We start from the raw sequence: 123,406 nt of genomic DNA, 5'->3' as shown, positions 1-123,406 counted from the left end.
ACAATTCTAGATTGCCTTAGCAGGTGAGGAAGGAGGAATATTTACACAATCGAAAACCCAGTGATGGACCATAGAAAGGACAATACCAAAGTCCTGATGGCCTTTAGCTCCCAGGTTGTTACAAATTAACAGTTGACAACACACAGACACACCTTCAAACACTGTGAAGGGGGTTATCCCTCCAGTCACCATCACGGCCTCTGTCCCGAGGACAGACATGCTGTTTCATTTGTCTCAGACGCAGCTTCATTTCCTGAGCATGGAAGAGGAGGAGACATGTGTCCTGGGAAGGCTGTGATCCAAAGCTGAGAGGCTGGGTGGCCATGATCTCCACTGTCTGCAAGAGAAGGGTCAGGAGGACCCTCTGTGGGTTCAGCGGGTGGAGCTACGGCCCAGGTCTGCTCCTGTCTTGGCTGACATTTTGGGAAGCTTCTCTTCCTCTGCTGGCTCTATTGCCTTCGTCCTTGGGAGACGCTGGGAGGGAGGGGCGTGCTCAGGGACCCTGACACTGAAGGTCCAGCAATGAGTAGTCAGGATACATCAGGCACTGTGGGCAGCTGCTGAGATCAGCTGGTAAACAGGCTCTATGTCCACCTCCTTAGCCAGCACTGTGTTCACGTCTCCAAGACTGAGTTTGATGAGCGTAGGTGCTGTGACCTGATGTGGCCTCAGGAAAACAGACATGGTGGACCCATCTTTCCTTGGAGCCCTGGGCATATGTTGACCGCTGTTGAAATCCTGTTAACCGCCAAACTCGATACTATTATTACTAATAGATTTTATACTAAATTCCCGTGTCCTGTCTGCCTACACTCCATCACGTTGCCAGCACTGGGTGTTCATGTTGGCTCTGTTTCTTAACAATTAAACTCTATTATATACAGGGAGAGGTAATCCCCCTCAGGAACAGTCATAGGGGAGGGGAATAAGGGGAAAATGGGAGGGAGGGAAGAATGGGAGGATACAAGGGATGGGATAACCATTGAGATGTAACAAGAATAAATTAAGGAGAAAAATAAATAAATAAATTAGACTAAAAAAAAAAACTCTATTATACAGCCCAACTAGCTTACACAAGAAGGAAAAAAGGTTAAAGGGACAAAAGAGTGAACCTTCTGGTATCTGTTCCACAGGATGGGTCCTTAGGTGTCTCTGGCCTGTGTGCTGGACCAGCATGTGGGCTGCTCCACATATACCCTCAAGCCCGGGCTGAACCTGTTGTTATCTCCTCCCCACCTGCCTCAGTCACGTGGGAAGGGCGGTCTCCTTCTCCTGTTGAGGGTCGATTAGAAAAACAATAGTCCAGGTGGGGTTCCCAGGTAGGCTTCCTGAATTCCAGGCCCAGGATGTCTCCACTCTGTCTGTCACAAGGTATTCATGGGGTACCCCAAGGGTAAAGCCTGCCAAGACTGCTTCCACCTGTGACAAAGCTTAATCTTTCCCACATGTCCGGGCCACACTGGAAACATTTCGACAGACAGACCTATGGCTTCTGTGCCTTCCGTATTCTACAACGGGCCCTGCCCACAGCACCCAGGCCATTGCTAGGATCTGCCACTGCACATCTTTGGGGAGAGCAATCTGCTGCAGGAGCACCATTGATTCTAAATTACCTCGGATGGTCATCTCAACATCAGGGAGGAGCTGGGCTGGATAGGCGGCCCCTGAGTGTCCGTCCTCTTGCCTGCCTCGGGGCCCTTTGTCCTCTTCTTCAACACAGCTCTCCTCCTCTTCCTCCTGCTCCTCTTCCAGGATGGCGACAGCTGCTCCCGAAGAAACTCCATCTCCAGTCCCACCTTACACAGCTGTCCCAACAGCTGGACCTCTATTCTGCGCAGGTTCCCCTAAGGGAATAAAGGACCGTCCTGGGAGCAAGGAGGCCTGCCAGGATCTGCCCAGGGGTGAAAGACCCCCGAAGGGAGACCCTCACTCAAGCCTCGGGTTGGCGTGCACCCAAAGACACACAAACGACCGTCTTGCTGTAAACACATGAGGCAGTTTATTGGCGGAGCTCCGGGTCGACACGTATCTCATGCAGGAGACAGAGGGGTCGACCCAGAAGCCCAAGGGTTTGTGGTTTATATGGGCAAGGGTCGGGGGGAGTGGGAAGTTTTGGCGTGGCTACACACAATTGGTTGTTTCAAACATTTGAACATCAGCAAATTGCGTAGGCAGATCTGGGGTAAAGCTCAGACTTAATCATACGGGAACAGTCTTTGGTTCCTGTTTTTCTTGAAACCCGAGGGTAGATGTTTTATCTGAGCTGACAACACATCTGGTTAAACTCAAACCTGGAACATTGTGTGCGGGCCTCAAAGAGGATTAAGCAAACACCATAAAATTGGATGAGGGGTCTTGGCTCATTACTCACTTGATCATGTCCGGTACCTGCTTCTCTCAGGAATTTGTCCTTGTGTATCCTCCCTATCTTTTATGGCCAGCCGGTCCCTGGAACACTCAGTAGGCCTTTGTCTCTTATCTCCGCATTCTTTGTGACTTATCATCTGGGACCTTGGGCTAGAATACCTGTCGACCTGCACTTATGAGTTAGAGAGCTCTGCTGTTCTGGTTGCTTTAATGCTAATTAAAGAATTTCCCTTGCATTCCCCTCTTCTTCTACTTGATAATTCTAATCTTAGAATATCTGTTCTAATTTTTGAGTATTATTTTATTCTAGACTAAAAGATTCATACTCTGCCCTGTCGGGGTCACTTATTGATCGGTATTGTTGTCTTAGTACCATCAGTTGAACAGCACTAATTTTATCTTTAATAAGAGCAAGTAACCTATTTACTATACACCGGCCAAAAATTAAAATCAAGCAAATTACCAACACTGGCCCAGCTAAAGCAGAAAATAGGATAGTCATCTAGGGGGACCGGGTGAGCCAGGACTCAAACCGGCCTTGTTGAGCTTTTTTGTCCCTCTGTCTTTTATCTAGCCTGTTTTTGTTCCCCTTTTTATTGATCACCTCTCAAGTCTGTTGCATCGGGGCATGAGGGTTGTTGTCCTGACTTAGGGTTGCGTCTGTGACGCAGACGCAGCTTAAGAGGATTATTAGTCTTTTCCAGGATCCATTTATCTTGACTAGTCTCAGGAGGAGCCCTTTTCACACGTGAAGCATGGATCCAGGTGGGGATTCCCTTTACCTTAACGGCAGTTGGAGCCGTTAACAGTACCAGGTAGGGTCCTTTTCACCATGGCTTGAGATTCCCAGCTCCGTGTCTCCATACCAAGACGGCGTCTCCAATCTCGAACTGATGAGGAACTGTAGGGTTTCTAGCAGTGTAGGCATCTTTCAGCTGTTCCCAAATCTCTCGCCTGATCGTCTCGAGAGCCTTTAAATGGGCTAAAAGATGGGTGGAAGGCACAAAACTGTCATCAGGACACGCCACACTCTCTAGGATTTCAAACAGAGGTGGTGGTGCACCAAACAGTATCTCAAAGGGTGTCAGTCCCAACGGTCCAGGCGTGTTCCATACCCGGAACAAGGCAAGGGAGAGAAGGGCTGTCCAATCACCCCCGCCGGTCTCTAAGGTCAGTTTTGTTAAGGTCTCTTTTATAGTTCTATTCGTCCTTTCTACCTGTCCTGAGCTCTGGGGTCTATAAGCACAATGTAATTTCCAATTTATCCCCAATTGTCTGGCCAGTCCCTGACTTACCTGGGTGACGAAGGCAGGCCCGTTGTCCGACCCAGTTACCTTAGGTATCCCGAACCGGGGAAGGATTTCTTCAAGTATCTTTTTGGCCAATACATTTGCCGTTTCCTTTTTCGTGGGAAATGTCTCGACCCACCCCGAGAAGGTGTCTATGAAAACTAGAAGGTATTTATTACCATATCGGGCCAGTTTGACTTCAGTGAAATCAACCTCCCAATAAGTTCCAGGTCGATCTCCCCGCAAGCGCTTTTCTGCACAGTGTCTGCTGGAACCGGCATTAGTGAGAGCGCAAGCCTTGCAGTTTTTTTTTTTTAAACCAGATCCTCTACTGTCTTTTGTAGTCTGGGGATGTGATAGGGAGACTTATTGACCAGTTCTGTCATCTTCTTGGGCCCTAGGTGGGTAAGGCGGTGTATACTAGCCAGGTATTCTAGCCCCTCTTCCTCTATGAGGATTCTTCTCTCGGGAATCCCCTCAGCCTGTTGGGGCATAACCTTAGCTATTAGAATCATTGGTCCTTGTGCCGCCTCTTTGGCCATCTGGTCAGCCATTTGGTTCCCCCTTTTTATAGGACCAGTCCCTTTTTGATGTCCTTGACAATGGATGATCGCCACCTTGCGGGGCAAATGAACAGCCTCTAATAAACTAAGAATTTCTTCTTTATTTTTAATGTCTTTGCCAGCTGAAGTCAGCATCCCACGTTGTCTATAAATCACTCCGTGGACACGAGTTGTTGCGAAAGCATACCGGCTATCAGTGTAGATATTGGTAGCCTTTCCCTCTGCCAGTCTTAGTGCTTGGGTCAAAGCAATAAGTTCAGCTTTTTGGGCCGACGTCCCTTCTGGTAAACTGCTGGCCCAGATGACAAACTTCCCGTCCACTACCGCTGCCCCAGCCCTCCGCTTACCTGCTACCACAAAGCTACTTCCGTCGGGGAACCAAGTTTTTACCCCAGGCCACGGCTGGTCAGTGAGGTCTGATCGAGTCCCTGTTTCTTCAGCCAGTATCATTTTACGATGATGAACTGGGGTCTCGCCAGCTTCGGGTAGCAAGGTGGCAGGGTTAAGGATGGCGGGCGGAGCGTAGGTCACCCCCTCTGTCAGCAACAAGCTCTGGTAGCGGGTCATCCGGGCGTTGGTCATCCAACGGTCTGGTGGTTGTCTGATAATGCTCTCGAGGGCGTGGGAGGCCACCACTATCACATTTTGGCCCATGGTTAACTTATCAGCATCTTTTACCAATACAGCCGTTGCTGCTATCACCCGCAAACAAGAGGGCCACCCACTGGCCACAGGATCCAGTTTTTTTGACAGATAGGCCACTGGGCTCTTCCAGGGTCCTAGAGTTTGGGTGAGGACCCCCCCCCCTGGCAATCCCCTTCCGCTCGTCGATGTACAGAGTAAAAGGCTTGTTCAGATCAGGCAGTGCTAGGGCAGGGGCTTGTGGCAGTGCCTTTTTAAGGGTCTCAAAAGCCAATTGGTGTTCCTTAGTCCAAGTGAATTCCCCCCTTTCTCTTGTTAGAGGGTATAATGGGGCCGCCAGAATGGCGAACCTGGGAATCCAAAGCCTGCAGAATCCCGCAGTCCCCAGGAATTCTCTTACCTGGCGAGGGGTGGTTGGGGTCGGGATCTGATTCACTGTCCATTTCCTGGCTTTTGTGAGTGACCGTTGTTTATCTTTCAAGGTGTTGTATCCCAGATATGTCACTTCAGTCCGGCACAATTGTGCCTTTTTGGCAGAGGCCCGATACCCCAACTCACCTAACTCAGCCAGGATTTTCTGAGTCCCAAGCTCGCATTCTTCACGGGTCTCTGCAGCCAATAGGAGGTCATCTACATACTGTAGAAGAGTCACCTGGGGATTATTAGCATGGAAAGGGGCAAGTCCCGATGCAGGGCTTCATCAAATAGGGTGGGGGAGTTTTTAAACCCCTGGGGCAATCTCGTCCACGTAAGCTGTCCAGTTCTTCTGTTTTCAGGGTCTTGCCACTCAGAGGCAAGCAGGGATTGGCTGTTAGGGTGCAATCTCAGATAGAAGAAGGCATCTTTGAGATCAGGTGGCAGTGTTCAATCTTTTAAGGGTCTCCTTGGCCCCTGCCTTCTGTTGTCGCCCAGGTTCCCTGTCTGCCTAGGCCTGTCTGTTTCCTGACGCCTTCTTTCTCCTACCACTGTGGCCAGTATTCTTACCAGATTCTTTTTCTGCCTTTTTTCTTTTTCTTTTTATCCTCAGCTCTCTCTTTCTTTCCTCTTTCCTCATCCTCAGCTCTCTTTTTCTTTTCTCCTTCCTTATCTTCAGCTCTCTCCTTCTTTTTTTCTTTCCTGTTTCACTTCCTCTGTCTCCTTTTTATGCTAAACTTTCTCAGCCTCCTTTACCACATCCCTGATGGTATAATCTTGCAATCTCTCAATGCGCTAATGCGCTGTAGTTTCTTTCTAATATCAGGTGCTGACTGTCCAATGAAAGCCATGATTACAGAGGCTTGCTGTCCCTCTGATGTAGGGTCAAAAGGGGTATATCTCCAGTAAGCCTCCATGAGCCTCTCTCGAAACACCGAGGGGGGCTCGGTCGTTCCCTGCATGACTTCTCTTACCTTTGCCAAATTGGTGGGCCTCCTCGCGGCCCCTCTGAGACCTGCCACCAGAGCCCGGCGGTAAATGGACAGCCGTTCCCTACCTTCTGCCGTGTTGTAGTCCCACTGAGGACGGGTCAGGGGGAATCCTTCATCTATTTCGGCCAGGGTCTGGACGGGGTGTCCAGCATCATCTCGGATATTCTTTCGAGCCTCGAGGAGAATTCTTTCTCTCTCCTCGGTGGTGAATAAAACCTGCAGAAGCTGCTGACAGTCATCCCACGTGGGTTGGTGGGAGAATATCAGGGACTCTATCAGACCTGTAAGTCCCGTAGGGTTCTCTGAAAAAGGTGGGTGGTTAGTTTTTTTTAATTATAGAGATCAGAGGAAGAAAAAGGCCAATACTGTAGGAGTTGTAACGCATTTTTTTGCCTGTGGGGCCGGCCCGACAGCACTAAGGGGCAGAGCCACGGTGGAATCAGGCCCCTCAGGGGTTGCTCCAAGGCGGCTCCCAGTGCCCGCCGAGGGTCCATCACCCATGGCCCCGGAAGCCGTGGGCGGGGCTGAGGTTGGGGCTGCCGGTGGGGAACTCGGGGATATGGTGGGAGCAGGGGCATGGGCCATTCATGAGGTTCTGCTATGTCAGGATATATTTTAGGGATGGGCTCCAGTGGTGCGCTGGGCTCGCTTCCTCCACTCTGCCATGGTTTCGATTTCTCTTCCGCGGTGCCTTCTCGCACCGCCAAGACTCAGGAGCTAGGTGGGCGAGGTGGGATGAAGGGCTTGACCCACGGGGGTGGGTAACGGGCCAAATCTTCCTACACGGTGATGTAAGGCTGTTGGTCTGGATGTGACCCTGATCTTTCCTGAAAATTAATTGCTCTGACAGCTCTAATAGCAAGTAAATCAAAAGTCCCCTCAGGTGGCCAGCCTTCATGGAAAGTCGGCCATTCTGAGGTGCAAAACGTCTGCCAGGGTCCTTTCTTAATTTTTACGGATAGATTATGTCCTCTTGCCCTAACGTCCATCCAGTGGTCCAAAGTCAAAGATAAAGGGGTTGTCACAGTCTGTCCCATTTCAAAAACAAGAAGCACAAAAACAATACAAATACACAAGACACTATCACATCCAAGTACACTCATCCGAGTCTGGACTTGTACAACCAACCGAACACAAATTCCGATGGGGTAGGCTTCCGCACCTTCCCCTCAAGAAGGAGCACTCCGTCTCCTTCATCCCAAAAAGAGGCAGTCAGGCTCTCCTGACTCCCCTTTATCCTTAGGGCGTCCCCCAGGGTTGCAGCCTGCGGCCCTAGCACGTCTGCCTCCGCAGCCACTGGGTCCTTATGGCCCACAGCGGCAGCTGCCAGAAACTGAAACCAAGACACGAAATCAGCAGCACCGCACTCAGACACATAAAACTCACACAGACCTACCTCCAAGGGGTCATTGGGGGTCTTGGGTGGTCGCACAAATCCCGGACGAGCCCCCAAAATGAAAGACCCCCGAAGGGAGACCCTCACTCAAGCCTCGGGATGGCGCGCACCCAAAGACACACAAACAACTGTCTTGCTGTAAACACATGAGACAGTTTATTGGCGGAGCTCTGGGTCGACACGTATCTCACGCAGGAGACAGAGGGTTCGACCCAGAAGCCCAGGGGTTTGGGGTTTATATGGGCAAGGGTCAGGGGAGTGGGAAGTTTCAGCGCGGCTACACACAATTGTTGTTTCAAACATTTGAACATCAGCAAATTGCGTAGGCAGATCTGGGGTAAGCTCAGACTTAATCATACGGGAACAGTCTTTGGTTCCTGTTTTTCTTGAAACCCGAGGGTAGATGTTTTATCTGAGCTGACAACACATCTGGTTAAACTCAAACCTGGAACATTGTGTGCGGGCCTCAAAGAGGATTAAGCAAACACCATAAAATTGGATGAGGGGTCTTGGCTCATTACTCACTTGATCATGTCCGGTACCTGCTTCTCTCAGGAATTTGTCCTTGTGTATCCTCCCTATCTTTTATGGCCAGCGGTCCCTGGAACACTCAGTAGGCCTTTGTCTCTTATCTCCGCATTCTTTGTGACTTATCATCTGGGACCTTGGGCTAGAATACCTGTCGACCTGCACTTATGAGTTAGAGAGCTCTGCTGTTCTGGTTGCTTTAATGCTAATTAAAAAATTTCCCTTGCAGGGGCAGGTCTAGCTCAAGTCCTGGCCTGCCTGGTCAGGGCCCTCCCTGACTCCTGGGCTCTTCAGGCCACCCTCTTCTCCACCTCCCTCTTGACCTCTATTTCTCCCCTGTCGCTGTCCCTTCAACTCTGTGACTCCTCATTTCAGGCGCTGTCTCCACATCTCCATCTCCATTTTCTCATCCCTGCCTTTGGTCTCTCCCAGCCCCCATTCCGCATGGATCCAGCCTGCCGCTGCTCTCCAGCTCTGATTTCTACCTGGTTGTCTCTGGGACTGGCTCCATTCTCTTTGTCATGCTCTGACCCCACTTCTTCCGTCTGTGCCGCGATGTCATTTTATGTTCGCACCTGATCTCCATCTGCAGCCCAGGCTGCACCCAGGCCCCTGAGCGCTGCACTACAGGCATGAGCCCCGAGGCCTGGCTCATCCTAGCCCTGTCTAATAATACTATCCACTCATTTCCTTCCCGTTCCCTTCTGTCTCTCAGGCCCTGTCACTCACCAGCTCCTCCCAGATCCGCAGCAGCAGCAGCTCTGTGGCACCTCCAGGTTCTGTCCCTGAGGACAGAAGGGTCTGGCCAGGTTCCCCTTAGAGCCTGGGGCAGTGGACCCAACCCAAAGGGCTCCTGTCCAGCCTGCTTCAGCTGCACCCACAGCTTTATAGTCTGAACTGTGGACTGAAGAACTGGAAGTAGTAAGGTCCAAGTGACCCGGTGCCCTGGGAAGTTGTGGGATGGTGGGAAGAAAAGGCAGGGAGGGGCTGGCAGAGATGTCCCAGAGTTCATTCTTCACTGGGAATCCGCTGGCCATGTTTTTGTTTTTCCTGGACTCCAACCTCCATGATCTCTCAGGGTCCAAAGAACCTTGAGCAGAGGTCCATCTTCACCTCGATGCCTCTCGGGCCAACCCTCCTGTGGTTCCATGTTGCCTCAGCACCTGAAGGGGCTGGGCTGCCTTCCTCCCTAGGCCCTCACTCCTCCCCAGCCAGTCTTCCTCAGCCTCTTTTGCTGAATGACTTCGGCCAGCCCCCAACTTGGTCTTTGTCTGTCCCTTGACAGGGCTTGGAGCCTCCATGTCGCAGCTGCAGGCTGCCATACACAAGCTAGTTCTGCCAAGCCTTGGACGTGCATGCACCGGAGTCCTGCCAGGCAGCCAGGACTGGAAAGTGTTCTGGGTCTTGGTCTGCCTTGGCCCTTACAAGCTCATGAGTGTCTGCCAGGGTTCCCAGGCCCCTGGCTCAGAAGTCAAAGGCACCCTTGAGCCCAGACTCCAACTCAGCATGTGTCGCATGGCCGTGTCTGTGCTCAGCACAGAGCTCCCACTTTGAACCCACCCCACTGGATCCATTTCCTGTTGCTGTTTCTAACAAGTCACCACAGTCCTGGGAGCTTAGAACAAAGCAAGGAGGCCGCAAAGATGGTAGGTGAAGGTGCTTGCCACCAAACGTGATATTCTGAGTTCAATCCTCAGGACTTGCATGGTAGATGAAAAAAGAACTTTCTCTTGTAAGTTTTCCTCTGACACACCCAAAGCTACATATTCACACAGGGACAGACAGACAGAGAGTCAGAGACAGAGAGACCAAGACAGAGAGACAGAGAAAGGTTTTGTAAGGAAAGGGGGAAAACCTACCAAGTCACAGGGTTAGTTGAGTGTGGTGACCAACACCAGGAATCCAAATACATGCCAAGCAGAGGCAAGAGGGTCCCTGCAAATTTGAGGCCAACAAGGTCTATGTATTGAGTTCCAAGAAAATATAATGAGCCCTGACACATATGCCAAACGTGGGGATGGGGGCAGGGGAATGGGTCTGGGAACATGCCTCAGTTAGTAGGTCTTATGGCCCTTCGGATGAGTCCTTTGTGATTCACCACCCAGTTGCTTACCTTAAATAATACCCATGTCAAAGTCCCTAAACTAGCTGGGCATGGTGCCACACATTTTTGTAGTTGTGTTTTTTGTTTTGGATTGTTTTTCAAGACAGGGTTTCTCTGTGTACTCTTGGCTGTCCTGGACTCACTTTGTAGACCAGGCTGGTCTCGAATTCATGCCTGACTCTGCCTCCAGAGTCTGCCACAACACCTGGCAACATGCCTTTAATGCCAGCACTCCAGAGGCAGAGGCAGGTGGATCTCTGTGAGTTTGAGGCCAGCCTGGTCTACAGAGGGAGTTCCTGGACAACCAAGGCTACACAGAGGAACCCCGTCTCAAACTCCCTTTCCTTGCTCCAAAAAAAAAAAATCCCTAAATTTTGCCTTGAGGCCCATATCTATGATCCCGGCCCTTGGGAGCCTGAGGCAGAAGGATTACAAGTTCCAGGCCAGCCTGAGCTATAAAGCAGTATATTGCTGAAAAGAAGGATGGGGCACTCAGAGGCAAGGGGAGGAATAGGTGGAGTCTTTTCAGAGTGATACAGTCATAATGTGGTGGTTTGGAGGAGAATGTCCCCAGTGGACGCAGACAGTTGAGTGGTTGGCAGTTGTATGGGGAGGTTTAGGAGGAAGCGCCTTGCTGGAGCTGTACCTCCTCGGGGGTGAGCTTTGAGGTTCAAGGCCTCACTATTTCCAGTTGTTTGCTCTGCTCTGTGCTTCAGCTGCAGATGTGAGGTCTCAGCTTCTTGTCCCTGCTGCTGTGCCTGCTGCTTCCCCGCTGTATCGGGCTCCTAGCCCTGAGCCTGTCAAGATCAGATGGTGTGGTGGTTTGAGTGCAAATGGCCCCCATAGACTCTTAGAGAGTGGCACTATTAGGAGGTTTGGCTTTGATGGAGCAAGTGTGCACCCCTGCAGGTAGGTGTAGAGATTTCAAATGCTTAAACAAGGCCAGTATCTCTCTCTCTCTCTCTCTCTCTCTCTCTCTCTCTCTCTCTCTCTCTCTCTCTCTCTGTCTGTCTCTGTCACTGTCTCTTTCTCTGTCTCTATCTCTGTCTCTCTCTGTCTCACCATGACAGTAATGAATTAACGTCTGCACTGTTTACCAGCCCCAGTGAGATGCTTTGTTGTCGTCATGGTGTCCTTCATGCAGTAAAAGCCCTAAGACAGAAGAGAAGTTGGTACCAGGGCTGGGGCATTGCTGAGATAGGCCTGACCATGCTTTTGCCGGGAGGAATATGGACCCCTGGGACTTTGGACTACAAAAGTGAGTGGACACTTTGCACACGGCTTAAGGAGCCACACTAGTAGGAGTGTGGAAGAGAGTGGTGCTGAGGGTGACTGTGGGTCCTGGCTGAAGAGGTTGCAGAGGAGAACATGAACATGTGGCCTAGAGATCCATCTTCTTGGGATGTTTTGGTGAGGAACGCAGCTGATGTCTGCCTGAGGCTAATTGAAGGGTTGTGGTTGACAGCTGTGGCAGAAGAGATTTCCAGACAGCCTAGCACTGACTGTGAGGATTGGTTCTCAGTGGCCACACTTATGCAGCTCTATAGTGAAAAGGAGCAGGCTGAGCAAGGAAAAACACAAAAGGTACAGTCTGAGGAAAAAGAGGGCCAGGAAGTGTAAACAGAATAAAGAAAAGCCTGATGCCAGGTGGAATAAAGGGAGTGGTGACATCAGCGCAAGACCCCACCCAGCTAAGCTACCAACTTGTGAAAAAAGAATCAGAGTGAAGAGGAATAAAGAGAAACTTATGGCCGGGCTTGCTGGTGCACACCTTTAATGGCAGCACTGGGAAGGCAGAGGCTGGGGGACATCGGAGTTTGAGGCCAGCCTGGTCTACACAGTGAGTTCCAGGAGAGCTAAGGAAGTGAAGGGAACTCCACCAACACAAGAGAGCTGTTGAGGGTGTGACTGAACGAGGCGACCATGTTCCAGCCCCAGCTGGCAGCAGAACTTGGCAGCTTTGGTCAGGTGGTTCTGCCTTTACAGTGAAGGATACAAGGGTGGGTTGTGGGCTCTCTCTCCACAGCTTTGGGAAGCCACCGAGGTCAGGCGTGTATGTGTGTGTGTGTGTGTGAGTGCCCTGTATAGAAGCTTAGAGAGGCCGTGGTGTGAAGCTGTTAAGGCGAAACCTGGATTGCCAGGGAGGCCCCGACATGTCAGAGATACAAGAGGTTTGTCATTTGGCTTAGGAAAGCTGCTACCAGGAAGCTGAACTATTCGACTGTGATCGCCTGAGCCTGTTCCTGGAAGCCCGATTGAGAACCAGACTCCAGAGTCGATGCAAAAACAAAGGAATTTATTAATCTGATGCATCAGGGTCCACCAAACTACGGGGAGATGGAAAGAGCCCGTTCTGTACTGTAGAGGGTCTAAATACCCTTACAGACACAACCTAGTACAAAGTGTTTCTTGTATGCAGCAGAATGATGGATCCTGTTTTTACAACCATTCTGTCGGCCTGTGTGGTTTCTGGGAGCATTGGGTCCATCGGTGCTGAGGTGTCCATTGATGCTGAGAGATATTAGTGAGCAATGTTAATTTCTGTTATTTTGATTTTAGTGGTGTAAGTGTGTGTTTGTGTGTGTTTCCTTTTTTCTGGTGTGGAATTATTTATTTCTTGTGTTTTGTTGTATATAGTTAACCTCCTTGGGATGGAGATTTCCTTCTAGTATTCTCTGAAGGGGTGGATTTGTCTATAGATATTGCTTAAATTTGGTTTTGTCTTGGAATCCCTTGTTTTTCCATCTATGGCTATTGAGACTTTTGTGGGTGTAGTAGTGTACGTTGATATCTCTCCAGTCCTTTCTGGCTTTTACAGTCTCTGTTGAGATGTTGGTTGTCATTCTGAAAGGTCTGCCTTTGGGATAGTTCGCCATTTTCCCTGTTGGCTTTTAGTGTTTTCTTTGTTCTGATCAAAAAGACTCTGTAGAAATGAAGGGCAGCAATCACCCGATCCATCCCACCATCATGTCAAAACTCTCCTACTAGGTGACCAGAGGACCCCTCTTCAGTGGCCCAGACCTCCTGCCCTCCATCAAAGACCCTCCCTATCAGGAACCCGCTAAGACAGAGTTGATGTCCCTGTTCCTCATTTTTTTATGTCGCCTTAGAACTGGGAATGATAGTTTCCTGTTAATGGACTACACTTCCCAGCTACCCTTTCGGCCATTCCAGGCCTCTCAAAAGAGAGGAAACTTGCTGCAGCTGTGTCACCTAATATGTAAAGGGTTGTAGCCATCTTTTAGCACAGATAGAGTCAAACAGTCATGTGGGTGTGATGATATCCCATTGCTGTGTCTACCAATGATTGTGGTCCCACCAGCAAATGGTCAAAGCCTCCATTTTTCTGTTTCTGTCCCTTTGAAGCTGCCTCAGACATCAGACATGCAGGGACCCACCTCTCCACCTCCTCTGCCAGGCATCTCTTGAGCACTCGCTACTGTATGAAGGCCGGTGGGGACAGACTTCTCCCTCTTTCTTGATGCAGCCTTTTCATCCTCTACTCTCCCGCCACAGTTGTGGGCAGAGGCGTACAGGGAGACAGATGGAATTAGAATGGAGGATCATGCAATGCTTGGTGGTGAAGACAGTGGGGAATGCGAGCAAGAGAGGAAGTCTGGGCTGTGTAACAGGACTGGATACTCCCCAGTAGGCGGAAGAGCTAGGCTCAGGGAGCTAAGGAGACAGCGGTGGCAAGGAAGACCTGAGAACACTGAGTGGGCAAAAGTCGCGCAGTGCCTCAGGCACTTGCTGGTGGCTTGGGTCACTTAGGTTTGTGGGACTAGAGAAGAAGTCACAGCTGAGGGGTGGGGAGACTGCACAGTGCGGGAATCCCAAATGGACATGCATGGGAGCTCATAGCTCTCCAGCACGGAGAGCTGCAGCCCAGCTGCTGATGACCAGAGCCTTAGCCCAGGAGCACACTGTCACCAACCAGGACTGTTCCAGGTGCAGGACCCTTGGTTTCAAGGCCCCTATGTGTACAGCATGACAGGACATATGTGCAGAGAGACTCGCACTAGACTCCCAGAACTGTACACAAGTCGTCCTTCCAATGCCAGAGATCACATTCCAGGAATCTGCAGACATAAAGAGTCACCTGGATGGTCAGTGGTCACCCGAATACAGCCCAGTATTCTCTGCTACAGTGGACCCACTAAAGCACTCTTGCTGTTGTGGTCTAGAGGGCAAAGTGCTTCACCAGCAATCCCTTGCCCGCTAGCCCCCTGGCCACCTATTCGGTTAACTGCCTCTCTCTCTGTTGACTCTGAAGCCCGGGCTGCAGAGTTGTGTGGGTGAGGGCTTCTCCTCCCTTTTCCCCCTAGTGAGAGGCAGGAGCCTGAGAATACATGAGCAGTGCAGCTAACAGGACAGGTCCCATCGATGTGGTTTTACTTTGCAAGGCCATTGCTCTTGGTAATGGGGATGGGGACACTGAAGTTGGTGGTGTGGGTCGCTGGGCGTTGGTCTTCCGGAAATAATATGAAGCTCCATCCACCTGAAAAGGATGAGCAGCGATCAGTACAGTTGGCTGAGGGGGAGATAGGGAGGTAGGTAGATAGACAGATAGATACATAGGTACACAGATACATACATACACAAATATAGAGATGATAGATTGTAGATAGATAGATAGATAGATAGATAGATAGATAGATAGAAAACAACTTGCGAGTCCCTCCTCACTCTCTCTGACTCTTTCCCTGTGTGTGTGCATGCGTGCATGTGTGTGTGTGTGCATGCGTGCATGTGTGTGTGTGTGCATGCGTGCATGTGTGTGTGTGTGTATGTGTGTGTGTGTGAGAGAGAGAGAGAGAGAGAGAGAGAGAGAGAGAGAGAGAGAGAGAGAGAATTGGGTCCCATGTGACCCATGCTTCTCAGGGCCTAGAGTGCTGTGAGTGCAGCACATTCCTGCCTTACATGCTGCTGTTTGATCATACCAGGACCTTTGTACACTCAGGCAAGCCCTCCTGCAATGGCACTCCATTTCCAGACTTTTCATCTCTTTTAAGTTCCTAGGATGACTTCTCAGTTGCTAAGAAGACAAGGCTCACCAGCATCCTCTCTATTAAGAGGCAGCCTATAGGGTCTGTCGATCTACTGAACAGGAAAGCAGGTCATCTGTGCCAGAGACGTTAGAAAGCAGTACAGAGCCTAATTTAACACGCAGCCTGGGGGCCCCTGTCCATTGTCCTTGCTCTTGAGGGCCTTCCATCGGCAGTGGGCCCTTTGGGTGACACCCACCCTCACTCTTGATCAAGCCTCCTGTCTTTCTCTAAGAAACCGGCCAGTCTCCTATCCAATGCCCTGTGCCTTGTGTGGATTCATCTGTCAGATGACAAGGGACCAGGGTGCAGGGCAGAGGAGGGGACAGAGTGAGGTCCCTGAACCTGCCCCTCTCACTGCTGTGAATGGAATCCTTGCTTTGAAGGCCAGAGCAGGTCCAGATGAGGCTAGACAAGGGAGAAGGGTGTGGCCTTCCTTGTTTGGGTCTGTGCTGGGAGCTACAGAGCTGCTAGCTCTTCCCACCCTTTAACCTCGTTCTGTAGTAGAGGGAATGCAGGTGAGCAGGCCAAGGAAGAAAGAGGCGAAGCTCCTTGTCTGCTGCAGGAGGGACTAAGGTCGCAGAGTGGATCTCACAGCTGTGGCTCCAAGAGACCCCAGTCTGCAGAGACATCTGAGAGGAAACAGGCAGTGCAAGTGGCAACACTCACCTCATTAGGAGAGCTGTCATGGGGTCTGTGACCTGTGGAAGCAAGAGAAGAGTCACCAGGCCATGGAAGCGCAAAGCTTGTGATTTGCAGCTGAAGGAGGTGGCAGTGGGTGGTGTAGATGTGGGGTGGGGCTGAGGGTTGGTGATGCTCATGGTTGGTAGAGAATGTGCATCCTACATCATCTGCTTTACAGATGCAGCTTATTAGGACCAGAGGAGAGGTAACAAGGACAGAGGCCTGGGTTATTCAGTGCAGGAGTTCTCCCAGTCCACAAAGCCTTGCTTATTCTTCCCTCTCAGTGTGTTTGTGGGTGACATGCTCCTGTGTGGAGGAGGAACACAGTGGCCATGACACCCAGAACACACAACAGAGTATCTCCTCAGGGAGAATGAATGTCTAGGACCTTCACAGGCTGCAGGGAAGGCATTAGGATGAGGAACTGGCTCCTGAAAAAATGGTTCCCGCCGGCCCTTCTTGCCTAGTGTGAAGCCCATGTAACCCCGTTTATGAAAAAGACTCCATTTTAAGGGCAATTGACCTGGGCAGGAACTCCAGTTTCAAGGAAATCCCCTCATTCCTTCTTCTTCTTTTTTTTTTTTTTGTAGATTTTTGAGACAGGGTTTCTCTGTGTAGCCTTGGCTGTACTGGACTCACTTTGTAGACCAGTCTGTCCTCGGACTCACATCAATCCAGCTGCCTCTGCTTCCTGAGTTCTGGGATTAAATGTGTGTGCCCCGAGGCCTGGCTTCAAGAAAATTTCAAAACCCACGAAGGTTTGCTTAAACTACGGGCTCTGCCCTAGTTTCACCATCAGCCCTAGCAAAGGACCAATCAGTAAATACCTGGAGATTACCACATGGCCCAGATATTCTATTCAACAATTGCTGCCTGCCAGCCCCTGGTGCCATGTAACCATCACCCCTAGCAACAGTAAATACCTAGAGATGACCCAAGGGTTGTTTTGAATAGCTTGAGTAAAACAATTATGGTTTGGCCCTCCAGACAGAATCAGTCAGTTTCTATCACCCAATACTTGTTAAAATTTCAATCAGTCAGAGAACTGACAATCTGGAATTCTCCAAACCTGGCTGTAACCCCAATTAAATCCCTGCTGATTTGGAGCTCGAGACTTTCCATCCTACTCTGCTGTGTTAGTGACTGTTGTGAGCCCCTGTTTGAGCTTCAATAAAATTACTCTCCTGTATTCCCATCAGTAATGGCTCCTTGGTGGACTTTTGGGTTCCTTGCAACCTGGGCTCAACATTTGGGACTTATCAGGATCTCCAAGACCGCCCCCCCCAACCAACAACCTCCCCGTTACTGGAATGTTGACATCAGCCAGTAAGTATCTCTATGCTTGTGAAATTGTCTGTGTGAAATTCTGGGTCTCATTTTCTGAGCAGGTTGGCAGAGGGTCTAAGTGGGCAGGTTGCAGGAAGGCTACCAAGAGGGATCCAGAAGACGTTCCAGGCCCTTCTAGAGGGGACGGAGTGCCCCGTTAGTTTGGAGGGGACTGAGTGTCCTGGAGGAAGGTGTGGGTTGCTCCTGTGGAATGGTGTGAGGCCATCATCTTACTTTTGGTTTTGCCTCTAATGAAGAGGAGGGTTGTTCTGTTTTAGGCTCTATCTGTCCCTCGTGTCTATCTGTCTGTCTGTTTGTCTGTCATTTATTATTGCCTGTTGAACTGGACTGAGATGACGGCACAGACTGCATCCACCCCTTTAACTCTCATGATGGAACATTTTCAGGAAGTTAGGGAGCTCATAATCTAAGTTACTAAGTTAAAAAGGCTATAGATTCATGATTCTCTGTAGCTCGAAGTGGCCCACTTTTGGGGTAGGATGGCCACCCATAGGGACCTTGGATTTAGAGACCACGAGGAGTGTCTAAGAAACCATGTTTCATCCTGACAGGGACACCCTGACCAGGTCCTTTAACATTGTCACCTGGGAAAATCTGATTTGTGAGTCTCCTGCCTGGGTCAAGCCCTTCTTGCTTCCACAGAAACGGCAGCCTGAGGTAGTCTTGGCAGCCTATGAACAGACTCCCAGAGGACGTGGTGGGAAAAGACAAACCAAAACTAAGCTGACCGTGCCACTCTACCCGGTCCTTTAAGGAGGAACCGAAGAAGAACTCATTTTCTCCCTCCCTCCCAACCTACCCCTATTCCCCCACAGCACTGTAGAGAGGCCAGAGGCAGAGAATGCGTGCAGGACAAGGTTGGGGGTGGCAGTGGGGCCACCTGATGAGCATGGCAATCAACCCTACCACTATTGGCCCTTTGCCACCAGTGATCATTATAACTGGTATGCTCAGCGTGCAAGTGTTCAGATAACCCTAGGGATCTAGGGATTTAATTAACCTTTTAGAAACTGTCCTAATTACCCATCAGCCCACTCGGCATGACTGTCAGCAACTCCTCAAGATCTTGTTCACCACAGACGAATGACAGGGAATCCAGAAGGAGGCCAGGGAATTGGGTCCTGGAGACAAGGGTCAACCTACTACCATACCAATCTTGACACTATCAACAACTTTCATCTGTCCTGACCTGACTGGGACTTCAGCCTGGCACAAAGTAAGGAGAGGAGCTGGATTAATCACCAGGCTCTGTTGGGAGGTCTCAAAGTGGCTGCTCAGAAGCACACTAATTTGGCCAAGGCAGGAGATGTATATAAGCAGGGGGCAGAGGAAGGCCCTGCAGTCTTCCTAGCGAGGAACCAGGATCATTTCCCTAGATATATGCCTATGGACCTGGAAGTGATGGAGACGAAAGCAGCCATAATGATACACTTTGCCAACCAGGCGGCACCAGATATCAGGAAAGAGTTACAGACAATAGACATACTAGGAAAACAGAATATTCAGGACTCGGTGGCAGTAGCAGAAAGAGTGTACAGTAAGGGAAATGTCAGAGGAAACGCAGGAAAAGGCTGACAACCATCAGACCAAAAAGTTGGCTCGGATCCTGTTGGCCACCACTGAGGGCGAACCAAAGGAATGTGAACCTTAACTGAAACAGACTGAGGCAGAGGGACAAGGTAAGGGGGAGTGCAGGGAGCAGCCCCGGTTTGGAGAGACTCAATGTGCTTACTCCAAAGAGGAGGGCCACTGGGCTAAGGAATGCCCCCCAAAACAGGAGAGGGGCTGCCAAAGGGCGTCATGGTTCTGGATGAGACGAGCAACTAGAGGGGATCGGGTGTGGTGCACCTCCCTCCTCGAGCCCAGGCTAACCCTTAAAGTGGAGGGGAAGCCTGGTGAGTTCCTGGTAGATACCGGAGCTCAACATTTGGTTCTGCTTGAACCACATGGTCGGTCATATATGTGATGAAACCTCCTGGGTCCAAGGATTCACGGGTATGGAAAAGTGTTCATGGACTACACGAAGAATGGTGGACTTGAGGTGGCTTTGGTATTGCACTCATTTATGGTTATTCCTGATTGTCCCTGTCTATTGCTAAAAGCGACTTGCTCCACAAGCTATGAGCCCAAAATCATTTCCAACCATGTGGGGCAGAGGTTATTAATCAGGAAGGAAAGCCCGTTCAAGTGCTAACCATGGGTCCACACATAATACCAACTCCACGAGAAACAACCCTTACCAGGCCCTGACATAGATCGGGGGCTGCCTGTGTTCCCCAAAGCATGGGCTGAAACTGGGGGTAGAGGGCTAGCCAAACGAAGGGCCCCTGTGTTTGTCTCAACAAAGCCAGGTGCAGATCATGTGCAAGTCAGCCAGTACTCCATGCCCCTAGAGTCTCACAGGGGATAACTCCCCACTTCAGGGTGTTCTTGGGGGAATTTTGAGGCCATTTTAGTCAGTATGGAACACCCCTTGCTGCCAGTATGCAAGCCATCCTCAGTTGGCTACCCACCAGTACAGGACCTCCTTGAGGTGAACAGGAGAGCTATGGACATCCACCGCATGATACCTAATCCATATACGCTCCTGGGCTCACTGCCTCCAGATCATCAATGGTACACATTCATGGACTTAAAGGATGCCTTCTTCAGCTTCTTGCTGGTACCCAAGAGTCAACATATCTTTGCTTTCAAATGGAGTGACCCAGAACAAGGCATCGATGAGCAGCTGACCTGGATTTGATTGCTCCAGGGGTTCGAAAACACTCCCACCATCTTTGATGAGGCGCTACATGATGACTTGTGTGAGTTCCACCTACAGAATCCCCATCTGATTCTATTATAATATTAGATGGCCTCCTTACAGCAGCTGAGTAGACAAGAAACATGCATGGATGGGACCAAGAAACTCTTAATGGCCATTGCGGAACTTGGATACTGGGCATCTACAAAAGAGGCCCAAATCTCAAAGTCTGAGGGAAGCTACCTGGACTGTGTCCTTAAGGCAGGACAAATGTGGCTGTCTGATGCCAGAAAAGAGATGGTCTTCAAGATACCCGAGCCAGACTCCCCTCGTAAAGTCACAAGAGTTCCTAGGATCAGTCAGCTTCTGCTGCCTGTGGATACCAGGGTGCGTAGAAGTTATGAGGCCTCTCTAGGGGGCCACCAGAGATAACCAAGCCTTCCAGTGGATGGACAAGTTACAAACAGCCTTTGACCAAGTTCAAGCTGCATTGTCAGCGCCAGCCCTGGGACCACCCGATGTCACCAAACCCTTTCACTTTTCCATTAGCAAGGGGATTGCTAAGGGTGTCTTGGTATAACACTTGCATCCATGGAATGGACAGGTGTCATACCTATCCAAAAGATTTGACCCTGTTGCAGCAAGATGGCCCCCATGCGCGTGGATGAAGTGGCAGTGTCCCTGATGGTCAAGGATGCTGACAAATTAACACTGGACCAAGAACTGCCCATGACCACCCCTCATGCTGTTGAGAGGATCCAGAGATAGCTCCCAGACTGCAGGCTCAGGAACACCCCTCTGACTCACTATCAGGGCTTGCTCCTAAACCCTGCCAGAGTTCTCTTTCAGGTCCCTACTGCCCTAAACCCAGCTATGATGCTCTTGGACACAGACTTGGAAGCTCTGCTCCATGACTGTGCTGGCATCACGGCTACCAAAGATGTTAGTTAGCCATTATCCACTGCCTGGACACCTGAAAGGTGATACCCCTGGTACTATAGGAAAAAACCTGGCTCAGCAAACTGAAAGAAAGAGAGAGAGAGAGAGAGAGAGAGAGAGAGAGAGAGAGAGAAAGAAATGGCTTGACGGCTAAGCTAACTATAATGGCCTGGCTGCCTGACCCAGGGGGTGATGCCTCTAGCAGAATTTAAATGGATGAAGCAATTGCCCATAATTCGATGCCACGAGGGATGGTGAAAATTGTTGAACCGTAAAGTCATTTGACCTAAGGCTCTGGGAGAGCAAGTTCCCTCCGAGCTGCACCAATTGACTCACATGGGTGTCTGCAATGCAGAACCTCTTAAAATCAAGACCCGAGATGCTAACCTCAAAATTGAATGCGTTGTCGCTACCTGTAATGCGTGTCAACTCACTAACGTTACCCAACATATAGGTAACACTGGCAACAGCCTGAGAGAAGAGTGACCTGTTGTTCATGGAAACTGGACTGTACTAAGGGAAGCCTAGAAGGATGGTTACAGATATCTGCTGGTATCTGTAGACACATTTTCAGGGTGGACAGAGGCCTTCCCCCCAAGCACAAGACAACAGAGATGGTAGCCAAAAGCTCCTGGAAGCCATCCTGCCAAGGTATGGTTTTCCAGTAATGTTAGGATCAGACAATGGACCCACCTTTGTCTCTAAGGTGAGTCAAAGTTTAGCAGAGGTACTGGGGGGGGGGGGAGAGATTGGAAATTACATTGTGCACTCGCACTCCAGAGCTCAAGACAGGTACAGAGGATGAACAGAACCCGAAATGAAACCTTAACTAGATTTTTAGGGGATCCAAGATGGCGGTGCCAAAGACATACCTCACCTGATCAACAGGGCAACATTTGACGTACAGCAACCGAAGGACTGATCTGAGAACCACAAAACACAAGTCCTGGTGACACCCTGGTGAGAGGGATCAAAACTGTGTTGAGCATGGTTGGGTCCAAACTCAGGCTACCTGACTAATCCACAGAAAAGTCCCTGGTACCTGCAGGCATGGACATGCGAGTGCTGAGGCTAGTGCCACACGCCTGCTTGGCTGGTAGCTTCTGGAAATTCCGGGACACAGGGAGCTGTGGCGTTCAGAAATACCAGTGTCTGTGGCTTCTAGCACAGAGCAGACACCACAGTCTGGAACACAAGTGAATCTGACCTCAGGTCACCCAGCAAACCCACAGAAAGTTCCAGGGTCCAAGCAAGCACTAGGCACCCACTCCAACGGCTATCCACGTGGTTAGCTGGTGGGCAGTTTCTGAACTCTGGATCTCAGGCTACACAAACACCAGCATTGCTCATTGTCCTCCACCCCCTTGGAGGCAAGCAGGCCCACAAGAGCAGCTCTCTGCTTGGTGTCTATCTCTGTCTGCTCCCCAGGTGCCCTATATTCCTTGTTCACGATCAGGGAGCCAACAGAGACAGTGAACTCAGCAGAGGTGAGTTGGGCTGGGCACAGGACCAAAGTCCCATTGTCCTCTTCCAGAGGAACCAGGTGAGCTCACCTGGAGCAGCTCTCTGCTTTGATACCTTTCTGCCTGCTCCCCAATTGCTTGACCTACGTGGATCATAAACAAGGAGCCAACAGAGATAGTGAACCTGGCAGAGGTGAATAGGGTGAGGAACCAAAGCCCCATTGTGTATACCTATTCCCAAACCCTCTGAAAACCAGAGTCCACCAAACCTGCTAACACCAGAGACATCACAATGGGAGAGACCAGTGTAAGAACACAAGCAACAATTTCCATGGTCATTTGATAGCACCAGAAACCAGCAGTCTCACCACCACCAGAAGCCGTGGAGAGAATATCACAGCAGATGCCCAAGAGAAGGATGTCAAATCTGAGGTTATGAAAAGGATAGAGGCCTTAAAGGAGGAAAATAAATCCCTCAAAACCATACTAAGAAAGATATTGAACAAATTGCTTAAAGACATTTGTGATTTAATATCTACATGTCTTATCTGAGATCCTGCTTAACAGATTTGTTTTTTCTCTGAAAGCTATTTTCTCAATAATATTTATAATGATAATGACTTAGAGATAATTTTAAATATCTTGAACTAAAAACAGTTTTAATTAAAAAAAAAAAGAAATCTGCGAAAGACAGAAAACTACAATCAAATGGTGACAGAAATTAATAAAAGGATTCAAGACCTAAAAATGGAGCGAGAGGGCTGGAGAAATGGCTCAGCAGGTAAGAGCAATGACTGTCCTTCCAGAGGTCATGAGTTCAATTCCCTGCAACCACATGGTGGCTCACAACCATCTATAATGTGATCTGATACCCTCCTCTAGCCTGCAGATGTACATGCAGGCAGAGCTCTGTATACATAATAAATAAATAAATAAATAAATAAATAAATAAATAAATAAATATTTTTTAAAAATGGAGAGAGAACAATGCAGAAAACACAATCTGAGACAATCCTAGAAATGGGAAACCTAGGGCAGAAGAAAGGAACTACAGAGAGCAAGCATCATCAACAGAATTCAAGAGATGGAATGGTGGGTTACCAATGCTCATCTTTGCCTAACGGGGTTATTTACAATTAATAAAAGTTCATTTGGGAATTTCTTTCTTCTATCTTTCTCTCTTACTTTCTATCCCTTTTAATATTAAGGAAAAGGGGGGAAGGAAGGGAGAATACAGGGTTGTAGAATAAAAGGTAGATTATTGAATCTACTAACTTCAAAAATTCTACATTGGTATTGTAGATTAATGGAAATTTAAGACTTTTGATTGATGGAAATTTAAGACTTCAACTTTTGCTTCAGATTGATATGAACTTAAATTGTATTCCATTCATTTTTGCCTTATGTATTGTATGTTATATGTTGACAAAATATTGTATGTTAGAAATTTACGTTCTTTTTGTTCAATGTTTATTCGATGTATTATTCATGTACCACTAATGTCTTATAAAAACTGTTTGGAATCATCGGGGATAAAAGTTGGTATTTAGTTACGTAGAAATCCTATTAGATACTCACTTTGTTATAGAGCAGGTTTGTTTAATAGCTTGTATATGTCTTCAAAGGAATAGATTGATAACTGTAAGAATAGATAGATTTGCTCTTCAAACTCTTCAGAGATCCACAGAATATGGCATTTAATGATGAGGGCTTTCCTGACAGAGAGAGACATCCGCTCCTGGCCGCCTCTCCATTTACATCATTGAAGATGGGGACTTCAAGAGACGCTGGTGACAGAATGGTCATTAGACGGAAAAACTGCTCTACTACTGCTTTTATCTCTACTGCTGATGACAGGATGATTGTCTGCAATGATCAACAATGATGCTGGAAAGATGACTGTCCAGCTTTAAAGAGAATAGATGGACCAGACCGTCAGATTTCCTGCTTCAAAAAGCAGTTCGTTGGATGTTTTGGGCCGATAAGGCTGAAGACTGATTGCCCCAATGAAGGAGAGAATTCGGTGACTATCCAGGCAGTCTGCTCTCTCTGTACCCTGCAACTTGAAAGTTGCCTGCCAGCACTTCCTTTATTAGATAGATTTTCCTTCTTGGGTCTCTGATGGGATTGAAGACTAGATAGCCACAGTGTAACTAGAAGCTTTAGTAGATTAATAATTACAATTTCTCATAAAAGAAAAGGACTCTCTTTGGTAAGATAGTGGTATACTTTCCCTTCGGTTAACGAGTATAAAAGGACTTTGTTATGTTCTTGATACCTAATGAGTATGTATATATGTATATATGTGTATATAGTTCTTAATTTTTTAAACAGAAGGGGGAGGTGTGGAAAAGATTAAGCTTTGTCACAGGTGAAAGCAGTCTTGGCGGGCTTTACCCTTGGGGCACACCATGAATACCTTGTGAGAGACTGTTTAGAGCCTTCCTGGACTTGGAATTCAAGAAGCCTACCTGGGAACCCCACCGTGGCTATTGTTTTCCTAATTGACCCTCAAAGGGAGGAGGAGACCGCCCTTTGCATGTGACTGCGAAGAGGGTGAGAGAAAAACAACAGGTTGAGAGAAGGCGAGAGAAGAGCACAGAGAGAGAGGAAGGGACCGGACCAGCTCGTGGGACTTAGACACCTAAGGACCCGTCCTGCCGAACGGATTCCAGGAGGTTTTAATCTTCTGTCCCTTTAACCTTTTTTTTTTCCTTCTTATATATGCTAGTTGGGTTGTATAATAAAGTTTAATTGTTAATAAACAGAGCCAACAACAGAGAGCAAGCATCATCAACAGAATTCAAGAGATGGAAGACAGAATCTCAGAGGTAGAAGATATGACTGAAGAAATCAATACAATAGTCACAGAAAATGTTAGCTCTAAAGAGCTCCTGACGCAGATCATCCAAGAAATTTGGGACACATTGAAAACTTAGGAACGTCCATTCTTCTACTGAGGGACACTCAGGCTATTTTCATGTTCTGGCTATTATGAATAAGGCAGTTATGAACATGGTTGAGCAAATGTTCTTGTTGTGTGCTGGAGCATCTTCTGGGTATATTCCAAGGAGCTGAATAGCTGGGTCTTGAGGCAGCCTTATTCCCATTTTTCTGAGATAGCGCCAGATAGATTTCCAAAGTGGTTGTACTAGTTTGCATTCCCACCAGCAATGAAGGAGAGTTCCTCTCTCTCCACATCCTCGTCAGCATGTAGTGTCACTTGAGTTATTGATCTTAGCCATTCTGATGGGTGAATGATGGAATCTCAGAGTTGTTTTTGATTTGCATTTCCTTGATGACTAAGGACGTTGAGCATTTCGTTAAGTGTTTCTCAGCCATTTGATATTCCTCTGTTGAGAATTCTCTGTTTAGTTCTGAGCCCCATTTCTTAATTGGGTTATCTGGTTTGGTGGTGTTCACTTTCTTGAGTTCTTTATATATTTTGGATAGTAGACCTTTGTCAGATGTAGGGTTGGTGAAGATCTTTTCCAAGTCTGTAGACCGTCGCTTTGTTCTGTTGACAGTGTCTCCTGCCTTACAGAAGCTTCTCAGCCTCATGAGGTCCTATTTGTTAATTGTTGACGATAAGGCCTGGGCTGTTGATGTTCTGTTCAGGGAGTTATCTCCTGTGCCAATGTGTTCCAGGCTCTTCCCCACTTTTTCTTCTAACCAGCATAGTGTCTCTGGTTTTATGTTGAGGTCTTTGATCCACTTGGACTTGAGTTTTGTGCATGGTGACAAAGATGGGTCTATCAGTAGAAGAATGGATTAAGAAACTGTAGTACATTTACACTATGGAATACTACTCAGCTGTTAAAAGCAAGGAATTCCCAAAATTTGTGGACGAATGGATTGAACTGGAAATGATCATAATGAGTGAGTTAACCTAGAAACAGAGTCAAATGGTATATATTCACATATATCTGGACACTAGCCCAAGGGGCATGTCCCATGAAAGTCTTCAATTACCAGGAAAGTGGGACAGAGGGGTCGACTTCCTATTGGGACTCTAGGTGAGAGAAGTAAGGGAGAGTGGGGAAATAGAAGGATCCAGAGGGTCCTAGGAACCTACAAGAAGAACATTATAACGGACGGATCAGTGCCAGGGATCCTGCTGAAAGTATGGCACCAGCCAAGGACAATACAGGTAGTAAACTTTGAACTCCAACCCAGATCTAGTCAATGGACAGGACATTCTCCACCATTGAGTGGAGGGTGGGGACTGACTTTCACACGAACTCTAGTGTCCCATATTTCATCACGTCCCCTGGATGGGGAGGCTTGGCAGTACTCAGAAAAAGGATCGCAGGCTACCAAGAAGAGACTTGATACCCTATGAGCATATACAGGGGAGGAGGTCCTCCTCAGTCACAGTCATAGGTGAGGTGGGGGAGTAAGGGGAAAATGAGAGGAAGGGAGGAATGAGAGGATACAAGGGATGGGATAGTAAATGAGATGTTGGGAATAAATTAATAAAATATATTTTTAAAAAAAGAAAAAAAGGGCAAACCTAAGAATAATATAGATAGAAGAAAAAGAAGACTCCAAGCTGTAAGACACAGAAAATATTTTCAGATAGATTGTACCAGAAAACAAAACAAAAACACTAAATGTGCCAAGTACATAAAGAATATTAAAAGCTGCACGAGAAAAATGCTAAGTCCCATTTGAAGGGAAACCTCTCAGAATTACACCTGATTTCTCAACAGAGATTATGAAAGGCCCAGAAGGGCCTGGATGGATGTCATGCAGACACTAAGAGACCACAGAAGTCACCCTAGACTATTATACCCAACAAAACTGTCAATCAACACAAATGGAAAAAAAAACCCACACAAGATATTCCACGAGAAACCAAGTTTAAACAGTACCTAACCACGAATCCAGCCCTACACAAGACTTTGGAAGGGAAACTCCAACCCAACAGGGCTAACTTTACCCAGGATAATAAAGGATAATCCCACATCCACAACACCAAAAGAAAGGAAGTTCACACACACACTCTACCACTAACAACATTAAAAAAAAAAAAGAAACAGGACCAATAACCACTGGTCATTAATATCCCTCAACATCAATGGCCTCAACCACTCAAAAAAGAGACACAGGCTAACAGAATGGATACAAAAACAGGGCCCATCATTTTGCTGCATGCTAGAAACACACCTCAGCAATAAAGGTAAACATTACCTTAGAGTAAAGGTCTGGAAAAAGGAATTCCAAGAAGAATGACCAAAGGAACAGCATGGAGTAGCGGTCTCGGTATCTAATAAAACAGACTTTCAACAAAAACTAATCAAAAGAGACGGGGAAGGACACTTCATACTACTTTACGTTACTTTACTTACTTTGTGTGGACAGTGTCAGGTTGTCCTCACTGAGAAGGCTCTTACTTCTTGGCCTAAATAAAGGGGAGACACTGTCAGTGTTGTTTGGTTCCTGAGTTGGGAAGGACCCTGGGAGCTGGTGATTCCTGCTTGGTGTCCTTGCTTGAGTTCACACCATGGCTGCTGCTGCCCTTCTTGTTGCTGCCTCCTTTCCCAACTAACCGGGGCCCTCCTAGCGTTTCTTCTTTCACCCTGTCCTTTTTTCTACTTTTGTTTGTGGAGCTGGGGATGGTACTTGGGGGGTGAAGAAAGCCCAGTCCTGATGATTTCTTCTTTTCAGTGCTCTGCACATTCTATTTTCACACACACACCCTTTGTCCCCCATTGGCCTGTTCTTTATCCTCAGTGATTGTTAGAACTGTGACCCTTGAGCCTTCACTAGACAGCCTTCAGTCCCTCCTCCCTCCTCTGCTGCTGGGATGACTAAATTTTCACCTGAGGCATCTTTTGAGGTACCTCTTTTTGGGTTGGTTTAACATTCCCCACCTGTTTTCCTTCAGCCCCTGGTGGCTTTTCTTCAACCTTTGTTGGTTTTGCCTGATCCTCTGTTTGTTTTCCTTCCTCCTTTATTTTGTTTAGGTTTTGGTCCTTCCCTTGCTTCCTCCTGAAATAGGAGGACAATTCACCTGTCACTCTAAACATCACAGAGATGGGAGTGTCTATGACCAACAAACAATGGGTACAGGAGACAGGGAGGCAGGGATGTGACAACTAGAAGGAATCCTTGAGAAGCAGCCCCAAAGCAAAGGGGAAAAGAAGAGCCCAGAGACCAGGTGATAATGTGGAGAAAAGTCACTGTACCTGCTCCTTAACAGGAAACCAATTACGAACATTAACACAAGCAGCACCAGCAGACCTTGAACAAGCATTGCGATAATACCCCTCTTTGAGGGATGCCGCTTTCCTTGCTGTTCTTGCTGTATGTGCTGTATGGGAGGTGTTGTCAATTCTGTGGTCATTCTTTTGTTTCCGTCTATCATGGGGAGAAACAAGGAGAGGAATATCATTAAGTCCATCATCACTGGGCAGCTGGAAAGGCACCGCTGATGGTGTGTGGTCTGTTTGTTCCTTTGGGGAACACACTTCCTGTAAGAAAGGTTAGCAGAGGTGAGGCAATAAGTGGGGCATAGACTCCCAGCTCTCCCACAAGCACTGTGTGTCTAGGTTGCCCGTTTATCTTCCCTCAAATCCTTGCCTGTGGAGGGAAAAGAGCATGTGCTTCACACTGCTGTAGCCTCCATCACATCACCTCAGAGTCCTCAGAAAGCTCTGAAGACAGGGAACGCCTACAGCAGTCTTTATGTTAAAATGAGAGTTCTTAAATGATGTCATCTTATTCTCCTTGTCCTGATGCTGGTGCTCATGAACATTCATGAATGTTCACCTGTCTGGCTCTTTGTGGCCAGGAGTTAATTGAAAGTATGCATTGGTTTAGTGGCTTCTAAATTGTCACTTGTTCCTCACAGGGACTCTGTCTTGGTTAGGGTCTTTGTTGCTGTGATAAAATGTCATGAACAAAATGAACTTAGGGGAGAGAGGACTTAGTTGCTCTTACAGCTTAGAGTGTGGTATTCAGGGAAGTCGGGGCAGGAACTGAAGGCAGCAGTGTAGAGATAGGGGCTGATGCAGAGGGCATAGAAGAACGCTGCTGTTGTTCCTGGCTTACTGTGTTGACTTTCCTAGGCAAACCAGGACCACCTCCCCTGGCTCAGCATTGTCCCTAGGGAGCTAGACCCTCCCACATCAATCATCATCAAGAAATGCCCCACAGGTTACACCACAGGCCACTCAGGTGCAAGGGAGGATTTTCTCAATGGAGGTTCCATCTTCCCAAATGAGTTAGGTTGGGTCAAGTTGATATAAAAGTAGACATCACAGACCTCCATGCAGAAAAATGATGTCTTGGGAACAAACAAACAAACAAACAAACAAACAAAGGAACAAAACAATAACAACCTAAAACCACGAAAAGAAATATGGACCTGTCGATGGGGTTTCATTTATATAACCCCAAGAATTAAAAGACTGAGGCAAGAGCATTGCCATGAGCACAAGAGCAGGCTGGACTAGCAAGTGAGGTCCTAGGCAGAAGAGCTAAGTCCTATCACCCCACATCTCAAAAACAACCAAAACCACCACCGGCTAATCCGGCAAAACTTGAACAAGAAAGTCACCAATCAGAATAGTCTGCTGTCCTGGTCCACCCTGTGTGCATTGATCTTGCGAGTAGGCTAAGAGTTGAATGTGCAGAGGATGCTCAGGAAAGGGCCTGTGACATGGCCAAGGCCTGTTCCTTACTGCTGTATACAAACATAGACTTCACGTGGATCCAGGACCTAAATACGAGATCTAGAGCTATAAAAACTTTACAAGGGACTCTGTGATGTAAGCTCCATGATGTTGGGTTTGAGTGTGACCCTCTTGACTGTGACACAAAAACAGAGGTGGCAACAATAAACAGACAATAAATTAGGCCTTGTGAGAACAGACTTATCTGCTCATGAAAGGCATTTTCAGCTGTGTGATCCAGCAATCCCACTCTGGGATGTGAAAGACAGAGGGACTGATGATCTGCTGGAGAGATAGCATGTATTTATATTCCTTGCTTTATCACTAGAGGAAGTAAGACATGGCACCTAAGTGTCCATCCGTGGATGAGTGGATAAAGACAATGTGACACATACGCTGTAATACCGTTGAGCTTTGAAAGAAGTAGAGTCTGTGTTTTGAGACCATGGGTGGACCTGGAGGGTACTATGCTAAGTGAACTAAGCCTTGCCCAGGATATGATCCCTTCACGATCTCAGTTACACATGGGATCATATTGTGTGACTCTTCCTGGGAGCTGTGAAGAGATGCCATTCCACCACACAGATGGCAGCTACAACAGACCAACTGAACAGCTGAGTTGAGTGTGGCTGAGGGAACCTTAGTGAGACTAACAGGATGGGTGACTCAGAGGTAGTTACATCACTGTGAAGCCCATCTCAGAGTTTGTCACAGCTCAGGAAAGACCACCAGGGCTCAGCAGAGCTCCATGGCAGAGCCTAAGCCTAGTAGTCTCTGTCTTGTCATCACTGTGAACAGAGTTCCGGACAGTCATCATCTCCTTCCAGTGAGGATGCTGGTCTGCATGGGACACTGTTCTCCAAAAGCAAACAAAAGGACCCCAACAGCACAAACATTTCAGAACAGTTGTCTCTGCACTAAAAACGGCACAGACCTTTCCTGGCATCGTTTCTCACTAACAGAGTGGTGCTCTTTGCCTAGTCCTGGTGTTGTGTCACGTGCTACAATCTGAACATGATGCACTGTGTGTGGGATGACATAGAGACTTGCATGGAAATAAGAACACCCACAGATTCTGATATCTGTAGGTCTCCTGGAGCCAGTTACCCATGAATACCAAGGGTCACAGGGCTGGCTCAGAGCTTACCTCCTAGCCACATAGTAATTGGGTTTACTGTTTGGGTTTTATTTGTACACTAACAATTTAGGGATGCTCTGAAGCCCAGGCTGGCCTACTCTCCTGCCTCGTTCTCCCAGGTGTGGGGTTGTAGTGGAGGGTACCATGCATCATTATATGGGTGTCTCTACAGATAGTCTGTCATCTGCCTGTGTCTGACATCAATTTGTCACAGCATCGCTAAAAGCAAATTCCCCCAGTAAAAGACCCTGGAGATGATGGTACAGTGGGTACATTAGCTCAGTGCACACATTTGATGATCTGAGTTCACTCCTTGAAACCCAGGTAGAGGTGGAAGGAGAAAACCGACTTCATATTGCTGTTCTCTGACCTCCACACATGCACCATGGGTCTCGTGTCATCATGAAATAATAATAGTGATTTTGGATAAGAGAGAATCCTCCAGTACAATCTAAGAGGAGAGATGAGGGGTCACTCACTGTTCACAATCAGTTGGAATGGGTGACTCCTTATAGAGTCAGTGTCATTGGAGAGCAAACAACTATATATCCCAGAATCCTCAGGTGTGAGCATTTCTATGACAATATTCCTGTTGTCTCCTGACATGTTCATCCTTCCAGGCTCCAATTCCAGTGGATCTTCATCCCGCCACCAGGAGAAGCTGATTCTAGTGCCGTTTCCATGGCAGGTCATGTTTAAAGTATCTCCTTTTCTATAAGTCCTCAAATCAACTTGGATTTCAGGCCTTGTTAGCAGCTCTGTGGACAAACAGAGGATGAGGACAACTGAGAAGAGTCCTTTCTCACAGATTTCAGGAGTTCTTGGGGCCCACATTCTCCCCCCCCCCCCACGAGACAGTTTGTAGTGAGCGAGGCCCAGGACACTTAGGCCATGCCCTGGCTTAACTCTGGAATTTGTCTGTTGGAATACACTTCTTCAATACCCAGGCTCCCGACATGCTCCACATGAGATGAGGTTTCCCCCTCTGATTCCTTCACATTTATTCATGTTAAACTGTCATCAACACAATAGTTTCATTAGGACTTTTCCTATGTGGATATTGAAGGGAACTCACATTCCTACATCTTTACTCTCATTTCTCCCCATGCATTCTTGCTCATCCACTTCACCCAGCAAAACGTACCCGGCCCCGACATTTCGGCCTCACATTCACACTTACATACGTGTATGCATATGCACGCACACGGATGTATGGATGTGTATTCTCAGTAGTGCCACAGTGAACACGGGTGTGCAGGTAACTGATGTGCCGACTTAGGTAAACTCCCAGGGGAGGGGCAGCTGAATGATATGGTGGTTATAGATTTAGGTGTTGATGGACCTCAGTCCTGATGGGCAGGTGCAGTAATAGAAAGTCCACTGTGCGGTACACACATCTTCCTTCTGCCCAGCACCCTAACCAACACGTATCAGCACTTGCTCTCTCCACAGCCAGTCTGACTGGCAGGCCCTGTGATCTCCATGGATAAATGTTTCCCAGGATCTTGATGGCTATTTGTGTTTTCTCCATCCATTATGCCACTTGTTTATGGGAAGATAGACTTTTGTTCTTTTACATTTTTAGGGTGCCAGGTGGTAGTTGTATACACCTTTAATCCAAGGTCTTAGGGTGCATAGGCAATTGGTCTCTGGCTTCAAGGCCAGCCTGGTTGGTGTCCGTAGTGAGTTCCAGGCAAGCCACATCCATACGGAAAAAATGCTATTTCCATAAAATAAAATGAAGTAACTAAAATAAACTCCTGAATTGTTCTGACAGAATTTCTTTGTGTGTGTGTGTGTGTGTGTGTTGTTGTTGTTGTGTGTCCATGTGTGAGTGGCTGCACATCCTCATGTGTGCATAGGGAAGAAGAGAAGAATTGAGATCCACATACTGTTTCCAGCTTTCACATGATTGCTGCACATCAGAACTCAGGTCCTCTTGCTTGCATAGGAAGCAGATTATCCAACGAGTCATACTTGGGCCCCTTGAGTTCTTCATATATTCTCAGTATTAGTGTCCTATTTGCATAAGAATATACCTCCCCCATTATGAAGACTGTTGCTTTATTATAATGATTGCTATAATAGCTCTTGAAATTTCACAGACTCCTTGCCAAGGTTGCCTGTTGCTCTCTGCTCTGCCACACATTCTCAGCATGCCTTTGCTGCGCTCATATTGTGAGTTCTTCCTGAGGTTTCGTAGGTCTTTCTGTTTCATGCCTCACATAAGGGCTTTTTTTAATTATTAATTTATTTGTATTGCATCTCGATTGTTAGCCCTTCCCCTGTTTCCTCCCATTCTTCCCTCCCTCCCCTATGTCTGTGAGTGTGGGAGACCTCCTCCCCCTATATATGCTCTTAGGATATCTAGTCTCTTCTTGGTAACTTGCTATCCCTCCTCTGAGTGCCGTCAGGCCTCCCCAACCATGGGACAGGGTCAGAAAAAGGGCACCAGAGTTCGTGTGAGAGTCAGATCTCACTCTCCACTCAACGGTGGAGAATACCATGTTCGTCGGCTAGGTCTTGGTAGGGGTTCGAGGTTTACTGCCTATATTCTCCTTGGCTGGTGCCTTAGTTTGAGGAGGACCCCAGGACCCAGATCTGCCTGTCATAAAGTTCTTCTTGTAGGTTTCCAGGACCCTATGGGTCCTACTATTTCCCCATTCTTCCTCACATAAGATCTTTAAGCCACTGGGAATGTTTCTGAAGCAGGGTTTCAGGTAAGCCAGGGTGGTCAGACTTGCTGTGTTGTCAAGGAAGAGCTAAAACATCTGATGCTCTTGCTTTTCTACCCACAAGGATGGGGAGCACCTGTATGTACAACCATGCTTGGCTCATGCGCTGCTGGGGAGCAAACCCCAGGCTTCCTGGTGTGTCCCAGACCCCTGAACTGACTCCTGTACAGAGTGTGAGGTGGGGGTCTCTTTTCTTCTTCCTGGTGTGGACATGCAGATCCCCTTGCCCTTTTGTTGGGAGGGTGTCATTCCTCCACTGTATGTTCTGACATCTTCCTTGACAAGCAGGTGGCTGTAGCTGTCTGAATTCATCCCTGCACCATCTCTCTCTATGCCAGGACTTCCTAAGCATTTTCCTGTTGTGGCCTCTTTTCTCCTGAGAAATATTTCTTATGACCTGGGGATATGGGTACATAAGGCTCATATGTGATTCAAATTTTTACTGATAGCCAGTCATGAAGAACTGTGTGTAAAACAGTTCTTTGGTGTGTGTGATGTTAGCATTTCCTAAAGGTGAACTCACACTTCTCATAATGAGGAGGAGGTGCTCATCAGTCTGCTCTGAAGGGTGGATAGTGCTGCTTGTCCACCGTGGTCAAGTTTGACACACTTGGCAGACACTTTGACTGTTCAGATGTCTTCCATTCCTTGTTGAAATGTCAGAAAGATGTTTGTGACTGTTTTCTCAACTGTTGAAAATCATTTCTAATCCCGTTAAATTTAGCTTTCTTTTCTGAGACAGGGTCTCTCGATGTAGCTCTGGCCGTCCTAGAATTCATTGTGTAGACTGAATTGGCCTGGGACCTCTTGGAGATCCACCTGCTTGGGAGATCCTGAGCATGGGATTAATGGTGTGCAACCATCATATCTGGCTCTTCCAGATGCTTTTTAAATCATTTGTTTTCTTTTGTGTGTATGTGTGTTTTGCTCCTACATACTTCTGTGTACCATGTGTTTGCTTTGTGCACACGGAGGCCTGAAGGAGGCATCTGATTCCCTGGAACTGGAGTCATGGACAGATCTGAACTGCCATGTGGTGCTGACAATTGAACTCGCTCCTCACTGAGCCAACTCTCCAGATCCCTTTGAATGATTTTTAAATTCAGCTTGTTTGTTGATGATGTCATCCATGCACATTATGTTTTCTGGTTGTTTTGACCTCAGCCCTCTGATGTCTCCCTCCTTCCCCCTTCAGGTGCCGCTCTTCCCTACCAATCATTTTTTCCCACATCAAAGTCTTTTCATTATGTCCGTGTGGTCTCCTGATAGAATTTTCCATTGGCATCTCCCAGGCACAGAGGTGTGTATCCCACAGTCGAGCAGAAAGGGGTGAGTTCCACGAGCACCTCTGCACCCATCACTAACTGGGATCCGGGGATCCCTCTCGGGTGCTCAGGCCTGATGACGAGCACCATTACCAACAGCAATACCACTGGCAGTAGCAGTGTCTTTCTGACACCGTTAGCTGTTTGCTGTTTTCTTTCTTCCCTGTTACACATCCACTGGGGCCAGCTTGTCCGTGGGTCGGAGTCAGCGGGACTTTGGAATTAACATACTTGAGTCTGTCTCAGACTCAGCTCCCAACACACAAGAGCCGACAGGACAATCTGCCAATACTCTCTTGATGTTACACTAAGTGGTACCCAGAGGAGCTTCTGACTGTGTGGACTCTGCTTCCTCAAACTGTTTATCATCGACAGCTTTTCGTTGGCATCTTCAGGATCGTTTAACCTCAAGACCGTTTGTCCTCAGATAGAGCTATCTTGACTGCTCCCATCGTCCACTTTTCCCTTTGGGTCTTTCCCTGGCCTTGTTGCTCTTGTAAAACAGACCAGCACTACACTGAGTAAGACTAGAGAGAGCCTGCAACCTTTCTCACTCCTGATTTTAGAGGAAGCGATGTCACTGCTGCCTCTGCTATTGTTTTTGCAGTGTTGTGTGCATGTGTGTGCTATGGCCATCAGTTAGCCTGTCGTAGTTTGTCTGTGGATTTATCATGAAGGTGAACCCTACCCAAGGTCTTTTATAGTTCTTGAGATGTCTACGTGATCTCTGTCTTGACTCTGTGTTTGTGGTTCATTACATCTTTGAGAGTCAAGGACTGACCCCTCCTTGCATCCCTAGATGCAAGTGGAACCAAATCTGCTGATCTCTTTAACATAGTGTTCAATTCCTGCATAGGTATGTCCTTGCCCCCACTGGTATCGGATTGGGTAACAAACATTTATCAGAAGGCGCCGGTAGATTCTTCCTGAACAAGTTACCTCTGTTTCTCTGAACAAATTCCTGAGAAGTGTAATGGAAGGAAGGGCTCACTTTGGCTTTTGTCTGAGGGGACACAGTGAACATTTGGGGCTGGTGTGGTAGAGTGGCAAGCAGCTGCTGTGAGGATGCTGAGTGTGAAGAGAATCTCCTTGTGTACTGTATGGATATGTCACCTGAGTTGCAGTAGGAAGAAAGGATTCTGGGATAGGGCCAGGAAAGTGAAACTTCATCTGGGAACAACAAGGAGGAGAGGCATGGTGGCTGAGCAGATTAACCAGACATGCCACAGAACGTAGATTTGAATAAATGAGACATTAAGCTTTGAGCTACTCATAGAACAAGACAAAGTTCATGGCCAAGGTGCATGTAAATATATTTGGACTCTCAGAGTTGTTATTCTGGGAACAGGGGTACAACTAATATCCCACACCATAATGATGTCCACTGTCAGCCACATAATCCAAGATTAGGACACTAGATTCAGGCTTAGGCCAAAAGTTCCAGACATGGGAGCCAGGTCAGAAAGGCAGGTATGGACCCGTTAAGAACTGTCTTAGTGGCTGGCAGACCAGGGGAACATGGCCTATGAACAGCTGGCTGAGCAGGTGGAGGCCAGAGCTGTGTAGCATTCTCTTGGGCAAGTCCAGGCACTTGAGGCAGGTGGAGAGCACAGTTGTCTGGGCCAGCCACTGCAGGGCTGGCTAGCAGACACCACTGAGAAGCCAGCAAACAGTTTGTAACAAGGTAGGACCACCCTTCATGCAGTATGGTCATGGCAGGAGGCTTTGCCCTTTAAGGCTTGGTCTAAGCAGCAGTGAATGGCTGGGGTGGGGCTAAGGGCAGCTCAAGCTAAAAACTATGAAGGCCCAGGTGTCTGAGCCGGTTTTGAAAACAGAACCCGAGACAGGAAGCTGGGTATAAAGAAGTCATAGGGGAAATATTTGTCTTGAAATTAGGAAAGTGAAGTCCTTTGGGGGGAGAGATCATTTTTAAAAAGTTATTTCCCGTGTTGAAAATGTAGGAAATCACAGTATCACAGTACATCTCCATTCTATATGAGTTTGCTTCGCTTATCAGCAAATTGTGTTTTCAGTGACAATTAGTTTTCTGTTTCCTCTGTAGGAGGGAACAAAATAAGACAGATTTGGAGAAAAAAGGGACTGAGACAGATTCTAGGTCACAGGCCATAGAACAGAGGCTGGAGGATTCTTTGAGTCGAAATAGAAACCTTCAGAGGAATGCACTCTCCAACTTGCAATGGCATCAAGGGGGACACTTCCGCATGGGAGAAATCCACAAAGGTGTGGGGAATTAGAATGGCAGCCCGTCAAGATACAGTATATTGAGTTAAGAATCCAGATTCTGGTTATTGCTGCTAACTTAGAGCAACGGCATACAATAGACTACGTGTTTTATTTGTAGTGTTTAGAGAATGAAGATACGTATACGTGTTGGTACATCATGCTATTGATGCATCTTCTGAATTTCAATGAGCTTCTGCCTTGAATTCTGAAAAGATTCTGACATTGCGCCCTTATTAGAGATGTTGACTATGTTAAAGATGCCTTTGCAGATTAAAGCTTGTGATGCTCAGCCATATGTATCCAGTACAGTGCAACAGTATTTTTGACCCTATGGCTTAGAAACTGTTACAGCTGCATCTTCCAATGTTACAGGACAAGCAACTGTGGGGAAATCTAACAGGACTTTAAAGGAAATGCTCATTGAGCAGGAGGAGGATATTAATCTCCCAGAAATTGATTTTTTGACAGAAGCATGGGAGCTGAGCTGAGGCACCAGCCACATGGCAGGACTTGATCAGAATCAAAAGGGCAGGAAGTCATTATTCTGGGAACAGGGAGGGGTTCAGCCTGCAGGAAACTCTCCACGAGAGGAGACATGGATGCCAATGCCTGTGCCTTCTCCTCCTGTCTTTATATTCAGTCCAGGGTCCTGGCCCTGATGGAGCTGTGCACATGCACATGTGGGTTGCATCCCCATATGCTGACACTGTCCTCACAGAACAGCACTGCTCTTTCCTTGGGTGGATGTAAGTCCAGTGAAGATGGTTATGAAGAGGAACCATCCCCCTCCCTGTTTCATGCAATAGTTTGGGGAGCATTGCTGTCAGGGCTTCTCTTACGTCTTTATTATATCTAAAACTTTTCTCTTATGTTTGAATACGATGTGTGTTCACGTGTGGGGGTGTGGACCATGTATAAATGGTGAGTGTGGATGCCAGAAGAGGGCATCAGATGCCCTCAACTGCAATAACACTTGGTTGTCAGCTGAACGACAGAGGTGTGGGAAGTGAACTTGGGTTCTCTGCCAGAGCTGCAGGACCTCTTAAGCACTGACCCACGTCTCCATGTCCTAGATCTTCTGCACGTGTCGGGTGCAATTCACCCAGACTTCGGCTTCTCTTTGGGGAGAGTTTCAACTATACTTTTACTCCCATCACACGTGATAGGTCTGCATAATTGCCTTCTACCTCTCAGTTGATTTTAGCATCTCTGTGTGAAGGTCTATCCCTTCTTCATTTTCAGCTTTTTAGCATGGGCATTTTCAGCGCATTTCTTAACTGTCCTCTCCAAGTCTAATGCCTTTTCACATCCCTCTGAACTATTCACAGTATCTCTTTCTTTGGCTTTGTTTCCCCATGGTCATGTTAATTTCATGTCTTTTGAAGAAAGGAAATCTTCATTTACTTGATTTCTTAGTAGGGCTCTTTTATTCTCAGTTCCATTAACTTTTTCTGTCTTCTTTAATGCTGGCATTCCATTCTTCTTTTGTGATTATTTATTACATTTCTGCAATTCTAGTCATATATCAAAATAAGATGTTTTCATTCCCTTGATACTCTGTTTGCTCTGTTGAGGCAGTGTTTCACAGAGGTGAATCTGGCCTTGAACTTGTTGTGTATCTGAAGATGCCCTTGAACTCTGGCTCTTCCTTCCTCTGCATCCCCAGTGCATGGTCGGCGGCCTGTTGGTCCCTGTCACACTTTCTCCTCATCTTAAGGAAGGGTGTGTCTGGGCTTCAACACCAGGCGATGCAGTGCAGCATAGTAGGGAAGATGTGGGCAGCAGGAGCAGGAGGAGGCTGGCCACGTGTGTCCAGTTAGGAAGCAGAATGTGATGACCGTTGATGCTCCCATGGCTTTCTGTTTTGATTCAGTCTGGGAATCCAGCCAGTGGAAGAGTCCTGCCCACATTCAGCATGGGGCTCCTACCACAGTTACCCTCATCTAGGTAATCCCTAGAGACAAGCCCAGGTGCCAGATGTGGTCATAGTGACCCCATTAACCACCGCAGATGCAAAGTTTTCAAGTATAATTAGGTTGTTTTGGTTTTGTGTGTGAATTTGTGCACGTGCGTGTAAAGCTGCGTTATATGTGGGGCTGAGTATGGAATCCATGGGTCAATGTCAGGTGGGTCCCTCAGTTGCCCTCCATCTTAGTTCTTGGGACAGTCTCTCACGAAGCCTGCAGGGAGTGGTCAGCTTGCTTAGGGTAAGAGAGTGTCTCCTGAGTCAGGGAATCTCACCGGAAGATTGGAATTTACTTGTGACTGTGGACACCAGCTATGGTGTTCCTTCCTCCCCTTTGCTCACATAGAACCAGAAACCACTCCAGAGAATTGCCCTGAGGCTCCACTCAGCCACTTACCATAGACTGTAATTGTCACTTCTGTGTGATTTTCATCATCAGTAGCAGTATTTACCGCCCTGCATTTATACCGTCCACTATGATCCTTTGTAGCCCCTTTGATGTATAGGTCTGATAGATTTGAAAGCATCCTCTTCTTGAAATGCCATCTATACCATATTTTTTTGTAACCGTTTGCCTGACAGCGTAGGTGTATGTCTGATCCTGCCATGAATTCAGTGACGTTAGGAGACACTGTGGGTGTTTCTGGGCCCCCTGGAGGAAAGAGGAAGATACGTGATAACATGAGAGGACAAAGAAAGATCCTGTTGTGCAGAAGGCCAGTGTATCCCTGAGTCAGGTGACAACCTAGCTTTCTATCATGTGTCAAGCAGGGCAGGCAATTACAATAGCTGCAGAGCAATGGCCTGACAAGGCCCAGGTGCCTCTCTCACATTCCACACACAGAGGGGATCCCACCCACACCCTGCACACTGAACCTTTGCAGGCGCCCACCCTAGCTTTCCATCCCCCAGAGTGGTCCTGAGCCTCTCCACACAAAAGCACCCTTCCCCCTCTCTGTCGGAAGGCTTGGCCTACCAGGATGTGTGTGAACACATGGCATCCCACCCCGGGAGCTCAGGATCAAAACCTGACATCATGGCCCTGAGCGCTGTGCAGTACGGACACAGAGCATGTGTATGTGTCTGGGCAGGTGGGACCCTGGGGAAACCGAAGTTACTCACAGTAAACCTCCATGAGATATCCTTCACTCGTTTTGGTATTTGCTGGGTTCGTGGCTACACACTGGTAATCTCCTGTCCAATTCCTTATGACTCCATTTAAAAGCAGAGTGTAGTTATTGTCAACCAGTTGGGTACCTTTTCCCAGTGGATGCTCCTTGCCATTTAGCAGCCATGTGATGGACGTATTTTCATACCGAGGGTTACAGTACATTGCAATGTAGGTGTGATGTTCCCAACCCCAGTCATAATTGCCTTTAGTGTTGAGGTCTCTTATCTGAGCTGCATAGATAACAGGAAAGAATGGACAGTGAGGTGGCTGGATACATGGAAAGTCATCTCCTCACAGCGTGGGCCTCTCCCACCCATCCACCCAGGAGGGATGGAGCCCGAACAGATGCACGAGGCTCTGGGCACTCAGCCCCTGGGCCCACCTGCACCGGGTGTGGGAGAAGAACTGGCTTCCCCACACATGAGCTGAGTTGCCGTGTTTGGCTGTGGACTGACCCAGGAACGGCAGCAGCAGTCCCACCTGGCTCTCCCGGGCTGCGCTGCCTGACCTTAGGTCATGGGGTGCTTGAGTCCCTCAGGATGGGGCACTCTCCACTGCTCAGCCTGAGCATGAGTCCCCTGAGGCTTTGTTTTCAAGGCTGTCCCACTGGTGCTCCATGAAGGGACTTCCCATTGTTCTTTCACCCTGAGGTGATCCCACAGCCTGACCCAAGTCTGGGTGTGTGGTCAGAGGTCACTCCCAGAAGACCTGAAGCAGGCCTGGCATTTTGGTGCAGTGGTTACCCTGGACCACAGCCTGTGCTCTCAGCTCTTTTGTGGTCATTGAGCCAATGGAGTCATGACCCCAAAAAATTGTTAGCAGAGTGAGCAAGACAGACAGTTCTTGAGTAGATCCTGATCCTGTTTTTGAGACAGAGGACCACGTGCTCTTTCCTGCACTGCAGATGCATGTTTTCCCGTGCAGATGTGACTGACGCACCACACAGAACAGGGACTTGTGAACTCGGGCCCTCATGTGCCTTGTGTGCTGACAGATCTGGGAGGGACATTCAGACGGTAACTGTTTACAGTGCGTGAGAACTGCTATTGACACCAGGTTCTAAAGGCAATTCCAGGAAGGAAGCTCTCTCTACAGCGTGCAGCCAGTCCCAGGCCAAGCTCTGAAGTCCTGCAGGGTGACAGATGATGAATGGGGGATGCGGAATGTGGCCTGATTGACATGGTTCTTGTCCAGAGAGACCTGGGAGTTTTGTTGTGGGGGCTGAACTGATCCGACACACGCTCGAGGTGTCTACTATAGAAAGGGATGAATGTAGGGACTTGTACTGTCGTGTTAGTACTTCAAGGAGTGGATGTCCCCAGCTGCTCTGGCGAGTCAGGCAAAGTGCACAGGAGCCAATAAATGCATGTGAAAAGCTTTATCTCTTTACCTTTGACCCCAGAAATCCCCCTGGAGCTGTCTCAGGGTCTCCCCAGTGGGACAGTTAGAATTGACATCACCTTCAGCATACTACTGTCTGAGAGGACTCACATGTCACTACAGCGACATCCTGAAACGTCAGCTGCCTGCCCGGGAGGGTAGGCCCACCCTGGCACTGATGGGACCGGCTCCCCTTTAAGGTCCTAGGAACCAGGGGAGGACCATGTGCCAACTCCACTGGAATAGGGATGAAATCCCAGTCAGTAGCCAAATGCTGGGAAGCAGCCTGGAGCTTTGTGGCTTGCCAGCCTGTGCTTCTGCCTCAGACCCATTGCCTCGCAGTGTAGACAGAGTAAGGACCCTTTCTGTCCTGTCTTGTGGCCTATTTCACATGTGGGTCACACAAGAGCCCTGGATCAGACACACTGACTGCTGGACCCTTGGCTCATAATGGGGCCTCGGCCTCTACCTATGCGTGTGCCCTTTGCTACTGTTGGAGGGAGTGCAGGCCCAGGGGTCAGTACCTAAAGAATGGATGCTCAGCCACACACTGCAGGGAAGGGCAAGGTAGGAGCAGTACCTCTGCCTGGAGAGAGGGAAGAGGGTGTGAGAGGCACAGAAGTAACAGAGAGAGAGAGAGAGACGCAGGTGTCTCACAGTGACCTCCATGTCCACATAGGCCATGAGCTCCAGAGAGCCCTGAATAATCCCACAGGCCAGCAAGAAGGCTTCATGGTCTAGTGTCCTGAGTTCTGTTCCAGGAACCCATATGGTATACGGGGAGCTGACTCTCACAGGTTGTCCAGTGAGTTCCACAGAGGAGCTGTTGCGTGTGCCTTCCCTTCCTCTTTCTCCACACATGTCTGTGTGAGTGTGTAACTGAATTAAGAATATATAAGCAAACCAGAATGATGCTAAGACCCTTCCTACCTCCCAGCAGCCTTAGGGCCAACCTGTGATTGGTGTTTGGGCAAGGGGACCCTAGGAGCAGCAGGCCAGAGGAAGAGGAGCAGGAGGAGAGGAACAGGAAGAGGGGGAGGAGCAGGAGGAGGAGGAGGAAGGTGTCAGCCTCCAGGAGGGCCAGGAGTAGGTGTGCTCTGAGTGTCCCGGGCTCTGCTTGCTTTGCAGTTTCAGAAAGGTTCAGGACATAGTGCTGTTTGTTCCTCCACCCACACATGCGCGCACTCACTGCTCATTGTCTTGATTCCTGTGATTCTGTTTATGGAGAAGGATTGTGTGTGTGCTCTGACCCACAGACCAGTCTCTCCCCCAAGCCTCCTGTCCACGAGGACAACCCCTGACCCACCAGGGCCCCAGGGGCTTCTGAAGGCATCCAGCCATAGAGGCGAGGATGTGGCTGCAGGTGGCATCTGGTCCTCTGACCAGCACTCATGCCCTGGGTGGCCCAGATTCAGCAACTGCACTTCCTCGTGCTTTGGATTCCTTTCAGCAGGGTAAGTGTTCTGGGATCAGTGTCTCATCTCTAGATAACTCTCACAGTGCTCACCACCTCCAGATCTTGGGGAAAAGACCGACTTGGTGAGGATCCAGGTCCCTTAGGCAGTCCTTATTGGGTCCTCCGGGTCCTCCTCAGAGCCATGTACCTGGGACTGAGAGCAGGTGTGGGGCAGAGCTTCCCCTGCACACCAGCCTGCTTTGTGCAGCTCGGATGCAGGGGAAGGAGGCCCCTCTTGTGAACTGTTTCCACGGTGTGTCCTACAGTGAGTGCTGTAAGCCCAGTGAGGGGCCATGATGCAGCCCACGCTCTCCGTGTGGGTGCACAAGTATGTGAGTTTGTGTGTGTGTGGGAGCACGTGTATATTTGTGTTGTGTGTTTGAATGTGTGAATGTGTGTGAAAATATGTCTGTGTGAGTGTGTATGTGAATATGTGTGTGTGAATTTGTGTGAGTGTGAGCTTGTGTGTGTGTGTGTGTGTGTGTGTGTGTGTGTGTGTGTGTGTGTTAAGTGCAATGAACCCAACTCAGCAAGAGACGGCGGGGATCACTTACGGTATACTGTAAGTGTTATATATGCAGATGTTTCCGGTTGTTCCCTGGTAACTAAGACCAGAAGGTAGTCTCCAGAATCTTCTTTTGCTAGCTGCCTTATTTTCAATGTTCCATTTTTGAACATTTCCGTTCTCCAGTTGTGGAGTGGTCCTGTTGTAATCCTGTCTTCTATTATGGAATATGATGCAATTAGGCTCTCCCTCTCATGGTTTCTTCCTTTGAACCAGCTAATTCTCAAAGTGCCAAATGATACATCTCGGGGATGAAGATAAACATTCATATTTTCATGAACTGCGGGCGGCTCTGCCTCAATGGACCCTCCAATACTTGGAGGGAGGTGCCAGCAGGTTAAAAAAGTGGCTAGGGAGGAGAAGAGAGAAACTCATCAGTGGGAGACCCTTCTAGAAGATGAAAGATGGGGCTCTAGGTCATGAGAGTGTGTGCCCTTCCCTCAGCTCTGTGTGTGTGTGTGTGTGTGTGTGCGCGCGCGCGTGTGCGTGTGTATTTGTGTGTGTGAAGCCCCTGTGGATTCCTCCTTAAGAGCCTTCTGCTCATCTCCTTCCGACCTTTCCTTGCTCTGTGTTCTCCTTGCTTCCTGTCAACCCCTGGCCTCAGCCACTAGATGTCCTTGTTGCTCTCTTTCTGCTCAGGGTGATGAGGCCCTGTGAGGACAGACTGGGGTGATCTCTGTTGGAGCTCAGGTATCATTTTTCCTTTAATATTTTATTAGTTTATTCATATTGCATCTCAATTGTTAGCCCACCCCTTGTATCCTCCCATTCCTCCCTCCCTCCCTCTTTCCCTCTACTCCCCTCCCCTATGTCTGTGACTAAGGGGGACCTCTTCCCCCTGTGTATGCTCATAGGGTACCAAGTCTCTTTTTGGTAGCCTGCTATCCTTCCTCTCAGTGTCCCCAGGCCTCCCCATCAAGGGGCACCAGAGTTCGTGTGAAAGTCAGTCCCCACTCTCTACTCAACGGTGGAGAATGTCCTGTCCATGGGCTGCATCTGGGTAGTGGCTTGAAGTTTACTGCATGTATTGTCCTTGGCTGGTGCCATAGTTTGAGCAGGTCCTCTGGGCCCAGATCCGCCCAGCATAGGGTTCTTCTTGTAGGATTCTAGGACCCTCTGGATCCTTCTATTTCCCTATTCTCCCATGCTTCTCTCACCTAAAGTTCCAATAGGATGTCCTCCGCTCTGACCCACTTTCCTGGTAAGTGAAGACTTTCATGGGACATGTCCCTTGGGTTAGTGTCTACATATAAGTGAATATATACCATTTGACTCATTCTGCTTCTGGGTGAACTCACTCATTATGATCATTTCCAGTTTAATCCATTTGTACACAAATTTCAGGAATTTCTTGTTTTTAATAGCTGAGGAGTATTCCATAGTGTAAATGTACCACAGTTTCTTTATCCATTCTTCTACTGAGGCTGTTTCCATGTTCTGGCTATTATGAATAAGGCAGCTATGAACATGGTTGTGCATTTGTCTGTGTTGTATGTATGGTGGAGCATTTTCTGAGTTCACTCCAAGGAGTGGAGTAGCTATTCTGGGCTTTTTGTTGAGATTGATCTTTCCATATGAAGTTGAGAATTGATCTTTCAATGTCTTCAAAATACTTTGTAAGTATTTTGATAGGGATTGCATTTAATCTGTAAACTGCTTTTGTTAAGATGGCCATTTTTACTATGTTAATTCTCCCGATCCACAAATAAGGGAGATCCCTCCATCTTCTGGTGTCATCTTCAATCTCTTTCTTCAGAGATTACAGTTTTTTTTTTTCAAACAAGTCCTTCACTTGCTTGGTTATAGTTACTCCTAGATATTTTATATTGCCTGTGGCTATCGTGAAGGGTGTAGTTTTCCTAATTTCTTCCTCTGCGTGTTTGTCATTTGTATATAGGAAAGATACTGACTTTTTTGAGTTAATTTTGTGTCCAGCCAATTTGCTGAAGGTGTTTATCAGCTGTAGGGGTTCTCTGGTGGAATTTCGGGGGTCACTTATATAGACTATCATATCATCTGCAAATAGGGATAATTTGACTTCTTCCTTTCCCATTTGGATCGCCTTGATCTCCTTTTGATGTCTTATTGCTCTGGCTAGAACTTCAAGAACTATATTGAAGAGATATGGAGAAAGCGGGCAGGCTGGTCTGGTTCCCCATTTTAGAGGAGTTTCCTTGACTGTCTCTCCATTTAATTTGATGTTGGCTATGGGCTGGCTGTATTTGGCCTTTATTACTTTTAGGTTTGTGCCTTGTGTTCCCGATCTGTCCAGAACTTTAAACATGAATGGGTGTTGGATTTTGTCAAATGCTGTTTCTGCATTTAAGGAGATGCTCATGTGGTTTTCTCTTTCAGTTTGTTTACATGGTGGATTTCACTGATGGCTTTCCTTAGTTAAGCCATCCCTGCATGCCTGGGACGAAGCCTACCTGGTCATGGGGAATGATGTCTTTGATATGTTCTTGTATTTGTTTAGCGAGTATTTTATTGAGTATTTTTGTGTCAATGTTCATAAGAGAAATTGGTCTGAAATTCTCTGTTTTTTGTTGGGTCTTTGTGGGGTTTAGGTATCAACGTGACTATGGCCTCATAGAAAGGAGTTGGTAATGTTCCATCAATTTCTCTGTTTTGGAGTAGCTTGAAGAGTATCAGTATTAAGAGCTCAGGTATCTTAAAAAGGCTTACCTCCCTGTGCAGGTGAGAGAGAGAGAGAGAGAGAGAGAGAGAGAGAGAGAGAGTGTGTGTGTGTGTGTGTGTGTGTGCCCAATCCCTTCCATCGAGAGTTTGATCAGCACTGTTTTACTTGTGTGTGGAGAGTCAGCCTGGTGTGGTTACAGCGCCCGTCTATGGAATACTATTCAGCTATTAAAAACAAGGAATTCCCGAAATTTGTGGATAAATGGATTGAGCTAGAAATGATCATAATGAGTGAGTTAACCCAGAAGCAGAAAGACTCAGATGGTATATACTCACTTATAACTGCATATTAGCCCCAGGGGCATGTCCCATGAAAGCCTTCACTTACCAGGAAACTGAGACAGAGGGGAGGACATTCTATTGGGACTCTAGATGAGAGAAGCATGGGAGATTAGCAAAGTAGAAGGATCCAGAGGGTCCTAGAAACCTACAAGTAGAACATTATGATAGGCAGATTTGGGCCCAGGGGTCCCGCTCAAACTAAGGCACCAGCCAAGGACAATACAGGCCGTAAAACTTTAAACCCCTACCCAGATCTAGCCAATGGACAGGACATTCTCCACAGTAGAGTGGAGAGTGGGATATGACTTTCTCACGTACTCTGGTGCCTCACCTTTGACCATGTCCCCTGGAGGGGGAGACCTGGTGGCACTCAGAGGAAGGACAGCAGGTTTTACCAAGAAGAGACTTGATACCCTATGAACATATACAGGGGGAGGTAATCCCCCTCAGGAACAGTCATAGGGGAGGGGAATAAGGGGAAAATGGGAGGGAGGGAAGAATGGGAGGATACAAGGGATGGGATAACCATTGAGATGTAACAAGAATAAATTAATTAAAAAAAAAAAAAAGGGAGGGGAAGACCATGAAGCAAATGAGCATTACTGTCGCCCAGGGAGCACTGAGCTTTCTAACTCTTACTAATTCTCCCTCACTGAAGGCTTCCTGTGTGGAGCGTCTGTCCCTCTTCCCGTCCTCTCCTAGACACCAAGCAGAAGGCCTGTGCCCTCTCTTGGGTTCTGTTCTCCCCAGGGGGCCCTATCTCATCCCTGCCCATCCTCCTCCCTCCTAGCCCCAGGGCTGGCTCCCTCACCTGTGAGCAGGAATCTTTGCAGGAGGATGCTCCCAGTGTGTGGAGGGTCTGAGAGGGGCTGCATGGTGTCTGCTGATGACGCTGTTCCCCTCTGTGGAGAAGAGCTTCAGATCCAGCACTGCTCTCAGGCCGGCCACTCTGATGTCAGCTCTGCTGCCTTGTGAGCTCAGCGTCCTTCCAGCAGGAGCACCTCCCAGGGTCCCGTGAGCTGGGGACCAGGCCTGTGGTCAGGACTCCTCCTCCTCCTCTCCCTTCCTAGAGGTAGTTTTCAGCCCTCCATGCCCCACTTTGACCAAGAGTGATGGGAACCCCTTGTCTCCTGTGAGGGCCTCTCTGTGTCCTGGCCTCGGAACTCCCTTCATCACAGAGGGAAGCCCTGGAGTCTCCAACTAGAGCATTCTTCCTTCTGTGACACAGCTGGTTGCCTGGGTTTGCCAGTGTGGCGTCTGTCAAGTAGGATTTACTCCCACTTGGAGCTAAGGGGCCATTTGGGTCACAACTGATGTGAGAACTCTGTTGTGTGCCCGTCACCTGTATTGCGACAATCTGTGGACCCACCATCAGTATAAATAAAGACCTGGAGGCTTTAGTATAGTGTAAAGCTTAGGCCTTTTGCTGGGCCACTCTCCAGCTAGTTCATCTGACTGAACCAGGCTCTCCTACCTACAAGCTGCCCTGTGGCGAGCTCTCTACCCTTCTGCTCTGCTGCTGTCCATGTCTGCTCCTGTCTGGCTCCCCTCTGGAATTTCTCACTTCTCCTTTCTTCTCCAGCATCCTTCTCTCTGCCCAGAAGCCCTGCCCTCTTCTTCCTGCCCAGTATTGGCCATCAGATCTTTATTCCATCCAGGCAGTAGCAAGACAATCTCTGACACAATTCTAGATTGCCTTAGCAGGTGAGGAAGGAGGAATATTTACACAATCGAAAACCCAGTGATGGACCATAGAAAGGACAATACCAAAGTCCTGATGGCCTTTAGCTCCCAGGTTGTTACAAATTAACAGTTGACAACACACAGACACACCTTCAAACACTGTGAAGGGGGTTATCCCTCCAGTCACCATCACGGCCTCTGTCCCGAGGACAGACATGCTGTTTCATTTGTCTCAGACGCAGCTTCATTTCCTGAGCATGGAAGAGGAGGAGACATGTGTCCTGGGAAGGCTGTGATCCAAAGCTGAGAGGCTGGGTGGCCATGATCTCCACTGTCTGCAAGAGAAGGGTCAGGAGGACCCTCTGTGGGTTCAGCGGGTGGAGCTACGGCCCAGGTCTGCTCCTGTCTTGGCTGACATTTTGGGAAGCTTCTCTTCCTCTGCTGGCTCTATTGCCTTCGTCCTTGGGAGACGCTGGGAGGGAGGGGCGTGCTCAGGGACCCTGACACTGAAGGTCCAGCAATGAGTAGTCAGGATACATCAGGCACTGTGGGCAGCTGCTGAGATCAGCTGGTAAACAGGCTCTATGTCCACCTCCTTAGCCAGCACTGTGTTCACGTCTCCAAGACTGAGTTTGATGAGCGTAGGTGCTGTGACCTGATGTGGCCTCAGGAAAACAGACATGGTGGACCCATCTTTCCTTGGAGCCCTGGGCATATGTTGACCGCTGTTGAAATCCTGTTAACCGCCAAACTCGATACTATTATTACTAATAGATTTTATACTAAATTCCCGTGTCCTGTCTGCCTACACTCCATCACGTTGCCAGCACTGGGTGTTCATGTTGGCTCTGTTTCTTAACAATTAAACTCTATTATATACAGGGAGAGGTAATCCCCCTCAGGAACAGTCATAGGGGAGGGGAATAAGGGGAAAATGGGAGGGAGGGAAGAATGGGAGGATACAAGGGATGGGATAACCATTGAGATGTAACAAGAATAAATTAAGGAGAAAAATAAATAAATAAATTAGACTAAAAAAAAAAACTCTATTATACAGCCCAACTAGCTTACACAAGAAGGAAAAAAGGTTAAAGGGACAAAAGAGTGAACCTTCTGGTATCTGTTCCACAGGATGGGTCCTTAGGTGTCTCTGGCCTGTGTGCTGGACCAGCATGTGGGCTGCTCCACATACCCTCAAGCCCAGGCTGAACCTGTTGTTCTCTCCTCCCCACCTGCCTCAGTCACGTGGGAAGGGCGGTCTCCTTCTCCTGTTGAGGGTCAATTAGAAAAACAATAGTCCAGGTTGGGTTCCCAGGTAGGCTTCCTGAATTCCAGGCCCAGGATGTCTCCACTCTGTCTGTCACAAGGTATTCATGGGGTACCCCAAGGGTAAAGCCTGCCAAGACTGCTTCCACCTGTGACAAAGCTTAATCTTTCCCACATGTCCGGGCCACACTGGAAACATTTCGACAGACAGACCTATGGCTTCTGTGCCTTCCGTATTCTACAACGGGCCCTGCCCACAGCACCCAGGCCATTGCTAGGATCTGCCACTGCACATCTTTGGGGAGAGCAATCTGCTGCAGGAGCACCATTGATTCTAAATCACCTCGGATGGTCATCTCAACATCAGGGAGGAGCTGGGCTGGATAGGCGGCCCCTGAGTGTCCGTCCTCTTGCCTGCCTCGGGGCCCTTTGTCCTCTTCTTCAACACAGCTCTCCTCCTCTTCCTCCTGCTCCTCTTCCAGGATGGCGACAGCTGCTCCCGAAGAAACTCCATCTCCAGTCCCACCTTACACAGCTGTCCCAACAGCTGGACCTCTATTCTGCGCAGGTTCCCCTAAGGGAATAAAGGACCGTCCTGGGAGCAAGGAGGCCTGCCAGGAGCTGCCCAGGGGTGAAAGACCCCCGAAGGGAGACCCTCACTCAAGCCTCGGGATGGCGCGCACCCAAAGACACACAAACGACCGTCTTGCTGTAAACACATGAGGCAGTTTATTGGCGGAGCTCCGGGTCGACACGTATCTCACGCAGGAGACAGAGGGGTCGACCCAGAAGCCCAAGGGTTTGTGGTTTATATGGGCAAGGGTCGGGGGGAGTGGGAAGTTTTGGCGCGGCTACACACGATTGGTTGTTTCAAACATTTGAACATCAGCAAATTGCATAGGCAGATCTGGGGTAAGCTCAGACTTGATCATACAGGAACAGTCCTTGGTTCCTGTTTTTCTTGAAACCCGAGGGTAGATGTTTTATCTGAGCTGACAACACATCTGGTTAAACTCAAACCTGGAACATTGTGTGCGGGCCTCAAAGAGGATTAAGCAAACACCATAAAATTGGATGAGGGGTCTTGGCTCATTACTCACTTGATCATGTCCGGTACCTGCTTCTCTCAGGAATTTGTCCTTGTGTATCCTCCCTATCTTTTATGGCCAGCCGGTCCCTGGAACACTCAGTAGGCCTTTGTCTCTTATCTCCGCATTTTTTGTGACTTATCATCTGGGACCTTGGGCTAGAATACCTGTCGACCTGCACTTATGAGTTAGAGAGCTCTGCTGTTCTGGTTGCTTTAATGCTAATTAAAGAATTTCCCTTGCATTCCCCTCTTCTTCTACTTGATAATTCTAATCTTAGAATATCTGTTCTAATTTTTGAGTATTATTTTATTCTAGACTAAAAGATTCATACTCTGCCCTGTCGGGGTCACTTATTGATCGGTATTGTTGTCTTAGTACCATCAGTTGAACAGCACTAATTTTATCTTTAATAAGAGCAAGTAACCTATTTACTATACACCGGCCAAAAATTAAAATCAAGCAAATTACCAACACTGGCCCAGCTAAAGCAGAAAATAGGATAGTCATCTAGGGGGACCGGGTGAGCCAGGACTCAAACCGGCCTTGTTGAGCTTTTTTGTCCCTCTGTCTTTTATCTAGCCTGTTTTTGTTCCCCTTTTTATTGATCACCTCTCAAGTCTGTTGCATCGGGGCATGAGGGTTGTTGTCCTGACTTAGGGTTGCGTCTGTGACGCAGACGCAGCTTAAGAGGATTATTAGTCTTTTCCAGGATCCATTTATCTTGACTAGTCTCAGGAGGAGCCCTTTTCACACGTGAAGCATGGATCCAGGTGGGGATTCCCTTTACCTTAACGGCAGTTGGAGCCGTTAACAGTACCAGGTAGGGTCCTTTTCACCATGGCTTGAGATTCCCAGCTCCGTGTCTCCATACCAAGACGGCGTCTCCAATCTCGAACTGATGAGGAACTGTAGGGTTTCTAGCAGTGTAGGCATCTTTCAGCTGTTCCCAAATCTCTCGCCTGATCGTCTCGAGAGCCTTTAAATGGGCTAAAAGATGGGTGGAAGGCACAAAACTGTCATCAGGACACGCCACACTCTCTAGGATTTCAAACAGAGGTGGTGGTGCACCAAACAGTATCTCAAAGGGTGTCAGTCCCAACGGTCCAGGCGTGTTCCATACCCGGAACAAGGCAAGGGAGAGAAGGGCTGTCCAATCACCCCCGCCGGTCTCTAAGGTCAGTTTTGTTAAGGTCTCTTTTATAGTTCTATTCGTCCTTTCTACCTGTCCTGAGCTCTGGGGTCTATAAGCACAATGTAATTTCCAATTTATCCCCAATTGTCTGGCCAGTCCCTGACTTACCTGGGTGACGAAGGCAGGCCCGTTGTCCGACCCAGTTACCTTAGGTATCCCGAACCGGGGAAGGATTTCTTCAAGTATCTTTTTGGCCAATACATTTGCCGTTTCCTTTTTCATGGGAAATGTCTCGACCCACCCCGAGAAGGTGTCTATGAAAACTAGAAGGTATTTATTACCATATCGGGCCAGTTTGACTTCAGTGAAATCAACCTCCCAATAAGTTCCAGGTCGATCTCCCCGCAAGCGCTTTTCTGCACAGTGTCTGCTGGAACCGGCATTAGTGAGAGCGCAAGCCTTGCAGTTTTTTTTTTTTTTAACCAGATCCTCTACTGTCTTTTGTAGTCTGGGGATGTGATAGGGAGACTTATTGACCAGTTCTGTCATCTTCTTGGGCCCTAGGTGGGTAAGGCGGTGTATACTAGCCAGGTATTCTAGCCCCTCTTCCTCTATGAGGATTCTTCTCTCGGGAATCCCCTCAGCCTGTTGGGGCATAACCTTAGCTATTAGAATCATTGGTCCTTGTGCCGCCTCTTTGGCCATCTGGTCAGCCATTCGGTTCCCCCTTTTTATAGGACCAGTCCCTTTTTGATGTCCTTGACAATGGATGATCGCCACCTTGCGGGGCAAATGAACAGCCTCTAATAAACTAAGAATTTCTTCTTTATTTTTAATGTCTTTGCCAGCTGAAGTCAGCATCCCACGTTGTCTATAAATCACTCCGTGGACACGAGTTGTTGCGAAAGCATACCGGCTATCAGTGTAGATATTGGTAGCCTTTCCCTCTGCCAGTCTTAGTGCTTGGGTCAAAGCAATAAGTTCAGCTTTTTGGGCCGACGTCCCTTCTGGTAAACTGCTGGCCCAGATGACAAACTTCCCGTCCACTACCGCTGCCCCAGCCCTCCGCTTACCTGCTACCACAAAGCTACTTCCGTCAGTGAACCAAGTTTTTACCCCAGGCCACGGCTGGTCAGTGAGGTCTGATCGAGTCCCTGTTTCTTCAGCCAGTATCATTTTACGATGATGAACTGGGGTCTCGCCAGCTTCGGGTAGCAAGGTGGCAGGGTTAAGGATGGCGGGCGGAGCGAAGGTCACCCCCTCTGTCAGCAACAAGCTCTGGTAGCGGGTCATCCGGGCGTTGGTCATCCAACGGTCTGGTGGTTGTCTGATAATGCTCTCGAGGGCGTGGGAGGCCACCACTATCACATTTTGGCCCATGGTTAACTTATCAGCATCTTTTACCAATACAGCCGTTGCTGCTATCACCCGCAAACAAGAGGGCCACCCACTGGCCACAGGATCCAGTTTTTTTGACAGATAGGCCACTGGGCTCTTCCAGGGTCCTAGAGTTTGGGTGAGGACCCCCCCCCTGGCAATCCCCTTCCGCTCGTCGATGTACAGAGTAAAAGGCTTGTTCAGATCAGGCAGTGCTAGGGCAGGGGCTTGTGGCAGTGCCTTTTTAAGGGTCTCAAAAGCCAATTGGTGTTCCTTAGTCCAAGTGAACTCCCCCCTTTCTCTTGTTAGAGGGTATAATGGGGCCGCCAGAATGGCGAACCTGGGAATCCAAAGCCTGCAGAATCCCGCAGTCCCCAGGAATTCTCTTACCTGGCAAGGGGTGGTTGGGGTCGGGATCTGATTCACTGTCCATTTCCTGGCTTTTGTGAGTGACCGTTGTTTATCTTTCAAGGTGTTGTATCCCAGATATGTCACTTCAGTCCGGCACAATTGTGCCTTTTTGGCAGAGGCCCGATACCCCAACTCACCTAACTCAGCCAGGATTTTCTGAGTCCCAAGCTCGCATTCTTCACGGGTCTCTGCAGCCAATAGGAGGTCATCTACATACTGTAGAAGAGTCACCTGGGGATTATTAGCATGGAAAGGGGCAAGGTCCCGATGCAGGGCTTCATCAAATAGGGTGGGGGAGTTTTTAAACCCCTGGGGCAATCTCGTCCACGTAAGCTGTCCAGTTCTTCTGTTTTCAGGGTCTTGCCACTCAGAGGCAAGCAGGGATTGGCTGTTAGGGTGCAATCTCAGACAGAAGAAGGCATCTTTGAGATCAGGTGGCAGTGTTCAATCTTTTAAGGGTCTCCTTGGCCCCTGCCTTCTGTTGTCGCCCAGGTTCCCTGTCTGCCTAGGCCTGTCTGTTTCCTGACGCCTTCTTTCTCCTACCACTGTGGCCAGTATTCTTACCAGATTCTTTTTCTGCCTTTTTTCTTTTCCTTTTTATCCTCAGCTCTCTCTTTCTTTCCTCTTTCCTCATCCTCAGCTCTCTCCTTTTTTTTTCTTTCCTCATCCTCAGCTCTCTCCTTTTTTTTTCTTTCCTCATCCTCAGCTTTCTTTTTCTTTTCTCCTTCCTTATCTTCAGCTCTCTCCTTCTTTTTTTCTTTCCTGTTTCACTTCCTCTGTCTCCTTTTTATGCTAAACTTTCTCAGCCTCCTTTACCACATCCCTGATGGTATAATCTTGCAATCTCTCAATGCGCTAATGCGCTGTAGTTTCTTTCTAATATCAGGTGCTGACTGTCCAATGAAAGCCATGATTACAGAGGCTTGCTGTCCCTCTGATGTAGGGTCAAAAGGGGTATATCTCCAGTAAGCCTCCATGAGCCTCTCTAGAAACACCGAGGGGGGCTCGGTCGCTCCCTGTATGACTTCTCTTACCTTTGCCAAATTGGTGGGCCTCCTCGCGGCCCCTCTGAGACCTGCCACCAGAGCCCGGCGGTAAATGGACAGCCGTTCCCTACCTTCTGCCGTGTTGTAGTCCCACTGAGGACGGGTCAGGGGGAATCCTTCATCTATTTCGGCCAGGGTCTGGACGGGGTGTCCAGCATCATCTCGGATATTCTTTCGAGCCTCGAGGAGAATTCTTTCTCTCTCCTCGGTGGTGAATAAAACCTGCAGAAGCTGCTGACAGTCATCCCACGTGGGTTGGTGGGAGAATATCAGGGACTCTATCAGACCTGTAAGTCCCGTAGGGTTCTCTGAAAAAGGTGGGTGGTTAGTTTTTTTTAATTATAGAGATCAGAGGAAGAAAAAGGCCAATACTGTAGGAGTTGTAACGCATTTTTTTGCCTGTGGGGCCGGCCCGACAGCACTAAGGGGCAGAGCCACGGTGGAATCAGGCCCCTCAGGGGTTGCTCCAAGGCGGCTCCCAGTGCCCGCCGAGGGTCCATCACCCATTGCCCCGGAAGCCGCGGGCGGGGCTGAGGTTGGGGCTGCCGGTGGGGAACTCGGGGATATGGTGGGAGCAGGGACATGGGCCATTCATGAGGTTCTGCTATGTCAGGATATATTTTAGGGATGGGCTCCGGTGGTGCGCTGGGCTCGCTTCCTCCACTCTGCCATGGTTTCGATTTCTCTTCCGCGGTGCCTTCTCGCACCGCCAAGACTCAGGAGCTAGGTGGGCGAGGTGGGATGAAGGGCTTGACCCACGGGGGTGGGTAACGGGCCAAATCTTCCTACACGGTGATGTAAGGCTGTTGGTCTGGATGTGACCCTGATCTTTCCTGAAAATTAATTGCTCTGACAGCTCTAATAGCAAGTAAAACAAAAGTCCCCTCAGGTGGCCAGCCTTCATGGAAAGTCGGCCATTCTGAGGTGCAAAACGTCTGCCAGGGTCCTTTCTTAATTTTTACGGATAGATTATGTCCTCTGCCCTAACGTCCGTCCAGTGGTCCAAAGTCAAAGATAAAGGGGTTGTCACAGTCTGTCCCATTTCAAAAACAAGAAGCACAAAAACAATACAAATACACAAGACACTATCACATCCAAGCACACTCATCCGAGTCTGGACTTGTACAACCAACCGAACACAAATTCCGATGGGGTAGGCTTCCGCACCTTCCCCTCAAGAAGGAGCACTCCGTCTCCTTCATCCCGAAAAGAGGCAGTCAGGCTCTCCTGACTCCCCTTTATCCTTAGGGCGTCCCCCAGGGTTGCAGCCTGCGGCCCTAGCACGTCTGCCTCCGCAGCCACTGGGTCCTTACGGCCCACAGCGGCAGCTGCCAGAAACTGAAACCAAGACACGAAATCAGCAGCACCGCACTCAGACACATAAAACTCACACAGACCTACCTCCAAGGGGTCCTTGGGGGTCTTGGGTGGTCGCACAAATCCCGGACGAGCCCCCAAAATGAAAGACCCCCGAAGGGAGACCCTCACTCAAGCCTCGGGATGGCGCGCACCCAAAGACACACAAACAACCGTCTTGCTGTAAACACATGAGACAGTTTATTGGCGGAGCTCTGGGTCGACACGTATCTCACGCAGGAGACAGAGGGGTCGACCCAGAAGCCCAGGGGTTTGTGGTTTATATGGGCAAGGGTCGGGGGAGTGGGAAGTTTCAGCGCGGCTACACACAATTGTTATTTCAAACATTTGAACATCAGCAAATTGCGTAGGCAGATCTGGGGTAAGCTCAGACTTAATCATACGGGAACAGTCTTTAGTTCCTGTTTTTCTTGAAACCCGAGGGTAGATGTTTTATCTGAGCTGACAACACATCTGGTTAAACTCAAACCTGGAACATTGTGTGCGGGCCTCAAAGAGGATTAAGCAAACACCATAAAATTGGATGAGGGGTCTTGGCTCATTACTCACTTGATCATGTCCGGTACCTGCTTCTCTCAGGAATTTGTCCTTGTGTATCCTCCCTATCTTTTATGGCCAGCCGGTCCCTGGAACACTCAGTAGGCCTTTGTCTCTTATCTCCGCATTCTTTGTGACTTATCATCTGGGACCTTGGGCTAGAATACCTGTCGACCTGCACTTATGAGTTAGAGAGCTCTGCTGTTCTGGTTGCTTTAATGCTAATTAAAAAATTTCCCTTGCAGGGGCAGGTCTAGCTCAAGTCCTGGCCTGCCTGGTCAGGGCCCTCCCTGACTCCTGGGCTCTTCAGGCCACCCTCTTCTCCACCTCCCTCTTGACCTCTATTTCTCCCCTGTCGCTGTCCCTTCAACTCTGTGACTCCTCATTTCAGGCGCTGTCTCCACATCTCCATCTCCATTTTCTCATCCCTGCCTTTGGTCTCTCCCAGCCCCCATTCCGCATGGATCCAGCCTGCCGCTGCTCTCCAGCTCTGATTTCTACCTGGTTGTCTCTGGGACTGGCTCCATTCTCTTTGTCATGCTCTGACCCCACTTCTTCCGTCTGTGCCGCTATGTCATTTTATGTTCGCACCTGATCTCCATCTGCAGCCCAGGCTGCACCCAGGCCCCTGAGCGCTGCACTACAGGCATGAGCCCCGAGGCCTGGCTCATCCTAGCCCTGTCTAATAATACTATCCACTCATTTCCTTCCCGTTCCCTTCTGTCTCTCAGGCCCTGTCACTCACCAGCTCCTCCCAGATCCGCAGCAGCAGCAGCTCTGTGGCACCTCCAGGTTCTGTCCCTGAGGACAGAAGGGTCTGGCCAGGTTCCCCTTAGAGCCTGGGGCAGTGGACCCAACCCAACGGGCTCCTGTCCAGCCTGCTTCAGCTGCACCCACAGCTTTATAGTCTGAACTGTGGACTGAAGAGCTGGAAGTAGTAAGGTCCAAGTGACCCGGTGCCCTGGGAAGTTGTGGGATGGTGGGAAGAAAAGGCAGGGAGGGGCTGGCAGAGATGTCCCAGAGTTCATTCTTCACCGGGAATCCGCTGGCCATGTTTTTGTTTTTCCTGGACTCCAACCTCCATGATCTCTCAGGGTCCAAAGAACCTTGAGCAGAGGTCCATCTTCACCTCGATGCCTCTCGGGCCAACCCTCCTGTGGTTCCATGTTGCCTCAGCACCTGAAGGGGCTGGGCTGCCTTCCTCCCTAGGCCCTCACTCCTCCCCAGCCAGTCTTCCTCAGCCTCTTTTGCTGAATGACTTCGGCCAGCCCCCAACTTGGTCTTTGTCTGTCCCTTGACAGGGCTTGGAGCCTCCATGTCGCAGCTGCAGGCTGCCATACACAAGCTAGTTCTGCCAAGCCTTGGACGTGCATGCACCGGAGTCCTGCCAGGCAGCCAGGACTGGAAAGTGTTCTGGGTCTTGGTCTGCCTTGGCCCTTACAAGCTCATGAGTGTCTTCCAGGGTTCCCAGGCCCCTGGCTCAGAAGTCAAAGGCACCCTTGAGCCCAGACTCCAACTCAGCATGTGTCACATGGCCATGTCTGTGCTCAGCACAGAGCTCCCACTTTGAACCCACCCCACTGGATCCATTTCCTGTTGCTGTTTCTAACAAGTCACCACAGTCCTGGGAGCTTAGAACAAAGCAAGGAGGCTGCAAAGATGGTAGGTGAAGGTGCTTGCCACCAAACGTGATATTCTGAGTTCAATCCTCAGGACTTGCATGGTAGATGAAAAAAGAACTTTCTCTTGTAAGTTTTCCTCTGACACACCCAAAGCTACATATTCACACAGGGACAGACAGACAGAGAGTCAGAGACAGAGAGACCAAGACAGAGAGACAGAGAAAGGTTTTGTAAGGAAAGGGGGAAAACCTACCAAGTCACAGGGTTAGTTGAGTGTGGTGACCAACACCAGGAATCCAAATACATGCCAAGCAGAGGCAAGAGGGTCCCTGCAAATTTGAGGCCAACAAGGTCTATGTATTGAGTTCCAAGAAAATATAATGAGCCCTGACACATATGCCAAACGTGGGGATGGGGGCAGGGGAATGGGTCTGGGAACATGCCTCAGTTAGTAGGTCTTATGGCCCTTCGGATGAGTCCTTTGTGATTCACCACCCAGTTGCTTACCTTAAATAATACCCATGTCAAAGTCCCTAAACTAGCTGGGCATGGTGCCACACATTTTTGTAGTTGTGTTTTTTGTTTTGGATTGTTTTTCGAGACAGGGTTTCTCTGTGTACTCTTGGCTGTCCTGGACTCACTTTGTAGACCAGGCTGGCCTCGAATTCATGCCTGACTCTGCCTCCAGAGTCTGCCACAACACCTGGCAACATGCCTTTAATGCCAGCACTCCAGAGGCAGAGGCAGGTGGATCTCTGTGAGTTTGAGGCCAGCCTGGTCTACAGAGGGAGTTCCTGGACAACCAAGGCTACACAGAGGAACCCTGTCTCAAACTCCCTTTCCTCGCTCCAAAAAAAAAAAATCCCTAAATTTTGCCTTGAGGCCCACATCTATGATCCCAGCACTTGGGAGCCTGAGGCAGAAGGATTACAAGTTCCAGGCCAGCCTGAGCTATAAAGCAGTATATTGCTGAAAAGAAGGATGGGGCACTCAGAGGCAAGGGGAGGAATAGGTGGAGTCTTTTCAGAGTGATACAGTCATAATGTGGTGGTTTGGAGGAGAATGTCCCCAGTGGACGCAGACAGTTGAGTGGTTGGCAGTCGTATGGGGAGGTTTAGGAGGAAGCGCCTTGCTGGAGCAGTACCTCCTCGGGGGTGAGCTTTGAGGTTCAAGGCCTCACTATTTCCAGTTGTTTGCTCTGCTCTGTGCTTCAGCTGCAGATGTGAGCTCTAAGCTTCTTGTCCCTGCTGCTGTGCCTGCTGCTTCCCCGCTGTATCGGGCTCCTAGCCCTGAGCCTGTCAAGATCAGATGGTGTGGTGGTTTGAGTGCAAATGTCCCCCATAGACTCTTAGAGAGTGGCACTATTAGGAGGTTTGGCTTTGATGGAGCAAGTGTGCACCCCTGCAGGTAGGTGTAGAGATTTCAAATGCTTAAACAAGGCCAGTATATCTCTCTCTCTCTCTCTCTCTCTCTCTCTCTCTCTCTCTCTCTGTCTCTGTCTCTTTCTCTGTCTCTATCTCTGTCTCTCTCTGTCTCACCATGACAGTAATGAATTAACGTCTGCACTGTTTACCAGCCCCAGTGAGATGCTTTGTTGTCGTCATGGTGTCCTTCTTGCAGTAAAAGCCCTAAGACAGAAGAGAAGTTGGTACCAGGGCTGGGGCATTGCTGAGATAGGCCTGACCATGCTTTTGCCGGGAGGAATATGGACCCCTGGGACTTTGGACTACAAAAGTGAGTGGACACTTTGCACACGGCTTAAGGAGCCACACTAGTAGGAGTGTGGAAGAGAGTGGTGCTGAGGGTGACTGTGGGTCCTGGCTGAAGAGGTTGCAGAGGAGAACATGAACATGTGGCCTAGAGATCCATCTTCTTGGGATGTTTTGGTGAGGAACGCAGCTGATGTCTGCCTGAGGCTAATTGAAGGGTTGTGGTTGACAGCTGTGGCAGAAGAGATTTCCAGACAGCCTAGCACTGACTGTGAGGATTGGTTCTCAGTGGCCACACTTATGCAGCTCTATAGTGAAAAGGAGCAGGCTGAGCAAGGAAAAACACAAAAGGTACAGTCTGAGGAAAAAGAGGGCCAGGAAGTGTAAACAGAATAAAGAAAAGCCTGATGCCAGGTGGAATAAAGGGAGTGGTGACATCAGCGCAAGACCCCACCCACCTAAGCTACCAACTTGTGAAAAAAGAATCAGAGTGAAGAGGAATAAAGAGAAACTTATGGCCAGGCTTGCTGGTGCACACCTTTAACGGCAGCACTGGGAAGGCAGAGGCTGGGGGACATCGGAGTTTGAGGCCAGCCTGGTCTACACAGTGAGTTCCAGGAGAGCTAAGGAAGTGAAGGGAACTCCACCAACACAAGAGAGCTGTTGAGGGTGTGACTGAACGAGGCGACCATGTTCCAGCCCCAGCAGGCAGCAGAACTTGGCAGCTTTGGTCAGGTGGTTCTGCCTTTACAGTGAAGGATACAAGGGTGGGTTGTGGGCTCTCTCTCCACAGCTTTGGGAAGCCACCGAGGTCAGGCGTGTATGTGTGTGTGTGTGTGGGGGGGGTGCCCTGTATAGAAGCTTAGAGAGGCCGTGGTGTGAAGCTGTTAAGGCGAAACCTGGATTGCCAGGGAGGCCCCGACATGTCAGAGATACAAGAGGTTTGTCATTTGGCTTAGGAAAGCTGCTACCAGGAAGCTGAACTATTCGACTGTGATCGCCTGAGCCTGTTCCTGGAAGCCCGATTGAGAACCAGACTCCAGAGTCGATGCAAAAACAAAGGGATTTATTAATCTGACACATCAGGGTCCACCAAACTACGGGGAGATGGAAAGACCCCGTTCTGTACTGTAGAGGGTCTAAATACCCTTACAGACACAACCTAGTACAAAGTGTTTCTTGTATGCAGCAGAATGATGGATCCTGTTTTCACAACCATTCTGTCGGCCTGTGTGGTTTCTGGGAGCATTGGGTCCATCAGTGCTGAGGTGTCCATTGATGCTGAGAGGTATTAGTGACCAATGTTAATTTCTGTTATTTTGATTTTAGTGGTGTAAGTGTGTGTTTGTGTGTGTTTCCTTTTTTCTGGTGTGGAATTATTTATTTCTTGTGTTTTGTTGTATATAGTTAACCTCCTTGGGATGGAGATTTCCTTCTAGTATTCTCTGAAGGGGTGGATTTGTCTATAGATATTGCTTAAATTTGGTTTTGTCTTGGAATCCTTTGTTTTTCCATCTATGGCTATTGAGACTTTTGTGGGTGTAGTAGTGTAGGTTGACATCTCTCCCGTCCTTTCTGGCTTTTACAGTCTCTGTTGAGATAGATGTTGGTTGTCATTCTGAAAGGTCTGCCTTTGGGATAGTTCGCCATTTTCCCTGTTGGCTTTTAGTGTTTTCTTTGTTCTGATCAAAAAGACTCTGTAGAAATGAAGGGCAGCAATCACCCGATCCATCCCACCATCATGTCAAAACGCTCCTACTAGGTGACCAGAGGACCCCTCTTCAGTGGCCCAGACCTCCTGCCCTCCATCAAAGACCCTCCCTATCAGGAACCCGCTAAGACAGAGTTGATGCCCCTGTTCCTCATTTTTTTATGTCGCCTTAGAACTGGGAATGATAGTTTCCTGTTAATGGACTACACTTCCCAGCTACCCTTTCGGCCATTCCAGGCCTCTCAAAAGAGAGGAAACTTGCTGCAGCTGTGTCACCTAATATGTAAAGGGTTGTAGCCATCTTTTAGCACAGATAGAGTCAAACAGTCATGTGGGTGTGATGATATCCCATTGCTGTGTCTACCAATGATTGTGGTCCCACCAGCAAATGGTCAAAGCCTCCATTTTTCTGTTTCTGTCCCTTTGAAGCTGCCTCAGACATCAGACATGCAGGGACCCACCTCTCCACCTCCTCTGCCAGGCATCTCTTGAGCACTCGCTACTGTATGAAGGCCGGTGGGGACAGACTTCTCCCTCTTTCTTGATGCAGCCTTTTCATCCTCTACTCTCCTGCCACAGTTGTGGGCAGAGGCGTACAGGGAGACAGATGGAATTAGAATGGAGGATCATGCAATGCTTGGTGGTGAAGACAGTGGGGAATGCGAGCAAGAGAGGAAGTCTGGGCTGTGTAACAGGACTGGACACTCCCCAGTAGGCGGAAGAGCTAGGCTCAGGGAGCTAAGGAGACAGCGGTGGCAAGGAAGACCTGAGAACACTGAGTGGGCAAAAGTCGCGCAGTGCCTCCGGCACTTGCTGGCGGCTTGGGTCACTTAGGTTTGTGGGACTAGAGAAGAAGTCACAGCTGAGGGGTGGGGAGACTGCACAGTGCGGGAATCCCAAATGGACACGCATGGGAGCTCATAGCTCTCCAGCACGGAGAGCTGCAGCCCAGCTGCTGATGACCAGAGCCTTAGCCCAGGAGCACACTGTCACCAACCAGGACTGTTCCAGGTGCAGGACCCTTGGTTTCAAGGCCCCTATGTGTACAGCATGACAGGACATATGTGCAGAGAGACTCGCACTAGACTCCCAGAACTGTACACAAGTCGTCCTTCCAATGCCAGAGATCACATTCCAGGAATCTGCAGACATAAAGAGTCACCTGGATGGTCAGTGGTCACCCGAATACAGCCCAGTATTCTCTGCTACAGTGGACCCACTAAAGCACTCTTGCTGTTGTGGTCTAGAGGGCAAAGTGCTTCACCAGCAATCCCTTGCCCGCTAGCCCCCTGGCCACCTATTCGGTTAACTGCCTCTCTCTCTGTTGACTCTGAAGCCCGGGCTGCAGAGTTGTGTGGGTGAGGGCTTCTCCTCCCTTTTCCCCCTAGTGAGAGGCAGGAGCCTGAGAATACATGAGCAGTGCAGCTAACAGGACAGGTCCCATCGATGTGGTTTTACTTTGCAAGGCCATTGCTCTTGGTAATGGGGATGGGGACACTGAAGTTGGTGGTGTGGGTCGCTGGGCGTTGGTCTTCCGGAAATAATATGAAGCTCCATCCACCTGAAAAGGATGAGCAGCGATCAGTACAGTTGGCTGAGGGGGAGATAGGGAGGTAGGTAGATAGACAGATAGATACATAGGTACACAGATACATACATACACAGATATAGAGATGATAGATCATAGATAGATAGATAGATAGATAGATAGACAGACAGACAGATAGACAGATAGATAGAAAACAACTTGCGTGTCCCTCCTCACTCTCTCTGACTCTTTCCCTGTGTGTGTGCATGCGTGCATGTGTGTGTGTGTGTGTGTGTGTGTGTGTGTGTGTGTGTGTGTGTGAGAGAGAGAGAGAGAGAGAGAGAGAGAGAGAGAGAGAGAGAGAGAGAGAGAGAGAATTGGGTCTCATGTGACCCATGCAGTCCCCATGTTCCTCAGGGCCTAAAGTGCTGTGAGTGCAACACATTCCTGCCTTCTGTGCTGCTGTTTGATCACATCAGGACCTTTGTACACTCGGGCAAGCCATCCTGCAATGGCACTCCATTTCCAGACTTTTCATCTCTTTCAAGTTCCTAGGATGACTTCTTAGTTGCTAAGAAGACAAGGCTCACCAGCATCCTCTCTATTAAGAGGCAGCCTATAGGGTCTGTCGATCTACTGAACAGGAAAGCAGGTCATCTGTGCCAGAGACGTTAGAAAGCAGTACAGAGCCTAATTTAACACGCAGCCTGGGGGCCCCTGTCCATTGTCCTTGCTCTTGAGGGCCTTCCATCGGCAGTGGGCCCTTTGGGTGACACCCACCCTCACTCTTGATCAAGCCTCCTGTCTTTCTCTAAGAAACCGGCCAGTCTCCTATCCAATGCCCTGTGCCTTGTGTGGATTCATCTGTCAGATGACAAGGGACCAGGGTGCAGGGCAGAGGAGGGGACAGAGTGAGGTCCCTGAACCTGCCCCTCTCACTGCTGTGAATGGAATCCTTGCTTTGAAGGCCAGAGCAGGTCCAGATGAGGCTAGACAAGGGAGAAGGGTGTGGCCTTCCTTGTTTGGGTCTGTGCTGGGAGCTACAGAGCTGCTAGCTCTTCCCACCCTTTAACCTCGTTCTGTAGTAGAGGGAATGCAGGTGAGCAGGCCAAGGAAGAAAGAGGCGAAGCTCCTTGTCTGCTGCAGGAGGGACTAAGGTCGCAGAGTGGATCTCACAGCTGTGGCTCCAAGAGACCCCAGTCTGCAGAGACATCTGAGAGGAAACAGGCAGTGCAAGTGGCAACACTCACCTCATTAGGAGAGCTGTCATGGGGTCTGTGACCTGTGGAAGCAAGAGAAGAGTCACCAGGCCATGGAAGCGCAAAGCTTGTGATTTGCAGCTGAAGGAGGTGGCAGTGGGTGGTGTAGATGTGGGGTGGGGCTGAGGGTTGGTGATGCTCATGGTTGGTAGAGAATGTGCATCCTACATCATCTGCTTTACAGATGCAGCTTATTAGGACCAGAGGAGAGGTAACAAGGACAGAGGCCTGGGTTATTCAGTGCAGGAGTTCTCCCAGTCCACAAAGCCTTGCTTATTCTTCCCTCTCAGTGTGTTTGTTGGTGACATGCTCCTGTGTGGAGGAGGAACACAGTGGCCATGACACCCAGAACACACAGCAGAGTGTCCCCTCAGGGAGAATGAATGTCCAGGATCTTCACAGGCCACAGGGAAGGCATTAGGATGAGGAACTGGCTCCTGGACACGTGGTTCCCTCAGGACTGCCTAGGCTCAGTGGACTGATCTCCGTTCAGCACTGACTTGGTCTCCTGTGTCTGGGAAGGGGAGACGACCTACAGCACCTGAGCTCTGAGAGGAGAAGATCTGCTCCGCATGGCAGACAGGAGACTGGGGCTTGTGTCCCGGATGCCATGGAAGGAAAGCAGGTGGTGGAACCTTCTGGTTTCCCTTGGTCACGGGCTTTACATACTTTGTGTGGACAGTGTCGGGTTGTCCTCACTAAGAAGGCTGTTACTTCTTGGCCTAAATAAAGGGGAGACACTGTCAGTGTTGTTTGGTTCCTGAGTTGGGAAGGACCCTGGGAGCTGGTGATTCCTGCTTGGTGGCCTTGCTGTGAGTTCACACCATGGCTGCTGCTGCCCTTCTTGTTGCTGCCTCCTTTCCCAACTAACCAGGGCCCTCCTAGCCTTTGTTCTTTCACCCTGTCCTATTTTTTGTTTTTGTACCTGGTGCTGGGTTGGTACTTTGGGGGAGTATGGAAACCGCATTCAGGAAGATGTCTTCTTTTCATTGCTCTGCACTACAGAGCATAAACATACATACATAGATACATAGATACATACATATGTATACACACACACACACACACACACACACACACACACACACACACACACACACACACCCCTTGCCTCCCACAGTTTAGCAGTTCCTTTCTCCTCACTGGTTGTCCCAGGAGACCCTGATGCTTGTGCCTCCTCTTGATTCTCTGTATGATGTCATCATCTCCTCCTGTTCTTTTTCTCTCTTCTGTTCCTTTTGTGTCTTGTGTTTTTCTTTGGGTATCCGACTAGGAAACAGAGAAAAATAATGAGATCCTTTGTTCTAAACCATACGGGAACGGGAGTACCCTGATCAACAGAGATTGTTTTTTTTTGGGGGGGGGGGTAGCAGGAAGGCCGGGACTTGATGACCCCAAAGAATTTAGTGAAAAGCAGGCACTTAGGAAAGATGAGGAAAAGGCCCATTCTAGAGGCAGGCAGAGGTCAAGAAAGCCATTTCCGGTCCCAAGCTCGGAGTAAATGGAAGAGCGAAGTTCACACATACATGTCCAGTTTCTTGAAAAATGCAAAATATGCCAGGCCTCCTAGGATGGCCAGCCCAGCCAGGACTTCAGCAGCCATGCCAGCAGCAACCAAAGCTGATACCGGGAAACTGTCTGGTGGCTGATCTATCGTGAAAGGATATCAGAAGACGGAATCAGTCCTTTTACGGTGGGCACCAGGAGGGCACTCTCCTCATGCCGTGTGTCCCTGTTTATTTCTTTGGGGGGGGGGGGCACTTTTTGTAAGATGGTCCACTGTGGGGCTGGGCAGGTGAAACTGGATGACAGAATGAAGTCAGGGCTGCTCTCAGTAAAGGTAAAGAGTGAAACCCCGTCTCAGAGCCAGAAAAGGAAACACAAAACAGGACATCCCTCCATCCTGTTGTGTCCTTGTAGCTAGGTAAATGGTTTTTTTTTTTTTTTTAAACATTTATTTATTTGTTTTGTGTGTGCCTGGGCGTGTGCCGTGGGCTGTATGAGACGACCAGAAGACCGCTGTGGGAGTCTGTTCTTTGTAGCAGGTGGATCCTGGGGAAGGAACTCGGATGGTTAATGCCTGACTGCAGCCAGCTTTGTCCACTGAAGCATCCCCATCGCCCCCCCCCCCCAGTCACTTCTGACAAGAGTTGACTGAGATTTGTACGCAGGAAGGGACAGAAAACTGGATAGCCATTCGTACCAAATGGTTTTCCCTCGTGCCGTCTGCAAAAAGCAGCAGATCAGGTTCCTAGGTCAGAGAACTGAAAACTCTTAAGCTTCTAGAAGAAGGTAAAAGCCTCACGACGTTGGATTTGGCCATGGTTTCTTGACTGTGGCAGAAATGCAGAGGCGTCCGTATTAACTGAACAATATAATCTAGGCCTCCTGCAAGCAGAAAACTTTAGGCATTAAGAGCATTGCCCGCCCTCTGATCTGGCAATCTCACTATGCGTCGTCCATACAGAGCAACCAGGACTGTGTGTTACAAACACAGTAGACTGCTTACCTTCTTCTGCATCATCATGGAGCTAAGACACAGAAACTTAAGTGTCCACCAGCAGATGAGGGGGAAAGTGACTGTGCTAAGTAAACATCTTGCCATGCACTGAAAACCTTAAAAAGAAGTAAGTCCTGTATTTTGAGACCATGGATGGACCTGGAGGATAACATGCTAAGTGAACTAATTCTTGCATAGAAAAAGAAGTATTATATGACCTTGCATTATGCGACCAAATGACTTTTCCTGGGGAGATGTGGACTTGCATGTTTCTGTTGCAGTTCACATAGGGTAACAACAGACCAAAGAAACCATTTCACACAAGTTTAACTGAGGGAACTAGTGAGATTATTGGATAAAGTACTCACAAGAATATGAGCCAGGCGGTGGCGCACGCCTTTAATCCCAGCAGGCAGATCGCTATGAGTTCGAGGCCAGCCTGGTCTACAAAGCGAGTCCAGGGCTACACAGAGAAACCCTGTCTCGAAAAAAAAAAAAAAGAAGAAGAAGAAAAGAAAAAGAAAAAAGAGTATGGGTGAGGGCCTTGTGAAGTGCATAGGTTTCAGGAGCTTCCTGAGATGTGTGAGTTGGGGGTACCTTCCTGAGCATTAACAGCTTGTCGACTCTCAGGAAATGGCTGTATGCCAGCTACTCCTTGTTCTGCCTTGGCCCCCTGAGCCATGGGGCAGGGGTGGGGGTGGGGTGGGGGGGTGGATACAGCTGGCTGATAATTTCCTTTCATCCATGGCCACAAAACAGTCATCTGTTCTCAGTGTCTTTGCACAGCACCTCCACTATAAAAACGCTTTTTCCTTCTGTGTCTGATGGAGGTAGGCAGCAGCAGTAACTAATGGCTGTAAACAAACTAACTTCCAATGCAATCTGACAGGAGCCATTTCAGCCATTTCAAACACAATACTATTAGTGGCCTCCTCCATTGGGCTTCTGCCCTCTCGAGCCACGGACTTTTAGCAGAGGTTTCTGTACCAGATGTGAGGTCTCTCACGTGTAGGGGGTGGGCGGGGCGTGGGGATGGGGCCGGGGCGGGGCTTAAATCTAACTGGAAAGCATTTGGGTGCCTACTGAAGCGGTCTGTCACTGTTTCGCCAGCAGGCCCGCCCACCTTGCCTGGGGCAGCACCCTAGGGTCCATAGCCAAGTGGAACTGAGGGGTGAGTCTTTCCTTTACTAACCGTTGCGTTGCGATTCCTTTGCGTGTACAACAGAAGGATAGTTCCAGTTCAGTTGTAGCTAAGGACTTGCCATCTATTTCCGTCAACAGTAGCAGGCAAAAGCCTGTATGGCTTCCTTAGATAACAACCTATCAAGGGTAACTCCCATCTGGCACTGAGGTTTCTATTCAACAACCTCATGGCTGTGAGAGCGTCTTCTTTTCCCATTCACACAGGGTGCCCGCTCGTAAACTCACGAAAGCCTGCCTTTCCTCTCCCAATGCCTTTTGAACATTGCTGAGACAACCAACCCAAGGTTAGCCTTTATGTAGTGAGGCCTCCATCCACTCAGAGTAAGTGACAACTGATGGCAGGCAGCTCTGGGGATATTAAGAGAGAAGTTAGCAAGGCCTCATCACTTAGTAAGCCCATCGCTTCCTCTGTGGTTTTTGTCAACTCAGGGTGATATTGAATTCATTGGTATGGATGGGGGACACTTCCATATTGCTCTCCCCAATTCACAGATGGTTTTTCAGAAACCCTTCAGCCACTTTGCAGCTATGGCTTGAACTACTTGGCATAGCTCAGCCTCAGGGGCCATAGACCACGGCTGGAAAGACCCTAGCCTGGGCAGACAGAACCCACATGAGTTACACTTTACACCACACGCCCTGGGGCGATAACTGTGTGCCCTAGGCCAAGCCTAATCTTCTCAAGTTTCCAGTCATCTGCGTTTCTTTGGAGCTGCTACGGGTGTTTTAAATCAAGGACACAGCATCTGGGTTTCTGTTCATTGTTTCCCAGGCTCCTCTGGCTCCTCTTGGGCTGCTACATTCGTCTTTGAGTCACCTGGGCAGAGTCTTTAGTGCCTTTTACCATCTGCGGTGGTTTGGCCAGGACCGGTCCCCGTAGCTTCCTGTGTTTGAACGCTTGGTCCATAGGGAGCGGCACTCTTACGAGGTGTGGCCTTGTTGGAGGAAGTGTGTCATGGTGGAGGCGGGGCTTTGAGGGCTCACATGTTCAAGCTACGCCCAGTGTGGCACACAGTCTCTCCCTTGCTGCCTGTGCAGCGAGATGTAGAACTCTCAGCTCCTTCTCCAGCACCATGTCTGCGTGCGTGGACTAAACCTCTGAACTGTAAGCCAGGCCCAATTAGGAGTGGCTTTTGTTATTGTGGTTGTTTGTTTGTTTGTTTGTTTGTGACCGTGGTGTCTCTTCACAGCAGTGAAACCCTAAGACTGCACCCTTTCTCCCGCCGCTCTTGTTTGCCTAGTTGCATCAGTTGCTGCTGCTTTCAGCTGTGACAGAACTTCTGCCTCACAAAGGATGAATCCTACCTCTGCCAAGCCACCGAAGCCCTCCTAAGCTTCTTCCTTAATGCACCGCTCTTCGGCCCAATACACTGGCTACAGAGTGCTACCTTTGCGTAGCCAACTCCTTTCTGCTGTCTAATATATTGCTGGGTGATGTTAACAGCGCGCCTCATAGCTCATCCAGGCCAGGCAGTCAGGGACTCATTTCTGCCCTAGTCCCCTCAGGTCACACAACCTTTGTCTCAGGACAGATGGGCGCTTGACTTCCCTCTATTTCTCTGCTTCCAGATCTGCTCGCTGGGCCTAGAGCTTGCGTTGCTTGTTTAAAGGCCTTTCCCAGCGAGCAGTTCATAGGCTGAGCACTCAGCGATCTTCATGGTTTCTTATATGGAGCCTCTGTTAAGGCTTCAGTGCCCTGAAATGTGTGTTCCTTCCCCCACCCCACCCCACTCCTGTGCGTTCCCCCCCCCCCCCCAGGGTTAAAGGTCAGACACAAGGAGAGTCTACCACTTCTGCCACATTCTCTTTCTCCTTGCTCTCGGTTGGGTTCTGAGGGTTTGCGTCTAGAGTGCAGACCTAACTGGGACTCTGTTGCACCACATCGGGGCCATCTCATCCTCTCCCCCACCCCCACCCCCACCCCCACCCCCACCCCCACCCCCACCAGAGACTAATGGAGACCGTCCACACGCCTTTGCCTGTGGTATCCCTCTCTCATTCAGGCAAAGTCTTGGTGGGAAGGGGAGGTGAACAGTACCGCCACCAAAACAAAGGCATCTGCTTACGATCTTGTCTTGGATGCTCTAATCTACTGCATGCGAAAGATTCTGTAGCCCATGGAGCAGTGATGCCGTGCCACCCTTTTCACCAAGGCCACATGAGCACCCCCACTGTTAGAGGAGGATGTGGTCACCCTGGGGTTTGCCTCGCTCGCTCTAGTCTCAGTAGGTTTGGCCACGGTTGCATGCCCTACTACCCATCCCACGGAATGGGTTGCCTCCAAGATGAGCCGTCCCCACACCGCACGGAGAAAGGTACCATACTGAGAGCAACTCAACAGATAAAGCCATCTTCACCTGGTCACCCCAGCTCCATGTCTTGGCATCCTTCGCTGTGGCCATGTGGCTCCTCCTCCCCAGCTCATCTTTGGTTCTGGCCACCTTTACTCAGGTGCCACTTGTGCCATGCAATCAAAGAGGCATTGACTGCATTGGTTTTTATCCGAACGGAGCCCGGTGAACCGGTGGGTTTGTTGGAGTTAGTTACAGGAGCACAGGAAAGGGCTTATTTAGCAAGGGCATGGAAGCCTCAGAGGCAGCCACATCACTGACAAGCTCGTCTCAGTGTGGGTGACTACTCATGAAGCTGCATCCCTGGAGCTCCCTGTGCCGCTTGGGCAGGCGGCTTGGTGAGTGGGAAAAGCCTACTCCCCTTGAGATGGTAACTCTATACAATCTCAGGGAGAAAAGAGGGAGCGGTGATTGTTAGTTTCAGAAGCTTCCTGAGACTTGTGAGTTTGCTTTCCTTCTGACCTCAACCAAACCAAATGTTTATTTCACAGGAAACAGCTAAAAAAGCTGAACTTCTGCTGGGCCACAGTGGCACGCACACCTTTGACGCTAGCCTTTGGGAGGCAAGGGATTCTATATCCCACTCAGCAGTTACTTGTTCATCCGTGTTCATTGCTGCTCTATTTGTAGTAGCCAGCAATTAGAAACAGCCTAGACAGATGCCTAGCAGCTGACGGGTGCGTTGTGAAAATGTGGCACATTTACACGGTGGTACATTTATTCTTTGCACAGTGCTTACACTGGATGCTAGAATCTGAACATGACGCACAGTGCATGGGATGACATACAGACTTGCATGGAAATAAGAGCATCCACAGATTCTGATATCTGCAGGTCTCCTGGAGCCAGTTACCCATGGATACCAAGGGTCACAGGCCTGCCTCAGAGCTTACCTCCTAGCCACACAGTAATTGGGTTTACTGTTTGGGTTTTTTTTTGTATACAATTTAGAGACAGGGTCGATGCTCTGTAGCCCAGGCTGACCTTACTTTCCATCCTCCTGCCTTAATCTCCCAAGTGTAGGGTACCACATTTCACTATTTGAGTGTCTCAGCTGATAATTCTCCTCCCTCTGTCCGTCTATTTATTTTGCACAGCATCGGTGGGAAAAAAAAATCCCCCAAATAAGAGGCCTTGGAGATGGTACAGTGGGTACAACAGCTGGGTGAACAAGACTGACTGTCAGAGTCAGCTTGTGATTCAGGTAGAGGTGGAAAGAGAGAACCTACTTTATAAGCTTTGCTTTCTGACCTCCACACATGAACTACGGTACCCGTGCTCTTCCCAATAAGAATCCCACCCCCCTCCCCAGTAAGTTGTGGGAGGGACCTGGGTCACTCACAGAGCACAGCTAGGTTGACAGGGTCACTCGTCCTGGAGACGAGGGGGTTGGAGACCTCACACTGGTACATGCCAGCATCCTTCTTTGTGATCGGGTCTATGGTGAGCCTTCTGTTGTTCCAGGAGAACGTCACCCTGTCTGTGGCCTCCAGCCTCTTATTATTGAACATCCACCAGATGGACACTCCGGTGTTTTCTGACACACAGGTCAGGTCCACGAAATGGTGCTCTAGGACCGTTCTGTTTTTGACTTGGATGTGGGGCTTTGGCAGTTCCTCTGTGAACAAACCGAAGAGAGAGGGATCAGCTACAGGGAGTCTTTTCTGTAAAAGTTACAGCCAGCTCTTGGGGGCCCAGAGAGGGAAGGGTAAGATGTTGTCGCTAACACTGTGGAGAGCCCCCCCCGCCCCCCCCCCCGACAGTCTGTAGGGAGAGGGAGGGGCCTGCTTGAACCTCCACTCATCTCCTGGGTCTCCTGACTCGACCCTAGGAACATGTCTGTAGCTTCCACATCAAGAATCCCTTCTAGGCTCCAATTGTCCAGCATCTTCACTGTCAGGGAATTCTAAATTTCCGTACAAAATAATAAGTTTCATTATGACGTTTCCGAGAACTGTATGTCAGTATACCTCATTCCCACTCATATTCCGCCATTACTCTCATTTGTCCCCTCCCTTCTCGATGGCCACTCCATCCTGCCAAATTGCTTCTGTTCTGCTTCACTTCTCATGTCCATCCATACATTGTGCACAGTCTATGAGGGTGTATGTCATTATCAGCAATGCCACAGCGGGGATGGGGTGGGGGTGGGGGGGGTGGGGGGAGGGGAGATAGGAAATAAACGTTGGTATTTAGTTCCCTATAAATCTTACTGGATACTAATTTACTTGGTCATAGAACAGGCTTGCTTCATTTCTTGTACATCTCTTCACATGTTAGCGTGTCTATGAGGGTGTGCGTCGTTATCAGCAATGCCACGGTAGGAGTGGCTGTGCAGGTAACCCCGTTGCGCTGGCTTAGGTGGTTGTGGAATATACACTTGGTTATGTGTGGTAGTCCTGGGTGTTGTTGTTGGTGGTGATGGTGGTTTGTTTGTTTGTTTTCTTTTGAGACAGGGTCTCTCTGTGTAACCCTGGTTGTCCTGGAACTCGCTCTGTAGACCAGGCTGGCCTCGAACTCACAGCGATCCACCTGCCTCTGCCTCCTGAGTGCTGGGATGAAAGACGTGCGCCACCACCATCCAACTTTTTCTTTTCTTTCTTTTTTCTTTTTTTTTAACTTTTTTAGTTTTGAAGAACCTCAATACTGACTCCACAGGCTCCGTGTAGTAATTTAAATTTCCATACCCAGTATATAAGATGCCCACTCCACGCCACCTCTCCAGTGTTTGCTATTTGTACCCTTGATGACAGCCGCTCTGACTGGGGTGTGCTGAATCTCAGTGTACTTTGCGTTGCATTTCCCTGATAGAGACCTGTATGTCTTCCTCCATGCTTCTTACTGACACTTGGTTTTTGCCACAGCACCATCTCAACTCACTCGTCGTTTATAAATTACATGGCTCCTTTTTTTTTTTTTTTTTGTCCATAATTAAAACCTCATTGAAAATTTAACATCAAAAGGGAAATTAAACATATGGAATGCTTCAGGAATTTGGGTGTCATCCTTGTGTGCAACCATGCTAATCCTTGCTTACCCCAGTTTCAGCCTATGTGCTGATGGGAACCCTGTGTCATCTTGGTGCCTCGCGCAAAGTGGCAGAAGCATTTTATGGGCATGTTGGAAACTTCTTTAAAAAAAAAACAAAAAACTTCTGATTTCATGTAAAATTAATTGGGTGTTTTTGTCTTGTTTTTTATGAATGATTTTGTGTGTGGATTATTTATGTTCAGGTTTTGAAATGTATTGTTCAATGTTTTCTGGCATCCACAGTTTCTGCTGAGGATTCTGGTATTCTTCTGACAGGCTTGCCTTTGTAATTGAGTTAACATTTCTCCCTTGCAGCTTTTTGTAATTTGTAAAGAGTTTCTGGCATCATGTGTCTCCTGGAGGTCCTTTTGTGATAATTCCTCTTTGCATTTCAAACTACCTATTCTGTTCCACTGTCCGTTTCATCCCTTAGCTTTGTCATATTTTCTGGTAGAACTCCATCGGAGGGTTTTACTGTGCGTTGAGTTTGTGTCTTAGATTCTTCTTCAGTCTGGTCTGTTGATCATGTCTCAGAACAGGCCAGTGGGCCAGAGCAGGGATACTATGTTTCCCTCACCGAGCTTTGGGGTTACAAATGCATGCTGCCCAACCTGGTTTTACATGGGTGCTGGCGAGGGAGTGGGCACAGGGGATCTGAACTTGTTTCCACCTGTTTGCAATGGCAAACACTTGATCGGCTGAGCCATCTTTCTAGCCTAATCTCCTTCCTTCCCAAGGAGTGATGCCACAGTGAAACCATCTGTTCTCTCTGGGGCATCACAGGTACCACCTGTTCACCACCTCCCGACACATTTTTAGGGCCAGGACCAGGCTTAGGGAAGTCTACTCCAAAGCTCGCTTTTTCCTCATTCTCATCCCATCTTTTTTTTTTTTTTAAGATTTATTTATTTTATTTATTGTATATCAGTGCTTTATCTGCCAAAGAGGGCACCAGATCACATTACAGATGGTTGTGAGCCCCCGTGTGGTTGCTGGGAATTGAACTCGGGACCTCCGGAAGAGCAGGTGGGTGCTCTTAACCCGCTGAGCCATCTCTCCAGCCCCCCTCTCATCCCATCTTGATTCAGATCCTGGCCTATTCTAGAACCAGCCAGCGGACAGGAGCAGAACTGGGGAGAGTTGTGAATTCCTGCCTACCATCTGTTGCTGGGGTGATGTGTTACCATCCCGCAGGTAGGAAGAAACAGCGTGACCATGCCCCAGCATCCTGGCGCTCCTTGTAGATTATGAGTGTGTAAAAGACAAGAGGCGACACGGAGGGGGAAGGAGTTACAAAGTCCCTTTATTCTCCTCCTCCTCCTCCTCTCTGAGACAGGCTGATGATACTGCCTGAGTACTTGTAGGGTTTGGAGCACCCCTCTCCTCCAACCCACGCTGAACCCCAAGTCATCAGAGAGAAGTCAATGTATTCGGGGGAAAGAGAGTGCCTCTTGGGTCAAAGCACCTCAGGGGAGGACTAGGGTTTGCATGTGACTACGAATGCAGCTGTGCAGTTCCTTCCTCCCCCTTTCTTTACCCCCCCCAGACCCCACCCCACCCCCAGAGATTCCGAGGTTACAAGAAGCCACTTACCAACTATCGTAATCTCTTTGACTGTGGAATTGTTGCGGCCGGTTGCTGGGTTACTGACAAGGCAGGCATATAATCCATTATTACTTATGCTGGTCTTGTGGATAAATACCTCTTCTTTAGAATTCCAGGGTTCACCATTGATAGTCCAGGAATATTGTGCTTTGGGGTGAGACTCTGCCTGGCAGGACAGCCACAGGCTTTTTCCTTCCTCAAAGTATTTGTCGGGGGGAAATATCTTGGGGGTATCTGGGCCATCTGGAGGAAAGAAAAAGACGCATGATGATATGAAAGGATGAAGAAAGAACCTGGTTGGTGTAAAAGGCCAGTGTGTGTCCATGACAACCTTGCTTTATAACACGTCCCAAGCAGGTATTTCTTTTATGTTTTGTTTTGTTTTTGTTTTTGGCTTTTCGAGACAGGGTCTCTGTGTAGCCTTGGCTGTCCTGGACTCACTTTGCAGATCAGGCTGGCCTTGAACTCACAGAGATCCGCTTGCCTCTGCCTCCCGAGTGCTGGGATTAAAGGCGTGGTGGTGCACCACCATGCCTGGCACAGGTATTTCTTTTTTTTGTTTTTTGAGACGGGGTTTCTCTGTGTAGCCTTGGCTGTCTTGGCGTTGCTTTGTAGACTAGGCTGGCCTCGAACTCACAGAGATCCTCCTGCCTCTGCCTCCCGTGTGCAAGGCCATGCCCAAGCAGGTCTTTCAATTAGATCAGTTGGAAAGCAATTGTCTCACAAGGGCTCACACCCCTCTCTCATACTCAACAAACACACACACACACACACACAAAGGATCCGCCCACATTCTGTTGATTAAAAACCTTAAACCTGTGGCTGCCCCTGCTTCCTAGCACTAGGTAGTGATCCCGAAGCCTCTCCAGAACGAAGTAGCCCCTCCACCATCTGGGTAAAGCCTTGGCCTGCCAGCATGTGCCCAGAGCAGATGATGTGGCCAGTCTGGTTCAGGGACAAGAGTCGGCGTCCTGGGCCCAAGCTATGGATGTCTATTGGGCAGCTGGGACAGGAGAAGAATGCCAGTTACTCACAGAACACATCCAGAGAGAACGGGGTACTACGAGAGGCACTCAGCGGGTTCTTGGCTTCACACTCGTAGGGTCCTTTGAAATGCCTCGACACCTTGAGTAAAGTGAGAGTCGTGTTACCCTGAGACAGGATGGTGGCATTATCATCTGCAAGCTGCTTACCGTTCAGCTGCCACAGGTAGGTTGTTTTCAGGAAGCGGGGCTCGCAGGTTAACTCAACAGCGTCTCGACCCTCCACGGCTGTGGTTCTATTGCTTCTTACGGAGGGTTTGCTCAACAGAGCTGCGTAGGTAACAGAAAAGAACCATCTGTGGGCAGGGAGAGGTGGCTCAGAGGTGAAGAGCGCCACCTCCTCTTCCCGAGGTCCTGAGTTCAATTCCCAGCAACCACATGGTGGCTCACAACTATCTAGAATGAGATCTGGTGCCCTCTTCTGGCATGCAGGGGTACATGCAGGCAGAACAATGTAAATAAGTAAATATTTAAAAAAAAAAAAAAAAAAAAAAGGACCATCTGTGTGGTAACCACAGGGTGGGCCTCTCTCACCCATCCACCAAGAGGGAGGACCAAGAGGGAGGACCACAGACAGATGCACGAGGCCTGGGGCACTGAGCCACTGCACCAGGTGTGGGAGAAGAACTGGCTTCCCCACACATGAGCTGATTTGCCGTGTTTGGCTGTGGACTGACCCAGGAACGGCAGCAGCAGTCCCACCTGGCTCTCCTGGCCCATACTACCTGACCTTAGAGCATGGGGTGCTTGAGTCCCTCAGGATGGGGCACTCTCCACTGCTCAGCCTCTGCATGAGTCCCCTGAGGCTTTGTTTTCAAGGCTGTCATGTTGGTGAGTGACCATGGGGCATCCCATCCCCCACAGTTTATCCTAAGCATTAGATGGGTGACCAGGAAAACCATGCACAGAAGTCTTGAAGCAGGACTGACATCAACTCTGTGCTAAGCCTCGATCTCAGGGTTAGAGTCCCTCTACAGGGACAGCACCGCTCACGGGGAAATCTGCCTTGCCCATTACATTAAATGCAGAAACATAACTCGTCCCCGTAGTAAGGTTCAAGGAGGGGATGTCCACAGCTGCTCTGGAGAGTTGGGGAAAGTGCACAGGAGCCAATAAATGCATATGAAACACTTTATCCCTTTACCTTTGACCCCAGACACCACAACCAGAGCTGTATCAGGCTCTCCCCGATGGGGCAAGTTGACAGCAAACTCACAGATTTGAGCTGACAACAGCTTCCAAGTGCCACCGTGTAAGAGGACTCGGTGACACCCCTGTGGAAGTGGGCCAGCCTTGCCTGAAACAGTTCCCTCTTGAAGGGTCTAGGAAGCAGTGACCTGTAGGGAAGGAGCCAGGAACTTTGTGGCTTGCAGCCTGTCTCCCTAGAAATCCGTAGAGCGTAGGTGGAAGTCATTTCTCTGCCTGGTCTTGCGGCTTATAGCACACGTCAGACACCGAAGAGCCCTGGGTCAGACTCAGGCCGATAGAGCTTTGGCTAATGGTGGTGTCTCATTGAAGCTACAGCCTCCTCCGTTTACTGCAGTTGCTAGTGATCCACAAGAGGGTCTTGGTAGGAAGGGAACTGGACCGAAAGGGGGGTGAGGGGGGAGCAAGCTGGGAAGAGGAGGCGCAGTCCCACTTGTGATGAGAAAGGAATGTGATGGACAAGTCAGCAGAAGGATCCAGGGGTCTTACGAGCGACATCTAAGCTCCCATAGACCACAAAACCCACAGCTACCTCAGACGTAAACCAGAAATTTGGAACTAAAAGTCCACTCAAGGAACGGCTGCTGGGGTGGCCTTAGGAGCTCGTGTTCACGGGAACGGCGCAGGCTCAGCCTCCAGGATGAACAGAGAGTGGGTATGTCTGCAGGCCTCCGCTCTACATGTTACAGAACCTAAAACTCTTTAAGAGTTCACCTACTTTACTCCCTGCTCACCCATCAGTATGCAGTCTGAGCTGGTCTAGAACTTTTGGCGGTGCTCCCTCCCTGGCCTTCCGGGTGCTGGAATTAAAAGGCTGACACCATCTTTCTCGGCTCCCCAAACCGCCCCCCCCCCCCATTCTTTATCGCCAAGCTATCAGGAGTTGACAATCGTTGGCATCTGTTCTGGGACCAGCGTCTAGAGAAGAGGAAAAAGTACTGTCTTTTCTTTTATCTTCTAAAGGGAGTCACCCCCACCCCCCAGGCAATGAATCAAAGAAATGTGTGATTTTTTACATTGAGTAAGCCTGCATGTGTGCCTGGAGGACACAGCCCGGCCATTCTCTTGATTTAAGTCATTTTGTTGCAGAGTAAAAAGGATTATGGCTAAGCAGTGGTGGCGCACACCTTTAATCCCAGCACGCTGCAGGCAGAGGCAGGTGGATCTCTGTGAGTTCCAGGCCAGCCTGGTCTACAGAGTGAGTCCAGAACAGCCCAGGGCACAAAGAGAAACCCTGTCTCGAAAATAAATAAACAAACAAAGGAAAAAAATATTGTATGTGTGCTCTGACCTATAGACCAGTCTCTCCCCCAAGCCTGTCTATGAAGAAAGTACCTGACCCACCAGGGCCCCAGGGGCTTCTGAAGGCATCCAGCCATAGAGGCGAGGATGTGGCTGCAGGTGGCATCTGGTCCTCTGACCAGCACTCATGCCCTGGGTGGCCCAGATTCAGCAACTGCACTTCCTCGTGCTTTGGATTCCTTTCAGCAGGGTAAGTGTTCTGGGATCAGTGTCTCATCTCTAGATAACTCTCACAGTGCTCACCACCTCCAGATCTTGGGGAAAAGACCGACTTGGTGAGGATCCAGGTCCCTTAGGCAGTCCTTAGTGGGTCCTCCGGGTCCTCCTCAGAGCCATGTACCTGGGACTGAGAGCAGGTGTGGGGCAGAGCTTCCCCTGCACACCAGCCTGCTTTGTGCAGCTCGGATGCAGGGGAAGGAGGCCCCTCTTGTGAACTGTTTCCACGGTGTGTCCTACAGTGAGTGCTGTAAGCCCAGTGAGGGGCCATGATGCAGCCCACCCTCTGTGTGTGTGTGTGCGTGTGTGTGTGGGTGTGTGGGTGTGTGGGTGGGGGTGCGCGTGTGTGGGTGTGTGTGTGTGGGTGTGTGTGTGGGGGGGGGTGCGTGTGTGTGTGTGTGTGTGTGTGTAAGAGAATGTATGACTGTGTATGTGAATACGTGTGAGTATGTGTATGTGTGTTTGTGAGTGTGTGTATGTCTGTGAAAGTGTGTGAGTGTGTGTGTGTGGGGGTGGGTGGGTGGGTGGGTGCGCGCGCATGTGGGTGGGGGTGCGTGTGGGTGTGGGGTGTGTGTGTGGGGGGGTGTGGGGGGGTGTGGGGGGTGCGTGTGTGTGTGGGTGTGTGTGTAAGAGAATGTATGACTGTGTATGTGAATACGTGTGAGTATGTGTATGTGTGTTTGTGAGTGTGTATATGTCTGTAAAAGTGTGAGTGTGTGTGTGTGTGTCGGTGGGTGGGTGGGTGGGTGCGCTCGCATGTGGGTGGGGGGTGTGTGGGTGTGGGGGGGTGCGTGTGTGTGGGTGTGTGTGTAAGAGAATGTATGACTGTGTATGTGAATACGTGTGAGTATGTGTATGTGTGTTTGTGAGTGTGTGTATGTCTGTGAAAGTGTGTGAGTGTGAGTGTGTGTGTGTACATGTGTGTGTAAACTGCAATGAACCCCACTCTGTTGCTGGAGACCATAGGCGAGATCACTTACGGTATACGGAGACGTCCACAAACATTGATTTTTGGCCAAAGTCTGCAGAATGGATGTTTAGGTTGTAGACCCCAGATTGCTCCAAGGTGACATTGTGTAACATCAGGGATCCATTAGGGTGCAGCGTCTCTCTGCCGCTGTACAGCTTTCCTTGTCTGGCTTCTTGAGATTTCCTGTCATACATTATAATCAGATCTTGGTCCAGCAACCCTTCCCCTTTGAACCAGCGATAGGCTGAAAGGTTGTCTGGCAGGTTGTGAGCAAGTAGGTGGACGGTCTTCCCTTCCAGAGCAGCAGGAGGCCTGGACTCTACAGTGGGCTCTGCCATGGTGGGTATGCTACAGATGGTTAAAAGTGAGGCTAAGGGGGAGGAGAGAGAAAGACATTATGATGTGGACCCTTTGTGTGTGGAAAGAAGGGGCCCTGTGTCACGAGTAGGCGTGTGTGTGTGTGTGTGTGTGTGTGTGTGTGTGTGTGTGTGTGTTTCCATCAGCCCCTGCCACTGTTGAGGTCAGCAGCATGACCTTTATTCCCTCAGCTTCTTCAACCTGTCACTTGTTCTAGAGCATCCCCCTCAGTTCCTTTACCAGTCGCCCCCTCGACTCTGTCCTCAGATGCACGCTCACATTCAGGCATCCTGGGGGGCACGTAGTCCTTAACCACCTCTTCTAGTGACCCTAGATTGTGGGGAGTGGATGAAGTCCGCGAGTCAATGTGTATTGTTAACACAAGCACGGCCATGTCAAGGACCCCCAAGACCCCAAACCCAGGAGAATGGCAATGCCAATTGCCTTAGGGATGGCAACATCTTTTTCTGATCCATATATGGATGTTACAAATGATTGCATGCAGAAATGTCCACCACGGCTTCCTCCCTCCAGATGTTTCCTCCCTGAGCGTCTTCCTCCTACTGACGTTAACCAACCCCTCTGCCTTCTTGTCTAGCCATACATCATAATAAGTCTGCCTCCTCAACTCAGATGCATAAAACAAGCACGCCAAGTCACCTGCCTTCCCTCCGCACGTCTCCACCGCGGCCCATGGCCCACGGCCCACCTCATCCCAGTTTTCCTGTGTCTGTGTCTCTGTCCTTTTCTTTTCATGCCCTGGTCACACCAGTCAGGTTTTCGGGACCCAGCCTCGTGGGATGCAGTGTTCGGTCCTCCACTTTCTGACCCTCCCCTGATCTTTTCTGCCCATGGCTTTTGTCAACCACAGAATCCGCTTTCTAGATGGCGTTGGTGGGATTGGTTTCATTCAACTGTTGTCTGAGTTGGCTAATCGGCTCAGATACCTGCAGAGGAAGGAAGCAACACTCCCATGATCCCATATGTTGAAAGTTTAGCTTTGTGACTGTGAGAAAGTTTTTAATGGGTCCAGTTTTGATGTTGCTGTTGTTGTTGTTGTTTTGTTTTTGAGTTACCTTGTGTGGGGTCCCTGCAAACATCAGAACGAAACCCAGTTTAGTTATCTGGTGCTGGGACAAACTTCTGGAGTCTGACTCTGGGTGGTTTATTTTTAGCCATATTTAAGCACAGTACAATTGGGGGGGGTAGTTTCCTGATAACAATTAACTCAGTCCCAAGTAGACAACAAACCTAAGACCTTTTTATGTTGAGACTCTTCACAAAGTACATATGGCCTCTTCCGTAAAGATGGGTTCTGTCGACTCAGAAACAGCGCTCAAGGTAAGGGTGTATGGGGAGTGACTGAGGCCTGTCCCTAAGATAACACAGAGGTCACTTAGGCTGCTGTGAGTGACGTCACTCACGAGGATGAGTTTTATGAACTAAGAAGCAATACTCCAGATTTAGGGGGGAAAGTCTGGGATAAACAAATATAATACCCAAGGGGGGAGGATTCAGAAGAAGCCTGGCCCTCCGGACAGCAAAGGATCCACCAGGTTGTAAACCGCATCCTTTCCCAGCATTCTCGGCGGGAAGACGAGACAAGTCTGGGTGTTTACTGCTCCTCCAGTGCACGAGGGTTCTGTTACCCACTGCAGCCTTGACACACTGTGAGAATCTGTCTCAAGGACACAGAGGCCGCTGGGGATGGATCTGGAGCAGAGGCAGTGGAACTCTTCCTCTCTCTCTTCCTAGTTGCGGGGCACAAGCACTTCCTGTTGGTGAGTCTCTTGTCCCTCTATTCGTCTTTTCCTCTCAGAAGCCAAGAGAAGCCTTTCTGTCCCTTCCTACGATCCTACATTCCCCATGAGATTCCAGCTATGTAGGGAGCAGAGAAAGCCAGGGTGTCTTAAGTCCCGAGAGAATTGCGTGCTGTTGGCACGACAGGGTCATGTCAAGGAACCCACAACTTTAGGCTCAGGACGTCAAATCTTTCCTCAGGGGGCACCAAGAGGAAGCATATGTACACAGAAGATGCTCTCCATAGCTCCTCTACAGAGACTGCTTGTTAGGATTCTGCCTACCTGTGATGTCATTGTCTACCTGCCATGGGGGCGTGGCCCTGCCCAGGGCCATATAAAAGGACAGATCCTCCTCCTGGCTCTCTCTCTTACTTCCTTTTTCTCTATCTGTCTTCCCTTCTTCTTCTTCTTCTTCTTCTTCTTCTTCTTCTTCTTCTTCTTCTTCTTCTTCTTCTTCTTTTTTCTCCTGTCTCTGTCTGGGGTACCCCTTCCCCCTTTCCTTCACCCCCTCATTCTCATTTAATAAACTCCATATCTAATATAATATCTGTTGCCTGGCATCTTATTACCTTATAGCTTATTTTAGTTATAAAATTGGTACCAAACCCCGGGATACAAAATCCAAAGGGTCATAAATCCCATGCCCCCTTTACTGTCTGCCACTAATTGCTTTCTCTAAGGACTGTCACTGCTCCCCTACTTCCCGCTGCCACTGGCTGGGACACAGACTAACTTCGCCGCGCTTGCCCCAGCCACCTGTGAGGAAGCCTTCCCGACCATCTCTTCAAGACTGCCACCGAGGTAAAAGGATGCTCTCTTTGTCTCGGTTTGCCCCAGCAATTTTCCTCCCAGCCTTCCGGAGGCTTCCAGAGACTAAACTTGGCCCCTAGAGCACTGGGCTTCCTGTCCCTACTGCCTGTCTGGGAGTTGAGCTGGGTCAGGTTTAAAAAAAAAAAAGTGCTGCTGTACTGCCACATTGCATGGCTCATTAGAGTTGAGTGGGATCAGAGATGGGACCCCATGGAGTGCACTGGAGGTGGCCAGGGTGCTCTCTGCATGGGGCACCTGCTACTAGCACCCCCTGTCTTATGGCCAGCTTAGGCATCCGCGCTGTTCCAAAGCGGCTGGGCCATTTTAGGGGTGCTTGAGGACTGCCTGTTGGCTCCCCTCCATTTCTCTGTTGCCAGTTATAACCCCAAATTCCTTCTTTAAAAATTCTTATGCTGCCCAGCGTGGTGGCGCATGATACCGCTAATGCTAGCACTCGGGAGGCAGAGGCAGGTGGATCACTGTGAGTTCGAGGCCAGCCTGGTCTACAGAGTGAGTCCAGGACAGCCAAGGCTACACAAAGAAACCCGGTCTCAAAAAACAAAACAAACAAACAAAAATTCTTATGCATGGCTTGGCCATGTGACTGCTAGCTTCTCACCTCTGCCCTCGCCCGTCCCCCTTTCCCACAACAGGTGTGTGCAGCAGATGCACATGTATGAACCGTACTCCTTAAATCCTGCCTACCCGCAGGTGGGCCAGGGTTGGAGTCAACCTCCTGCACGCAGTGACTGGCTCCAGGCCTCCCGACCAGACCACTGACTAGCAGCTGTGCTAGCTCGGTAAATTGTGGTGAAATCTGAGAGAGTCAGATATGTCTGGCTCTCTACTAAAAAAAAAACAAACAAACAAAAAAAAAACCTGCCTCCTTTCTCTAAGGCTGTACTTTCCAACTCTTCAAAAAAAATAAAATAAAATTGTCTCTGATTTCTTTTTCTGCTCTCAAAAAAAAAAATCCGCACGATTGTTTATTGGGTGTGATGTCTGGACCGAATATAAAACTTCTTAACCATAATTAACCTGTTTGTCTCCTTTTAGATAAAGAAACCAACAAGTCTCATTTTATAGTACCCTGGTTCAAAATGTTTCTTATTTCAAGGTTGTAAAGGTCCTATTCAAATGAACAAGGTAAATGCTGTTTCTCTCACCGGTCAACTGACCTGGTATAATGTTCTACTGTGCTGATGTCCATTTGTTTACAATGCTAAAGCTTTACTGTTATGCTCCACCTTCATTCTCAGAGCCTAGAAATCACTGCCTCAAAACATGTTTAACTGGGCTGGAGAGATGGCTCAGTGGTTAAGGGCACCACCTGTTCTTCCAGAGGTCCTGAGTTCAATTCCCAGCAACCACATGGTGGCTCACGACCATCTATAGTGTGATCTGATGCCCTCTTCTGCAGATAAAGCACTCCTATACAGTAAATACATCTTTTTTTTAAAAAAATGTTTAACTCTATTTTCTAAATATGATGTTATTAACCATACAGGAAACTGTTCTATACTCTTTTTATGGACTGTGTTTGTGTTTTTAAGGCTCCAAGTTATCAGGGATAAAACCTAAGCTCCTAGTCTTTGATTATTAAGGTTTTATAAATGATCAAGTCCTTTAACATATTCAAAAATGTACTTTTAGTCATGCTAAGAACCAATGAGATTAATTACGTTTTCAAGGTCAAACATAGAATGAGATCATAGCATTCAGTTTTACGTTTGCAAAGTATAGTTTAGAGCAAATACATAGATACAAAGATCACTTAACTTAAAATATGCTAACCCTTCTCAGGTCTCTGATCACATTGACAGCTAAGCTGACGTTAGCTGGATAGCAAGAAAACAATTAACTCCTTAGCCTAAAGTAATCTGCCATATTAGTTCATTGGTCAACTCATTCACTAGTTAAAAACTACTAGATACTAGACCTCTCATTTAAAAGGACAAACAGAGTTGCCTTGCTCACAGACCTCAGGATAAAGATAACCAGGCTTCAGATACCTTCCCAGCCCTCCTCCTATGCAGGAGACCAAACTTTAAACCTCACTCCTAAAGCAACTGTCAGATCTAGATACAGTGTATTTTATTACCAGACTTCTTTTAGCTAAAGGACAGTGACCACTTACAGCAATTTCACCTATATCTTAACGTGCCCAGAAAGACATTTTATAAATGTTAGAAGGTCTGAGAAGGTAGTTTACAAATGTTGGAGGGTCCAAGAAGGTGTTTTAAGGTTATACATACAAACTGTACATGTTAGAGGGCCTAAGAAGGTGTTTTCATGAGTATTGGAGGGTCTAAGAAGGTGTTTTAAGATTGATACATGCAAGTTATGCATGTTAGAGGGCCTAAGAAGGTGTTTTAAAGTTGTATGTGCAAGTTATGAATATTGGAGGGTCTAAGAAGGTGCATTAAGACTGTTGGAAGGTCTAAGAAAGGGTTTCAAGTTGGTAGATGGAAGTTATGAATGGTAAAAGGTCTAAGAGCGTGTTTTAAGTTGGTAAATGCAAGTTGTGAAGGTTAAAATGTCTAAAAGATGTTTTATTCATCCTTTTGCTGTGCTATTGTATTAACTGTTCAGAGTGTTGGCCCTGATGAAGACCCTGATGAATACAGCTCTGTTTTTTTTTTTAATCAAACTATGGTAAAACATTCCACTACACAATCTGCTATTGTATTTCCATGCTCAAGATTTTAAATTTCCTTTTGTTTGTCTTTCTCTTAAAATGTCTCTCGTTGTACTAAAATTATATACACCCGGTGTTCTAGACAGACATCTTTCATGATGGATGCTGATGTTGAAGTGAGCCTTTTCCCTCCTGTTTGTTCTATAGGAGATTTCTGTCCTCCCCATGTACTGTTCCACAGATGTCAGGAAGGCTTCTGCCTTCCCTCAGCTCACCTCAAAGAGTATTTGTGCATTTAACACAGAGTTCTTTCCCCCAAGCCTCTGCTCTGCTGCATGTCTGCCGCCTTTTCCCACACTGTGTGCACATCTAACATGCATGCTTCCCTCCAGATTACAAACAGTGATGATGCTAACGTGTCTAAACCGTGTCTCCCTTTATGAACTTAACAGGGTTCTTGTAAGCTACAGAAAATCCATCCCTCGGGTCAAATGGAATCCAGAGAAGTACTGCCAATCAACAGCCTACATTTCCTACCTATCTCTGATGTCTCCCCCTTTTCACTGGCTTTGGGACTCCCCTAACTACCTGATTGCCACCTTCCTACACCGTCACCAGCTGAATTCCCCCTTCCTACACACGTCCACCAGGAGCAGAGGTACCCAACCCCGATCTGCCTGACTGTGCCTGGTCCATCTCGCTGACCTACAACTAGGACAGTTTTCACTGGGTGAGAACTGTAGAGCCAGCCCCCTGCCGCCAGCCCTCCCTTCCCCCCTCCCTCCCCACCTCACCACCCCCACCCACCCCCCACCCGCGCCGCCCTGTTTGCCCACTGAAAATTCCTAGTGCACTAGGCGGGTGCTGTGTCCCCAGGTCAGCTCAGTTGCAGAGCTGTGCTTTTTTTGGAGTCGCTGGAACAGTCTGTGCACCTGTTTTTGGTTTTGGTTTTGGTTTTTTTTATGTTTGTGTTTTTGTTTGTTTGTTTTTGTTTGTTTGTTTGTTTGAGTCACTATCTGTTCTGGGATGCCCTAATGGATTACTGGCTTCGCCCACCCCATGGGAAATGTCCAGTCACCTATTCCTCCTAGCATGCCTCTAGGATGCCTTCTGAAGAATTTCAGATCCCTGTACTAAGCTTACACGCCTCTGCAACCAAACTTGGGCAGATCCAAAACTAACGCCTTTTAATTATTGCCAGCCATCGGGTAAATGGAAGGAAGCTCCCTGTGTCAAACCTTTGCTTTCCCAAAGTTCTCAAGCATTATCAACATTGTCTCTTTCCTTATTTTCAAGCTTTTTCTCTTTGCTCTCCCAAGAGTTTCAAATGTACACCTAAAGGGAATTTTCTCCCTGACCTATTAACTTTGTCTTCTGCCCACATATATGTTCCAGTGTCCTGCCAGACTGCCTCTATCTGAGACATCGCCAAAGCAGCTACCCACAGGTGCTCCAGTCCAACCTCACCGATGTCGTCAGCTGGACCTGCATTGTCCCTCCCAGCCACAGATGTTCTCAGACCCTGGACAGCAAATGCAGCAGCCTGTTCTTCCAGAACCTGGCCAACATTTCAGCCTTTTAACCCCCCATCGCTGCCCTACTGTCAACAGGAAGTAGTTAAGACAGAAGTAGTTAAGATGATTACTTTGCCCTTTAGCTGTTTACAAAAGGCTGAAATGCTGTGCTCCAGGTCCGGGACAAACAGCTCTAGGCTCCCCCAGGACTCCTCAGTCCCCGTCTGCTGCAGGACATGGCTGACACACCCTGCCCTACACGCTAAACTTTCAGGACAGAGCTTTTCCTTCCCCTTCACCACATCGTCTGGACATTTTTGTCACTATTGCTTTTTTAGCTCTCTCTTTTCCCCTTACATGGCAGCCAAAATCTGCTTCCAGTGAACCTATATTCATATATTTCAACTTAATATATATATATTAACCCAACGTTCCTCAATTTTTAATTATAGGAAAAGGGAGGAATGTTAGAACTCTGCTTCAGTCTGCCTCCCTGTGATGTCATTGCTTACCTGCCACAGGGGCGTGGCCCTGCCCAGGGCTGTAGAAAAGGATCCTCCTCCTGGCTCTCTCTCTTCCTCTGTCTCTTCCTCTGTCTCTGTCTCTGTCTCTCTCTGGGGTACCCCTCCCCCTTTCCTTCACCTCGATGCTCATTTAATAAAATACTCATCTAATATAATATCTGTTGCCTGGCATCCTATTACATCTTATTTTAATTGTAAAAACTGCTGCTACGACATTTCCTTTCCCCTTGATCCAACTGTTTCCCACAAACCCAGTCTCCTTGTTCAGCTGAGGGTAACAACTCTATAAAACACACACACACACACACACACACACTGTGCTGCCCTGTGCTGTGGTTTCTCCATGTGAGATCCCAGTCCACCCAATCCCAGCTTTCCCCTGTGTCTGTGTGTCCGTCTGTTTTTCCTTCGTTTCCTTGCCAGCCCAGTCTGGTCCATCCCTGGATCTGTGCCGGACACACCCCCTGGTTGTGGCACAGCCGATCTCTTCACCATCTTCCTGCCCACCCCTAAGTTTGTCCCCCTCACCTGAAAGCAGGAGCCCCTGCCAGGGGACACACGTCGGGAGAAGGGATGAGGGGGACTCCATGATCTGCCGTCAGCTTTGTCCTCCCCCTGTGAGGAGGAGCCTGGTGTCAGTTCTGCTGCCCTTTACCTCTCTGAACACAGCTCACTCTGGGGCTGGACATTTCAGGGTCACGTGGGCTCGGAAGAGGACCTGTTGTGAGGGCTCGTCCCTGTTTCCTACCCTTTCCTCTCTCTTCCCTGGGAGAGTTTTCAGTTCCTCATCCCCCACGGACTGCTGCGGGCCTTTGCCAACTGTTTTCCCCAGCCCCTACCTCTGCTGTGTCCTAGGCCTGGGGGGGGGGGGGAGGCTGTTTTCATCACAGAGGGATGCCTTAGCGTCCCAGACTGAGGATATGTTTCCTTTTGTGACACAGAAACCTAACTAGCTTGCCCTCCTGGCCTTCTCAGTGACATCTAGGCTCTGGGACAGGAGGCCTTACTCTCAGCAGGGAGGTGATGGGGATGACTCTAGGGCAGAAAAATGGGCTAGCTGAGTCATGACTGGTTTAGGAGATCAGTTCTTTATCTGTCATCAGATTGGCCTACGTTCCTGGACAGAAATTTAGAAGCAGAAAGAGCTGCACGTCCTGAAAACGCAAGAGGAGGTGACCTGGATATCCTGGGCTACACCAGCCTCAGTGGCAGGTGTAGAGAGACCGTCTCTGTGTACTGGCTGAGCTGTGTCTCTGACCTCTGTCCTCTGCTCAGGTGACTTTCCTGTAATCCCTCCCTACAGGTGATTTCTTGAAGGTGAGTGAACTCACAGGTTGCCCTTACAGGACTGGAAAAGAAAAGGAAGGGCGGAGCAAGCACCTTCAAGGGACTCACAGTGGTTTGTTAGGTCAAAGTATGGGGACCCAGCTATACTGTTCAAAACCATAGCTAGTGGATCCTGGGGGGGGCGGGCAGGAAGTGGGGAGGTGGGCGTGGCCAGGGTGAGCATGATGAGAAACAGAATTCTAGGGAGACAGGGTCAGTGAAACAGCTCATTTAATTGGGGGGGGAGGGGGTCGGAACAAAGGCTATTTAAACCCTTAGGGGATGGGTAGAGACTTTAAGGGTGAGTGTACATCGTTGGCCAGGGTGCTGGGGGTGCCTCATTTGCATAAGGAGGAATGTCCAGGTGCTGCTGGGCGTGATCTTATAAGAGGAGTGGAATTTTAACTTCCTGGGGAGGGACCAGGGCTACGTACACCAGGACATGCAGGCCCAGAGCAGAGGAGAGTGGTCCTACTCCTGTGCATCTCAGGGTGATATTTCTGGGGTTTGGCCACGCCTCCACCCCACTCTTTACCCTGAACCCTGCTTCCCTTCCTTCTCTGTCCCACAGCTCCCTGGCCCCTCATGGCCGCACACCCACCTCTTTTTGTTTGTTAGTTTGTTTGTGGTGGGTTTTTTTGTTTGGTTGGGTTTTTTTGTTTGTTTGTTTTTGTTTTTTTGAGACAGGGTTTCTCTATGCAACCCTGGCTGTCCTGGACTCACTTTGTAGATCAGGCTGGCCTCGAACTCACAGCAATCCGCCTGCCTCCCAAGTGCTGGGATTAAAGGCGTGCGCCACCACCGCCTGGCTTAAGATTTACTATGTATACAGTGTTCTGCCTGCATGTACACCTGCACACCAGACAAGGGCATCAGATCACACTATAGATGGTCGTGAGCCACCATGTGGTTGCTGGGAATTGAACTCAGGACCTCTGGAAGAGCAGCCAGTGCTCTTAACCTCTGAGCCATCTCTCCAGCCCACTTATCGACCTCTTGATCCAAAGCCAAGTTCATGTCTCTGGGATTTCATTTCCTGAATGTTCCGTTGTGTCCCGAATATCACCCCCTTGGCGACATGGGAAGACCAGCTTCTGGTGCCAGGGGCCATGGCAGGAATGCTGACCAGGCACCCACCCGAGTACAGACAGGCTCTGAGCTCCAGGCTGCTCAGACTCTACTTACCACGGTGTCTCTTCTTTACTGCCAGGCTGTGCAAGGTAAGTCTAGGGAGATGAGGCAAATTGTCTCGAGATTGCTGGTCCAGAGCCGGGAACTAAGGAGATGAGCAGTCTTAGAGGTGCTTTGCACCCCGGAGGGGTCAGAGAAAATTCTAGATGTGTATCTTTGTAGGGCTTAAAACAGAGAGAGGAAGGGTCTTTTGTGTATAAGACCATATCATCTTCAAATAAAGTTACTTTCTACTTCTTCCTTTCCTGTTTGCATCTCCTACAGTTGTCTTGTTGATCTAGTTAAGAATTCAAGTACTAGTTTGCATCTTCTTCAGTTGCCTGTAATCTAGTTAAGAATTCAAGTCCTAAAAAAAAAAATTAGATTAAAAAAAAAAAGAATTCAAGTACTTTGCTGAACAGGTATGGAGAGGGTGGACATCCTTGTCTTGTTCCTGACCAAGAGAAGTCGAGTTGGTGCCCACCTAGAAGTTTCACCCCTACTCTCTAGCATTTGTGGTTCCAGAAGGTACTCTGCATACCTACCAGAGGAGAAAGCTGATCATCACTATCACCCAGCTACGAAGCCTGTAGGCTCAATTTTCTTATCAATTATAGTTTATTATGAACTCATTAAACGAGCCTACCTCCCTAACAACCCGCTAGCCCAAACAATCAGAGAAGGGTATTAAAGAGCCCTACAACGAAACCTTAAGGATATCAGTCCCTGGCATAGTCAGCAGGGTTTCAGCAGACCAGCAATCCCACCAAAGCTGCTGCTGGAACCTCAGGCCTCAGCTGGAGTCCAAAGCCTTGAAGCTTTCCCTGGAGCAGTTCTCTTTAGGAGCCTCTTGAAATGCGGGGATGAACAGCCAAAAACCAAGTCCCAACCAAAAGCCTCTTCTCCTGTTTTGTGTGTGTGTGTGTGTGTGTGTGTGTGTGTGTGTGTGTGTGTGTGTGTATGTGTGTGTGTGTATGTATGTATATATGTGTGTGTGTATGTGTGTGTATGTATATATATATATATATATATATATATATATATATATATCCTCTGTCTGTTCAAGAGTGTTTTTCACCACGCTCCCCCATGAAGTAGTTCACCTTCTAAGTTGTCCTCTGGCTGCCTCGCGTGCACCATGGCACTGCTTCCATAGTGAGGTGAGAAGTGAGAGGGGTCTAGTCAGTTTAAGGGGAGGCTCAAAGTGAAGCAAGAGAAATGCATCAGTATTGGGAAAGATGGGGCCTTTGGTCCTGGGCTGGTGGATCCATCTTTCAGCCTTAGTTGGCTGCGTGCGTGCATGCGTGTGTGCGCCCGTGCATGTGTGTGTATGCATACGTGTGTGCACACATCCTTGAGTGCACATGTGCAGGTCTGCGGGCCTCTTACAGTTCGACATCATTGTATTGAACTCTGACCTCAGAACTCTGACCTCAGGCACTCTAATATCAGAGTTTTGTAACTTGCTCAGGCTTTCCAGCCTCCTCTTCCATTCTGGAAAAAAAAAAACAAAACATCCAGCAGCCGGCCATCTTAAACTGCACATACGGGTCCTTCTGTACTAAAAATATGTCCACTTTTCACTTCCCTTTAAACATTTTCTTCTACTTACTATTTTCCGTCTTACTCCTATGAGAAATAACATGAGCAGATTTGCCATCTGTTGTGAGTTTTTTTTCTCCTTGGGGGTGCTGCAATGCCTATCCCCCCCTCCCCCACAAGGCCCCAACAACAAACTCAAGTTCAGTTTCACTGGCCCGGCATTCACCTTGGGGGAACCACCAATAGGTTATTGGGTGTACTTACAAAGTTACCGACGGCCACTCTGCAAACACTTCACCCAGCATGGATGGTGGCTTTTCCTGTAGTCACACAGGTGGAGCCCTTTTCCTTAGTTTTCCTCTGACCCTCCCCACAGTCCTGAGCTGCTTTCTGTCATGGGATGGTTACCGGTCGAAAAGAATACTCTGTTCCCCCAAAGACTCAGGACCGCCCCAACTCTGTAATTCCATAACACACCCGTAGCTCATGGATGTCTTTCCCAAGGACACTCTCCTGGATAGATATGAAATCCTGGATGAGCCCCTAAATTGTTGGGGGGGGAACCTACTCCCAACAATGCACAACGAGGCACAGGAAGGAAGCGAGAACAACACAGCGAGTCAATTTTCCTTTGCAGAAACACGCGCGTGACCCAAACCAAACAACCAAGCCTGCTGGGATAGAAAGTTCACTTAGATTTTATTTTAATACGGATGGTGGCTCTACCTTACTCGCTGGTGGAAACTCAACTCACAGTTTGACACAATTGCTAAAATAACCAGCGCGCTGGGGAATGCTGTGGTAGGGAGTCAGCCCTACGGGAGGTACAGGGATTGGGCAAACAGAAGCAAGCAAAACAGAACAGGTGATGTTTATGGAGTATCGCCCATTGGCTGCCAAGCCGCCTTCGACAGAGGGAAAAAAACACACACACAAACCTGTTTCACAGTAAAAAAAAAAAAAGTCCCACATGCTCGTATATTAAGACTATCCCTAGCTGGATGTGGTGGTGCTCGCCTTTAATCCCAGCACTTGGGAGGCAGAGGCAGGCGGATCTCTGTGAGTTCGAGGCCAGCCTGGTCTACAAAGCGAGTCCAGGACAGCCAGAGCTACATAGTAAGACCCTGTCTCAAAGTCATGTGCACGCAACCTGACTGATGTTGCTTGTTCTGCAAGCTTGACACCCTGAGTTTTGTCCCTGGAGCCCATAGCATTAGAAAGAGAAAGCCTACTCCGTATGCATACTGTGCCCACCCCCATCAACCATACACTACAGAATTATTTTAAATCACATTTACTTATTTGGTATATTTGTGTAATGAAAACGGGCTAGCGTGCTGCGGGGGGGGGGGACATCAAAATAAGGAGTGGGGGACTGTATGGCCCTTTATAGGACCCTTGGCCAGAGTTTGCATATCCTAGCGCTGCCTCCCCCCATAGCTATTTAGCCTGCACGTATGACAGAACATATGTCTAATGCTCATGAGGCCAGAAGGGGGCATCATATCCTTGGGAGTGGAGTCGCAGATGGTCGTGAGCTGCTATGTGCAAAAAAGCCAGGTCTTTTTTTAAGAGCAGCCCCCCCCCCCAAGTCACCTCTCCTAGACACCTCTTGCCTCCTCCTATCGTGTGCTAATCTTGATGCAGCCTTTTTCATCCTCTACTCTCCCGCCACAGTTGTGGGCAGAGGCGTACAGGGAGACAGATGGAATTAGAATGGAGGATCATGCAATGCTTGGTGGTGAAGACAGTGGGGAATGCGAGCAAGAGAGGAAGCCTGGGCTGTGTAACAGGGCTGGACACTCCCCAGTAGGCGGAAGAGCTAGGCTCAGGGAGCTAAGGAGACGGCGGTGTGGGCAAGGAAGACCTGAGAACATGGCTGCTCCTAGGTCTGGGTGTGGAGAAGGATTATTGTAGATATGAGGGAGGAAACAGCCAGAAGTATCTGGAAGTGTCCAGCCGGTCTGACCCAGCAGTGAAGAGGGCCACAAGATGGGAGAAGAGAAGCGCAAGAGAGGGAGAAAGAGAGAGGAACAGGACTCTAGAGGTCAGGAGTGAGCCAGGAGACCAAGAGCTGGCTGGCTGGAGGAGAAACCGGGGCACCGAAGCAAAGCTCAAGGATTAGTGAGGTTGAGGGTGGTGTGGGGGTGGGGGGCAGAGTAAGAAGTGCTGGGAGGAGCCAAGGCTCTGTAACAGGGATTGGCCTAGGCTGAGTCTGCTTTGATATGTTAAAAACAAAACAAAACAAAACAAAACCACAGCCATTGTTTTGAGACCTCACATTGTAGCCTTTTGTAGATGATAAAAAAAGGATGCCGTGGTCGATAACTACTTCCTGCTGAAATTGGGGCTTCCTGGCTGGGGCTCAGAAAGGCTGAAATGACTGCAGAGAATGGGAAGAGAGGAGTCCAGGCTGGACGATGCCTCTTTCACTCGCTGCCAGGTTCTGAGGGACCATTGGGGTGGGGGGGTGGGGGGTGGGGCTAGGGACATGCAGCCACTTTGGAGCATTCTGGGACACAAAGGCTCAGGCTGGTTGGAAACTCCATTAGGCATACCCAGGGCTGGCGTGTTTGGAGCAGTCTGTCGTCTTTAGTTGACTGGAAATCTGCTGGGACAGATGTAGACTAGGGACAGAAGATAAAGTTAAGGAGTTTAGGGGAAATCTGTGTCTGGGGTGTACATTTGAAACTTCAAGACCCTTCGTCCTGGTGGCTGGGTGATTTGGGGGGCAGGGAGGGGATGAGGTGGGAAGAATCAAGCCTCAGGAATGGCAGTAGGCAGGGGCACTCAGGCTGTTGACTGACCGGGGTACTTATCTGGAGTCCATTTGACCTGTGAGAAACAGATCCAAGTCCACTCCCTGAAGCTTACATGAAATTTTTTTTTGAGAAGCAACTCTAAGTCTATATACTTAGGGGACAACCAAGGTAAATGTATAGTTTTGAGCTTGTGACTCTGGTGTGACTACGGGAGTGCTTTGCCCGGGTTAGACCAATAGCTTATCAGAACTCTGCTGATAAATGTTAAAACTCTGGATGTTCGGAAGTCTTAGTATAACAATAGCACAGAGAGAAGGAGAAATCTGAAACATTTAAAAAATGTTTATAGGCTTTGATCCGCTTCCTTATAACTTGCATTTACACATCTTAAAACCTTTTTTAGAGCCTCACCATTTAAGCTTTCATGTCCTCAAACTTTTACAGCCTGCATTTAGACATCGTAGAACACTTTCTTTTTCTTTCCCATTTATTATAATTTATTTATCTTACATCCCAATTGTTACCTCTACCTGCTTGTATCTTCCCATTCCCACCCTCCTTCCCTCTTCTGCCCTACTCTCCTCTCCTAGACCTCTGACCGAGGGGACCCTCCTCCCCCACCGTCTGACCTTCAGAACCCTTTTAACCCTTTTCTGCTCACTCCAACACCATGAGACGCAGGTGGCTGGTTACTGTGGGCAGCCATTGCAAGGGAAGTTTCTTTAAATAAAGGAGCAGCAAAAAGTTACTTTGAAACCAGTTTAAAAAATTTATCCGGCTGGAGAGATGGTTCAGAGGTTAGGAGCACTGGCTGTTCTTCCAAAGGTCTTGAGTTCAACTCCTGGCGATCACATGGTGGCTCACAAGCATCTATGATGAGATCTGATGCCCTCTTGTGGTATGCAGGCAGAATACTGTATAAATAATAAATAAATCTTTAAACAACAACAGAAAGAATTTATCAAGAAGTATATTCCCAATGGTTTATGTATCAGTTAAAATGACAGAGATTTGCTGTCACCTGGGTGGTCCCTAAGTTCACATGGTCATGGTGGTGTTATTGGGGACATTGGTCACTTTGGCAGTCATACAGGATAGCATTAAATCTTTGGCTTCCACACAGAGCAGAGTCAACTTTTGGCTACTAGACCCAGAAAATCTGAGAGAGAAAGAGAAAGAGAAAGAGAGAGAGAGAGAGAGAGAGAGAGAGAGAGAGAGAGAGAGAGAGATTGATTTTCCTTGCAGAAAAGGAACGTGGGAAAAATTGACCTCAGTTTGATGAGGCAGAGTATGGCAGACAAATTGTTATGGGTGTGGGTCCATTCCACCCATCTGACCATTAATACATTTTAACAAAGAAGAGGCTTTTATTCAGTCATATACTGGCACCCTGCTGCACGGGAGACTCTGGATTCTGAATGCAGCCGCCCTCAGTCAGTGGCTTTTAAAGGCAAAGAACACAAAGTTACATAATGTCTATGAGTAAGCAGACATCAGGCATTTACCAAAGTAACCCCTGCCAAGCCTGGTGGCGCATGCCTTTAGTCCCAGCACTGGGGAGGCAGAGGCAGGTGGATCTCTATGAATTCGAGGCCAGCCTGGTCTACAAAGAGAGACCCTGTCTCAAAAAACCAACCAAGCAACCAAACAAACAAACAAAAAATACAAAAGGAACCCCTAAGAGTCTTTAACATTTGGAAGTCCAGTTTTGCTTTACAGTTCTCTTAAGCACAGATACTTTAAACTTTTAAACACAAAGTTAGCCATTAACCTAATGTTAGCTGCCACAAACCAGTAGTGTTCAGTTTGGGCAGAGCACTGGTGGCAGGAGAGGCGGGGGTGGTTTCTCCCAGCAGTCCGGGTTACCGCAATCCAGGTGATGTCTTCTTCTTTAAAGGAGAACTTAGGGCTGCCACAAGGGGCTGAAATTTTGTCTATCGTGGCAAGCCTTTTTCATTAAACCCTTTAAATGCCATGGTCAGCAGATTTCTGAGGAGTTTTTGAGGGCCACCCATTAAGTATACCTGACTTTTAAAATAAACTTTAATTGTTTTAGGCTTATCCTTGAAAACATCTACAGAAGGTGAAATAGAATTGGCGAGATGGCTCAGAGGTTAAGAGCACTGTCTGCTCTTCCAAAGGTCCTAAGTTCAATTCCCAGCAACCACATGGTGATTGGCGCCCTCTTCTGGCCTGCAGGCACACATGCAGGCAAACGCTGCATACATAATAAATAAATTTTTTTTTTTTAATTTTTATCTCTGTCAATGAACTGCATTAGTTCTTAGCATGGCTACACACATAGTGCTAAGAACTTTAAAGAATCTGATCATTCATAAAGTGACCATTAATCTGCACATCCTAATTATAGCCTAAAAGAATTACAATTCTTTTTTGTTGCTGTTTGTTGGTTTTTCAAGATAGGATTTCTCTATGTAGCCCTGGCTGTCCTGGACTCGTTTTGTAGACCAGGCCAGGCTGGCCTTGAATTCACAGAGATCCACCTGCCTCTGCCTCTCAAGTGCTAGGATCAAAGGTGTGTGTCACCACGCCCAGCTAAAAATTAGAATCTTGAAGCTCTTTTAGTACCAAAATAAAACTTTAAACCATAAATACAGCTCATAGACTGGGAATTTTATAAAACTATACATATAGTCAACAGAGAGATGGGGAACCTTAATTTTTATTTTTATTATTTTTATTTTTTATTTTTTATTTTTTGGTCTTTTCATAGAACACCGTCACAGAATACCACAGCTTCCTGTATGCCTCGGTTTACCCAAATAGCTAAAGCTGAACAAAGCTAAGCTGAACAAAGCTAGCAAAGGCAACGGGCCCGAAGAGACTTAGGTAAGGAGAGACCGTGCGCCGGCCTTTGCCAAACTGCTTAGGCCGTGGTCTCCCGGATCACAAGATAGGGCTATCTCGTTTCCTGGTATTCCAGCTGTGGTCCTAACTCCTTAGCCTCTCATCTCCTTCCCTGCATGTTAAAGCCTTTTATCCTTTTGTCTTGCCAACTTCCTCTGTTTCTCCAGTCTCTGAGATTCTTTACCTAGAATAATACAGCTGTCTGTATCGCAGTGTGTCCAAAACCCTGGCCAGATGCTAGCTCGTGATAGCAAGCCTCTGTCTGTACGCTCAAGTTTCTTTTCAATTATGTTTTAGTGTGAACTTATTAAATGAGCCTACCTCCCTGACAACCCAACTAACCCGAACAATCGGAAAAGGATATTCAAGAGCACTACAATGAAACCTTAAGGAGATCAGTTCGGAGCAATGATTCTCCCGGCGTAGTCAGCAGGATCTCAGCAGACCAGCAATTCCACCAAAGTTGCTGCTGGACCCCGGGGGCAGCAGCTGGAACCTCAGGCCTCAGCCTGGAATCCGAAGCCTTGAAGCTTTCCCTGGAGCAGTTCTCTTTAGGAGCCTCTTGGAGTGTAGGGATGAGCAGCCAAAAACCAAGACCCAACAAAAAGCCTCCTCTCCTGTTTTGGGTATATATATATATATATGTGAATACACACACACACACACACACACACACACACACACATTTATCCTCTCAGTCTGTTCAATGATGTTTTTCACCAAGCTCCCCCATGAAATAGTTCGACTTCTAAGTGGAAAAACGTGCTGCTTCCTCACATCCAAGTGGGAAACATCCTGCCCTCTTCTCCATCCCATACTTGGGACCAGAAAACAAAAACAGGTTTATCTCCCAATTTGTAAGAGGGGGCCACTGCTGCGATACCAACAGACTTGCCCCTAAAATGGATTTTCAATAGCTCTGTGTGACAAGAGCTGTCTGTCTTTTGAGAGTCATTTTTTCTTTTTCTTTTTAGAGTCATATTTTCAATCAGAAGGATCCGACTAAGGATGACTATCAGGCTGGCACCAAAACCCACCCAGAGGCAGGCAGCCCAACACCAAGAGGTGACCTGGCTTGTGTTGGCCCTTTTAAATGGCTTTCTCAGGCCTAGTCCCCTGGGTCCTGAGCTGGTGTATCCAATTAGCTCAGGCCATATCTGTACCTGACCACAGCCCTCTATTTTAAAGTGAAAACTAGAAGAGTCTTGACAAATATCTAACTACCGACATTTGCAGACTCAATGAAACTTGGAAATGTTAAAGGACAAGCGTTTTGGCTTGACTCACAGCATCATTCTGAGATAAGACCTGTTATTTAGCCATTAAAAAAAAAAAAGAATTATTGAACACAAGAAAAGAAACCCCTCATTTACGCCTTGATTGAGGGATTAAAAATTATGACATTTTAAATCAGCCTTTTTAGCCTTGTTTTGTCGGGAGCCATATTTCTCCCCAAAAGTGGGGGTGAAATTAGGGTGCGCCTTATGGTCCGATTGCTATTTTTTCTTGTTTTTCTTGTTTTACTGCTCTAAAAACTGGGTGCATCTTATGGTCAGGTGTATCTTATAGTCCGGAAAATACAGTATTTGTTTTATGTGTATGGGCTTTCTGTCCCAATGCAGGTGTGTGTACCATGTCCAGTGCCTGGTGCCCACAGAGGCCTCAGGTCATCAGGTCAGTTGTAGATGGCTGCGAGTCTCCGCGTGGGTGCTGGGAAGCGAACCCAGGTCCCCTGCAAGAACATCCAGTGCTCCTACCCCGCTGAGCCACCTCTGCAGCCCCAGCACTGCTCTTCTCACGAAGTCTTTTGAAAGAGAAAAAAATCCTTTCCTACTGTAAACAGGTCACATTCTCAGGTGACTAGGTATGGAGAGGACACGCGGACAGACGTAGTTCTGAGTGTTTCTCTGAGGGCAGTTCTGGATAAAATTAACACCTAAGTGGGTCCATTGAGTCAAGGAGCTTGCTCTTCCTAGTGTGGGTGGGGCTCACGCAATCAGCTGAAGAGCCCAGGAGACCAAAAGGGCTGACACCCCACCCCACCCCCGCCCCCACCCTAACCCCTCACCCTACCCCATCCCCCACCCCCCCACCCCCCACCTCCCGACTAAGAGGGCTTCTCCTGTCTGGCTGCCTTTGGACTGAGATAAATTGCCTATTTTCCTGCTTCCGGAACTCAACCAGAAAGGGCATCTCTCCTTGGATCTCGAGTCTGCTGGCCTCCAGGCAGAAACTTGCTGGGGCTGCATACTCTGGTTTGTTCCACCAGCTTGCTGACCCATCACGATCTGTAGCTTAGGGCTACACAAGAGCCCCAGCACTCAAGAGGATCAGGAGTTCCAAGCTAGCCTGTGCTACATAGGTGAGACGCTCTTTCAAGATCCTGAACTTAAACCAAGTGAAACAAACAGAAGCAAAAAGTACCACCCCCTCTCCCACTCCCCCACCCCACCCCACCCCACCTCACCCCACCCCACCCACTCATTAAAACCCTACAAACAAGCCAGGTGGTGGTGGTGCACGCCTTTAATCCCAGCACTCAGAGAGGCAGAAGCAGGTGGATCTCTGTGCGTTTGAAGCCAGCCTGGTCAACAGAGGGAGTCCACAAAGCCTGGTCTACAAAGGACAGCCAGAAAAACCCTGTCTTGAAAAGCCAAAAACAAAACAAAACAAAACAAAAAAACAAAAAAAAAACCCAAACCAAACCAAAACAGACGGTACACAATCAAGAAGAAGAGTGACAGACAACAACTGTTTCCACATCTCCTTTGGGTTTTGTTTTGTTTTTTAAATAGGTTAGTAGCGGGTTAGAAAGACCCGGTTCTGAAGAAAACGGTTTTATTTACAGCCTGACGTGAGTCAGCTGTGTTCACGTGTAAGAACAGTCCTGAGGACTTGAACGTGGGGTTTCATGAAGTCAGGCACTCTACCAGCCCCAGATGCCTGCATCTTGAATTGTTTTGCCTGTGTTTTCTTACAGGCTCTTTCACATCTTATGTTAGAATCTGTGCTTCATTTTGAGTTGGTTCTTGTGCGGGCGTAGGAGGTATGGCTCTAGTTTCCTTCTTTTGTGACCATCAGACCTGCCAACCATTTGTGGAAGAGGCCTCCACTGCCCATCCCCCACCCCCATCCCCCAGCCCCACCCCCCACCCAGTGCATGTTTGCCCTTGGTATTGTTTTGGGACAGGGTCTCTAAGTAGTAGTGTATCCCTGGCTGGCCTGGGACTTGCTCTATAGACTGGCCTGACCTTGAACTCACAAGAGAATCCACCTGCCTGTGCCTCCTGAGTGCTAGGATTAAAGGCGTGCAACCACCACGTCCCGTCCAATGTATGTTTTTGACACCTCTGTCAGAAATGAGGCATCTGTAGTTGTGCCAGTTTATTTCTGGATTGTCTGCTGTATTTGTTTGCTTTACATTTCTGCTTTTTTTTTTTTTTAAAGATTTATTTATTTATTACATAGACAGTGTTCTGCCTGCATGTACACCTGCCGGCCAGAAGAGGGCGCCAGATCTCATTACAGATGGTTGTGAGCCACCCTGTGGTTGCTGGGAATTGAACTCAGGACCTCTGGAAGGGCAGCCGGCGCTCTTAACCTCTGAGCCATCTCTCCAGCTCACATTTCTGCTTTTGTGCCAGTTCCATGTCCTTTTTTGGTCACTATGGCTCTGTTACATAGTTTGAGATCAGGTAATGTGATGCCTACACAGTTTGGGATCCTTTGAGCTTCTCTATAAATCTCGGGACTTTTTTGGTTGTTGACCTATGAAGAGCACTGTTCAAATTGTGATGGGGTTTGAAGTGACTGTACAGATCCACCCTCTGCAATATACCCACCTTTCCCTGCGTTAATTCTGCTGGTCCTGGAGCGTGGAGACCTTTCTGTTTTCTACTGTCTAATTCTGAAGTTTTCATTGAGAGGCCTTTTCACATCCTTGGTTAAGCAAAGTTTAGTTTTGTTCTTATTTATTTATTTATTTATTTTGGAGCACTACTGTGAATGTGATTTCTGCTCCTGCAGGTTCCTGGGTTTTGATTGTTGGTTTTATCTTGGCTCTTTACTGAAAGTGCTCACCAGATCTAAGAGGTTTCTGAGAGTCACTAAGGAGTAGGTAAGTGTTGTTTTTCCTTTCGTGTTTATCCCTTTTATTTCCTTCTCTTGTCTTATTGCTTTAGCCCAGGCTTCAAGTACTGTACTGACCGTGAGTGAAGAGACGAGTCTTTATAAAGATTTTTCAAGGAGAGGCCCTCAGTCTCCCTGTAGCCCCACGTTGGCAGTGTGTTTGCTGTGCTGGAACCTTTGGGGATTTATTTCCCTGTGTCTGTTTGTGTGCTGGATTACATTTTGATTTGCACATGTTGAACCAAATATTACGGGATGCTTTACAAGTCTGCATGCCCTTCTATTAGAAATTGCTGCCTTAATTTGAATTGTGGGGCCAGTCATGGCCTCTGCCACAGCACTATTTAACAGGTTCATCCTGCAGAACAGGTAGATTAGCTTTCAAGAAATATGTCCTAGGCACCAATCACTCCAAAAAAAAAAAACAAAAAAAAAAAAAACCAAGAACAAAAGTGATAAAAAGCTGGAGGATAGGATAAATGCTTTGGGAAAGGCAGTCTTATTTAAGGATAATCAAATTCAAAATATTAAAGTTACATTAATTATTCCCATCACCTACAATTTAAGTGGACGTGTCACTCTACTTCCACGCACACAGGAAGTCCCACTCCACGGGCATTGGAACACATCGGAGTTAGCCATAAGCATGCAGCCTTCACATTAACAAATTACAGCCCTTAGGTCAGCTCGATTGGCATCCGTCCACCTCAGCTTCCGAGGTCGCAAATACTCTTACAACCTCTGACTTCTTTGTCTCCGGACAACTTTCGGTCAGTCATCATCAATCTGGGAATCAATCAGCCGTTTGTGTTTATTTCGATTCCTGTTGTTCCAGTTGTGACGGACGTTGGGGATGTCGGGCTGATGGAAATTTTCTAAGAAATCGCTTGCACCCTCTCCCAGGAGCGCTGCTTCTAAGCTTTCCCAGGAATGGCCTGACCATGCTGCCCCTCTCACTTCTGGGGAAATATCCTTATCTGGCCCTGCTTGATGGTCTTCCTTATGCCCTGGAGGTCGTGACTCAAGCAAGTATGCCCGAGACATCCTTAGGAGGCTCTGACTCAAAGATGCTCTTGGCACGCCTGCCCCTGGACTTACTCAGGAACAAGCTAATCAGAACAAAATAAACTAGAAAAGATAAACAATATTTGGTAGACTAGAGAGGCTGGTAGCAGATCAAAATAATAGCCTCTTCCTTATACAGATGGACAAAGGGTGATGTGGAGAAATGATAAAAGAGTAAAATGTTAAGACTACACATTTCCTAGAAAAATTAGCTCATGTTGGACCACTATGATGTTGTATAACTAAGAAAAAGGTTAAAAGATATGTCCGGGGACAAAAAAAAAAAGATCTGATCTATGGTCTGGAACAATGTGTATCTACCCTGCCGATTGAATTCTGTATTTAAAAAACAGCAACAAAAAACAAAAAAACAAAAACAAACAAACAAACAAACAAACAAAAACCACTCTGACTGCCAGTCAGTAAGAATGTAAAAATCCTCCTGAAAGAGAAGAGGTGGGTGGGGGAGGGGGAAGGGAAAGAGAGAGCCACTAGCTCATAAGGTCTATTCAGGACAACGAGACAGATTTAAAGATGTGTATTTAAAGTCCTTGCTTTCACTGTCCCTATAAAGAGATTAACTCTTTGATAAACTGGGTGAGGCAGGGAACTGTTAATGGTCTATGGTAATTCCAAGTGGGCATCAAGGGAGTTGTGCTTGAGGGTCCTGATGCTGAAGGAGCTTGAGATCAGCAACTGTCATTTTATTATGGGCTGTTAAAGATGATTTGGAGATGCCAGTTGGCTGTCCGTTGCCTCTTGAAGGGATTGTATTCGGTGGAATACTCATGCCTGTGCTGGTGATCATAACTGGTTGCCGGGATGGGCTTTATTTGGCCTCCTATACTTGTTTTCAACATTAAACAAAGGCAAATAACTAAATTATTGCAGATTGTCGAGGATAGCGAGGAGGTACAAGTTGATGGTCAGCCATATCAGGTGAACAGTTGCCTGAAGGCTAATGGGCAGGCAGAAATGATTATTTTCAGGCAAATAACTTATAAGAATGCTAATGCTACCTCCCAGACCGCCACCCATCCCTTTCAATAGAAATTCAAGAGGATATTAATGATGTCTCTGCTTCGATGCTAATATTGGGTCTTCATATACTTAAGTTACGCCTGAGAAAAGGAGAGAAAAAAATAGGGGGGGGGACAACAGAGTCCTTGATAGAATCTCCCTACTACTGACTCTGACATGAACTCTGGTGCCCCATAGTTGACCACTTCCCCTTGGTGGGGAGGCCTGGTGTCACTCAGAGAAAGGATAAGCGGGCTACCAGGATGAGACTTGAAAGGCTGTGACCATATGGTAGGGGAGGAGGTCCCCTTCTGTCACAGACCTAGGGGAGGGAAATAGGATGAAAGCGGGAGGGGAGGAGGGAGGAATGGGAGGATACAAGTGATGGGATAACAATTGAGATGGAACCTGAATAAATTAATAAAAATAAAAAAATACTAAGGGCCAAGCTTATAAAATGCTGAGGGGGGAAGATTTGAGTACAGAGTGGCTGTTTCTTGCTGTGCTGTCTCTGTTAAATGCACTGCTAAGCACTGACAGAGACAGGCAGAGCTCTATAAATTAATAGTTTTCTCAGTTCTAGAGTTACAATAAACAGGATGGCGATAGTTCAGGCCTTGAGTCCCAGCACTTTCAAGTCACACATCTTTGATCCCAAGACTTGAGAGGTAGAGGCACACGGGTAAGAAGCAGGTGACTCAGCCTCACAGACTGCTTCAAGAGCTGTTTCCTCAAACATCTACAATGACTTCAAAAAGCCTAGCTAAGATGGCCCGTCCTCACAGAAAGTTCTAGTCAGGACTCCACTTAAGCCTTCATTTTCACCACACGCGGAGACTGGACAACAAATGTCACAGCTAGCGTTTTAAAGACGTTACCATTTTCCCAGTTTCCAGGGAGCCCTAAAAGGAGACTATGTCCCAAATCAGGAGGAAGCAGTTTTAAGAGAAGGATGTCCTATTCCCAAGGTGGGGTGAATGGATTGTAGTTGTTCAACAGGTGACAGATGTTTGTAGTCATTTTAGGAGGATGTGGCTGCTAATGGTCTTAGTCAAGGGGGGGAAACCAAGATATAAAACGTTAGACTTAGGGATTTCTCTCTTTTTCTTTTCTCCATCCTTCTTTCTTATTTAGTGGGAGAAGGGTTGGCAAAAGAGGGGGACATAGAAATAATATAGAAACAAAAAGGTAATTGTTGAATCTGCTCTTATAGGTCTTTATATATTGATACAAAATTAAAGATATAATCGGTTATATTGGTATAAATCTTTTGTACACTGATACAAATTTAAGGTTATATTTCAACTCTTTTTAAGGTAGTGTACCTATGCGATTCTTATTTTTTATTAATTAATATTTATTTATTCTTTGTTATGTATACAGTGTTCTACCTGCATGTAACTCCTGCAGGCCAGAAGAGGGCGCCAGAACTCATTACGGATGGTTGTGAGCCACTGTGTGGTTGCTGGGACCTGAACTCAGGACCTTTGGAAGAGCAGCCAGTGCTCTTAACCACTGAGCCATCTCTGCAGCCCCATCCTATGTGATTCTTTAAAACGCCATGTGAAGTTCTACTCCTTCTGAAAACTACTATCACAAACTGTTTAGGGTAATTAAATGCAAAGTAGCAGTCAACCAAACTTGTGGTTTTGTTAGGTACCGGTTTACTTAGTCACAAGTATTTTCTAAGTTCATCAGCCGGTACATAGCTGGAAAGGAGCAGTTCAGATACACTATAGATAGACAGATGGTCTTCAAAAACCTCAGAGATCTACAGAATACGGCATTTGAAAATGTTTTATTAATTTGAGGATTCTTTGACAATGAGACATGTCAGCTCCTGGCAGTACCTCCTTTTTCAACTTCAAAGAAGATAATGAGGATCAAAAAAAAAAAAATTCTCCTTTAGCAGATGGCTTCATATACGACAAGCTAGCAAGAAAACGCCCTCGCTTCCAACGCAGACAGAAGACTGGGCCAATCAGAAGCAGGAAAGTCGACTGCCGAGCTTTGCAAGGACAAGGTAGGCAAGTCCTTTGTGTTATCTGCTTCCCAGAAAAGTCTGTCAGATGTTCTGAGCTGCGAGGCTGAAGATGATGCTCCAACGTTATAGAGACATCTTGGGTGACTGGCCAGGTGGCCAACAGAATCTGTCCTTTCTATGGTTTTGGAAGCTGTCTCCACCGCACTTCCTATTTATTCAGACCCTATTGATCCTTCTCAGGCCTCTGATGGGTTTGAAGATCAGTTTAACAACAGAAACCAAGGCCTCAACTGCCTTCTCAAAAAAAAAAAATATGAAGGTTAGAGGAGTTATAAGAAAAATATTTGGGAGTCTAAAAAGATTTGTTAAGATTGATAACTAAAAAGATATTTTAAAATGCAATTTATAAAGGTTAAAATATATTTAAAAACTTCAATGATGACAAAGGATTTAAGGTGCTGTTGTTTTAAGACTGTTCAACGCTTTAACATTAACTAAATTTTAAATTGTTTCCCAAGCCAATTTGTCTCCTTTTATACCTGTTCCTAAAAAATTGAAATTTTCTCTGGTCTTGGGATTCTTCACCCCCCCCCCCCAATTACTAGGAAATTTTAAATTCTGTCCCTCGTCTGTATTTGTCTCGGCAGATTTTTCACTTGGCTGACAGACTCCATCCAGGGACCACCTCCAGGCTGCAAGGTGATGAACTCTGGGCTTCCTGAAAGCTGATATAAACCAGTACAGATGAAGGGATTGCTCCCTTTCAACTGGATCAGCTAATCAGATGATTCTGATAACTGCCCCACTGCCCAGCCTTTGACTAGCATTTCAGCCTTCCTGCCCCCCCCCCCAATAACAACACCCTAATGCCAGGTGGAAATAATTACAGAAGAGACTACATGGTCCATTGTCCCGCCTACAGGCTGAAATGCTAAGTCACAAAGGATTCCCTGGCATAGGGAACAAGTGGGTTCCTATAATGCCAACTGATACGCTACCCTCACCCCGAGTCTGATGGGGCCCCCCCTCATTCTGTTCCTCCTGGTTATAGAATCTCAACAATTAGGCTTATGGTCTCTGGAAACAGAGGATGCGCCAGAGCCAACTATTTGACTCTAGGACCAAAACTCAGAGGGTGGCGGCGGGGTGGGGTGGGGGGTGGAGGGTGGGGGGAGGGGCAGGGGGGGGTCAGAGGGAGAGGGCGGGGCCAGAGGGCGGAGGGGAGGGGTGGGGAGGGGGTGGGGTGGGGTGGGGTGGGGAGGGATGGGGGACCCTGAAGCCTGGAATGCTGAGGCCTGCCTTTTGACACAGCCGAAGCCACTTCCATATTAATCTTCCTTTGGCTTACGAGGTAAAACTAAGTTCAACATCTTTTTAAACTTCTCAACTCTGCTTCTGAGAAGCGATTCCTCCGTAGCTTGACACTAACACTCCCTGCCAGAGTCAAGTTAACCTACGCTAGATAATTCACCGGTGTCCTAATTCATACTTTGTTATTTACACACTTGGCTACCCTCTGGCTGCACTCTGGTTGTCTGCACACTTGGTTACACTTTGCATGTGACCTAAGCACTGCCTCACTTAGGACCAATCAAACTTAAGGTCAATTAGAACTGCTTGTTAGCAAAATAACTTGAGTCAGAGCTTGAGACACACACACACACACACACACACACACACACACACACACACACACACACTCCGTTCTGCCATCTGGCCCCCTGTATGAATAACTGTGGTTTTCACCTTTACAAACTGACTCTGGGAAACAGGCTCCAGAGTCCTTTCTGTGGCCCTGATTGCAATCAGCCCTGACCCTGGGAAACAGTTAGGCTCCCGGGTCCTTTCTGTGGCCCTGATTGCAATCAACCAGCCTTATCTTGTGGTGGGTGTGTCCCCTTCCCTCAATAAACCGTCCATATCTGGCTGACACTGGAATCCGAGTGGTTAGTGTGGCTGTTCTTGCACACTATAACATGTGTGCTTGGCGCCTAGAGACCAGAAGAGGGCGCCAGATCTCTTGGGACTGGAGTTACAGATGGTTGTGAGGCTCCCTGTGGGTGTTAAGAACACTGAACCAGGTCCTTTGCAAGAGCAGCCTGTGCTCCTAGCCACAGAGATTGCTCTTTACTGCCTCATCTTTTCTTTTTATGATCGTATCTAACCATGTGTAGTCTTAGCATGCCTGGAACACTTTCCGTAGATCAGGCTGGGCTTGAACTCACAGAGACTGCCTGTCTTTCCTTTCTTCCTAACCTTCCCCCTCTCCCTTCCTCCTTCCCTCTACTTCTCTCTCTTTCTTTTTTTACTGAGACAGGATCTCTCCTTGAACTTGGAACTCACCAATTCCCCAGGACTGATTGGTCAGTGGGACAGGAATTTGCCTGTCCCTGCCTCTCCCGGCAGAGCTGTTACAGTCCCGTGCCACAACGCCCAGGTTTTCCCATGAGAACAACCTCAGGTCCTAAAATATGGGATTCTGTGAAAAAAATAAAAACCAAAAAACCTCAAGGAGAGGAGCTTCTGGTTGTGCCGTGCACAGAAGTATAATGAGGCAGGAGATTAATTGACCGGTGGTAAAAAAATAAAATAAAATAAAATAAAAATAAAAAATGTGACCGGCAGAGTGAAAAGAGTGACACTCATTTGTAGAAGTTTTGCGAACTTTATTGCTGTCAGGAGTTAAAGCGGCACACTGTCCGTTGATAGAGTTCCTGGAGTTCCATGGTGAAGTTCGGCTTTCCTTCCCACAACTCGGCCCCAGTTAGGAAAAGCAATTAAAGAGGAAGGGCTGGAATAAAAAGTGACACAGTTAAAAGGGAGAGTGATCAGGAAAGAGTGCAGCTAATGCTGGCAGTAGGAAGAAATGAAAGCCTGAAGAGATGTCATCTAATGTCTCTCTGTGTGATAACGTCCATTGTCCTCCTCCTCTTCCTCCTGCCGACTTCCCACCTCCACTCCCAACCTGTGCCCACTGAGATACTAGGCAGAGTCTGACATCCGTGGACGGAGTTACCTCGCCATCTCTTCAAGTGAGGCATCCTGACTTACTGCTGTTTGTCTCCACTCTGTGTGTCCCGAACTAAATGCTCGAACCACAATATGGGGAGCGTAACGCACAGTCCTCTCGGACTGACAATCCTAGGTGTGAAGTGGGATTAGCTCCACCCGAGCCCCAGAGGTTTCAGAGAGTTACTTACGGTTCACATGGAATCGCGTACGAGCGGTGATAAGGTCAAAGTTGTTAGCTAGGATATGGACCTCATATTCTCCTGTGTCCCGCGGGATGGCCTTGCTGAGGAGCAGGGTTCCGTTGGGGTAGATTGTCTCTCTGCCGCTGTATGCAGGCCCTGTTTGGTTTGTGCCGAGGGAAACTATAAATCGTGCGATTTCGTTTTTATACAGTGGCTCATATACCTTGTACCAGTAAAAGGCCTGGGGTGCCTTTGGCACACGGTAGACAAAGAGAAAAACGCTCTTTCCCTTGGGAAGGACGCGCGGAACAGCTTCAGCATAGGCTTGTGCAGTGGCAGGAGAGTTCCAGCAGGTTAAAAGTGAGGCTGAGAGGGCAGAGAGAAACACCTATCACTGTCAGGACCTTTGCATTGGGTAGAGATTTGAGACCTGATTGTGTTCAACTCCAAGCTTTGGTGTGTGTGTGTGTGTGTGTGTGTGTGTGTGTGTGTGTGTGTGTGTGTGTGTGTATGTGTGTGTGTCTATCCCCTAGTGGGTGGCGGCCAACAGCGTCACCTCCACTCCTCAGTGGCCCTGAATCTTTCCTCTGTATGGAACTTTCTCAGGTGTTCCCACAGCTCACCCCTCACTGCCCTCAGATCCCTGCCCACACGCAGAATCTTTGCCGAGGGGAGGGCATGTCTTCTGTGACCTCCTCCTCTAAAGAGCCTGTGCGTTCATTTTCTGAGCCTTCCCTGCTCGGTTTCTTCTCAAGTGCTTGTCACCCGACCTCCCCGCCTTCTAGCTGTCCTTCCTGCTCTGTCCTCCTGCACACTGGAACTAGGGCTTGGTGGGGAGGACTAGGTTGATCTTGGTCTAAACCTCACTGCCTGGAACAGGCTCGGAGGCTGTGTGCTAATCAGTGTCCCGGAGCCTAGGGTTTATTTGCTGTGATGCTGTTTACTTGTCCCTGTTTGATTGTTACTTGGAGAGTCACCCTGGCAGAGGTGTGGCTGTGGGTCTTCAGGACACAGTGGCAGGCGCTGATAAACTTGCTATAGGGAGCAAGGGAGTCTCTCCTCCCCACTTACCAAGTCAGTCACTAAGCTTCCTGTTGTGCTCAGGCTCCAAGCAGAAGCCTGATGTCCCTTCTCGGGTTCTTCCCCCTCTCAGAAGACCCCCATCCACTCTCTGAGCTCCCCTGCTCCTGACTCTCGAGGAATGTCTCCCTACCTGTGAGCAGGAGCCCCCTCCAGGGGATCTGCCCTTTGTGGAGAGGGGCTGAGGAGAGCTCCATATTCTGCTGCTGCCTGCTGGGCTCTTCCTCTGGGGAAGAGATTGGGCTCCAACCCTGCCTTCAAGCCTGGCTGCTCTGCTGTCTCTGCTTTATCTTCCAGAACTGAGCCTCCTCCCAGAGGAGGGCCCAGAGTCACGTGGGCTGGGGGGGTGGGGGGGTGGAGTCTGCATCTCCAGCCTTGTGCTGTTCTTCTGGCAGTGCTGGCCTCCCATCCTTCTATCCCTTTCTCTCTGGTTCAGTGTTCTAGAACATACTGTGAGCAGCAAGGCTGAGAAGTATCCTGTGCCCTGAATTTGCCTGTCCCTTCCTCTCCCTGTAGAACTGTTACAGTCCTGTGCCACAACGCCCCGGTTTTTCCCATGAGAACGAACTCAGGTCCCTCTGCTTTCCTGGCAAGCAGTACTCGCTGAGCTTTATCACTGGGCTCCTCTTTTTGTTTTGGTTGGGGTGATGGGGATGAGGCGGAAGCCTTGGGCTTGCTAGGTGAGCCCCCTTGCCTCTCACTGAGCTGTATTCTGAGTGCTCAGCATGCCTTGTGCCTCTTACAACTTTAATATTTTAGGGGTTAGATTAAACGTTTGCTGCTGTCAGTGCCTCAGATCTTTGCTTAGAGGACACATTTGTCAGAGGGTTGTTTTTTTTTTAATAGGGTGATAGGAAAGGTGTATGTGAGCGTGTACACACACGCGTGTGTGCGCATGCACACAGAGGCCAGAAGAGGGTGTTTGACCCTCTGGTACTGGAGTCACAGGTGGTAGTGAGCACCGACAAGCCTGCTGGGAACCAAACTTGGCCCTTTGCTTGAACAGCAAGTAGTCCTAACCCTGAGCCATCTCACCACCTCCTCAGCTTCAGCCTCTTGAGATGGGTTTCTGCTCTGTTTAGGATGCCTTAGACCTTCTGGTCAAGGGCTCAGGTGTGTGCCACAGGGCCTGGCGGGGGACACACGTTTCCTGTACACAGTTATCTCTTTAACAGTGGATTCGTGTTTTGTTCTATGAACGTGTGATGATTGGTTCAGCTGACCTGCTGATGGACTTTTAAAAATTATTGGTTGTTATAAATTGTGATGCTGTGAGCATTCATGTGCAACTCATGTGCCCGTTTATTTTTTATTTTTTGGATAAATGGAGTGAGATGGCTTGGCTGTGGAAGTGTTTATTTGACTTAATGAGAAATTATCAACCTTTCCTTTAGAGTGGTTAAACCAGTTCACAGCACCATGAGCGTGGTCAGTCTTTTAAAATGCAGTTATTAGTCAACCATTTCCCCCTGGGGACCTTCCGACCCCCACCTTGCAGAAGAGCTCACGCACGTTATGCCCGTCACGCTGAGTCCTCTTTCACCCTCTCATCTTCCCCATCTTCTCTGGGCCTCAGGTCCCGGGTTCCTGATACGCAGTGGGTGTGAGAATGACCTGGGAGGTTCCCAAACTATCCAAGGCCCAAGGCTCTTGAACATACTGGCTCTTCTTCCCCAGGGATGGAGTCGAGGTTAATGAATGGTGGAAAGTTTCCCTATGGTGGACACCCAACCCTAGCTAAGAGCCACGGCCCAGCTTCTGCCCACGCTAACAGGGAGCCTCCATCTCGACCGCTGTCTCAGATTCTTTCCTACTGAAGTGACAATGTACCAAGAAAAGTGACTCAGGCATTTATATTGAGGCTCACAGTTCAAGTCAGTCATGGCGGGAGGGTTAAGGTCGCAGCAGCTTGACGCACCTGGTCACATCCTAGCTGCCCTCAGGAAGCAGAGCGTGGCGGATGCGTGATGTGACTCAGATTCTGTCTCCGCTTACACAGTCCAGGACACACTGCGCAGGGAGCGGCCCTCACAAGGAAGTTGAGTCTCCCCACATCGTGTAACCAAGACAAGCCCTCGCAGACACTCTCCTAGGTTAACCTTATTTAAACAATCTCACAGGTGAGCCTGGAGGCTGGTCTCCTAGGTGAGCCTAGATCCTCTCGGCGGACAGTTAACACTAACCCTCAGAGCTGCCCGTTAATAGCATCTGGGGAGGTTAAAAATGGCCAGAGTTTGCATTGTCTTCCAGATCAACTAAATCAGAACTTGTGAGCGAGGTCTGAGCATCATTTCACAGATTTCTGAAGGATCCCAGTATGGAGCCATATTCTCTTGGTCCCTCTTCCGTGCTGGGGACCAAACAGAGCCGCACACTCCCGGGCAAGTGCTGTGTCACTGGGCTGTCCCCTCAGCTCTTATTCCTCTGTCTTCTTGAGGTATTTGTCCCTTTCTAATTTTGTATTATTGATATTTTCTGTGTCTTCTGTCTTAGGATTTTATGTTCTCTAGGGTAAGGACGCCATCTTCTCTTTCGTGAATATATACATCGGCCACCAGGAAAGCATTGCCAACCACACAACATTTGGGTCCTGATGTGTGGGGGACTCACGGAGTTGGCCTGATCCAGCTGCCTTGAGAGGCAAGCGTCATACACTTTTCAGGTGAGTGTCTGCGGCTCCTGGGGCACTGTGCGCCTCTCCGTTCCTGAGAAACCAAGGCAGCCCCACAGAGAGGGAAGCACCCAGACCGCCTGAGTATGGCTGCATTCCCCAGAAGTCAGGGAAGCAAACAGCAGTGTGGTGGAACAGGTGGCCTTAGACCTTACTCCTGTGTACCGTGCATAACTTGCAAATACCATTGTATCCTGCCAACTACAACCATATTCTTTCTGACGACCACTGTTCTATTCTGTTTCCGCTGAGGGGGTAAAAGTCTCATTTTGAGCCGGGCATATAACAGGAGGGAAGCTTGGTCTTCCTGTGGGTCTCGTAACAGCAGCAGCAGGGGCTGGCTCTGGCTCTGCCTTTGGATCCTTTTCCCCTAACTGGGCTGCCTTGTCCAGCCACAGCAGAAGATGGACCGAGTCCTACTGCAACTTGATATGCCAAGGCAGGGTGATAGCCATGGAAGCCTCTCCATCTCAGAGGAGAAAGGGACGAGGAGAGAGGGAGAGGCGCACACCTTTAATCCCAGCACTCGGGAGGCAGAGGCAGGGGGATCGCCGTGAGTTCGAGGCCAGCCTGGTCTACAGAGCGACAGCCAAGGCTACACAGAGAATCCTGTCTAGAAAACAAACAAACGAAAGCAACAACAAAAGCAACAGCAACCAACTATTCCTTTTAAAGCCCGATTGCTTGCAATAAACTTGTCTCCACCTCAGTCTTGCTGTGACGCCTCTGACCCAGCCTCATTGACCCCATTCTCTCTGACCATAATTAGGTCGGTCCCCCTGGCCTGGCTGCTTCCAAGTGACACCTCATACAGGGACCTGAAATATGGGACTTTGTGAAAAAAATAAACACCAAAAAACTTCAAGGAGAGGAACTCCTGGTTGTGCCACGCACACAAGTATAATGAGGCAGGAGACTAATTGACCAGTGGTAAAAATAAAATAAAATAAAATAAAAAATAAAAAATGTGACCGGCTGAGTGAAAAGAGTGACACTCATTTGTAGAAGTTTTGCGAACTTTATTGCTGTCAGGAGTTAAAGCGGCACACCGTCCGTTGCTAGAGTTCCTGGAGTTCCATGGTGAAGTTCGGCCTTCCTTCCCACAACTCGGCTTCAGTTAGGAAAAGCAATTAAAGAGAAGAAGCTGGAATAAAAAGTGACACAGTTAAAAGGGAGAGTGATCAGGAAAGAGTGCAGCTAATGCTGGCAGTAGGAAGAAATGAAAGCCTGAAGAGATGTCATCTAATGTCTCTCTGTGTGATAACGTCCATTGTCCTCTTCCTCCTCTTCCTCCTCCTCCTCTTCCTCCTCATGCTGACTTCCCACCTCAGCTCCCAACCCGTGCCCACTGAGTGCAGGGCCTGACAATATGGAGACTGTTTCGGCTGCTTGGCTTTGTCTCTTTCTCAGCTTGATAGGCAGGTTTCTCACACTCCATAAGAAAACTGATCCCTCTTAAGTCATGGACCAGAGCTCCCAGCCGAAAGACTCTATAGCAAGCCCTGTGGCTGGGAGAAGACACAGGAGGGCTTTCTCATTCCCTGGTCCCTGGTGAGCAGAAATGCTGCGACCTGATGATGAGCCAGGCCAATCAGTTATCTCTGGCTGCCACCTTCCAACGACGGACGGTCATTCCGTTAAGGAAAAGGAGTGATGGCAGAGGAAGTGCTGCTCCTAAGGAGCTAGGTTTAAAAGGCTGCCTCCATATGAAACCTTCGCATCCTAAAGACTGTAAAAGGTCTGTTTTCAGTGGATCGTCTCTTAACTTAGCCAGGACAATGAAAAGATGTCATTGGAGAGGTTTTTTTTTGTTTTGTTTTGTTTTTGTTTGGTTTGGTTTGGTTTTGGTTTTTCGAGGCAGGGTCTCTCTATGTTAGCCTTGGCTGTCCTGTAGTCACTTTGTAGATAGACCAGGCTGGCCTCGGACTCACAGCGATCTGCCTGCCTCTGCCTCCCCAGGGCTGGGATTAAAGGCGTGCACCACCATGCCTAGCTTGTATCTATTACCATTTGCCAGCAGGAGCTAATCCCTGGGCTGGACACCCTGGAAGGCAAGGAGCTGCCAGCTGCCCACTGTTTTCTCCTATCTCTTTAGGGCTCTTGACCTTCTGCGAAGTCTCACAGGACCATCAGAACAGCTGGCTGGTTGTCTTCCACACCTCTCCACCTGTGCTGAGCCCACGGAGTCTCAGGAGGAGATGCTCAGGGGACCTACCTCAGACCCAGCTCCCTTCTAGGCTGACTGTCAACAGGCTACCAGCCTACAGTCAATCATTGTACCCTGTGAGCTCTAACTGGAGGTCAAATTCCAACCCAGTCCACCAGCTTCCCAGGGTTCCCGGAACCCAGGTTGGGACAGAGGACTGGAGCAAAGCTTCCTGGTGCTCACCTCTCTGTGAGAATCTCACGGTGGCCTCAGCTAGGCCCTGCCTGAGTCCGGAAGGGTCTCTCTCAAGGCTATGGTCAGGATGAGCATCCTGAGATACTGGACAGAGTCTGACATCCATGGATGGAGTTACCTCGCCATCTCTTCAAGTGAGGCATCCTGACTTACTGCTGTTTGTCTCCACTCTGTGTGTCCCGAACTAAATGCTCGAACCACAATATGGGGAGCGTAACGCACAGTCCTCTCGGACTGACAATCCTAGGTGTGAAGTGGGATTAGCTCCACCCGAGCCCCCAGAGGTTTCAGAGAGTTACTTACGGTGCACATGGAATCGCGCACGTGTGATTCTAAGGTCAAAGTTGTTAGCTAGCGTATGGACCTCATAGTCTCCTGCGTCCATCGAGTTGGCATTCCTGAGGAGCAGGGTTCCGTTGGGGAAGATTGTCTCTCTGCCACTGTATGCAGGCCCTGTTAGATTTTTACCAGTGGATATTGTGTATCGTGCGATTTCACTTCTAAACAGCGGCTCCTTTAGTCTGTACCAGTAAAAGATCTTGAGGTCCTCTGGCAGGCGGTGGACAACGAGGTAAACGCTCCCTCCCTCGGTAAGGAGGGGCGGCACAGCTTCAACGGTGACTTCTGCAGTGGCGGGAGAGTTCCAGCAGGTTAAAAGTGAGGCTGAGAGGGCAGAGAGAAACACCTATCACTGTCAGGACCTTTGCATTCGGTAGAGATTTGAGACCTGAGTATGTTCAACTCTCAGCCTTGGGGTGTGTGTGTGTGTGTGTGTGTGTGTGTGTGTGTGTGTGTGTGTGTGTGTGTCCTAGTGGGTGGCGGCCAACAGCGTCACCTCCACTGCTCAGTGGCCCTGAATCTTTCCTCTGTATGGAACTTTCTCAGGTGTTCCCACAGCTCACCCCTCACTGCCCTCAGATCCCTGCCCACACTCAGAATCTTTGCCGAGGGGAGGGCATGTCTTCTGTGACCTCCTCCTCTAAAGAGCCTGTGCGTTCATTTTCTGAGCCTTCCCTGCTCGGTTTCTTCTCAGGTGCTTGTCACCCGACCTCCCCCGCCTTCTAGCTGTCCTTCCTGCTCGGTCCTCCTGCACACTGGAACTAGGGCTTGGTGGGGAGGACTAGGTTGATCTTGGTCTAAACCTCACTGCCTGGAACAGGCTTGGAGGCTGTGTGCATATCAGTGTCCCGGAGCCTAGGGTTTATTTGCTGTGATGCTGTTTACTTGTCCCTGTTTGAGTGTTACTTGGAGAGTCACCCTGGCAGAGGTGTGGCTGTCCGTCTTCAGGACACAGTGGCAGGCGCTGATAAACTTGCTATAGGGAACAAGGGAGTCTCTCTTCCCCACTTACCAAGTCAGTCACTAAGCTTCCTGTTGTGCTCAGGCTCCAAGCAGAAGCCTGATGTCCCTTCTCGGGTTCCTGCCCCCTCTCAGAAGACCCCCATCCACTCTCTGAGCTCCCCTGCTCTCCACTCCGGAGGAATGTCTCCCTACCTGTGAGCAGGAGCCCCCTCCAGGGGATCTGCCCTTTGTGGAGAGGGGCTGAGGAGAGCTCCATATTCTGCTGCTGCCTGCTGGGCTCTTCCTCTGGGGATGAGATTGGGCTCCAACCCTGCCTTCAAGCCTGGCTGCTCTGCTGTCTCTGCTTTATCTTCCAGAACTGAGCCTCCTCCCAGAGGAGGGCCCAGAGTGACGTCGGCTGGGGGGGTGGAGTCTACATCTCTGGACTAGTGGTGTTCTTCTGTCAGTCCTGGCCTCCAGCCCTTCTATCCCTTTCTCTCTGGTTCAGTGTTCTAGAACATACTGTGAGCAGCAAGGCTGAGAAGTGTCCGGTGCCCTGAGAGAAGAGCAGCTTGCCCACCCAGGCCTGACCTCTGCTGTGTCCTGTTTGGGTCTGTCGGCACCAACAGCACCCCCTGCACTTACTATAGCCAAGAGTGACACAAAAACCCAGCGAAGCCCAGTGTGCCGTGCGTTCTCAATGCTTGGGGAAGGCAGGATTTACCCCAGGTAGGAAGTGGCAGAGTTGTCCCTAGAGTCAGGAAAGGACTAGCTGACCCGGTAGGGCCCCCGTCAGTTGTTCTTGGTGTCACCAGTCACATGTCTTATCCAGAGATACAAGTTGTCTCAGGGGATTCATATCCTGGGTGCGCATGAGGAGGTGACCTGTGTGCTCCGCCTTCCTATGGAAGGTACCAGGGAGGACCCCCCAACCCGCAGCTTCCAGGGCTGGCCGAGTCTGCGCATGCCCTCCCTCACCTTCCCGGGATGCCTTTGCTCTCCTTGGTGATTGGCCTGCCATCTCCCCGTCTTTCCCCATGGATGATGCGAGTAGGGGAGGGGCTGCATCGGGTCTCCTGGCCGGAGGGGGTTCTCAGAGACACAGGGAAGAGCCCGCGGGACACAGCGCGATTATGTGAGGGAGCTCCAGCTCTAGGATGGGAACCAGGCTGCAGGGTAGGTTCATGCCTCAGAGAGTTTCCCCTGGTCCAATGTCGCCCCCTTGCTGTTCAGGAGGAGAGCTGCAGTTCACGTCTGGGCTGCCCCAAGGATGGTCACCAGGCTTCCAAAGCTGTGCAGGAGCTGAGCACCAAGTCTCCCAGGCAAGGTCCCCGGATCTAGTGAGCCTTTTGCTAGAGACTGCTACAGTAGTGAATTGAGCCTCGCCGCCATTTTGGTGCGCAGTTCCACCATGACTAACGATGTTGACTCAGCTTTCCCGTGGGCCTGTTAGCTTATGAGTACATCTTGTTCAGGGGCAGGGATATCCAAGTCCTCTGCGTCATTCTCTGTGTAGCCTTGACTGCCCTGGACTCGCTTTTACAGACCAGGCTGCTCTCGAACTCACAGAGCTCTGCCTGCCTCTGCCTCCTCCCGAGTGCTGGGATTGCAGATGTGGCCCAGCGTGCCCGGCCCCCCTGCAAGCTTCTCAGTGTTTGTAATTCCTGGTGTGTTCGTCTTTGAGACTGAGGGGCCGTTACGTCAGTATTCCCAGGACTTCTAAAAAAAAAGATATTCACAATCGTGACTATTCAAGCATACTTCTGAGTGTCTTCACACCCAATGATTTTTATAGAGGAAATTCTCGTTTAAAGAATAATATACCCTAAGTTGGTAGAGCTTACAAGAACCACGTTGTACAGAGACATTCAAAGGGTGAAAAACGTAACTTCAAACTCAGGCCTGCCAGGAAGGCAGCAGCTCCCCCACGGAGTCACACGTGGATACTGCTTGCTAAGGACCTGTTTTACATCAAAGCCCTGTTACTGGGCAGGAGAGACGTGAGCTAGCATTTCATCTCTTTAAAATTACCCCTTCATAGCCGGGCACGGGTGGCGCCGCGCGCCTTTACTCCCAGCCCTCGGGAGGCAGAGGCAGGCACATCCCTGTGAGTTCGAGGCCAGCCTGGCCTACAGAGAGAGTTCTGGGACAGCCAGGGCTACACGGAGAAACCCGGTCTCGAAAAAACCAAAGCCCAAACAAAACAAAACAAAAAAAAACCCTTCATGTCCTCCTTCCCTCAGGTTGTACAGTACCTCTCTACATATTTAATTACGTATGCATGTGCCTACATCACACATGGCTAGCAGCCACACACAAGAAAGAGCACGTGAGGTTGTTTTTTACCCCCCAGATCAGCTGATCTCGTTTAACATTGTACAGCCTACGTCTGTGCACTTTCCTATAAATTTTGTGATTCATTTTTGCGCATACAGATTAATAATATTTCATAGTGAATGTGCACTGGCCTTGCGTTCGGCATTCATCTGTTGATGGGCATCTAGGCCGGTTCCATTTCTTTGTTGTATATTTTAAAGGGGGGGCACAATCTGCTTCTATTTATTTATTAATTTGGTTTTTTGAGACAGGGTTTCTCTGTGTAGCCTTGGCTGACCTAGACTCTCTTTGTAGACCAGGCTGGCCTCGAACTCACAGCCATACGCCTACCTCAGCTTCTGGAGTGCTGGGTTTAAAGGCGCGCGCCACAATGCCCGGCTCCTTTCTGTGTGAAATGGAGCAACAGGAATCATGGGAAGGCAAATATCTGTATGGTAGGGTACAGGGTCTCCGGATGTATGCTCAGTGAAATAGCTGAGTCATATGGTATTTCTGAGTTTTTGAGGGACTTCACACAGCTTTATATAATGACTGTACTAATTTGCATGCCCAGCAGCAGTAAACGAGTGCTCCTCTCTCTCCACATCTTCTCCTGCACTTGTAGTCAATTACTTTGATTATAGCCGTTCTAACTGGTTCGAGCTGGTAGCTTTAATTTGCATTTCCCTGATGATTAGGCGTCACTTTTTTTTTTTGAGTTTTACCAGCTATTTATTCTGAACACAAAAACCACATCTTATATTCAATTTACAAATATGTTTTTCTGTTTTGCAGATTGTCATTTCCGTTTGTAGTTTTAATTCATAAACTTATTGTCTCTTTTTTTAGTTTTTTTTTTTTTAACTTTATGTGTTCTGGAATGTTTTGCTTGCAAGTAAAACTGTGTAAAGGGTGTTAGATCCCTGGAACTGGAGGTACAACCTACTGTGAGGTGCCATGTGGGTGCTGGGAATTGAACCCAGGTCCTCCAGAAGAGCAACCAGTGCTCTTAACCGCTGAGCCATCTCTCCAGCTAAACTTACTGTCTTAGGGTTACTATTGCTGTGATGAAATACCACGCTCAAAAGAGACTTGAGCAGGGGGGGGAGGCGGGGAGGGTTTATTCGGCTGATATTTCTACATCACTGTTCATAATCAAAGGAAGTCAGGACAGGAACCCAAGCAGCAGGGCAGGAACCTGGGAGCAGGCGCTGATGCAGAGGCCATAGAGGATGCTGCTTACTGGCTTGCTTCCCATGGCTTGCTCAGCCTGCTTTCTTATAGAACCCAGGACCACCAGCCAGGGATGGGCCCTACCCACAATGGCCTGGGCCCACCCCCATCAATCACTAATTAGGAAAATGCTCTTCAGGCTTGTCCACAGCCTGATTTTACGGAGACATTTTCTCAGTCGGTGCTCCCTCCTGTCACATGACACTAGCCCGTGTGAAGTTGACATAAAATTATCCAGCCTATTTACTAAACAGATTTTACTAAAGCTTGAAGGCCAGTACTCATCTACAAAACCAGCTGTAACAATCAGAGTTCTACAGTTAGATCTACAGGCAGCAGGAAGAGACCCTAGGCCTGGCTTAAGCTCCGGACAGTTTACAGCCCACCTCTAAGGACATACTCCCCCCAACAAGGCCACACCTACCCACACAAGGCCACACCTACCGCCACAAGGCCGCATCTACCACCACAAGGCCACACCTACCCCCACAAGGCCACACCTACCGCCACAAGGCCACACCTACCCCACAAGGCCACACCTACCCCACAAGGCCACACCTCCCCCACAAGGCCACACCTACCCCACAAGGCCACACCTACCCCACAAGGCCACCCCTACCCACACAAGGCCACACCTACCCACACAAGGCCACACCTCCCCACACAAGGCCACACCTCCCCCACAAGGCCACACCTACCCCCACAAGGCCACACCTCCAATGATGCCACTCTCTGTGAGTCTAATGGGGGCCATTTTCATTCAAACCACCATACCAGTATCAATCTCTAATTGGTTTGTAAATAATTATCCTTATATCCATAGGTAAGTATAGCTCTCACCCCCTCGTCAAAGAAACTTTTTTAAAAAGATAGAAAGTGTTGCAGGAAATCAAAACTCATCAGAATGCAAAATAAATAAATAAAAATAAAAATAAAAACCAAAAACCTGAATATAAAGTGCCTACTCTCAACTAATATATTTACAATACAACACCTACACTTAAGTCTTAGAACTTCACCCAAGAGGAAGTAGAAGGATTGTAAGAGCCAGAGAGGGTCAGGAACTATCCTTAGAAATAGTCTCTCTTAAAACAAAGAGCATAGGGTGGCAGGGGTGTGGATCTAGAAGGAGTTGGAAGGTAGACAAGGGGTGTGAGTATTAGCAAGACACTTGGTATAAAATTCCCAAGAATTAGTAAAAAATATTTTAATGGATCTTAAATCAACAACACAGCATTCAGATTTAGACATACACACACACAAACACACACACCCACAAACCAATAAAGCAAAAGTGAGTGGAGGGAGGGAAAGATTTAAAGGACTAGATACCAGAAAAACAGTAGAGAAGAGTCAAACAAAAACCAGTGTTTGCGCCGGGCGGTGGTAGCACACGCCTTTAATCCCAGCACTTAGGAGGCAGAGGCAGGTGGATCGATGTGAGTTCGAGGCCAGCCTGGTCTACAAAGTGAGTCCAGGACAGCCAAGGCTACACAGAGAAACCCTGTCTCAAAAAACCAAACCAAACCAAACCAACAACAATAACAAAGTATTTGAAAAAAAAAATTAACAAAATTCAGCTCCTTGCCTAGATTAACTGAGAAGAAAAGATGGCTTTAGCGACTAAAGCTAGAAGTGAGGAGCGCCCAGTGTGGCTCTTTCCTCCGACCCTCTCAACCCTCCCTTCTAACCCATTTCCATTTTGTTGTGTCAACCACTGACACTCAGAGGCATCTCCTCTATCAGTGAACCCCCCAGCGGTCACACTGACCTGGGCCTCGAGGACCCCAAAGTCACCACACTTGCCCAGGATACAGAGAGGACAACGGCAACCCAAGAACGGGATATCCACCCAACGAAAACAAGTCCGGATATCAAATTCTAGAAAAACCTCACTCATCCTGACCCTGGTGCCGAGACTGCAGTGCAGTGACGCAACCATGAGCAGCCACGGCATGCCGGTGTCAGAACCAGCACCTCTATTACAGCGGGCCCTGAGAAATGCAGTGTAGCTGGGGCACAGGACCAGGACGTCGCAACAGCAAGTGTGAATATATTCTAGGACTTTAAAGAAGATATGAGACGTAATATGAGCGAATCAATTAAAAAAATAATAAAGTGGATCTGAATAAATTCCTTAATGGAGACTTAAAAACACAAAGAGTATACTGAAGGGCAATTCGAGACCTGAAAGCGAAATTTAGCAAATAAATAAGAGTCACTAAAGTAAGCCCAAACTGAAAATAAATCTGGAAGTGAAAAGTCTTAGGAAGTCAAACAAAAGCCCCCTCCCAGAGGCAAGCCTCAGCAACAGAGTACAAGACACCGACGGGAGAGTCTCAGGCACTGAAGACAAGCACAAGACACGGAGTCCTAAAATAACCCAGGAAATCTGGGATACTATGAAAAGACCAAATCTACTAATAGTAGGAACAGAAGAAGAGGAAACCCAGGTCAAAGGCACAGAAAATATCTCAAACAAAAACCACAGAAGAAAATCACTCCAACCTGAGGAAAGAGGTGCCTGTCAAAATATACAAGAAGCACACAGAACCCCATACATTGGACCAAGAAACAAATGATTCGTGATGCGTAATAATCAAAACACTAAACACAGAGAACAAAGGAGGTACATTTTAAAACAGGCAAGGGGGCTGGAGAGGTGGCTCAGCGGTTAAAAGCACTGGCTGCTCTTCCAGAGGTCCTGAGTTCAATTCCTGACAACCACATGGTGGCTCACAACCATCTATAATGTGATATAATCCCCTTTTCTGGCCTGCAGGGGTACATGCAGGCAAAGCACTCACATATGATAAATAATTAAATAAAATCTTTACCAAAAAAAAAAGAGGCAAGGGAAAAAGACCAAGTCATACATAAAGGCAGGCCTATTAGAATTACCCCCTGACTTCTCAATGGAGACTTTGAAAGCCAGAAGTGCCTGGACAGATGTTTACAAACCCTGAGAGACCACAGGTGTCAGCCTAGACTACAGCAGCCAACAAAACTTTCAACCACAGTAGATGGACAAAGGAAAACATTACCCAATTAAAACCAAATAAAAACTTTCAGCCACAATAGATGGACAAAGAAAAACATTACACAATTAAAACCAAATTAAAGCAACCTGCCTACCAATCTATTCCTACAGAAGACACTGGAAGGAAAACTCCAACCTAAGGAGGTTAACTACGCCCAAGAAAACAAAAGGAATAAATAATCTCAGAAGAGTAGACCAACAGAAGGGGCAACCCAGTCCCCCTCCCCACCCCCGCCCGCCCCAATAACAACAAAATGACAGGAACTAATAAACACAGCTCATTGGTAACTCTGAATCTAACGGTCTCAATTCCCCCAATGGAAAGACACACACTGGCAGATTGGATCTGAA

At 48.5% G+C, this 123,406-nt stretch overlaps 2 protein-coding genes and 2 long non-coding RNA genes across 10 annotated transcripts; 1 reads left to right on the top strand and 3 right to left on the bottom strand.

Moving 5' to 3' along the window:
* Nucleotides 1–12,785: 12,785 nt before the first annotated feature.
* Nucleotides 12,786–48,536, bottom strand: LOC311591352 (cell adhesion molecule CEACAM1-like). 3 transcript variants are annotated; one of them, XM_084770871.1, is made up of 11 exons: nt 47,966–48,536; nt 44,165–44,524; nt 40,726–41,004; nt 40,001–40,255; nt 31,813–32,091; nt 28,708–28,879; nt 28,363–28,510; nt 27,868–27,920; nt 16,010–16,041; nt 14,691–14,793; nt 12,786–14,374 (listed from the first exon to the last, which is right to left on the bottom strand). In XM_084770871.1, exons 7-11 carry the CDS (start codon nt 28,383–28,385, stop codon nt 14,151–14,153), a joined length of 435 nt encoding a protein of 144 aa, XP_084626997.1. In that variant the 5' UTR covers nt 28,386–28,510; nt 28,708–28,879; nt 31,813–32,091; nt 40,001–40,255; nt 40,726–41,004; nt 44,165–44,524; nt 47,966–48,536; the 3' UTR covers nt 12,786–14,150. The 3 variants fall into 3 exon arrangements, with proteins under 3 accessions (XP_084626997.1, XP_084626995.1, XP_084626996.1); XM_084770869.1 differs by lacking the exons at nt 12,786–14,374; nt 44,165–44,524 and having other exon boundaries at nt 14,405–14,793; nt 47,966–48,530; XM_084770870.1 differs by lacking the exons at nt 12,786–14,374; nt 44,165–44,524; nt 47,966–48,536 and adding an exon at nt 47,149–47,220 and having other exon boundaries at nt 14,407–14,793.
* Nucleotides 48,537–62,022: 13,486 nt separating this feature from the next.
* Nucleotides 62,023–88,840, bottom strand: LOC311591349 (cell adhesion molecule CEACAM6-like). 4 transcript variants are annotated; one of them, XM_084770865.1, is made up of 12 exons: nt 88,723–88,840; nt 88,503–88,589; nt 80,340–80,699; nt 76,627–76,905; nt 75,581–75,835; nt 72,300–72,575; nt 66,430–66,553; nt 66,047–66,172; nt 65,573–65,625; nt 64,895–64,926; nt 63,575–63,677; nt 62,023–63,258 (listed from the first exon to the last, which is right to left on the bottom strand). In XM_084770865.1, the coding sequence occupies exons 2-12, from the start codon at nt 88,561–88,563 to the stop codon at nt 63,035–63,037; spliced, it is 1,893 nt and encodes a 630-aa protein (XP_084626991.1). In that variant the 5' UTR covers nt 88,564–88,589; nt 88,723–88,840; the 3' UTR covers nt 62,023–63,034. The 4 variants fall into 4 exon arrangements, 2 of the variants coding, with proteins under 2 accessions (XP_084626991.1, XP_084626992.1); XR_014777074.1 differs by having other exon boundaries at nt 62,028–62,100; nt 62,578–63,258; nt 88,503–88,819; XR_014777075.1 differs by having other exon boundaries at nt 62,037–62,102; nt 62,586–63,258; nt 88,503–88,819.
* A 131-nt stretch (nt 88,841–88,971) lies between these two features.
* On the top strand, nt 88,972–115,480 carry LOC311591360. 2 transcript variants are annotated; one of them, XR_014777081.1, is made up of 6 exons: nt 88,972–89,249; nt 97,509–97,624; nt 101,669–101,759; nt 106,487–106,538; nt 112,607–112,753; nt 114,880–115,480. It is a non-coding gene; the product is annotated as an uncharacterized lncRNA (long non-coding RNA). The 2 variants fall into 2 exon arrangements; XR_014777082.1 differs by lacking the exon at nt 114,880–115,480 and adding an exon at nt 113,177–113,454.
* LOC311591362 lies at nt 108,518–110,389 on the bottom strand. The gene is made up of 3 exons (XR_014777084.1): nt 110,247–110,389; nt 109,040–109,399; nt 108,518–108,630 (listed from the first exon to the last, which is right to left on the bottom strand). It is a non-coding gene; the product is annotated as an uncharacterized lncRNA (long non-coding RNA).
* Nucleotides 115,481–123,406: the final 7,926 nt, after the last annotated feature.

This window comes from Acomys minous (assembly GCF_964271855.1).
Source record: "Acomys minous genome assembly, chromosome: 20".
NCBI classification, from domain to species: domain Eukaryota; kingdom Metazoa; phylum Chordata; class Mammalia; order Rodentia; family Muridae; genus Acomys; species Acomys minous.
Note: the sequence above shows the minus strand (reverse complement) of the source record. Positions and strands in the feature narration are given on the sequence as shown.

What these genes read in the sequence shown, in the direction of transcription:
- LOC311591352 (XM_084770869.1), bottom strand. Translation starts at nt 48,029, where the DNA reads ATGCAGCCCCTCTCAGACCCTCCACACACTGGGAGCATCCTCCTGCAA. An exon ending in ATATCTCATGGAGGTTTACT is followed by an intron (nt 40,256 to 40,725) that starts GTGAGTAACTTC and finishes TCTTTCCTCCAG; the next exon opens with GGGGCCCAGAAACACCCACA. An exon ending in GGTTTCCTGTTAAGGAGCAG is followed by an intron (nt 28,511 to 28,707) that starts GTACAGTGACTT and finishes CTCCTATTTCAG; the next exon opens with GAGGAAGCAAGGGAAGGACC.
- LOC311591349 (XM_084770865.1), bottom strand. Translation starts at nt 88,563, where the DNA reads ATGGAGTCCCCCTCATCCCTTCTCCCGACGTGTGTCCCCTGGCAGGGG. An exon ending in ATGACAGCTCTCCTAATGAG is followed by an intron (nt 63,678 to 64,894) that starts GTGAGTGTTGCC and finishes CATCCTTTTCAG; the next exon opens with GTGGATGGAGCTTCATATTA. An exon ending in AAGAGCAATGGCCTTGCAAA is followed by an intron (nt 63,259 to 63,574) that starts GTAAAACCACAT and finishes TTATGTCTGCAG; the next exon opens with ATTCCTGGAATGTGATCTCT.